This window comes from Sciurus carolinensis, unplaced genomic scaffold, assembly GCF_902686445.1.
Source record: "Sciurus carolinensis unplaced genomic scaffold, mSciCar1.2, whole genome shotgun sequence".
In the NCBI taxonomy this organism is placed as follows: Eukaryota; Metazoa; Chordata; class Mammalia; order Rodentia; family Sciuridae; genus Sciurus; species Sciurus carolinensis.
In genome coordinates this window covers 376682-520860 of record NW_025920159.1, presented here as the reverse complement: position 1 = coordinate 520860, position 144179 = coordinate 376682, and the positions used below count along the sequence as shown (strand labels likewise).

At 36.3% G+C, this 144179-nt stretch overlaps 1 pseudogene; it reads right to left on the bottom strand.

Moving 5' to 3' along the window:
• Positions 1-36916: 36916 nt before the first annotated feature.
• Positions 36917-120426, bottom strand: LOC124974648 (cyclin-dependent kinase 17-like; annotated as a pseudogene).
• Positions 120427-144179: the final 23753 nt, after the last annotated feature.

The window sequence follows — 144179 nt, the reverse complement described above, 5'->3', positions numbered from 1 at the left end:
CAAGTAGAGATGCGAGTGAAGAGTAAGGGGATGGGATGGAATACACCCAGAATTGTGCATGACTTCTGCCCATCAAGTATTGAAGGCCTGAGTACTACAGTAGGAATGAAGATGAGCTGATGCCTTTTAAAGATTAGAGAAAGACAGCAGAAAGATATGCAGATTACCATAAGATGAGGCAGAACATGCTCAATGGTAAAAAAGTTATTATACTCTGTCCTAAAGATAACACAGGGAGCAAAAGCTAATCTGATTGAGGGAAGATGAGGAAAGTCTCCTTTGAGGAGGTGCCATTTTGATGGGCAAAGGGAAGGAGAAGTAGACAAGAAGGCATTGGAGAGCATGATTCTGACAAAGGGCTGTGGGAAAAGGCCCAAGTGGACACATCTGAGCAAGGCCAACTCACCTCTTTTGGCCAACATGTGGGCTTTTTAACTGACTCAGTAACTATGTCAAAAATTGAGTGGAGATGAAAAGTGAGATCCTGGTAGGAGTGTCCTTTCCCTTGCAAGTGAATGCCCAGGTGCTTCCTTCCCTGGCAACCTGCAGGATCAGGAACTTCCTATGGCCACTTGTTAAAACAAGCCCTCCTGGATAGAGGAAGTGATTGCATGAGATTTGCTTGTGGCTCCTTTCTTTAGCACTTTCCCTTGATCAGTCTTGCCTGCCTGGGTCTGCAAGCATAGGTCATAAAAACTCACAGTGTTCCAGAGACAATTCAGGGTGGGATTTATGGGAACTTTTCTTTAAAAGAAACCAAACAGCTCTTTAAGGCCACAGTGTACTTAGGGAGAACACAGATGCATGAGAGGAGTGGATGATGTCATATCACAATGTTTATTTGCATACATTAGGGAAGGCATTTCAAACATGTTTCACAAGGCAGTGGATTCTGAGGTATTTATCCCTTGGACAGCAATATGCAGCTTATGTTCAGACAGCTCCATTTTAGACAATGGAAATCTGAATTCTAACTCTTAATTATTATGTAGAAGATTAGAAAGCCATAGGAGTGTATTTCTGATCTTGTTTGAAGGAAAGGCAGCTTTTTTTGTGCTTTTGAAAACTGTCCCATTTTTGTTACTGGGCATTGAACCTAGGGCACTTGAGAGCTACATCCCTTGTTCATTATTATTATTGTTATCTTTATTATAATTATTCATAGAAGTAGTAGTGGTAGTATGGAGAAAGGTTTTCTCTAAGTTGCTTAGGGCCCTGCTAAATCTCAAAGGTTGGCCTCAATCTTGTGATCCTTCTGCCTCAGTCTCCCAGGTTGCTGAGATTACAGGCATGTGCACCACCCTGCCAGACTGAAGACTACCTTTTTAGACTTTGAGAATCCTTCATTGAACTCTGGGATTGAGAGTGTGCCTCTACTTAGAATAAGAGCACTGCAGATTTACGAGCCAGGGAAACCTGTTTCTTGTCCTCTTTCTGACTGTGGGCCAGAAATCCTGCTGCCTGTGTGAAAGGGAATGCCAGTATGGCACTCTCCTGAGAGTCTCAGAAGTATTGGCTTTATGTCCAACCTGACAAGAATCACCCCAATATCACCCTCACCTTTGCTAGGGTACTGAATTTTCACCAATCCCACATTCAGAGTAAAATCTTGAAAACCCAGCTCAGAGCTTTTTAATAAGCTGTGACAGGATATTTTCACAGCAGATTCTAAGCTATGAAGGGCTGCTCAGTAATGAAAGATGTGAACAATTAATTTTAAAATGTGTATGTGTGCTTTCTGTGTTTATAACTAAGAGTGTACACTATAAAAAACAATTAAAACAAGAAAGAAAGAGCCCCTTCCTGGGTTTCCATTTTGCCTGAACACAAAATTTTCTTTAGTTTAAGAGGGGGAGCAAGTTGAAGAGATAATTGGAATAGAAGTTGCTACAAACTTGAGTTTTCCACTCAATATCAATACCTCTTTTCCTTATAAGTTGCTAAAAATTGCAAGGGCCAAACACGCTGTTCCAGGTGAGTGTTTGGAAGTGAACTTGTAAACTTAGAACTTCTAAGGATGTCCTTTCTCTCAGTCTTACAGAGGCTTAAGATGGTGGATTGTGCCTCATATTTGGTAAATATTTTGGTTTACAAAGGGTGTTCATAGGAACTGGGCTGCACACCCTTTTAGAGGTAGACATTTTTATTGAGACAGAAATGGTGTACTTATGTCAGCTGCCCAAAAGTGCAACAATTAGTTCTTGAAGTGTTGTGTATATTTCAATTTGACTATAAAAACTGGACATTTTTAGGGAAATATAAAACTTAAGAAAATACATAATAATCCAGTTACTCAATGAACTGATTTGCTTGAAATAAATTCAAAAGTAAAAATAGTAACAGATATTTCCTGCTAGGATTCAAAAGTCACCTGAATACTTCTAAATTATAATAAAGTTCCTATTCTGTGATTTAAAAAAAAGAAAAGAACACATCTAGGTCATTGGGTTAAAGAAAACAGTGAAGATTTAGTTGCTTTATCTTGCAGAACCCTTTGTATTAGGAGAGTATTATTATTCACTTATATGTTAGAATCTTGCAGTAGAATTACTTCTATCATGTGGATATTGGTAAATTTTTTCTTTCTTACCAAAAGACTGTTCCTCACCCACCCACGTTTTTATTGTTTAGGTATCTGAGTTTAGGCAGGACAAATCTTAGGTACAGGAATGAAGCAGGTGTAGACACAGGGTGAACTCCCTGCCTGATTGTAGTCTTGTCTCAACCACCCTGCATCCCATATCCCCAATGTGTTTCATTTCAAGCTAGTTGAAGTTCTTTGACATTCATGCAATTTAGCACTTGGCATTTTGCCTGTTGATCTGGCAAACTTCAGTAGACTGTGGGCCCTCAAGACTGCAACTGCATTCTGTATGCCATGGTGTCTCCCAGCATCTAGCTTGTTGGCTAAAGTACAAATGATACCAGCAATTATCAGTGACTCTCTAAATGATAAGATGCCAAAGAATTCATAAAGAGAAGTCAAAAAATGTAAGTGTTAAAAAAAGATCAAGTCTGTTTATCTTTTGAATTGGTCATTTTGTTTGTCAAAATTATATATGCCAAGTACCATCTCTGTGCCAGAAGCCTGGTGTGCATGATGAGATTTAGGGTCTCACTGGAAGAATGGTAAACTACAGTGATTCTAATTGCTATCTTGCTTCTCTGGCTTACTACTGGAGTTAGGGTATCATGATGTGACTATGTCTGGGAGCAATTGCTTGAGAGTTTCCTTAACATGACTCCCAAAGCACAAGAAATCAAAGCAAGAATCAATAAATGGGATGGATTCAAACTAAAAAGCTTGTTCTCAGCAAAGGATACAATCAATAATGTGAAAAGATAGCCTGCAGACTGAGAGAAAATCTTTTCTGTACACACTTCAGATAGAGTACTAATCTCCAAAATTTAAAAAGAACTTACAAAACTTTACACCAAAAGTACAAAAAACCCAATCAATAAAGGGGCCAAGGAACTGGACAGACTCTTTACAAAGAAGAGATACTTGTGACTAATAAATACATGAAAAAGTGTTCAAAATCTCTAGAAATTAGAGAAATGCAAATTAAAACAACTGTAAGATTTTATCTTTCTCCAATAAGAATTACTATTTCCAAGAACACAAACTACAATAGATTTTGGTGTGTATGTGGGGAAAAAAGTATATTCATACACTTCTGGTGGAGTTGCAAATTATTACAGCCCCTCTGGAAAGCAGTATAGAAATTTCTCAGAAAATTTGGAATGGACCCACCTTTTGACCCAGCTATCCCACATCTCGGTTTATACCCAAAAGAGTTCACATTAGCATTTCAGTAACACAGTCACATGAATGTTTATAGCAGCTCAATTCACAATAGCTAGATTGTAGAATCAACCTAGATGCCATTCAACAGATAAACAGATAAAGAAACTGTGGTATATATACACAAAGGAATATTATTTAGCCATAAAGAATAATATTATGGCATTTGCAGAAAATGGATGGAATTGGAGAATATCATGCTAAGTGAAGTAAGCCAATTCCAAAAAACCAAAGGCTGAATGTTCTCTCTGAAAGTGGATGATGATATGTAATAGGGGTGGGAGGTGAGAGAAGAATGAAGGAACATTAGATTACCTAGAGAGAAATGAGAGGCTGGAGGGGGAAGTGGTATGAAATATGGTGGAATGAGACAGGCATCATTGCACTATGTACATGTATGATTATATGAATGGTATAAATCTGCATAGTGCACAACCATAAAAATGAAAATTTGTACACCATTTCTATATAGTGACTTAAAATGCAGTCTCTAAAGATAAAAAATAAATTAAAAAAAAAACAAAGAAGGGTTAGTTGCTTTACCTTGCCAAACTCTGTGGACTAGCATTATTTATTACTCACATCCTAGAATCATGCAGTAGTATCACTTTCTATCATGTGGATATTGGTAATTTTTTTTGATGCCAAATATTGTTACTCATTCACCCACAATATTATTGATTTGATATGTGAGTATAGGCAGGTGTTTCATCCACCCTGCATCCTGCATCCCCAGTGTGGTTCATTTCAAACTGGTTGCAGTTCTTTGGCTCCCACAATATTTAGCACTTAGTATTTTGCCTGTTGATCTGACAAACTTCAGTAGACTGTGGACCCTCAAGACTGGAACTTTATCTTGTTCCCCAAGGTGTCTCTCAGCATCTAACTTATTGACTGGAGTACAGATGATGTCAGTAATTATGAATGACTATCTAAATGAAAAGATACCAAAGAATTCATAAATAGATGTCAACAAAGGTTAGGGTTAAAAAAAATTAAGTCTGTTAACCTTTTGAGTGGGTCATTTAGCTAGTCAAAATTATACTTGCCAAGTACCATCTCTGTGCCGGAAGTCTTAAGTAAACAATGAGATTTAGGATCTTGTAGGAAAATGGTAAGCTAAAGAGATTCTAATTGCTATTTCACTTCTCTGGCTTACTACTGGATTTGGGATAACCTATCATGATGTGACTGTCCCAGGAGTAATACGGTTTCTTTCTTTCCCCTGGGTCTTTTTCCTATCACATGAAAACAAGCTTTAGTCACACACAGCAACGCATTCATTTTTAAATATTTTTACTTAGGCAGAGAAGCAAAAACTAGTAATTTTAAGTAAAATTAGCAATGAGCAAATCTAGTACTTTAAAAAAACTTTAGCCTGATCATCCTAATCCTTTGTTAAAATTATACATACCAAGTAAAATCTCTATGCCAGAAGTGTGATGTATGCAATGAGATTTAGGCTCTTACAGGAAAATGGTGATATAAGGCCTCATTGTCTGAAAGGTTCAAGGTTAGAACAGCAGAACTCTGGGAATGAGTAGAGCAGAAAGGACTTATGTGGCTACCGTGAACTCCTGGGGACAGGATCCAGAGCTTCTGTGTAATATAGCAAGTATTTGTGAACAATGAATGGCCTCTTCTTTTCCTCCTTATTGGGAATTCTGCAACATGATTGACATATGGCTTTGTGTCATTCTAGAAAAGTTTTGGGGAATTACTAAAATTATACTAATTTTCTCATCCAGTATTCCCAACAATAAGTAATGTTCAAGTCCACGGTTGTTCTATACATTATCAGGATCTCTGGAATTTGGAAAGTAAGTACCCAGGGGATATGAAAATTAGGATCCAGTCACCTGGATTCTGTATTAAATTAAATATTGCTGAGTCCTTAGGTCTTTGATAGGGTCTGACATAAACATTTCATTCAAATGTCTAATAATGTCCTTGGCACAGGGATGATACTTTGGTAACCACTGAAGGCCAGTGGTTCCTAGTTTATATTTAGAAATCTGCAGAATAAGTTGCACTGTGTGTGGTGAGGGGTGATATTAGTGATTGGACCAGGGGTGATCTACCAATGAACTTCACCGTCAGCCAATTTTATTTTGAGACAGGATCTTGTTAAGTTGCTGAGGCTATCCTTGAAATTGTAAACCTCTTTTTCCAGTCCTGAGTTATTAGGATTATAACCCTGTTTCACTGTACCTGGCCTTATTACTGCATTGAAAAACTACTTGCTTGAGAGTTTCGATTTTAGTTTTACCAAATAGTCCTGAATTTTCTCTTGGTGCAGTCCCCTCCAAAAAAGTACAACCAGTCTTGATAGCTGATGGGTTATATGACCTTGGGCCCTCTTTTTTTGGTTGGATCATGAAATTTAGGGAAAACAATTTTGCACCTTTTAAAATATTATCACTCTTCCAATGAAAAAGATAGCTGAAGATAGCAATTTTTAAAATGATAAACAAAATACATAATACAAGGAAGATTTTTGAAACTAGAAACTGCAATTGATGCATTCTCATCATTCAGATTATGATTATATTTGCACTAAACTTAAGAGTAATCTTTCAAAATAACAAACCTCTTCCACATATGCTATTAATGTACTGGTAAAGGAAACAAAATAGACTTGGTCTACAACAAATTTTAAGTGATGCTGATAGGTTTCCTGTTGTGATCTTCGCAAAGGTGGGCTGGAAACCTGAGTTGAACAACTGACAAAACTGAGGAGTTTCTGCTCACAAACAGTCATGTACATTAATTGTTCATTCATCTATAATCATTATACCAGGCTATACTGGATATTAAAGAATTCCAAATAAGAAGAAAAGGCACTAGCTTTTCTGGGAGATGTAGGCTTTTGAACTGAGAATATTTTATAAAGAGAGAGATGCCAAAGACACTGTGCTAAATGTTGAATATCAAGGATCCAGATTTACAAATAAAGTGAAATGTCTTTTTCAATTGGATAATTTGGCATTTTGAACTTACATGTCTGCTCCATTCCAAACTTTTAAAAAGATTTTTATTAAATGTGAATGCACTCAGTAGGTACAAATACGTGTTGAAACCAGGTGGAGCTAGTTTAAATTTGCATTTGAGACTGTGCTGAAATTTTTAGGTTGACAAATCTCATCCATAAAATATCTGCAGTGGTCTGAAGCAGGGACTGTATGAGATATACAACATGTGATTTAACTGGAGAGTAAACAAAGTGCACAGGGAATGAGTGGTTCTTTGCATCCAGGGATTGGACAGATTCTGAGGAAGAAGTGCTGCCTGAGCTGAGCTGGGAGAAGGACAGTATTTTGATAGAAAGTAAAGCACATTTTAGAACTTAATACATCTGCCTAATTTGGATAGGAAAAACATATTCAGGAAGAGACCTGGTGATAGAAGAATTCTGAAAAGGAGGTGTGGATCTTGAAGAGTTCCACCTTAATATGTTGTTATACCTACAAGAGTGATATCCATGTGAAGGAAGAACTGAATAGAAAGTGGGAGGAACAGGAAGATAGGAGAAAATTATTACACTACTTCAAATACTGAAGGAAGAGTGGACATAGGAATCAATTTTGAAGACATTTCACAGGCAAGATTGAGAAGAACTTGAGTTTGGTTTGAGAAATAAGCAGGTAGTGAAAACGAGGAAGAGGCAAACTGACTGACTATGAGACTGGCAATATTTTAGTAACAATAGCTAATGTGAATTGAAGGCTTCCTGTGTGCCACTCTGGGCCACTCATCATGGCTTTTCATTTAATAGTACTACTACTAGTAGTTTTATTTTAAAGTTGAAGAAACTAAGGCACAGTGATATTGCCCAGTTTACTCAAGATCACACACTAGTAAGCATCAGAGCCTGATTAAAATTTAGTTTACAAAACCATCCACTACTGTCACTGACTTAGAGCACCAGAGAAGAGCAGTTCTCTTGGAAAAGAAGCACTGACTGGGGATGCTGAAAATGGAAATGGTTGTCAGGTCAAGGTATGGCTATGGAGAAAAGTAGGCCAAGGACAGAAGTCTGGCCTACACTACAATGTAAAAAGAACTGTGATTCCACTCCCCTGCCTCCTCTCCCCCACACCCACACACAACACACTGCCCTAATGTGCCTTTCTATCAAGTGCATTTTTCTATTGGTTTCTTAAAGTTACCCCATGTTATCTCAGGCCAACCATCCCAAACATCCTTCTGATGCCACAGGGTTGATTTGACCATTTGGACTCTATAGATTAGATGCTGAAGGACAGGAAATGGGAGAGAATAAATTCCAGAAACAAATGTGGTCCAACCTGGAGCACTGGGCTCCAAATTGCTTGGGTCTTTTGCCAGACATGTGTCCCCAATATTAGCTACTTTCTGGACCACCTGTAGGATCTCTTATAATCATTATAATTTGTACTTTTATCACTGTCATTTCTATTAAATTCTTATTATGTGAAGGAAACTGGGGGGTTGGAATAAAGAGCCAATAGAAAGGACTGAAACATACCAGTAAATCCAGACTAATTGAGAACTGTGACAACAGAGTGTACCCAAATAGTTAGAGGCAGAGTCAGTGATCTCTTTAAAACAACAGATAAGACTAATAAAACCAAAGGGGATTCATTTTTTAAAAATAATTTTTAGATGTTGATGAACCTTTATTTTATTCATTTATTTATATGTGGTGCTGAGAATCAAACCCGGTGCCTCACATATTCTAGGCAAGCACTCTACCACTGAACCACAAACCTAGCCCCAGAAAGGGGATTCTATAGATAATATCAACAAGATGGACAAAAGCCCCAAATATAATCTTAAAACAACCCTAAAAATGAAAAATCAAGGTCTTCTGCCCTTCATTTTTTTTACTCCAAGTCAATGGGAATAGTGGTTAGGAGAATAAAAAATGACTAAAAGTTATATGTGAAGAATTTGAAAACACAGTTGAAGTAGATAACATTTTACAAAAAATTAAAATTTTAAAGCACCAGAAAAGAACTACCTTGAATATATCAATAACTACTGAATATATTGAACCAGTAATTAAGGCAGCCCCTAACCCCTGCCAAAGTAAGAAGTTGGGAAATTTAGTACAGATAAATTTCAATCAGAGCTTAAAATTAGGTGCTGCTGCTTATTAGCTCTGACCTTTATGTAATCAGAACTTTAACTCCCTGCTCATTTGTAGCCACTAGATATCAACTGAAATGACAGCCCTTGATCAGCAAAAAAGCACAGATACTGAAATATTCTGAAAAGTGCAAAAATATATTTACTTTTCTACAGTTATTTATTGTACTTCTAACAGGTACCAGGCTTTGTAGTTTGATATTCAGTGCTGATGATTAATATTTAAACTTACTCTGGACTAAATAGAAATTAAGCTACAAGACAGTATAGGAAATCATTTTGACATAAATGATCCTAGAAAAAAAAATCTAGATGCAGACAGATATTAACAGGAGGACTTTACTTCAGCTTGTTTTGTTGGGAGCACAAATTATGGATTTGCTTCAGACCTGACACTTGTCACTAAAACATATACCTTTTTATCTTGCTATTGATCATCTTAGTTGCTAGCAATACAGAAATTAACTGTACAATAAATTTTATTCTTATGAGTCATATTTCTCTTGTTTGATATTATTTATCAATGAAAGTATTTTTTCAGGAGTTGGGGTTTAGAGCTCAGTTGTAGATGGCTTGTATAGCATGCTTGAGACACTGTGTTTAATTCTCAGCACCACATATAAACAAATAAAGGTCCATTGACAACTAAAACAAAAAATAAACTATTTGTGCGCAAAGAAACTAAATGCATTTTGTTGTCATGTATAACTAAGTAGAACCAATAAGAATATTTTAAAAATACATTTTCAACTCTAAAAGAGATATTTATTCTAAATATTTTAAGATAAACAATCCTCATTTTTAGTTTACTGAGAAACATCTTTGTAGTGCTCTGGAAAACTGATGACAAATTCCAAGATATAATATTAGAAAGTACAGATTTATAGAGTCTGATGTAATTTTTTTCCCCATTATGTAAAGCAGATCAGCATTCCTAGATGGCCTAGAATATTTTAAAAACAGTATTTGAATATGCTTCAGTACCATCTAAATTATGTACTTTTTTCTAGAAGCCTGTCATATAGAAGAATTAAGTACATTTTATGTGCTTTATTCTTCTTGGCTCTAGATAATCTTGGAATTGTCATCTGTAAATCATTCTACAAAATGGATTGGAAATTGATCCATCACAGGGATGATGATAGAACCAAACTACTGTGGTCTGTTTGGGAATGTAAGAAACAGGGTACTTGTAATAATTATCTTAATTTTTTTGCCCCCTGAAGTTCCTCACACTACTTAACAGTCACATTTCAGTGCCAATCAGGTCTGGACAGAACTGTTTCTCCAGTACTGCTTTCTTTGAGCTCTCAGAAATTCTGATGAAATCTGGCTGAAATTAAAGTCTCATTAACTCATCAAGTTTGTCCCCCTAAGCTAGTTTACCTGTGTCAAAAGAAGGATATTGTGAAACTCCTATCCATTTGGTTTGCAAATTTCATAACATGGATAGTCTACATTTATGTTGACATTTTGAAAACTATTTTTATATATTCAAGTATATATGATATCCATTTTGCATTATGTGAATTTTCATGTTTTTGTTTTTATATGCTCTTAGCTCTTAAGCATTGAACACTGTTGGCAGTGAAGAACTTTTCTTAATGTTTTCAGTGAAATTCAGTTCACATCCTTATGTGAACCTTTTTTCTCTTTAATTCTGCATATGCTGAACTGTGCTTGTATACACACTATAACCAGCTGTGCCTTCCTTTGCATTCAGTTTTATGTAAAATACTTATATATTTTAGTATAAAGAGAAAATATTTGAATGACAAATTAGTACCAAAGAACTCTCTAGTAAAATTTTATTATTTTTTATAAGAGGCAAAATATGAAAGTATATTCATATCACTTTTTCTTTTAGCTTTCAATTGTATAATAATTGCCTTAGAATCCCTTTTGAATTAAAATTAATAAATGTAATATCCAAGTAAAATTTTTGTAAGAGTAAAGTAAGCCATATTTATACAATAACCATTCATAATACAAAATGTTCTAAAGGGCATTTTTTTAAACTTTGAAGTCACTTAGATATTCAAATCTTTTCTCCTCCCTAACAAAAATCTGAAATGGATAGTTACCAGTCCATAGCATCCAGACTGCTATACTTTCCAGTTGATTATATTATTTCAAAGGATTAGCCCAGATTCTTCCTATAGAAAAATCACACTCAACTGATATGTTTACTGTATCAATAGGAGTTTGGTTTCTCTAAATACCTGTAGGCATAATTAACATTTAATAATCTAATGTTTTTTTCTGTCTTACTTATGAAACACTTTTATTTATTTTTAAATAAAATCCTAATATTTTGAAAGCTGACTGGTGATGAACTAAAACAATAAAGAAGTGATTTTGTAGGACTTTTGTGAGGATAGTCATAAATTTTGATGGATCAAAAAATGTACTATAATACAAATATCAAACTAGGTAATGAAGACATTGCTTGTGGAAACTGAGACATAATAAACTGCTTTATATTTTACTAAATTGATGGTAACATTGGAAGAAAACCTGAAAAAAATTCTTCAAAAATCACATCACTGTGGAACTACCTACAGATACAACAGAGATTCTTTTGTGTAGTATAGTTTAGAACAGTGATAAAACATTTTCTGTTCTATAGAAAAAAATTCATTAGGCACTGTTACAATGCACCAAACTTATACATGAATCAGGAATGTTCCAAAGTAGATAAATGAACTAGAAAGTGCCCATTGAAGATTAGGTTAACTGCAATCTTTAACTACAAAGTAACAGAAAGCAACTTGAAACATGAATAAATATCTGATCCAAACCAGGCATTAAATGACAGGGATTATGAAAAGGCTAAAAAGTGAACTGTATAAAAATATATTACTTGAATTTTCAGAAATTAATTTAGGTTTAGTTAGAAATTCAGATTTTCAATTGGAATCAAGCTTCTCTCTCTTGGGTGAATACAGGTTTTAGGGAAAAGATTCAACAACTCCAGTATGCTGTAACTGCAAAGTAATGGGACTGGCTCCAAAATCCACAACAGACACTAGTGGTACTCCCTCATATGTTAAGTCTTTACTAAAATAAAAGGAGCTGTTTCAGGGAACTGGCAATTACTGAAAGTGAAATGTGTGAACTAGAAGCTAAAAGAGGCCTTTGAGAATGCTTCCCTCCACCTGTTTGCTGATCAGGACAGGTTTGCAAAAGAAGCTGAGAGTTGATTGGGGCCACTGAACTCATTGAAGATAGAATACGGATGGGCATTCCAATTTTATTTCCCCAAGGCCTAGCTGTAAATAACTAAATCATTAGGAAAGGAAATACCATTAAAAATTGTACGATAAGGACTGTGGTTATAACTCAGTGTATACCTCAGTAGGGAAGTAAAACACTTCCCTAGCATGTGTGAGGCACTGGGTTCAGCACCACATATAAATAAATAAAATAGAGGTCCATTGAAAACTAATTTTTTTTAAAACTGTAGAATAAAAGTACACATAGAAAATGCAAGATTCGTAGAGAAACTAAAATAAGTCAATGGGCAAGAATTTCAGCTTTATTTTTAAAATTAAATGCTGATTGGAAATATTGAAATAAACAGAAATCTTATTTTTGGTATCTTCCTTCCTCAAAATACTTCACACTCTAGATCCACTTACTAGAAATGAGATAATAAAATTTTTAATAGATCTAAATGCTCTATGCATGGACAACTTTAGGAATGGAGAATAACTCTCAGAGCACTGCCTCATGCTGTGTTTGTTCTTAAAATATGTACTTCAGACCAAATAGACTCCAAAGGGCAGCAAACTCCCCACCTTCTATTAATTGTGGCTTGATCAGTGTTAAAGTGCTATGACTGAAGTTTTTTAGAATTATACAACCTGAACATTGATCTCTGTACATGTCTTCTCTGTGATTGCAAATCTACATTCACTTTCATATATGTATCATTTTACTGTGATATTATTTTTGTGGAAAAAATACTTTGTGATGAGAGGTGCTTTGAAGTAGTATGCTGGTTTTCTTCCACTTACTTGGAATGACCCAAACTTTACTTTTTCCATATGAAAACATTTGGAAAAGTATCTTGTTACCTACCCTTAAATATGGCACATCAAAAAACACTTTAAATACAGATATATAAAGAAGTACATATAATTATTGAGGTTGCATTTGAGAGAGTGGAATGGGTTTGAATAATGGTTCCTTGATCATTTGAATCTTGAATTCTATAAACTGCTCTGTACTGAGAAGGGAGAAGTGATTAAGAAGAAAAACCCCCAAACCATTGTTCTTCCTTTAGACTCATTTTTTTGATAAAGGAAAATGTGAATGCTAGGTTTGCTGGCAGAAGTTACTAGACTACCCAATCTCCCTTCCAGGCTGATCTAGATCTAGCTTTCATGGTTGAGTTCAAAAACATCTCCATCTGTGTCTGGTACAGGAAGATTGATGTGCACGTAGGGGAGGAGAGGCAGGAGAAAATAATAGAAAAATGGAGACCCAGACTGACACATGCAGTACCTCTACAGTGCCAGAAAGAGTCACAGAGAACTGCTAGCCACACATTTTATAATGTATTCTTGTAGGTAGAGTAGGAAATTATTTAGTTTTTGAAGAAACACACATTTGAAAATAAACTGTTACAGGTATGTCTTCTTAAGAAGGGAACAGATTTGTTTAGCCAGTTTATGCATTAAATAGTTCATCTCAGATTTACAGAATGCCCTTTTATGCTTAAATATGCACAGGCGCCTCTCTCCCACATGCACACCCCCTTTCTTAACACTACCTGGGCACTGTCACCAGGGTTGACACTGGAGAACACACTATGTTTACTACCCTCTCTCAGATGAGTCAGGTCCCTAAGACTGACTTTTATTTCACTAGATGACATAAGTTCAGTAATTGAGAGCAACTATTTATAAGTTCCTTATCATGTATAAGTGTTGTCAGAGCTTACCTTTTCTGGTTATGGTATTTTGATTATTGTTTTTAGAACAACATAAAATTAGTAGATTTTGATGAATATTAAATAAAGATAAAATAATTTTGCTTTCACTTACTGTGTCAATCAATACTTTTCTGAGTTTTTGTATGTGTTAATTAATTTGGCCTTAACATTATGTACAGAACATTAAAGTTGTAATACAAAGCTGATATCCCACCTCCCAACCACTTGTCAATCTGTGCTCTGCCCACTTCTTACATTACAGGAATTTCTGGCCTACACTACAGCCATTTTCCTCTCCCCACTTTATGTCCTAACATGCTAGCTAGCTATTGGTTCACAAGTCAGCTTGCAAGTATTCTCCGCTATTGGTTCCTCCCAGCCCAAGAGATTCCAATATCTGGGAGAAGTGTTCACGCCATCTTTCTCTTCCCTTTCTTTTCACCCTGGAGCAGACATGCTAGTCATCCGCATAATAAAGTCTCTTGTGTGACGCCTGTGTCCGCCGTGGATTTTCTGTGTGCTATTGTCGAGCCACAACTGAGAAGGGCATGCAAACTGCTGTGGGTCCCAATCTGAGCTGCATTTTTCCTTACATTTGGTGCCATGGACATGGAATGGGTCCTTCCACTGACTAAGCAAGTGGAACCCCATCCAATACCCAGTGCCCATGGACACAGACTCACCTCACCTTCCATTTATCCAGATGCCCAGTTTTCTGCATGCAACACTGGACTCCAAATTGGTGAGTTCCCCTTAGGCAGGTCCCCTAGACCACTTAAAAACACCTCTGCTGACCTAAGAAGTGGCTGTTGAATATCCAGGGCCTCAAGGCTGCCAAGGTGTGGGGGTACCCCCAGCCACAACTTTCAAAGATATGGTTGGTCCCCATAGTTGGTATTATTTGCCAGATGAATTCCTGATTTTATGGTAGAAACTCCCTCTCAGGGTTGAGGCTCATCTCGTATTGCTCTCTTGGCTCTCATTTTGGCTCAAAAATCCTGATCAGGTCCTCAAACCCTCTTCGCTATTGCCCTCTTGGCTATTGCCTGGTAGGCACTGGTGTGTATGATGGCCACATCTTTGCACTACCTTCTTGCATTTACCTAACATGTGGTCGTGGGATGCCTCAATCACTAACTTAGGTGTTTCTCAGTCTTTGCCAAGGGATCTAGGACTTCCATCCCAGCAAACTCACCCTTGAGATATTTATTAAACAATTTCAAAAACCTTCACCTGTTCCCTGAATTAGAGCCAACCTGTTGTTTAGATAGTAAATCAGAATGGTCTCTTTGTGACACCCTAAATTCTAGCATTATACTAGGAATAATTATATGTATACTTATACTAGGTATAATTAAGTACATATGTGGGTGACCTGGTGAATGGAAAGAAACTTTTCCCCTTCATGTTTTTCCTTTCTTTCATGCTAAACCTAATCTTTGCTTTCCTCAAAAACCTGAACACGTTGTCTCGGCTTCTCCTCCCCCTTTTAACCATTCTTTCTCTTCTGAGTTTGATCCAGTTGATGAATCATCCCCTTACAGGCCTTCTGCTGCAGAAACCTCTGTTCATTCCTCTCCTTTGCCTTATTCTGTTCCTCCTTTTGCTCCTTCACTCAGCCCACAAAGTCCTCCCATCATGTGGTCATGGGCACATATTCTAGCTCCTTTACAGGAGGTAGCTGGCGTGGAGGGAGTAATCAGAGTTCATGTTCCTTTTTCACTGTCTGATCTGTCCCAAATAAAAATGTGGCTTGGCTCCTTTACCTCCAACCCTGCAAACTTTATTAAGAAATTTCAGTACCTTACCCAGTCTTATAACTTTACCTGGCATGACATTTAAATTATCATGTCCAACACCCTAACCCCTGAGGAACACAGGAGAGTTTGGGAACAGGCACACAATTATGCAGATGAGATTCATCAATCGACCCCAACCCACACTATTGGGACTGAAGCAGTACCAGAGGGAGCCCCTATGGGAGTATAATACCGAGGCTGGGTGTCTGTGGCAGGATGCCTTTCAAACCTACATCCTTGTAGGTCTATGAAAAGCCTTCATCAAACCCATTAACTATGACAAACTTCAGGAAGTAATACAGGACAGAACTGAAAATCCATCAGCATTTCTAAGTGCCTCACAGAGGCCATGCTCAGGTATACTAACCAGGATCCTGAGACTCTGGAGGGATGGCAGCTACTTGTGACTTATTACTTTTCCCAAAATTACCCTGACATAAAGGTTAAATTGAGGCAGTTGGATAGGGGGCCCCTTAACCCACAGTCAGAGGTCCTAGCAGTGACATTCAAGGTTTATAATGGAAGGGAAGAAATAAACAAAAATTAAAATACCAAATGCTGGCCAAAGTCCTTCAGAGAGCTAGACCTGCTGAACTGTCCACCACTAGGGAGGCCCAAGCTCCCAGAAGACCTCCAAGCCTATGCCTCAAGTGCGGGCAAGAATGCCACTGGGCACGAGCGAGCCTGCCCCAACCTCAGCAGCCCCCAAGTCCTATCCAAAATGTCACCAACTGTGACATTGGGCAATGGATTGCCCTGAGACTGAGAAGTGCCAGGTCAGCCTCGCCCCCTCCCTCTGGTGACTTACTGGGATTGGCAATGGATAACTGAAGGGGCCCGGGACTTTTGCACCTGACGACCATCACTGCTCAGGAGTCCCGGGTCACCCTTACGGTGGCAGGCAGGCAGATCCCTTTCCTTATAGACGCTGGAATCACCTTCTCAGTGCTACAGGAGTTTTGGGAACCCACTTCCCCTGCCAAATCCTCTATTGTCAGGGTAGAGGGAAAACCATATAACCCCTTACAAACCCCTCCAATAAGCTGCCATATAGAACAAATTGGCTTTACTAATTACCTTTTGATAATTCCTTCATGTCCCTTTCCCCTTCTGGGAAGGGACATCCTAACCAAATTGGGTGCCTCTATTTCCTTCTCACCCACCATGCGCCTCAGCCAAGACTCCTCTGCTATTCCTCTCCTTATGACTCTACAGGAATATACAGCTCAAAAAGAGGCCCAATATCCCCTTCCCCAAAGGATCCTTGTAGGAATTCAACCAATCATCCAGGATTTAAGGCAGAAAGGCTTCCTGTGCCCTGCCAACCTACCTTATAACACTCCCATCCTGGCTGTTTGGAAGCCTAATGGATCTTACTATTTAGTGCAGGACCTCCATATCATTAACTCAGCAGTGGTCCCCATTTTCCCATTGTGTCCAATCCTTACACCCTGCTTTCCTCTATCCCTTCTTCCACCACATACTTTTCAGTGCTAAATCTCTTTGTTTTTACTTGGACTAACCCTTTCACTTGAGTTTCCTCTCTGACACTTGAGTGTCCTCTCTGGACAGTTCTCCCACAGGGATTCTGAGACAACCCTCATTTCTGGTCAAATGCTAACCTCTCTCTAGCTCTTAATCCACAGACATCCTCCAATCGATACTTGGCCACTCCTGTGGGACCTCTTCACCTCAGACTGAAGATCATGAAGTCCTCCACCCTTTCTCCCATTCCAGAAACTGGGAACCAGAAAACTGAAACACCAGACAACTATGCCCAGCCATGAGGACTGGATTCCTGTTTGTAATTTTCCTAACCACTAAATTTTTCCTTCCAATAGAATGCCAGCCAAAAAAGGGAAGCTCCCTGTCTTTTTATATAGGAGGAGTTCTACCTCCATGTCAACCAATCAGCTTGTATTACAGGAATATCAGGATCTTACAGAAATCGGAGCCTGGCTACAGGTGTGCCCCCAGAGGAACTATCGAGTCCCCAACTCTTCCTGCCATGATGATATCTTTCCCCTGAATCAGTTATATGTCCACACTCAACAGGAAGCAATTACAGAAGACTGACCTTCATCCATGTACCCAAAAAGATTTTCTTATAAAATCAAAAATGGGGGAATGTAATACAAAGCCCATACCCCATCTCCAAATTACTGGTCAATCTGTGCTCCGCCTGCCTCTTACATTACAGGAATTTCTGGACTATGCTACAGTCATTTTCCTGCTTCCCACATTACATCCTAACATGGTAGCTAGCTATTGGTTCACCAGTCAGCTTGCAAGTATTCTCCTCTGCTATTGGTTCCTTCCAGCACAGGAGATTCCAATATCTGGGAGAAGTGTTCATGCCATCTTTCTCTGTCCTTTCTTTTCACCCTGGAGCAAACATGCTAGTTGTCCACATAATAAAGTCTCTTGCATGAGGCCTGTGTCCCCTGTGGATTTTCTGGGAGCTATTGTTGAGCCACAACTGAGACGGGCATGCGAACCATGGCTGGTCACGAGCTGAGCTGCACTTTTCCTTACAAAAGTAATTACTGTTAATTATTTCCATTTACTTAATTGTGGAATCTAAGGCACAGTTCAGTGATTTGGATGATGAAATTGATATTTAAACATAGATTATCTTGATACCATGCCAGAACTCTTATTCACTGCTTATGCTATGGCTCTTTAAAATAACAACTCTTTAAAGTTCACTATTAGTATGCCCTGTGTTATCAGCTACATGACTTCAAAATTATAAATGTAGTATGTATTTACCACTCGTCAATCTGTGTTGAGTGCTCTTCAGAACCAAGAAGAACATCAAGTGGCTGATACCATAGTGTAAAAACATCACTTGAGTAAGTCTTGTGGGTCTGACATTGATCTGCATAGTCTTTACTAGGGAAAAGAAAACAAAGAATTAAATGTAGTGAAATCTATTAATAATATAGAGGATTTCTTAGTCTCTATTCTCACCATGATTCCATTCACAGGGATACTGCGATGGCTACTCCATAACTTCTTGAAGCTTCAACAAAATTGGTTTTATAAATTCTGCTGAGTACATGTGCTCTTGGGCAAGCCTATCATTTTGTAATTAATCTAAATACAATAATTCTGAGACCACAAATTTTTACTTACTTTTATGTGCTGATTATACCTGGTATAAGCTATAGATGTTTAGCTTATCTTAATTTAAGCTAAAGATGTTTTCCTTTTGTCAACAAGTCATAGTGCCAAAATTATTCTCTAGCTGATATTAAATTAATCCAAAATAGGTCAGTGACACTGAGATACACAATTTTAATTGCCACAGTTACAAGCTTTTATCACTTTTAACCTAATTCTAACATTTACCTGCTATACCATTTTTTATTTAATATTCTGAAGTCATTAATCCAACATCTGGTTGAGTTTTACTGACAATTTCCTTGCAGAAATTCATTCAGATAAGGTTTCAATGGAATAAAAATTACAATGTATTCTGTACTCTTCTTGTTACATGGGTATGTTTAGAATGAGATCTAATTGCTTTAGAATATTACTAATTGCTGTAAATGATGCAAAACATTTGCCATTACTTTGTCAATTTAATGTGGAAAACACTAATTAGCCAGAAATGAGGAGTAGAGTTCCCAATTTTATCTGTCATTAGCACTTTAGTTATTATCATCTCTAAGCCTCTAAATCCTGATCAATTGAAGAAGGAGCCATTCTGAAAACTAGAGTAAGAAAATAAATTCATTTTTACCATATTTTATTTCAAACAAGAGAATTTTTTAGGCTGAGATTGAAGCCAGAATTGGGGACAGGCAGTTAGTGTAGAAATAGGAAATCGGGTCAGATCAAGAAAATAGAGGCCATCAAGCCATCCGCTTCTGGAAGTTGGAGACTGCCATGGGAGAATGGAATATCAAGGACATGCAGAACCCATTGATAACCAAATTTACCTGCCCTTGCCAGAGACTGCAGGCAAGAAGGTGCTAATCAATGCCCCCTGGGCCCTTGCCTGTCTGAGACACCTTGACCCTCCCTCTGCCCCATCCGCTTTTCGCTTTTTACATTTCAAAACCAGGCCTAATCCCGCAGGCAGGAAGGGAAGAGATAAGGGGAAAGAATGGGAGAATGAAACCCATAAAAAGAACGAGATTTGCTCATCCCACGGATTCCGCCTTTGGGTCCCCTTCTTCGACCCGGGAGAAGTCTGCTTTTACTTTCCTTTAATAAAGCTGCATTTTCCACTCTACATTTGCCTCGGCGTGTTTCTCTGGCGTTATACTTCAACACCTGAGGAAGCAGGACTCGTCACCGGGTAAAAAGCGGTATCAGATTTGGAGGTCCCACCGAGATCTACGCCGAGGTAAGTGAGCTTTTCTCTTCACGCACCCCAATCTGTCCGAGGTGCATCTTTCTGTCTCTTTCTTTCTGGAGGGCAAAATGGGCACCCGTCGGCTACTTAAATGCAACTAGTGCAGCCGCCATTCTTAAGACTCGGGTGAGAGGTTTCTCGGCTCAGGCAAGTTTCCAATCCCCTGCTCTGCAGGCATGTTGGGGCTTTGCTAAAGCCGTTTCCTACTTTTCTGTCCAGGCCCGGAGCGCAATTGCCGTGAGTACACAGTGTCCCTAGTCCTGATCTGCCCAGGATGCGTGGAGGCGGAAGAAAGGTTGGAGCAACTGCGGGGTTCTCGGCCCGGGCTACTCTCGGGTGGATCCCAAAGGTTCCTTCTCTGGACTCCCCCTCCCGACCGCCCTAAGGGGTATCCAAGGTGATCAGTAGACAAATGGCACCGAGGGAAAGCGCCAATTACATTTGCCTCCGTATGGGCCGTGCAGCACACCGCACACATCCATTCCCTCCTGGATGTTTTCCCTTCACTCGCCAATCAGACATTAAATATTCAGATAGTAGGATCATAGGAAAATCAATAGGAAAGTACTCAGGTTATCTTTGTTTGCATATTTAGCCTTTGTTAGTTTGTTTAAAGTTTTCCTGTGCTTAAAGGTGCTCAGTGTGTTCTAAGCTGCAAGGAGGATGTATACTTTAATTCAACCCCTCCCTTGAATCCCTCAGAGAACAGGGTATTATATGTCTAACAATCAATAGGTGTCCCCCTCACCCTTTGGAGATCCCTTTAGTCTACAAAATAGGCAAGAAGATGTACAATTCTTCTTTTGTTGTAGGAATTTATAGTGGCAGGGAGGAAAGCAGTAATGCCCTTAAGTCTGAATCCTCCAAGGGTCTCTAGCACAAGGCAAACTAGAGCCCCAGCACTTTGCCAAAGGAGGCCAGAAATACTTTGGCAAAGCCAGGTAGTGAGAGACGGGTTTTCTGGACCGGATTGAAGCTCAAACTTAGGGAGACGTCCCTGCACATAGCCTCCGGCGCGGGCGCCTGAGGTCTATTTTTCTTTTCTTCCACTTAGATGGGAGCTTCACTCTCAACAGTATTGCCAGGTTCACCACTAGCCTGCATACTGAAAAACTGGGACAAATTTGACCCACAGACACTCAAGAAAAAGCGCCTCATTTTCTTCTGCCACCAGGCCTGGCCTCAATACAAACTCTCTGATGGAGAATCTTGGCCGCCAGAGGGAAGTACAAATTTTAATACCATTTTACAGCTTGATAAATTTTGCAAAAGGGAAGGAAAATGGTGTGAGGTACCTTATGTTCAGATCTTCTTTATTCTAAGGGAAAACCCCAAATTATGCCAACAATGTAAAATAGATTCAGCCAGAACCACTACTGTAAAGGAAGAAAACCTTAAAGAGTCACCTACTGAGGGAGAGGACTTTTCTGCTAAAGTCCATCAGCAGGCCTCCTGTCCTCCATACCCTGGTCCTTCTCCATCTGCCCCAGTGGACAAATCAAATATACTACCTCTCCAGGAGATGCCAGGAGGAGAATTTGGACCAATTAAAGTATACAACCCTTTCTCCCTCCAAGACCTAAGACAGATAAAAACAGACCTAGGGAAATTTTCAGAAGATCCAGATAAATATATTGAGGTGTTTCAAAACCTATGCCAGGTGTTTGACCTCACCTGGAAAGATATTATCCTGTTACTTAACCAGACTTTAACCTCCAATGAGAAGGAAGCCACCCTGAAAGCAGCTGAACAATTTGGGGATGACCTACACCTTGCTCATGCCCCAGGAGCCCAAACTAGATCTAAACCCAACTATCCATCGGGGGCACAGGCAGTTCCAAGAAATGACCCCGACTGGGACCCAAACGATGAACAGGATGCTTGGAAGATCAGACACTTCCAGATGTTAGTCCTTGAGGCCCTTAGGAGAATCAAACAGAAGCCTATTAACTATTCTAAGGTTTCTGAAATTACACAAGGTCCCGAAGAAAGCCCGGCTATTTTCATGGAGAAACTCAGGGAGGCAATGAGAAAACACACCACCGTGGATCCTGAATCCACAGAGGGCCATTTACTTTTAAAGGACAAATTTATCATTCAGTCGGCCCCAGACATTCGGAGGAAATTACAAAAATTGGCATATGGCCCTGATCAATCCTTAGATGATATCCTCCGACTTGCAACTTCCGTTTTTTATAATCGAGATGTAGAGGAAAAGAAGGAAAAAGAGTGTAGAGACAGAAGAAAAATTGAAGCGCTGGTCATAGCCCTAAGAGGAGTTCGCTTCCCAGGTGATGAAGAAAGAAAACGGAATGTACCTCAGGCCACAAAAGGGATTTGTTTCCGTTGTGGAAAGGAGGGACATTTCAGACAGGAATGTCCCCAAGCCAAACGGCCACCACCAAAGCCCTGCCCCAAGTGTCAAGGCAACCATTGGAAAAGTGACTGTCCTCAGGGGCGTAGGTCCTTGAGGCCAGACTCTTCCACACAGGCCTGACGGGGCCTGGGGTCAATTCTAATGGCTCCCGTAACTCCTATCACTACGCATGAGCCCCGGGTATGCTTCTCCGTAGGGAGCCAAGAGGTCAACTTCCTCTTAGATACTGGCGCTAGTTTTTCAGTGCTCACCTCTTATCCTGGACCTCTTTCCTCTAATACAATGCAAGGGGTGTCTGGACGGCCTATTACCAGAAAGTTTACTCCCCCACTGAGTTGTGAGTGGGATGGGATGATGTTTTCTCATGCATTCCTGATAGTCCCAGAATGCCCTACCCCTTTATTGGGAAGGGATTTACTTTCAAAACTTCAGACTTCCATTACAATGAATTTGGGACCACAAGGATCATTATGTTTACCTCTACTAGAATGTGATATAAACCCTGAGGTATGGGCCACTGAAGGCAAGATTGGACGGGCAAAGAGAGCAATCCCAGTTAAAATAGTCTTAAAGGATCCCTTTGTCTTTCCACATCAGAGACAATACCCGCTACGCCCAGAAGCAAAAAAGGGCTTATTAAAAATCATCCAGAACCTCAAACAGCAGAAACTTTTAGTACCTTGTAACAGCCCATGCAATACACCAATTTTGGGAGTTCAAAAATCAAATGGAGAATGGCATTTAGTCCAAGACCTCAGAATAATTAATGAAGCAGTTGTTCCCCTCCACCCAGTAGTTCCTAATCCATATACTCTGCTATCTGAGATTCCAGCAACTGTCACTTGGTTTACTGTGTTAGATTTAAAAGATGCCTTCTTTTGCATACCTCTGGATTCTCAGTCTCAGTATCTGTTTGCCTTTGAGGAACCAGATAGTGGATCTCAACTAACCTGGTCAGTACTCCCCCAAGGATTTAGAGATAGCTCCCACCTATTTGGACAAACTCTAGCTAAGGACTTAGCAGAATTCAAAGATAAGACAACTGCAATTGTTCTCCAATATGTGGATGACATCCTGTTATGCGCCTCCACCCAGGAGAAATGTCAAAAAGCTACTACAGAACTCTTAAACTTCTTAGCCAATCAGGGTTATTAAGTCTCAAAAAAGAAAGCTCAATTATGTCAGCAACAGGTCCAATATTTAGGATTACAACTATCCCAAGGAGTCCGCAAATTAGGACAGGAAAGAATAGCTCCCATAGGACAATATCCTCTGCCTCAGACCCTAAGGCAACTCAGAGGCTTCCTAGGAATAACTGGATACTGCAGACTTTGGATTCCTGGGTATGGAGAATTAGCTAAGCCTCTTTACAGTCTTATAAAAGAAATTTTGCAACAAGGAACAACCAACCTAATATGGGAACAAATTCTTAGTTCCTGGTTCTCTGGTACCTCCTGGTGGAAAACATTATTAGTCTCTATAATCATCATCATACTCATTGGTGTGTTCCTATGTTGTGGCCTTTACTGTTGCATTAATCTTATCCCGGTACTCATAACTTCTTGTTTCTCTTATAGACCGCCCATCTCTCAAATGACCCTCCAGCCTATTACTCTTCAACCAGACTTTTACCGTGGACCCCTTGATCGACCCGATTTCTAAAAAGGAACTCCAAGCTGCTTGCCCCTCACTGTCCACTTTCAGCTCGAAGAAGTCAGAGCGGTCATCGACCCCCTTCCCCAGCAGCATGGAGTTCCTAAGATTAGAGGGGGGAATGAAGCCAGAATTGGGGACAGGCAGTTAGTGTAGAAATAGGAAATCGGGTCAGATCAAGAAAATAGAGGCCATCAAGCCATCCGCCTCTGGAAGTTGGAGACTGCCATGGGAGAATGGAATATCAAGGACATGCAGAACCCATTGATAACCAAATTTACCTGCCCTTGCCAGAGACTGCAGGCAAGAAGGTGCTAATCAATGCCCCCTGGGCCCTTGCCTGTCTGAGACACCTTGACCCTCCCTCTGCCCCATCCGCTTTTCGCTTTTTACATTTCAAAACCAGGCCTAATCCCGCAGGCAGGAAGGGAAGAGATAAGGGGAAAGAATGGGAGAATGAAACCCATAAAAAGAACGAGATTTGCTCATCCCACGGATTCCGCCTTTGGGTCCCCTTCTTCGACCCGGGAGAAGTCTGCTTTTACTTTCCTTTAATAAAGCTGCATTTTCCACTCTACATTTGCCTCGGCGTGCTTCTCTGGCGTTATACTTCAACACCTGAGGAAGCAGGACTCGTCACCGGGTAAAAAGTGGTATCAAGATTACTATTACATATAACTATATGACACATAACTATATATCTAATATATGAAAAATATCAAAAAACTAAAATCAATACTTTATTACATTGTATAAAAGTTGCCTAAGCAATACCAGAAAGTTAAATCATGGCTAACAGTAACTGGAAAAATGCTGACACCATTTTATTTATTATCCATTTTACTATTAATCTCCCAACTTTGAGAAATAAGTACAACAAATTATTTCTCTATGATTTTTGGTAATTAATACAATGGAAGGTAGCTTTCTTATTTATCTTTCAGATGATAAGACTGAGTTATAAGGAGGTAAAGGACAGAGACATAAATTTGCTTATCCTATAGCTTTGTAAGTTCCCAGTTGTTTCCCCAATACTTACTCTCCTGCTCCTGAGAATATCATAAACTAGCATGCTTGTCCAAATAGTTTCCTGGTCTACAATCAGAATTTTGGTATTGGTATGAAATGAATTTTACAATCTCTGAAACTCAACTAACTAAATGTCACATGATTCTGAAGCCAGAATTGGAGACAGTCAGTGTAGAAATAGGGGATCTGGTCAAATCAAGGAAAGGAAAAAAGGTCATGAAAGTAATCTGCCTTTGGAATTTGGAGAATGCCTCTGGGAGAATGGAATGTCAATGATCTCCTGAGCCCATAGATAAACAAATTTACCTGCTTTTATCAAGAACTTCAAGCAAGGAGCTGCTAATTAATGCCCTCTGGACCCATGCCTCCCTGAGTCATTTGACGATTCCCTTTCCCTCTCCATTTTTCACTTTATTCATCTCACTTGCAAAACCAGGTCTAGTCATGTAGGCAGAAAGGTGAGATAAGGGTAAAGGGAACTGGAGAACAAAAGAGACCTTAACCTATAAAAGATGTAGGTTTCACTCGCTTCTTGGGACTTTAGAACATCATCTATGGCCCCCTTAACCCACCAGGGAGAACTGTGTTTTATTACCTTTGTTGAGAACAGGGTGATATCTGTGCAGCTAACTGTCTCAATCACCTGGATGCAGGCAATACGGGACAACAGGACTGCTGTGCTTACCAAGGTTAAGAGATATTTGTCTGAGGAATGTGCAGTTGCCTGGAAACCTTATCTATCAAGAACAGGGGGCCTAGCCCCAACACATCTCCTGCATAGTTCACCCCTTCCCTCCTCTCTTCTTCCACTAGGACTGTTCAGTTCTGGTGGGATGCAATGAGAATCAAATAGATTGGCAGTGATACCGCCATTTACCGATGACGAGTTCTGCTCCTTCTAATGTTGAAGATTGAACACTAGAGAAGCACACCAAGGCAAGCATATTAAGCAGGTTTATTTAAAGGGAATAATACAGACTTCTCCCGGCAGGAAGAAGGGGGCCATGGCTGATGTTCTCAAAGTCCCAAGAAGTGAGTGCACCCTACACCTTTTATAGGTTAAAGTCTCTTTTGTTCTCCAGTTTTCTCCCCCCTTATCTCTCTCTCCTTCCTGCCTACATGACTAGGCCTGGTTTTGCATAAGTGAGAAGCCATGCGCAGGGGGAGGGCCAAGGTGATTCAGGCAAGGGCCCAGGGGGCATTAATTAGCAGCTCCTTGCTTACAGTCCTTGGTAAAGGCAGGTAAATTTGGTCATCAATGGGCTCCGGAGATCCTTGACATTCCATTCTTCCAGGGGCAGTCTCCAACTTCCAAAGGCAGATGGCTTCATGGCTTCATTTCCTCGAATTGACCCAATTTCCTATTTCTACACTAACTACCTGTCCTTATTTCTGGCATCAGCAGGACCCAACCAGAGGAGGACTAATGTTTAGCTGTTCAAATGTTAACCAATAATGTACAGGTCTTTGTGTGTGAATGCTTGGAAATCTCTTAAATAGAGGGCTTTCTTGCCTCTCGGGGCCACTCCCCACTCAGCCATTGCAATGGTCTGAGAGGATGGTCGCGGTACAGGATTGAGCTTGCAATAAAACCTCGTTGTGTGTCTTGCATTACCATGTGTGCACTTTGACTCTCTGGGGATCAGTCAATATCGGGGACCAGTTGATATCGGACCCTAACAGCTTTAAATAAAACCTGCTTAATATTGATACCGCCGTTTACCGGTGACGAGTTCTGCTTCTTCTAATGTTGAAGATTAAGCACTAGAGAAGCACGCCAAGGCAAGCATATTAAGCAGGTTTATTTAAAGGGAATAATACAGACTTCTCCCGGCAGGGAGAAGGGGGCCATGGCTGATGTTCTAAAGTCCCAAGAAGTGAGCACACCCTGCATCTTTTATAGGTTAAAGTCTCCTTTGTTCTCCAGTTCTTTCCCCCCTTATCTCACCTCCTTCCTGCCTACATGACTAGGCCCAGTTTTGCGTAAGTGAGAAGCCAAGGGCAGGGGGAGGGCCAAGGTGATTCAGGTGGGTAAGGGCCAGGGGGCATTAATTAGCAGCTCCTTGTTTGCAGTCCTTGATAAAGGCAGGTAAATTTGGTTATCAATGGGCTCCGGAGATCTTTGATATTCCATTCTTCCAGGGGCAGTCTCCAACTTCCAAAGGCAGATGGCTTCATGGCTTCATTTCCTCGAATTGACCCGATTCCCTATTTCTACACTAACTACCTGTCCTTAATTCTGGCTTCATTCCCCCCTTTAGCTATAGGAACTCCTAACTGCTTTAAGGAAAAGGGGGCGTCGGTCGTTCTGGCTGCTTCGAAGCTGAAAGGGGGCAGCGAGGGGTAAAGCAGTTTGGAGTTCCTTTTTTAAAAATCGGGTCAATCGAGGGGTCCAAGGTAAAAGTCTGGTTGGGGAAGAGCAGGTTGTAAAGTCATCTGGGGGTGGGCGCTTCTATGATAGAAGAACAAAAAGACATGAGTACTGAAATGAGATTAGTACAAAGTAAATGTTGCAGCATCTGGAACATGCCACTGAGTATCATGAAAATGACAGAAGTCAATCTCTCACCAGGTGGTGGAAGAACTGAGAAATTGTTCCCATAACTAGGCCTAGCAAAGGCTGGAAAGGACAAGGCCTTTATTTGGGAACTTTAACATTGTCCAGGTTATCAGGAATGTAAACACAACATTTAACTCTTAATGTCATAGATGTCCCAAAAAAATATAGTTAAGCTACTTAATGTCATCTGATTTTTGTAAAATATCCCTTTATTGGTATAACCTGTGTTTAGTAGAGAGCTCTATACTTCTGTTACTTAGGGCTAGATAATCATACGAGCAAACATAGATTAAGTCTACCTGTGTAGCCTAGGAAGGTCTGCAGGTCTTAAACTGACTAAAAACTTCTGACTCTGACAGTTTCTCTTGATAGTTATCAGGCACATTTGCTGAAGAATCTTTCTTTCATTTGTAGCTTCCAGTCTTTATTCTAGTGGGCTAATACAAGTGTACATCTTAAGTTACATTTAACTATTATTTCTTTTAAATGCCCAAGAATGGCTATATTTTGGTTTTAACTGTTTTGCTGGGTGTCTAAGATCAAGCTGGTCAAATTGACCTGGTTCCTGTCTTGTTAAAGAGTCAGCTGATTTTCCACAGGGGCCACTCGTAGAGAACTTAAGAGCAGCTTCTTAGCTCCACCAGTGCCATTGGTTAGGTAGGGTCTCCTTGATGAGGTGACTTCCTTTGGAAGCATTAAGGGATGTCTCCCTTTTTCCATGACCCTCCTTGGCAGTAGATGCACTGAGTGATTTTTCATCTCTAGTCTCAACAATCTCCTTGATCAGGAGGTTGTGCGACCCAGAGTTGCAGCACTCCTTAGAGAAGTCCTCTTGTTCCCTGGGTTCAGGCTGACTGAGGGCAAAAGATCCAAATACTGGTCTATCTTGCCTTCTGTATTTAATTCCAATCTCTAAGTTTGATCTTAATCATTCAGCAAGCCAGTTTCACCAGTCATAATGTAAGAGTACTGGGCTTTAACTTCAATGTCCATAACTTTACAGTTATTTACCCTTTTATCTAACTGGAGTCTGCATTAGTACTGGAATTTACCACTATCTATAGGTGATGGCTTATTATCACAAGTTACCTAGGTTGTGTGTTCTTGAACCAGCTACTTCTGCAAAACATTAACAGGTAACAGTTTTACAAAATGAAATTAGCAAGAGTAAAAATACATTTAGCTTGTATAATAGATATCTTGAATTTTGACTGAAAACCACATTATATTCCCTATTTGAGATCATACTACTTTTCAACAAGAATCAATCTTTTGACTATAACTTTAAATAAGCTGAAGTCTGACTAACAAATAAATAAGCTGGAGTCACTCTAACATGCAGTAAGGTGGGAGGCAGAGCCTTATCTCAGGTAAGGCATGGCTCTTTACAGACCTTAAGTGTTCTAATTCTGATGTTGATCTTTGCTTCTACCTTAAATATCATTAAGTAGTTTACATATACTGTTTCCTGAGTCTATATAAACTTTATAATTAACACAATTTAACATTGTATCTAAAACATGAATCAAAGAAAGGCTGAGAGAGCTTTTAACTTTCCTTTTGTGTGTCAAAGTGGCAAAATATTTTCATGTTTCACAAAATTAACCTTTAAACAAGTCAGGCTCTAACTTTTATAAATACATTTACATCTGAAATTCTTTTTCTCAGTGTAAAAAGTAACCAATTTTGCATATACTCTATTGATAACAGGTCCTATAATAGAACATTAAATGATAGAAATTAATCCCCAATAAAATTTACTCTTTATAAGTTTAAAATTACCATTACAGACAAGTTTATCTGGAGAATAGCAGCTTGATAAATTCCCTGCTTTAAAACTTGTATACCTGAAAAATATGAACACATTTAATATACAACTAGTGACCACTTCACAATTACCTTGACACTTTTATCTTACCAAATTTAGTTTTTAAAGAAAAATGTAGACTCTGTAACACAGTATAATACTCTAACAGTTGTTTAACCATAATTGTGTAAGCCCCAATTTTTAAGACTAATTGTTCTAAAGAAAAAAACTTAATAGACACAAAGTTAAGAGTAAATTAGTGTTTCTAAGAAATCCTTGCCATTTAACCATGTCATTTTACCATATAGATTAAACTTTGGTTTATATCAGAACATTAGTATTTCACTTTAGGAAAAACCTTAAATAGCTTTAGCTGTTTCACATACATACAACCAACTTAGTTACACGCAAACTTGTTGAAACTTGCCCTTTACTTACACAGACTTTCTTAGCACTTACTTAGACCCTCATGTATTTCATCACACAATCACTTTCTTACACAGAAACATTTCCTTTTCCCTTTTACTAAATATATTTCCATACCCAGAACCTTTTATTTTCTCTTTCCTATCTGTTGACCCCTTTTTGTTCACATTCTGAAACAACTCTTATGAAATTTCTGAATTTAGATAAATTGCTCTATTTTAATAAGATTAAATATTTTGTTGTTTATAGTACTCTAATTGAAACACAGTTGAAACTTTTGGGACCCTTTGTATATAGAATTGCACTTGTTAGGACATAACTCTTAGTAACCTCGTTTTTTAGGTTAGTGATGACACAAAGCAAGTTTAAACCCTTTTATTTACCAACCTATGAAAACACCAATAATGTTGAAGTATGATACCCCATGGAATTTAAGGAGTTAAGAGTACTTGATGCTATTTAACAATTAGCATTTTAACTTTGCAAATTAATTAGATGTCTCTACAAACACATTTGAGTAATCCCATACATGTTAACTCTAATTCACTTATTCTGTAAAAACCAAGATATCAGACAAGTTTCCTGAACAGTATCTGCTGTCTCTTCCCTGTTGAAGAAAAGTCCTAGAAACAATTGATATTAGACATTTTATTAACATCAATATTTTATTAGCTTGACCACCTAGAGACTTGCGAGTTATTTTCAAAGACATTTTACTTTCATTAGTTTACCCAATTTGAATTGAACCTTTAAATCACGTGAATTAAAAGTATTTGGATCCATTTTTAAATTTTAATTTTAGGAGCGCTCAGTTTTGATACAGACAACACCAGACAGCACGACATACAAATAACACAAAATCAAAGGCCTTGTAACTTTATAGGTGAATCTCCATTGCAATGTAACAGATGTTCAAAAACTCTAGTTGAATAGAAAATAGAACTGATCAAAAAAAATCATGAGCTCAAAAAAATATAGAATTAAAAAAAAACAAGAGTCTTGGAAAAATGATACGGCCATTAATTACTTTAGTAAAGCACCATAAAATTTACTTTTGCTGGAGTTTAGGTAAGGCTCTTTTTTTACCTTTTTTTTTCCCTTGGGTTTGAGACCGTTCTCCTACTGAGCCTTTAGGCTTCCTATTTACATTTCAATGTAAGCCTTGACTGAGATCTGGAAGGACCTAACAGGTTTTAACAGAAACTTTGTGCCTAGGGTATTTTAGTCATCTCATCAGGACAGGTTGAATGTCAAAGAAAATTATGAGACCTTATTTTCCATTACTTTAGAGAATGAAGCTACTTTGCTAAGTTCCTCACTGAGATATGCCATTGGTTATTGAGTTGCCTATGGCTGCCTATCCAGGATTTATTTTCCCCTTTTGTGACAAACAGGTTAAATTTTGCTTCATAGGTAAGCTGAGGACAGGAGCTTGAAGTAAGGCCCCTTCCTGGGGCAGAATATTGTCCTATGGTGGCTATTTCCTGTAGTTGAACCTGTTGATGACATAATTAAGCTTTATTTTTTGAGATCTTTTAATTCCTATTAGCTAAGAAGTTTAGGAGTTCTGCAATGGCCTTTTGATATTCCTCCTGGGTGGAGGCACATAAAGGATGTACTTTACTTACTGGAGAACAATCACAGAATGTTTTATCTCTGAATTTTGTTAAGTCCTTAGCTAAGGTTTGTCCGGAACAGGTGAGGGCCATGTAAATCCTGAGGCAATACTGTCTAGGTTAGTTGAGCTACAGTATCTGGTTCCTCAAAGGCAAACAAATTGTTATTCAGAGTCTAGCATAAACAGGAAAAACCATCTTTTAAATCTAACTTAGTAAACCAAGCAGCAGTTGGAATCCAAGATAAAAGTGTATGAATTAAGAACTACAGGGTGGGGGAAATTACTGCTTCATTATTCTAAGGTCTTGGACTAGGCAGTTTGCTTTTTAACTCCTAAATGGGCAAATTGCATGGGCTATTGCAAGGCATTAAAAGTTTCTGTCAGTTTGAATGATCTTTAATAAGTCCTTTTTCTTGCCTATATGTTCCCTTTTCTTTCCTTTGATGTCTATTAAAAATGGAAGATACAAGTTGGAGAAGATTATCTGAGGATTGAACAGGGCCACGTGCCAATTTTGAAATTTCCTCTAAATATTTGGGGCTGACTAATTGATAAATTTATACTTTAAAAGTAGGTGGCCCTTTATGGATTCAGGATTCAGAGTGGTGTGCTTTCTTATTGCTTTCCTAAGTCTCTCCATGAAAATAGCAGGACTTTCCTGAAGGCTGCATAATAGTTTTTTTACGCATCCTACTCATTATTTGAATCCCAGTTAGGATGGTTTCTGGGAACTGCCTGTACTCTAGATGGTTAATAGCATAATTTTCCAGGTGAGGTCAAATACCTGGCATAAGTTTTGAAACATCTCAATATTTATTAGGATCCTCCAAAAGCCTCCTTAAATTTTTGTCTATCTTAAGTTGGGAGGGTTCCCTCAATTTTCCTCCCTTATTGGGCGATTCCTCAAGGCTTTCTCCTCTCATGGTAGAGATTATTGCTGTCAAACATGGTAACATATGAAAGGCACTTTTCTTGATCATTTGCAATTTAGCAGTATGCAGGCTAGTGGTGAACCTGGCAATACTGTTGAGAGTGAAGCTCCCATCTAAGTGGAAGAAAAGAAAAATAGACCTCAGGCGCCCGCGCCGGAGACTATGTGCAGGGACGTCTCCCTAAGTTTGAGCTTCAATCCGGTCCAGAAAACCCGTCTCTCACTACCTGGCTTTGCCAAAGTATTTCTGGCCTCCTTTGGCAAAGTGCTGGGGCTCTAGTTTGCCCTGTGCTAGAGACCCTTGGAGGATTCAGACTTAAGGGCATTACTGCTTTCCTCCCTGCCACTATAAATTCCTACAACAAAAGAAGAATTGTACATCTTCTTGCCTATTTTGTAGACTAAAGGGATCTCCAAAGGGTGAGGGGGACACCTATTGATTGTTAGACATATAATACCCTGTTCTCTGAGGGATTCAAGGGAGGGGTTGAATTAAAGTATACATCCTCCTTGCAGCTTAGAACACACTGAGCACCTTTAAGCACAGGAAAACTTTAAACAAACTAACAAAGGCTAAATATGCAAACAAAGATAACCTGAGTACTTTCCTATTGATTTTCCTATGATCCTACTATCTGAATGTTTAATGTCTGATCGGCGAGCGAAGGGAAAACATCCAGGAGGGAATGGATGTGTGCGGTGTGCTGCGCGGCCCATACGGAGGCAAATGTAATTGGCGCTTTCCCTCGGTGCCGTTTGTCTACCGATCAGCCTGGATACCCCTTAGGGCGGTCGGGAGGGGGAGTCCAGAGAAGGAACCTTTGGGGTCCACCCGAGAGTAGCCCGGGCCGAGAACCCCTCAGTTGTTCCAACCTTTCCTCCGCCTCCACGCATCCTGGGCAGATCAGGACTAGGGACACTGTGTACTCACGGCAATTGCGCTCCGGGCCTGGACAGAAAAGTAGGAAACGGCTTCAGCAGAGCCCCAACGTGCCTGCAGAGCAGGGGATTGGAAACTTGCCTGAGCCGAGAAACCTCTCACCCGAGTCTTAAGAATGGCGGCTGCACTAGTTGCATTTAAGTAGCCGACGGGTGCCCATTTTGCCCTCCAGAAAGAAAGAGACAGAAAGATGCACCTCGGACAGATTGGGGTGCGTGAAGAGAAAAGCTCACTTACCTCGGCGTAGATCTCGGTGGGACCTCCAAATCTGATACCGCTTTTTACCCGGTGACGAGTCCTGCTTCCTCAGGTGTTGAAGTATAATGCCGGAGAAGCACGCCGAGGCAAATGTAGAGTGGAAAATGCAGCTTTATTAAAGAAAAGGAAAAGCAGACTTCTCCCGGGTGGAAGAAGGGGACCCAAAGGCGGAATCCGTGGGATGAGCAAATCTCGTTCTTTTTATGGGTTTCATTCTCCCATTCTTTCCCCCTTGTCTCCTCCCTTCCTGCCTACTGGATTAGGCCTGGTTTTGAAATGTAAAAAGCGAAAAGCGGATGGGGCAGAGGGAGGGTCAAGGTGACCCAGATGGGCAAGGCGTAGATCTCGGTGGGACCTCCAAATCTGATACCGCCGTTTACCGGTGACGAGTTCTGCTTCTTCTAATGTTGAAGATTAAGCACTAGAGAAGCACGCCAAGGCAAGCATATTAAGCAGGTTTATTTAAAGGGAATAATACAGACTTCTCCCAGCAGGGAGAAGGGGGCCATGGCTGATGTTCTAAAGTCCCAAGAAGTGAGCACACCCTGCATCTTTTATAGGTTAAAGTCTCCTTTGTTCTCCAGTTCTTTCCCCCCTTATCTCTCCTCCTTCCTGCCTACATGACTAGGCCCAGTTTTGCGTAAGTGAGAAGCCAAGGGCAGGGGGAGGGCCAAGGTGATTCAGGCGGGTAAGGGCCAGGGGGCATTAATTAGCAGCTCCTTGTTTGCAGTCCTTGATAAAGGCAGGTAAATTTGGTTATCAATGGGCTCCGGAGATCTTTGATATTCCATTCTTCCAGGGGCAGTCTCCAACTTCCAAAGGCAGATGGCTTCATGGCTTCATTTCCTCGAATTGACCCGATTCCCTATTTCTACACTAACTACCTGTCCTTAATTCTGGCTTCAATATGCTTGCCTTGGCATGCTTCTCTAGTGTTCAAACTTCAGCATTAGAAGGAGTGGAACTCATCAACTGTAATGGTGGTATCAATTCTATTCAAGCCAAATTTTATCATTAATGAAAATGACTATATTGTAATTCCTAGACCTCTGATTTTCACTGGTCATAAAAAAAGGGTAGAATTTTCAGAAAGATTAAGGACAACTTACAGTATAACAACTCAAATTGAATTGACCCTCACTTACTTGAAGCCCCAAGTGTATTTACTACTAAATAAAATAAATAAGTAACAAAAGCAACAAAGTTGATTATATTACCTCATGGAAATATCACAATTTCTTTTCTCTCTCTTTTGTTTTTCTTCTTTTCCTCTTAATTTTGTACTGGAGATTTAACCCAGGGCCACTTTACAATGAATTTATTATTTTGAGTCAGGGTCTTGCTAAATTGTTTAAGGGCTTCACTACCTTGTTGAGGCTGTTCTTGAGTTTGCAATCATTCTGTCTCTGTCTCCCACACCACTGGGATTGCAGGCATGTATCAATGCACCTGAAAGTAATCAGAATTTCTTACTGGTCTGTGAGAAGATAAAATTTGCTCTACTTCCTTTAAAGAAATCAAAGAGAAAATTTAAAGCACTCAGAGTATTCCCAGATAAAAGTGGATTTTTGATGGTCCTTGACATTCCTTTTGCATTTCAAATACTCATGAATGTTTCTTTGTCACAGTCATTCATTTTGTGATTATTTCAAAGAGCAGTAAATGCAGTTTGACAAAGAGAGAAGGAAGGGTGGGGACCATTAAAAGGGAAATAACAATATAATCTATTTTAAAAAGACTGTATAATCTATGAAAGCATATGTAAATAACTTGTAATTTTTTTGTTTAAACATAGGTGGCCCACTCATTTCCTTTTCAATGAAGAAAATACAAATAGGAAATTATGCTTCAAACAGATAGCAAAATACTAAGTGAGTAGAAGTATCCAAATTGCCAAAGACAAATTCACCATTTAAAAAGTAAATTTTTAATGCATTACCAAGTAAAAACCTGAAGTACTCATAATCTTTAGTGAAATTTCCCAAAGTGAAACTATTGTAATAATTTGTGAAAAATAAAAAATTTAATTTTGAAAACTGCATGGGTTTTTAAACACTAAGTTCTATCAAAGTGACACCGCTGTTTACCGGTGATGAGTTCTGCTCCTTTTAATGTTGAAGATTGAACACTAGAGAAACATGCCAAGGCAAGCATATTAAGCAGGTTTTATTTAAAGGTAATAAAACAGACTTCTCCTGGGAGGAAGAAGGGGCCATGGCTGATGTTCTAAAGTCCCAAGAAGTGAGTGCACCCTCCATCTTTTATAGGTTAAAGTCTCTTTTTTTCTCCAGTTCTCTCCCCCATTATCTATCCTTCCTGCCTATGCGACTAGGCCTGGTTTTGCATTAAGTGAAAAGCCATGGGCAGGGGGAGGGCCAAGTTGATTCAGGCAGGTAAGGGCCCAGGGGACATTAATTAGCAGCTCCATGCTTGCAGTCTTTGATAAAGGCAGGTAAATTTGGTAATCAATGGGCTCTGGAGATCCTTGACATTCCATTCTTCCAGAGGCAGTCTCCAACTTCCAGAGACAAATGACCTCATGGCTTCATTTTCTCTATTTGACCTGATTCCCTATTTCTACACTACCTGTCCTTAATTCTGTCTTCAATATCATAATACATATAGCAATATGAAGAAAATCAAATCTCACAGATATGAAGTTTGAAAAGAGGAGAAACATTTTAACAGTATTATATAATTATTGTAGATAGTGTTATTTGATATATTAGAATTAGATTAAGTTCTTTCTTCAAGGTTATATGGTAACTTAAATTATATCCATAAACCATTCATACTTTTGTGAAAATTCACAAATTTGATAAAATTAATGTATTTTACTGCTTGGCAAAATATTTTAAGTGTAACTGATACATTTTCTCTAAGAATGTGCAATGGTGAAGAATACCATGATATACATTGGTGGCACTGCCTGAACATATACCAGGAAAAAGCAGTTTTATTCTTATATTTCTGGATCTACAGTGCAAATATTAACACAGGTAAAAAAGCAAACAACATTTAGTAACTTCTGAAAAAATATTTTTACCTCTTGACACCCCCTGAAATGGTATCAGAAACCTGGGGTCCATGGGCCACACCTGGGAACCACACCTTTTAGTATTTGTTGCTAACAACCAATATAAACCACCCACAAAATTTGTCAGATATTGTTCCGTGAGCTCAGAGAAAATTTCCAAACTCACATGAAAGTGATAACACAGTGTGAAAATGGTTGTTCTTTTATACCTAACCACCTAGAGGAATTTATAAATATTTAATCATTTCATACCAAATTCTGCTAGCTTTAAATCCCCTTTTTCATTAAATAGAAGGTTCTGTGGTTTAAGTCTCAATGCAACATCATTACTCTGTGGAAATAAGTTAACCATGTGGAATTTGGTATAGAAACAGCTACAAAAGCAAATAAGTAAAAATTAGTCTTACAGATATCAAGATATACTTTGGTATTAGCATAATCTATGGTCAGTAGAAAAACAACTGGTCTAGAATAGTAAAAGAAAAAAAGGAAGAAATCACATCATTTTAAGGACAATGCCTTTTCCATTTTGAATTGTTTTCTCAATTTTAGTTCATTTTTCAATTTGAAGCATCTATCATTTTTGTCAGCAGTGTCTATGAAAATAAATATTTTAAATATGACAAAATTTTGTTTTAATAGTAATAGTTCATTTATTAGAGAAAGCAGTCTAAACAGATGTATCCTACATACTACTAAAGCTTATAGTTTGATTATAAAATTCCAGTATGTCAATCAAACCCAGGCACTTACTCCCTTAAAAAACAATATTATCTGGGTCAGCACCTTTAAATATGCCATTGGACTTGGTGGCTTTATGTAAGGTCTCAGGTATCAGAGAGAATGAGGCTGCATACCCTGGCAAATTACCAGTTATAATAATATCTCAATCAGTTTTTAACACCTGCCTCCTTGATACTTTACTTTTATCAATTCCTACTCAGTTTCAAAATCAGCTATGATTCAAAAGGGATAATGCACACTAGTGCTCTGAAAAAAAAACAATTTCTATAAGACTGATGGTAGAGGTTATTTTTGTTTATTGTGGTGAAAAGGGAGATGTGGAGCATATCTTGATTTTCTGGTGTTACCAAAATGAACTTTAAGTACTGAACACTCAAGAGGTACCTTTGGTTCCCTTGTAGATAAAAAAGGACATCTGAATACCAATAATAAGCCAAGGCAGCAGGTTACTAAAGACAGGAATACCTCTGGTGGTATTTGGAGGGGGTATAGTAGGGATTGAACTCAAGAACCCTCTATATCAGAACTATGCCCCCAACTCTTTTGCATTTTAATTCTGAGACAGGCTTTCATTAAATTGTTCAGGATGGTATCAAATTTGTGATACTCCTAACTCAGTTTCCCAAGTAGCTATGCTGTGGGCATGCATCACCATTCCTGGTATGAATAAATTATAAACTGTGAAGTCTTCAGACTCCATATATTTATTGATGTATTTTGAAAACTCTAAAGTTACTACTTTAATATACTACTGTTGGGTAGCATTAGGGTTTCAGTCATGAGCACAGCTACCTTTCAGTATGTTTCTGATAAATTTTACATTTGGAAAACATTAAATGCAATTTTAACAAACAATAAAATATTTTTCAATTATGTACACTTGACTGATAAGACTTCTTAAACCTCTGTCAAATTATGATAATTTAAGACTATTTTCTTTCAAAATTAGTGCTAATATACAAGCTGAAAAAAGAGAATTTTAAAAACTGAGATCTACAAATAGCCTTCACAACACCTTGCAAATAACATATAAACTATGGTGAAAATAATCCTCATGAAATGTGTATGGAAATACTTTTAAAGTCTTGTTCTGAAATTCTTAGCATTGTGCTAGTCATATGTTCAGAACTTGCTTTCAATCAAAGAAACTTGCTTTCCTTTATATCTACCAAATTCACTATATAAAAAAAATGTAACTTTGAAGTTACTAATTTACTATCTACAGAATTATAAAGGTGTCAAACACACAAGAGGAATAGTCTATTTTCAAAATAGGTTTCTATAAACTGTTGAACTTTGGAGAAATAAATCTTTGAAAATGTAAAATATACCACTCAGAACAAAGAAGTCTATAAGAACACAAGTATGTCAAGTGCTTTTATTTATCTAATAAGCTCTGGGTTTCTTTTGTATCTGATTATTATAGCAAACAACTTTAGCATTATTTGAATTTTTAGATGTACAACAAAAACACAATTATTGTACTATTGTTGTGCCCAGCAGCTCGAGACTCCACAAAGACCACCAGAGACCACGATCAATGCAAGCAACAAAGAGTCATTTATTAGCAAGCTCGAGCCTCGTCCTCCACACACTCAGTAACTGGTGATGCTAAGAGGCCCCGAGCCCTTGTTTAGCAGGGTTTTTATAATGAAAGACAAGCAGTTTTACAGTGTTCTTTTTAATTGGTTAACATATAAAATTGTATACAAAGCATGTTAGTTTAAGCTCTGGGTCACACTGACCTCCGAGAGGAGGGTTGTCATTATCTTTAAGTTTGCTTTTTGGGTCAGCCACCTGGCCTTTACAGATAAGATAAGAGATGAGACAAAAATTATTTGTGGCTTTTATGAGGGGTTGAGGGCAGTTTGGGAACAGCCTCATATTTACACAGGTGCAAGCTTTTTCTATCTTTTCACTATTCCATATGACAATACAGGTAGTTACTTAAAGCAAAGCAATCACAATACCTATAAGTTTTTGGCCTTACTTATAACCCTTGTTCAAAATGCATAAGTTTGAAAAGTCACTGTTTCTATATAATTTAATACCATTTTAAATATATTAGGGGAGTTTACCATTTAAAGGTGACCTTTTGCAAAATGTACCCATCATTTGGATTTTTTTAAGAAAGTAAAATACACCCGCAGATTTTTCTACACATGGAGGACAATCAGTTATAATATGAAATAAAATATCAAAAATAGTTTTAGAAGATTTTAAAATGAAGCAGTTTTACAAAAAGTATGATCCCAGGAAAGCTGTTGTACAGTAAACAGAAGTTGAGTAAATAAGCCAAACAGAAAATTCCAAAGATTGGTTATGAGGTTGAGATATTTCACTTTGCAATCTAGCTCATTTTCTCTACACTTTTACATTACAAAATAAACATACCTTTACATTGTGCATTCTCATAATGTTTCCACAGTCATCCATGTACTGTTTTAGGTCTTTACCCTGAAAAAGCACAACATTTTACTATATGATAACACAGTTTTCAGAATGCATGGCTGATTAACTTAATAGCAACTAATTTTTTTAAAGAAAATTGTTCATCGGGAAAAGATACAGAATGCTCCACCTAATCTATTTAATTACCAATAAATAAACAACAATGGTCCTGTGGCTGTTAAAAAAGTCTAACTTTCTATTATTAAAGAAAAATAAAATACTGAGTATTTTGTAAATGTTTACCAGATACTCAAGGACCAGAGTCAAACATTTATCTGGGTGAACAATGTCATGTAAGGTTACTATGTTTGCATGTTTTAAATACTTTAAAAGTGAAACTGTCAAACAGAAATGGAAGACAATTGTTTAGTCTGTGGATGGCTGGATTTTATAAAAGCTTGAAGTAAGTTTAACATATAAAACAACTGTTATAATATTCTCTTAAGTTAAAAACAGAAATTTGCCAAGGAGATGAGTGGTAGAAAAACTGAAGGTATGAACTTTTACCATTTTCATGATTTTCTCTAATATTACAACTCACCATATTCTACTTTTTATTTCTTTTATGATAACTTTTTGAGCCTCTGTGATTAATTTATATACAGTTCAAGGTAGGCTTTCTTCTGCTATGTTGCTAATCAGTTGGCTCAAACATTATTTACTTCTTTGTTTTGTCACCAGGGATTGAACCCAAGTCACATCTCTAGCCCCTCTGCTTTTTGTTTAATTTTTATTTTGAGGCAGGGTCTAGCTAACTTGCTTAGGTTCTCATTAAGTTGCTGAGGCTGACTTCAAACTTACAACCCTGCCTTGGCCTCCTGAGCCATAGGGTTTGAATGCATTTACCACCATATCTGAATCAAATCAATTTTGAATAATTCACTTTTTAAAAAATGGTATCATGACATGTTTATATACAGTTCATTTATTTCTTATATTTAATATATGCAGTTAATTTACAGTTACCATGCTTCCCATGTAATAATATGTAAAATTTCCCTATCAGATATTTGTCTATGTCATTACTTTTAATGACTTCATAGTCTTTCACTATACATTAATAATATTTATTTCTTCCTACTGAATGTTAGTTTTAGAAATAATTTTTAAAGGTCTAATCATGTCTTCCAGTCACTTATTATTTCTATCTGCTTTTATTTATTAAAATTACTCTTATAAAATATTGGTTTTAAAACAGTCTAAATAAATATAGCTTCTCATATAGCTGTGTTGGGTGTGCCTTCTTTGTGTTCCAAACAGATCTCTTTTAATGCCACCAAATTCTCTGTCAGCTTACTTCTTTTTTTATAAACTGTTGCATATGTACCCTATAATACATATTTTGGAAGAACAAGTCAAGAGTATCATAAGAGGGTGACAATGAAGAACAATAAAGAGCCCTAACTGAATTTCTAATTTCTAAGCATGCTGAATTCCATCTTGCAAAGAAAACTACAAAATGTCTAGTATTAGATTTTCTTATGGCAAAGATGACTTTCAGTTACATACACATAGCTTCCATGTTTTTATAAGACCAAAAATTGTCTCAAAAGTATAAAACAAGAATTTAATTTACTTTTTGTGCTTTATTTTAAATTAAGGTTTGGATCAATAGTATTATAATCAAAGGTGCTTTCCCTGTAACACTGAAGCACATTGAGCACATTAAATGAAAGAATAATTATACTGTTAAATCAAAAAAAGGTTTACCCAGGTTTTCAAACTTTTCATAATCTTTGCACATTAATTCTTTAAAAAAGAAAAGATGTTTCCTTATCAACTGTTGATTATTTTCCCTCCTGCTGTTTATTTTTTCATTACTCCTTTTTTATTTCTTACTGTTTATTTTTTATTTTTTACTTATTATTATCTTGCATATTATTACTGTGGAAGACAGAAAGTTTCTAAATTAGTTGGATTACAGGTAGCGAAAGTTCAAGAAAAAAACACATTTTAAGAATTTCTTAACCTTCAATGGAATGTTTTTATCTCTAAAGTTATTTTTCAGAAATTTTAAATCATGCAATTTCCCATGACAGCAGAGAGAGGAGATTGGTAGGAGGTTAAACACAAAGATGCCTGTTGTGTTACCAAAAAAATCTAAATATTTTCTGTTTCAATAAAAGATTTTAAACCTATTAAAAATACTCATTTCCTCTCAAACTGATAGGATACTTTCAAGAATTGAATGTTTCAATCCTCCTAATTTTGTTACCTATTCAGAACAAGATAGAATTTTTTAGATGATCATGTTCACAATTTTTTTATGGTTGGCAAAACCATACACTTAGATGATGAATGAGAAATTCTTACATTTTTAAAATAAGAATTTACTTACCTTTCCAAACTTTTCCAATTTTATGTAGGCTTCCATTTTCCCAAGTCCAATTTCTGACTGCAAGTAAAACTATGATAAATTGAGTATTTATTCTAAAAATTGTATCTCTCCCTCAACTTCTAAAACTCTCTAATTCTACAGTATTTAAGAATAGAAACAGTTGGTTACAGTCAAATTGTTGAACATCTATCAAGTTTCAAAATATACTTGATGTTGAAATATTGAAAGGGTCAAAAGCATCAGTATTCATAATTGAAATAGTCAACCTACTTTATATATGGATTGGATAATGGTCTGCAGTGAATGCCTTGTTTTATTTTGAGACCCCAAATTTTGAACTACCACAGACTTAGATTTTAAGATACTAAAGAATCTTGTAAAAATTAGTATTTGATTTTCCTTTTAACTAAATCACAAATAATTTTCTGATCTATCTTTGAATTCCTATGGAGACATTAAACCAAAAAGATACTATTTTTTAAGGTTCTCCAATCAAAATACAATTAAAAAGAAAACCAACTTTCATTCTACTAAAGATCAGGAAACATGCAAACACAAAACCAATAATGTAAATCTCATTTTTCCCTCCTTGAAAGATTTGAAAGTGAGTTCCCAAACCCTTTCTTTAAACCTTAAACTCACTACTTATATTATATTGAGTCAATAAATGGGGTAGATGGAATATATCAAAATATGTCACAGAAACCCAATATATCCAATGTATATTTTAAAAGAAAATTTAAAAATGTGAACAACCTTAACACCAAACATTAAAAAAACAATACAAACAGGTGGAAAATAGAAAATGAGAGAACAAAATAAAAAAAGCTGTAAACAGAAGTCAAGAATAAGCATTTTTTTAAAAATGTTTTCTAGAATCCATTTGCAATAGTAGAAGATACAATAATAACCTAAAAAAGATTCACTTCTTGCATAGATGATGTTAATGTCCTTAAATAAAAAGCTAGTTAAAGGATATATTGCATAATTTCAGTTTTCATAGGTATATAAATCATATTAAGTTAATAAAAAATTGCATTGTACTCCAATCCTAGAAAATCAAATATACATTTTTTTCTGGTGCTGTCAAATAAAGTAAAACTGATACTTGGTGAATAGACTTGGCATCACTTACTACTTTAGACAAAACAATAAATTTTCAAAATTTGAATGGCCAAAAGTAGAAGTCCTGTAAAGAAATTGTTTTTATCCTTTTGTTACAATGACATACACCAAGTTAAAATGATGTAGAAAACTGCAGGTCCAACTAAGAAGTGCTTAATTCAATTTTGAAAAAACTAAAATTCTTGTCCATAGGTAGTGTATTACTATATGACTGAAGAAGGCTTATTTTTGTTTTTTGGGGGTTTTTTGTTACCTTTTCTCTTTATGTATATGAGGTTTTTTATGAAAAACATTAAATTAGAGAAAAGAAGTTTTAGAATCATCATATACTACCTACCCAGGTACTGTCTTGTATGTAACTTATTATTTAGTAAATTATTGCTTTCTACTACCAATAGCTGTGTAGAATAATGAAGCAAAACTAAAAGATACAACACTTTCCAGAAATGAATAAAGATTTTTTAGTTCATTATAGATAATGAAGCCAAAAGCCCACTCTCCAGTACATGACAATCTGATTCCAATAATTTTGCACTTTACATAAAAAGTGTGGTTTACAACGTTAACAAAACTATGATAAAATGTCATTTTCTTAGACCTATCTGTGGAATTCAGATGTTTAAATTTACAAACATGGAATTACTGCACATTCAACTTGAATTTTAAGTTTTGGGTCATCTTTTACTGAGAGAAAATAACACTACTTTGAAAACAAACATAAGCCAATATGAACAAAACAATGAGTATCCAGAAAAAGGATATATAAAGTCATTGTCTATAACAATGAGAATACATAATTGTGACCTAGAAATCTATTCTTCTCATCAGTAGAAAAATTTTCTTACTCATTCATGTATGTTAAGTAAATTTGAGAATACCCTTAGACATTGGTCTATTGGTGATCATGACAAAAACAATAGAGTTTGCTTTAAATATTAAGTAAGTGAAAAAAATAGATTACATAAGTGTACTGACTATAAATTCATCTTTTTACAGGTGAAAAGTTACTACACAATGTAAGGAATGATTTTTTTTTTGTTTGTTTGTTTTTTGGGTGCTGGGGATCGAACTCAGGGCCTTGTGCTTGCAAGGCAAGCACTCTACCGACTGAGCTATCTCCCCAGCCCCTGTAAGGAATGATTTTAAAGGATACATGAAAAATTTAAGACTACAAAGAACCACTCTTTAGACAATAAAATTTAATGACATTAAGAGAAACAACACTAGCCCTAACCCTAAACCACTTGTTTACAATAAAAATGAATTAGAAACAAAATCAATGACACTAGAATATGATAAAAAAATTTTTAAGAGTAACATGTTGGCAATAATTAACTGTGTATTTCAACTGGTGGAGTGGATTGTGAATGTTCCCAACACAAATAAATAATGAATATTTAAGGTGACAGATATGCCGGTTACACTCATCTGTTCAGCACACATATATAAATGTATTGAAATGTCATTATACCCAACAAATATATAAAATCATGTGCCAATTAAAAATAAAATATACAAAGAAAAAAATTATCATACTGTTATTATGAAGTTAAATTTGAATAATGAGTCTGTAATAGAAACAGTATCACTGAATTCCACCCATGCAATAAAGTGGATAATTCAAATAAAAGGCAGTTACATTAGTGAACTATCAGATCCTGATGCAAAGAGTAAAGTATACTGCAATACCCATTTTAATAATTTCCAACCTTAAGGATTTAATGACCACACCTGAATATTAATTACTATAATTAATGAATTTTTAAATGGAATTTTTAGAAAAAATGTTTACATTTGTATCTGTTGGACACAAGATTAACAATAGATATAATCGCTAGCTTTATTTACATACTCTCCAGTGAAAAGTATTCAGAGGACAGAAGACAAAACTCATTAATTTAACATTTACCAAGCACAATGTTAGGTGCTGAGCATACACTGAAGAAGACACACATGATTCCTGCTTTCATGAGTTCAAAATCTAGAATGAGTTGCACCTTACTTCAAATATTTTAAAACTTTAAAAGTTGCATAAAAACAGAAATAGCTAAAAAATAACAATGGAATTTATATTTTAATATAATATAAAAACTCCCTTAATTCTGTTTTCCAGACAAAAGACAATCATTTTTCTGACATTTCATTGTTCTAAGAAAATACTTCACTTTTTGACAGCCCAAGCAAATTTCTATTCAGATAGCTCTTACAACAAAAGCATATGAAGACTAAAAGTATATATACATAAGATTAATTACAACTTGTAATCAGTCTTCCTATAACTCAGTGTACTTTGTAAGCAGTATAAAGCACAAGAGACTTCTAGGTGGCTTTGTTTCTAGCAACATAATTCATGCATCACAGTCATCAAATGTATTAAGCTGGAGATGCTTTTCCAATTTTGTTTAGAACAAGTGAAGAATATGCTGAGATTCTACAGGTGCCATGTTGAAGGTGCATATGTGTTGAAAAACACTGTGGACAGCAGGAGGTTACTTCAAACACCCATCTCCTTTCCTATGATAATTACCAAATTGCTCTATTTGGCAGAAATGGGTTTTGCTCCTTGACATGTGGGGACAGAAAAGAGATTAAAAATGTCAATTCTCCTGCCCCCCACTGTTTTTCTTTTCAAAAATTATCAGCACAGGAATGAGAAATCCACACAGTGGGAAAAAATAAGCATCTATTAGAGATGTACCTAATCTCTAATTTTAATATAATGACACATGTTCATATATATATATTTCCATCTATTTATGTTACACTTAAAAGTCTCATAAAACTTCTACTGTGTATGTTATTATTGGAAATGTAACAAAACTCTGATGAATTCTCAGTATCAATAAGCATATAAGATTACCCATTAGTTTAATAATTAACTGTGTTAAGAGAATACTTCATTTATTTTCAATCATATACAAGTATTGCATACTACTTCCCAATCCAGTAACCAGTATCTTTAATATGAGATATTATTACTAAATATAACATGGTATCCTGAATGGAATTCTGGGACAAAAATACTTGGTAATAAAAAACTAGTGAAATTTGAATAAAATGTGGAGTTTAGTAAATAGTAATGTAACAAAATTTGTTGTTTTTACAAAATATATTAAAGTAACATTCTACTAATAATAGGAATAACTGGGTATATAGTAAAATTACTGTATTTGCTTTCTAATTTTTTTGCTAACCTAAAATTAAGACAATTTATTTAAATAGAAAGTTAATGGGAAAGATGAACTTAAGAAAGGGAGACTGAATATAAAAGAGTTTTATAGGTATAACAGATATTCCAATCACCCTGAGCAGAAGATGTGGGACAAAAGGGCAACATGTTTGAAAAAAAGAGAGAAAGTGTAGACAGATTTTCATGGTATTATTCAGAAAATGGGGGAGTTTCAGGTTTACAGCATTTGTTCTATTACGTAGAAGAGATCAGCTCTTTGCTTAGAATAAGACAGTGAAATATGCAAAACTGAGGGTCCACTTGAGGTAGATGACTATTGATTTATAGATCTCATCAGCCTTCTTTGTCACTCCCTCCAGCTAAAATGAATTCTAGGATTCATTTTCTTAATTCCCATCTAAGATGTAGGGTATGTGATACATGGAAACTTGAACTCTTAATAATACATGTGAAAAATATTTGTTTTTATCCAACTGCTTTACATCCATTTGTAACCTCCCCCTTGTTCTTCAAACATGAAGTCTAAGATTCAGAGTGATATATTGAAGAGTAAAACTCACTGAAGAAAAAAATCTAATTTTAGATACATAATGAATATGGCAACTATGTAAACTTGAATTCTAAGTGTAGTAAAAAATAATTTTCTTTTCCCACCCATTTTCTACTATCCCATTTATTTACCTACTTACCACCTTCAAATATAAACACAAGGTAATGATTTTTCATTTTGAAGCATAATTTTTGAATATATATTGAAAACAATCTGGTTAGTAATGTAAATGATAATAAAAGGGATGCATGGATATAAACCAAAATATAGCTGGCATGATTAATCTGAAACTTATGAGACATTTCAAAATCAAAATGCATGGGTAGTGCATAGGAAAAAACAACAATAATAAAAAGTCTAAACATTAAGCATTCATAATAGTGTTTCACATAGACTGCAAGAGACAACTCTTTTTAAATGACTCTTTTTAATCTTTGAAAACTGCATAGTAAGGGTTGGGGACAGAGCTCAATGATAGAGCACTTACTTAGTATTTTGGAGACCCTGGGTTTGATAATCCCCCAAAAAAGCTATCATATGGTTTTAAATCATTCTTTCCCTACTAATCAGAACAAATGTAGTTCAGAATTCATCTAAGTACAAATATTTTATAAAAATTGATAGTCAAAGAAAGTTTTGACCAGAAAATCAAGTAACAAAATATATTTTATAATGTTTTAAACAGTGATGTGCAAAACTATGATAATCACAGACATGTACCAAAATCAAGTTGGTACACTTTGTCAATGTTCTCAGAGTGAATACAGAATAAAGAAATTATACACTTTAGAATATCTCATCAAAACAGAAGCATTTGTGAATTAAAAAAAATCTCATGATATAATATATGGAAAGGAGATAAGCAGCTGTGAGAACTACAGAAGTCATAATCAATCGTTCCTCTCTCAGATATAAAGTTTAGCTGGGTACCAGGTCCTGTCTATCTTCTCTCAGCCTGACCTCTAGGGTCTGTCTTCTACTTTCTATTTCCATATGATTGTCACACCATAAATAATTTGGAATAAATCAAAATTCATCTACATGTCTCTTGTCTATCTCTCCCTATAGTTCATTCTCTCTACTTTTCCTTAAGCTATTATTTGAAAGAAAAAGGTAATCGTGTCAGCCGTTGTTTAAATAAACACTTTTTATTACATGGGAGGTTCACACTCCTTGAATGCATAGCTCATTCTTTTTATACTCTGGTTCATCCTACCCTTTCAAATTCTATTTTAAAATAAATTATTATATATTGACCCTTTTTATCTGTTATAATTTTTCTAACATAACATATACATTCCTATCTCTGAATTTATTGCATGAAATTCCCTCTTCTTAGAATGCTCTTTGTTCATGGACTTATTTTCAAATTGACAAATTCCTAATCATTGTTCAAGAACCATCTCAAGTTCTTCCTTCTCTGAAGACTTATGATTTGCAAACACTTTTTGCCCATTTTATTTATCACACTTTATATGTATCCCTAGTAGAGGACTCTAGTCATTCAAAATACATAAAATAAAATAACCTGAACTTATGTCAAAGATCAAAATGCACCAGGAAAAGCTGTTCTTTCAATAACAAGTGCTAGGACAATTTCTACATTCTAGAAGATATTTGTAGAACATAAAATTGACTGAAGCCAGAATTGGGGACAGGCAGTTAGTATAGAAAGAGTGGATCAGGTCAAATCGAGGAAATGGAAGCCATAAAATTTATCTGCCTTTGGAAGTTGGAGACTGCCTCTGGGAAAATGGAATGTCAATGATCTCTGTAGCCCATGGATTACCAAATTTACCTGCTCTTATCAAGGACTTCAAGCAAGGAGCTGCTAATTAATTAATCCCCTGGTCCCTTGCCTGGCTGAATCATTTTGGCCCTTCCCCTGTTCCATCCACTTCTCACTTTATTCCTCTCACCTGCAAAAACCAGACCTAGTCATGTAGACAGGAAGGAGAGATAAAGGGGGAGAGAATTGGAGAACAAAAGAGACCTTAACCTATAAAAGATGTAGGGTTCACTCACTTCTTGGGACTTTAGAACATCAACCATGGTCCTCTACTCCCTCCAAAGAGAACTGTGTATTATTACCTTTAAATAAAACCTCCTTATTATGCTTGCCTTGGCATGCTTCTCTAGTGTTTAAACTTCAACATTAGAGGAAGCAGGACTCATTGCTGGTATTACTGTGGTATCATAACTATAGAATGTGAGTTGAGACACAGTTCAAGGAGAAACTTGCCTCTATCATCACATCAAGAAATGTAGATTCTATAAAAAGAAATCCTTTTATAATAAAATCATGAAAAATAAAAGAGATAATAAAGGAACTGTGTGTACAGTCACAAATTTTTTTCTGTCACACTTAAAAAATATTAAAAGACTTAAACATGACATATTTGTAGCAACAGTTGAAAATTTTTCTACCTCAATGAAAAGTAGATCAAAATATAATGCTTAAATATATATAGGTGGTTGCAAGAATGTGTAGGCAATACCCAGGAAGCAAATTTAATGAAGAAAGAACTTAAAGTCAAGAACTCTTAAGCAAAAGCATACTGTCACTTTCTTGGTAGGGGGTTGCTGATACTGGCAGGAAAGAGCTTGGATATAGTTGAACAGGGGGATAAAATGTGAAGCCTTGGGTGTCTAAACTGCAACTGAGGACTCACAGAAACACCAGTCTCTTGCAAATTCTTATGAGTAAGTTTGGTAGTCTCAGACTAATGACTAAAGCTTGAATGTTACCTGACACAACCAAGTTATGTTATTAACAAACAAGTATGATTCAAACACAACTAATCATTGGTAGTTTTGATCCCATCAATAAAAATGAAAACAACACAGGTTTATGTCCAAAATTTACTAAATCTGTCAGTGGGAAAAAATGTTTCTTTGCTGTAGTAGTTTTTGAGAACCAGAAGAACACTTAATTGACCAATTTTTGTACCATTTACTACATAATACTTAGATATCCAGTAAATTTAAATTTCATCTCATTCCCTAAAACTTTAAACATTGCTTTCTTAAATCTAGACCAAGAACCCAATATAAGAATAAATGTTTTTGTATGGTTCCTGAACTAATCATGTTTTTGGTTGTTTATTTTGTTTTATTTAATTATTTATTTATTTATTTATTTATTTATTTATTTATTTATTTATTGAATTTTAAATGTTACCAATCAAAGAAAGGAATATGCAACACAGACTATAGTCCAAAAAACCTAAAAATGTTCTAACAAGCCCCTGGTTTAGACAATCAACAGTCAGCCAAGCCCTAACCTGTAGTGTTTGCTGAGTTCCATTGGCAACGGTCCTCCCCAGCAGACTTCATGCTATAAACACAACACTGAATGTGTAAAACTGGGAAGAATATGCAGGAGCACATCATTACATGGTACTTCATGATAAATACACCATAGAAGTAACTCTTACCACATAGATCACAATAGTAAAACCACTAGAACAATCAGAAATAATTACTCTTGCATATTCATTACTTTTGCTTCTGAATTTATCTTAATTATAACTTTATATGATTAAAAATTATTAATAGCCATGTTTAACAGGCAAAATTGCTGAAAATTTAAGAATCATCTCTCAGTGTGAGCTGACTGCAGCACACCATTCTGTAAGGTAACATCTGAACAGGTAAAGGCTACACACTTTACCCATAAATAAAGACTGCATGAGTTCATATTTCCAAACTTCATGAAACACATCAGGAAATAATCTGCAATGGCAAGAAAGAATGTAAGCAATAGAAAAAGTGCTCAGAAACTTCAGTAAATATAATTATCTAATGAAAAAATAAAATTTTTCTGTTTAACTGAGTGTGGTGGTATACACCTGTAATGCTGAGGAAGGATGATGGTGAGTTCAAAGCCAGTCTCAGCAAAAGTGAGGCACTAAGCAACAGAGTGAGACTGTCTCTAAATAAAATATAAAATAGGACTGGGGATGGTGACTCAGTGGTTGATTGCCCCTGAGTTCAAGCCTGGTGCCCCACAAAACTTCAAGAGATTTTGAATTGTTATGTTTAAAAACATAGCATGTTGCAAAAGTCAAATCAATCATGAATTTTAAAAAAGAACCCACTAGGGCTGTCATTGATACTCAGTGGTTAAGTGTGCGGTCAGCACATGTGAGGCACTTGGGTTCACTCCTCAGCACCACATAAAAATAAATAAATAAAATAAAGGCCTTGTGCCCATCTGCAACTAAAAAGTTTTTGGAAAATTTTAAAATTAGACACCACCAAAAATGATCAGGGAAGTACACATAAAATAAATAGAAACTTTCAGATATGTATTTTCCTGGATATTTAAAAGGACATAATAATAAAAGAGTAACATCTGAGGTAATAATTTAATTACTTTACTCATCTATAGTGATTATTTCAAGCATTAATGAGGTATAATCCTAAATTAAGTACCACACTAAGATGCCAATAATTTTGAAATTCTGCATGTCCTTTTTATGGAATTTGATTCCTTTCTCATGAACAGGTTTTCAATTATCACTTCTCTGTAGTATTGAAAATACCGTCTCTACAACCTTCCATCTTTCTGATGTCCTTCCTACTCTTAATTTTTTTTTTTTAACTGGCAAAGAGAAAGCAGGTAATAAAGGCTGGCAGATTAAACCCTAACACCAAGTATGTTCTGCAATCAGAAAGTTGGATAAAATAGACAAATAATCAAATTACTAAATCTGCTTCCATTTCTGGGCATTGCCATCATATAGCCAAGGCTTCCTCCCAGAACACTGTGGTGTCTTCGCCATGGGGGTTTCTTGAAAGACCCTGTGTACTGGTGGAGGAAGGAATGCATGCTGTGAGATGGTGGAGGCCTGCAGGCTTCACCTTATGTTCTGTGGTTCACAGTATTTGAAAATTGTTCCATTGTTGGGTTGTCCGAGACCCCTGGCCCTAGGTGTGGTGAGGCTAAGATGGCACTTGGCAGGCTGCCAGCGCAGCTGGATTTTGCGTGGACAATTGACATCATTTTGGGGAAGTTCCAGGGATTGGTTAAATTCCCTCGTGGACAGTGCATGATCACTGCATGTCTGCATTTACTGCCTGTATCTGTTCATGCTCTCCCCTCGTGCTCAAATGCTGATTGGTTACGGTAATGTATATATTGGAGTGTAAGTTCCTCGAACAAAGGGAGAACAAAGAAAGAACAAAGAGGAAGGGAGTGCGCGCAAATAAAGAGCTGAAAAGAACCAGGTGCCGCGTCTCTCTGCGGGCGGGGAGCACGATCAGGGGAGTGCAAAAAGTGGCGCCGAAACCCGGGACCCCGAGGAGAAAATAAAGAGTAAGTTTTTTTTTCTTTTTTTCTTTCATTCAAGACATAAATAGTCCGAGAGTAAGCTTTCATTCAAGACGTAAATAGTCCGAGAGTAAGCTTTCATTCAAGACGTAAATAGTCCGAGAGTAAGTTTTCATTCAAGACGTAAATAGTCCAAGAGTAAGTTTTTCAATTCAAGACATAAAGAGTCCAAGGATAAGATAGTGAGACAGTCTCGATGTTCGCAGTATTGCAACAAGCTGAAGTGATTAAAAGGCAAATCTATGCAGTGGTACCAAAAGGTGTGTCTAGTGTGTGTTATTGTTGTCCTGTTTGTGTGGGTTGTTCGTGTGTTTGGATTGTTTCTCAGTGTAATAGAATTTAGCCATGGGAACAGAACTGTCCAAGATTAGAATGCAACAGCCTCTCAGAGAGTTGCTAAAAAATCACGGAACCCCGTTGAAGGCGAAAACAGCACGAACGTTTCTTGATAAAATAGAAAAGGTTTCTCCATGGTTTTTGGATGAAGGATTGTTAAATATCCCTCAATGGGAGCATTTGGGAGAAGATCTGCGCATGGCAGACGAACAAAGGTCGCTCCCTGTGGGAACTTTAGCCATTTGGTCTTTGATTAAATCTTGTTTGCAGCATAAAGAAAAATGAAACTTAAGAGGGCCGTTAGAAGAGGGAAGTCAGGTCTTAGAGGAGATTAAAGAGGAGCAGTCTTGTTCTCATCACTCAGAAGGGAAGTGTAGCTCAGACGGGGAGGATTCAGAAAAGGAACTTTCAGGGGAGGAACTAGAAAAGACATTTGGGGAGCTAACAATGCGATCTGTGCGCTCTGAGCGCCCTCTAGTGCCTGTAATGCCTAGCGCACCGCAAATGGAGTCAATAAAAAAGGAGCCTTATAATAGACATCAAGGATGGGCTTCTTTAACATCTACCATTTATCCAGTGTTTGAGGATGCACAGCAACAACGCTATCACCAGCCTTTAGATTTCAAGATGGTAAAACAATTAAAAGAGGCTGTAAGTACTTATGGGCCTCAATCAGCCTTTACGGTGTCTTTGGTGGAAACAATGATGTCTCTAAATTTGTTGCCTCTGGATTGGACTAATTTAGCTAGAGCCACATTATCAGGAGGACAGTACCTCATGTGGAAAACAGCTTGGCAGGAACTTTTAACGGATACTGCAAGGCGTAACGCAGCTGCAGGAAACCCACAAGTAGACAGGGATATGCTAATGGGAACAGGACCCTATGAGGGAGTTCAGGCACAGCTTAATTTCCATCCAGCAGTATATGCTCAGATTGCTGTGGCTGCTATCAAGGCCTGGAAAACTTTACAAGGAACTGGGGATTTACAAGGAAAGTTGTCGAAGGTGACTCAAGGAAATAATGAACCCTATGCAGACTTTGTAGATAGGTTGATACAAACAGCTTCAAGAATTTTCGGAGATGCAGAACAGGCCATGCCGTTGATTAAACAACTAGCGTATGAACAGGCCAATAAATGGTGCAAGGATGCCATTAGACCATGGAAAAATAAAGACTTGACCACTTATTTAAGGGTCTGTAGAGACATTAATGAGTCTACTGGAAGCAGTGCAGCATTCGTTGCAGCCCTTGATAGACAAACTAATGCACTCACTGCAGCTTTGGACCAGCGAGGAGGGAGTGGGAAAAAGGGGCCTCCTGGTGCTTGCTTTACCTGTGGACAAATGGGACATTTTAGAGCGAGTTGCCCTTCTGGAGGTATTAGAGGGCCAGGATTGTGTCCTCGTTGCCGGAAAGGAAATCACTGGGTCAGTGAATGTCGTTCAGTAAGGGATAAAGAAGGAAATCTTCTACTGGCTAATACTAGGTTCCAAAAAAACGGGGTGAGGGGCCCACCCCGGGGCCCACAACAAATATGCGGGGTGATTCAGCAAGTACCACGGCAGTGGTATCCACCCACGGAAAAGGGGGTGAAACCCAGGGAAGAAGGGCAACCTCAGGGAGCGCAGGACTGGACATCTGTGCCACCTCCAGACTCGTATTAACACCTGATATGGGTGTTCAAATGATAGACACAGACTGGGATGGCACTACTCCTGCAGGTTCAGTAGGGTTGCTTCTAGGCAGGAGTTCTTCTGCTTTAAGGGGACTTATGGTCCATCCAGGAGTAATCGATCCAGACTTTGAAGGACAGGTTAAGGCTATGGTTTCTTCACCAAAAGGGATTACAGTCATTTCTCCAGGGGATGGAATAGCACAAATGTTAATTTTGCCTAGTCAACATTCCTTGTGGCCTAGTAAGGAGACAACAAAAGGGACTAAGGGATTCAGGTCTACAAATGGGCCCTGGGTTAATTTTACTATGGACCTCCAAGATAGACCCATTATGCAATTAATAGTAGGACACAAACCTTTTATAGGATTACTAGACACAGGAGCTGATAAAAGTATAATAAGTGAGGCTGTTTGGCCCAAAGGTTGGCCTGTAGTTACAGCTAATCAAAATTTGAAAGGGTTGGGTGTAGCTCAATCCCCCAACCAGAGTGCTGCCTCACTGTCTTGGAGGGATAATGAGGGTCATTCAGGGGTTTTCCAACCATATATTTGTAAAATACCTATTTCTTTGTGGGGAAGAGACGTTTTAACCCAGATGAATGCTAAAGTAACAACAAAGGTTAATTCTAAAACCGTAACACATATGATGAAAAGGATGAATTATACAGAAAGTCTGGGGTTGGGAAGGGAACAACAAGGCTCTTCACAGCCCATCCCCCTTCCTCCTCCAAAAAATGATTTCAAAGGGCTGGGTTTTATGTAGGGGCCACTGTTGTTACACCAATTCCAATAGTTTGGAAAGATGATGAGCCACAATGGATTCCACAGTGGCCCTTAACTACAGAAAAGTTACAAGCGGCTCATGAATTAGTACAAGAGCAAGTACAGGCAGGACATTTACAGCTTTCTACTTCTCCTTGGAATACACCCATCTTTGTCATTAAAAAAAGGTCTGGAAAATGGAGACTATTACATGATTTAAGAGCTATCAATGCACAGATGTTTCCTATGGGCCCTATACAACGGGGATTGCCATTAGTTACGGCTTTGCCAAAAAACTGGCCCACTATTATTTTAGATTTAAAGGATTGTTTTTTCTCCATTCCATTACATGAAAAGGACTGTTGGCGGTTTGCTTTTACTTTACCTTCTCTCAATCACGCACAGCCTGATCAAAGATTTGAATGGACCGTACTGCCTCAAGGCATGGCTAATAGTCCCACGTTATGCCAAATATATGTAGATAAAGCCTTAAAACCTACAAGAGACAATTTTCCAGATTTATTGATCTATCATTATATGGATGATATCCTTATCTGTCATGACAATAGGCAATTACTGGAAAAGGCTTTGCAATTTTTAATATCTACTCTGCAACAATATGGTTTAAACATCTCCCCGGACAAACTACAAATGGGAGAAGCTCAAGAATATCTGGGCACTAAACTTACAGCCACTATGGTAAGGCCTTTAAAATTAACTATTAGAACTAGTGAACTTAGAACTTTGAATGACTTTCAAAAACTTCTTGGAGATATAAATTGGATTAGGCCATATTTGAAGATTACCACAGGAGAGTTAAAACCTTTATTTGATATTCTTAAGGGAGACCCTGATCTTTGTTCCCCAAGAGTCCTTACTCCAGAAGGACAAAAAGCTCTTACATTGGTGGAACAAAGATTACAGTCAGATCATACAGAGAGATGTGACCCAGCTCAACCTCTTATGTTAATTATTATTCCAGAACAACATAGTCCATATGGAATTCTATGGCAAGGAGGACCTCTACAGAGTATTAATCTCCCAGCATCGCCTACAAAACAATTACAAACATTTCCAAAGGCGATAGCTCAGTTAATATACAAGGGGTTAGAGGCCTGTGTTACCATATTTGGAGGCCACCCTAAGGTCATTATTATCCCCTATACTAAACTACAAGTGCAGTGGTTGATTCAACATAATGATGACTGGGCTATTTTATATTGCTCAACTACAGCGACATTTGATAACCATTACCCTAAACATCCATGGATACAATTTTGTAGAAATACTCCAATTATATTTCCAAAAGTTACTGAAACACAGCCTTTGCAGCATTGCCAAACTATATTCACTGATGGATCAAAGAATGGAGTGGGAGCAGTAATAATTGGTGATAAAACCGAAATTATCATTCTCCCTCCTTCATCTGCACAAGTGGTGGAACTTGCTGCAGTAGTCTTAGCTTTCAATATCATGATGAATCAACCTTTTAATCTGTTATCTGACAGTCATTATGTGGTACAATCAGTGCCTTGTTTAGAAACTGTGCCTTATATTCCTGATGGATCCGCAGTTGCTCCTTATTTTCGAACTTTGCGTGCCTTAATCTTAGACCGCAAATATCCTTTTTATGTAGGACATACTAGAGTTCATTCAAACCTGCCAGGGCCACTTGCCAAAGCTAATGCAAAAGCTGATAAAACTACAAAAACCGTCTTTGCTTTTACAGCAGTCAAACAAGCCCAGATGTTTCATTCACAGTTTCATGTTAATTCTACTACCCTTAGAAGAAAATTTAATATTTCAAAAGATGTTGCTAGACAAATTGTTAAAACATGTCAACATTGTGCTCCTCTATTACCAGTACAGTCTGTTGGAGTAAATCCCAAGGGACTGTTACCCAATCATATTTGGCAAATGGATGTTACTCATTTTTCAGAATTTGGAAACCTTAAGTATATTCATGTTTCAGTAGATACTGCTTCAGGAGTAATTATGGCCTCTGCCCACACTGGAGAAAAGGTTAAAGATGTTGTACAACATTGCTTACAAGCATTTGCAGCCTGGGGCGTTCCAAAAATCATTAAAACTGATAATGGGCCGGCTTACACATCTAAAAGTTTTCTTCAATTTACACAAAATTTTGGTATACAACTCATCACAGGAATTCCTTATAATCCTCAAGGACAAGGGATAGTGGAGCACACTCATTTAACGTTAAAAAATTGTTTAATAAAACAAAAAGGGGGAATGGGTGCTGACTTTAGCGCACCTAAAGACAAACTAAATTTAGTACTCTTTATTTTAAATTTTTTAAATGTGGATAAGAATGGAAGCACGGCTGCAGAAAGGCATGTTAATCCTGCAAGCACTCAAGTGTGGGTAAAATGGAAAGATATTCTTACAGGAATATGGAAAGGCCCAGATCCAGTTCTTAGGTGGGTCTGAGGGTCTGTTTGTGTTTTCCCACAGGATCAGCAAACGCCGATCTGGATACCTGAAAGGTTGACGAGACTGGTGCATCAAAACAACGATGAAGAACATCATGCTGATAAGCGCCCTATTGATGATGACATGGACACCGGTGCAGACTCGAGACCTATGGGCAATAGTTAAAGCTTGGCCATATCCTTTGCCACTAACTAACACCTCCTCTACCCTCCCACCTTTGTTTTCTACAGAACCTAGGACTGGATTGCCAACTGTCATCATGGATTCCAAGGAAGAACCTTATAATTTTTCTACCCTTTTTCTGCCAGGTACCCTTTGCTTTGATATCTCCACCAATAACAAATTTGTTAATGACGCTTCTCTTGGGCCTTGCCTTCAATTGCAGCGTGAAGTGCAAGGGTTTTTTTCAAGACAGCCTACTAAAGGGAATGGTTTCCAAGAAAGTATGACTATAACCCAGGGTAAAGTTACAGGGACAGGTAAGATTACTACTTCAGGGCAAGTTGCCTTTCTTGAAGGATTAATTCCAAAGCGACTGAAGCTGCCATCTACTGGATTTCGTACACCTCGCATTTTCCCTCCCTGTGATCCCAAATTCTCTAGTCCTCCCGTTTGGACAGGTTGTCAACATGCTCAAAGAGCAGCTCCTATTCAACATGGATTTTATTTCACCCCAAACTTTACATACCAACGATCTGTGTACAATTTTATCAATAACCTCGTCTACTTTAGCTTTTGCCCTAGTTCTCTATGGATAAATCCTTTTGATAATTGGTTCCTATTTACCTCCCAAGCAGGATATACTAATCTTCAACCTTTGTTTGCTTTGCAAGGGGGTTCATTTAAGGCCTGTTATTGGAATCACACTTCAGATGATACTGGCACAGGCCCTTCCCAGGCCAGCAATATACCTTGTAACAATACTGTGACATTGTATTCCACTCCTGTGTGTATTTACTCTCCTTTTATGTTCCTATTAACTAATGTTCTTAATGGCACGACCCTCAACTGCTCTGAAACTAACTGCTATCTTTCTCAGTGTTGGAACGCAACCAAATATTACCGAGCTGTCATTATGCATATTCCTACCTTCTTGCCTATGCCAGTCTCTGTTACAGATGATGAATTGCCAGTATTGCTTTCCAGAAATAAGAGGGACTTTGGAATCACCGCGGCAGTCATTACCACCGTAGTTGCATCAGCGGCAGCAGCCACTGCAGCAGCTGTAGCCTTAACTACGTCAGTACAGTCTGCAGCTACACTCAATAATGTGGTTCAACAGACTGCTACTGCTTTATACACTCAGCAAGCAGTGGATCAACACCTAAAAGCAGGGATTCTTCTTGTAAACCAGTGAGTGGACTTACTTCAAGAACAAATGGACATTTTACAGGAACTGTTAAACGTGGGATGTATTTATCATCTGACGGGACTGTGCGTTACATCTGTAGCTTACCATAACTTCAGCTATGCAGCAAGCTTGTCTAGAATCTTATCTGTTCAGCTTCATACCAGCTGGTCTTATGAATTTGATAATCTTACTGCTATTCTTAGATCTCAAATTGTTAGCCTTAACGCTACTAGAGTCGATATAGCGCCAATGTCTGAAGTGCTAAGTTGGATATCCTCTTCTTTCAGCTTTGTAAAGCAATGGGCAGGAATGGGAGCTTTATTTATCCTCATGGTTATTACTGTTATCTTCCTCATGCGCTTTATCATGCGCATGCACCAAGATTATGCTAGAGATCGCATCATCTTCCATCAGGCCATGGCCGCCCTAGAGGCCGGCAGTTCCCCACAAGTATGGCTCATGATGCTGGACCGGTAGTCATACGGGTAAGGAAGGAGGTGACCCCGTACCGACCTAAGACAGGAGCTGTAGCATGCTCTACAGTTATCCAATGACAGGTAAGGACGGTGGTTGACCACTCCGCCTAAGACAGGCACGGTCCCGAGCGTTATTTTTATAATAAAAAGGGGGGAACTGTCGGGGTGTCCGAGACCCCTGGCCCTAGGTGTGGTGAGGCTAAGATGGCGCTTGGCAGGCTGCCAGCGCGGCTGGATTTTGCGCGGACAATTGACATCATTTTGGGGAAGTTCCAGGGATTGGTTAAATTCCCTCGTGGACAGTGCATGATCACGCATGTCTGCATTTACTGCCTGTATCTGTTCATGCTCTCCCCTCATGCTCAAATGCTGATTGGTTACGGTAATGTATATATTGGAGTGTAAGTTCCTCGAACAAAGGGAGAACAAAGAAAGAATAAAGAGGAAGGGAGTGCGCGCGAATAAAGAGCTGAAAAGAACCAGGTGCCGCGTCTCTCTGTGGGCGGGGAGTGCGATCAGGGGAGTGCAAAATTCCATCACCAGCCCAAGATCCAGGATTACATGGGAAGGATTTGAGAAAGCAAAGCAGAAAACTAAAGTTGTAAGACAGATCACTACATATAAACTCAGGTCTAGGACTATTCATACAAATGAGTACAGTTAAAATAATTTCTTATAAAAAATAAGTATAAAAATATTTTAATTTAGCTAATTTCTATCCCTTTCTCATGTAATAAAAATTAGTACATAATCACAAATCTAATATAATCATTTTATATATTTGCTGACTTTATCTCAAGATTGTTTATATCCATTTCTTCATGAATTCACTACCTAGTATGTGCTTTATGATGAAGCATGCTACAGAATATAAAAGATATAATTCTTCCCTAAATGAACTTATATTTCTATTGAGAGACATCAAGGAAAGTGTCAATTAGTGAATTAAACAAAATAAATTATCATTTATACAGAGACTATGAAATTATTGTCCCAAATTTGAGATTTTAATATAAAGAATCCTTAAACAATCACAGGTCTATTACCAAGCAGAAACATTCCTAAAATGCTTTGAAGTTATTTAGGCCAGGTGCAGTGGTGCATGCCTATAATCCCAGTGGTTCAAGAGACTGAGGCAGAATAATTGCAAGTTCAAAGCCAACAAAAGCAACCTAGCCAGGCTCTAAGTAACTCAACAAAACCCTGTCTTTAAATAAAATACAAAAAGGCTGAGGATGTGGATTAGTGTTTAATTGCCCCTGGGTCCAATCCCTGGTACCAAAAATAAAAGTTATTTAGTTACAAGTGGCAAATAATATGATCAAGACTTTATAAACCTGCTTCAATTTTTGAAGTATAACTCTAGGAACAGAATTGCTGCTTCATATGATAATTTTATATTTAAATGTGAGGGGAAATGGTATGAATTAATTTTTGAAAATTAAAAAAATTTAAACATTTAAAAAATCTAAATAGCTCTGAATTCTCTATTCTTGCAAGTACTTTAGAAAAATTCTACACCTCTCTTTAGTGTAAAATAATTTTTATCCTATTAACAACAAACCTAAACTACATAAGGAAACAATGTGAATGAAGAAATTATCAGGCACTGACCAAAAAGATGCAGAATTTTTGTTAAAGCTATTAGTGAAAGCAAGGAAATAAGCAATATCAGATTATGGTAGTCCTTGCTCCCTTCAATCTCTTCAATAGCTATTATGATATTCTAAAATATTATATTGAAGTAGGAGGATCACCAAACCAAAAGCCAGCAATTTATCAAGACTTTCAAAATGAAAACTAAAAAGAACTAGGTATACAGTCCAATGGTAGAGTAGTCCTGGGTTCAATTCCCAGTACCACCCCTCCCTCCACAGAGAAACATGTACCATAAACCACCCACGAAGTTGCATACGGTGCTTATTTTATTTCTGCATATCACTGGCAAACATAATGGCAAGGCTCTTCTACCTTAAAAATGAATGAGCTGGGCATGCTAACAAGGATCACAAGTTCAAAGGTAGCCTTAGCTATGTAGCAGGGTCCTAAGCAATTTAGCAAGACACTAAACAAATTACCAAGACCCCATCTCAAAGTGCTAAAAAGTGCTAGAGATGTGACTCAGTGGTGAAGCATCACTGAGATCAATCCCTGGTATCAAAAAACAAACAAACAAAAAATGCCCCTGAACACACTGAATTTAAGAAATACCAATAATTCAATGAGTTTCTGAAAGAAAATTAGAATCTTGTTTCAGGTATCTAGCAGATATCATGTAAGAAAAATAGAAAATTATAAGATAAATTTTGGGATTTGATACAAAGGCAATATTTCCCCTCCTCCATGTAACTATTACCAAACTATCATTTTAAATTGCTACTAGCCCATCTCTCCTACACCATATTAAACACAAAACAGCAGCTCTCAGTGAAGTCTTAGCAAGAGCTAGGAGATCTGGGACAAAAGATACATTGCTGTAGACTTTGAAGCAAAGAAAAGTACAGATAGAGACTGTGACAAACAAAATTGAAAAACAAAATTTATTCATGATGAACCTTAGATTTGGTAGATAGTCAATATGCATACAGCACATTGAAAAACTATGCTGAGATCACAAACAAATTTCACAAATGTTCTATGCATTTTTAAGCTACATTATTTCAGGTTATAAGACTAACACAAATATTTAAATGTCAAATTAAATGTCAAAATATTTATTTAAAAATTAGGATAATATTATGCAATATATCATTGTTTATGAACTGGTGTAAAACAGAAATGTGGGAAGGAATAATTCATTATGACTTGAGACAGGCATAGTAACAATATTGGAGTGAAAGTAGAATATTCAAGTAAGCAAGAGAAATATATATACAATATTGTGTTTCCTAAAACACCAGAGAATGAGAGAGAGAAATTAAAGGTTATTATGACTTTATCTAGATAGTAAATTCACATTGTTTATAAAGTAATTAAATTGGGGAAGTATCTCCATCCCAAATATGTGGTATTATCCTTGCTGCTATTTTCTTCAATAGTAATTTTTTCACCAAATTCAGATAATGATCCACCAATATTCTGGCATCCTCCAAGAGTGAGGGATGGCCTTCTCTTAAAATTTTCATCCTATCTATTGAGTGTGAGTTGAAAGAATTCTGAAAGAATGAACATAAAAGTGAAGTTATCAATATTTTACTGCTCAAGAAAACAATGTCATTCTGCATTTACTGGGAATCTTCAAAATAGGAATATGATGAATATAGTCAGGAACTTTTCACTTTGCCAAACATCACAAAATTCAACCTTTTATTTAAAAAGATGCATTTGCTAATTAATCATATATTTGTCATTAGTAAAATAGAAATTTTGCATAATTAGAATTCAATCATAATAATGAAATTTAGAAAGTTTGGAAATTTTATTAAAAAGTACTTTCTAAAAGATTCTATATCTACAAATCACAATCACATAGGAACCAGTCAGTAGATATCTTCATATATAACCATGGGTTAGGAGAGGTAAAGAGGAAAGGAAAAAGAATAATCTTTGACCTTTTACTATGCCACTTTCATGTATTAGAAAATTTTCTAAAAAAATTTTTCTAGTCCAAGTCAGACCAATAACAAATAATTAGACTTAAAAATAGGATTGGCCATGGACTTTATCTTCCACATTATAGCATATCTGAAATCAGGGTGTATTTCAAAATTAGTAGGATGTCAAAATGTAATTGAAAGCATTTTTTCTTTCTTATACATACATGAATGAATGATACAATTCATGGTGTAGTCTTACAAAAGGTGAAACAATATACTTGCTCCCAAACCCATTTTTTCAACAATTTACCCATCACTTCTTTCTGATTTACTTTCTGATTTGCAGTGAGCTGGTATAACAGATCACCATTTTTCTATAAGCATTATCCTGCAAAAGAGTAAGGTCCTCATAAGCTCTTTATGTTTGGACTGGGGTTGTGGCTCAGTGGTGGACTGATTTCCTAGCATATGTGAGGCACTTGGTTTAATGTTCAGTACCCCATAAAAATAAATAAACAAAAGAAAGGAATTGTATCTATCTAAACTTTGTTTTTAAAAACTTCTTTATGCTAAAATACATGTCTTAACAACCACCTCTGTTTACCTATTTCTGTCTGTGTTTTGCTTATTGTCTCATTCTAAGGTTGTATTCTAAGTACTTGAGTTTGCTGAACAGGTCAACTCTGCATAAGATACTAGTTATGTAATAATTTTTGTTTGCTCAGAGTTTAGATGGAGGGTGTCATGTACAAATTTACAAGTAGCATTAATTTTTTTCTTACCATCTTCATATTATATTTACTATACATTTCAAAATAAACACTGAGAAAAATATAAAACAACACACATTGAAATAGCAAGAATTACAATTATACTATACTAAAGACTTTTTTTACTCCTAAGCTGTAAATAGGAGACACAGTTTGGTGAATTATTGAAAAGACTTCATGCCTTAGCTTGGTTTGGTTATACCACCAATATTACAAGTATATTCTGCTGAATATTTTCTATTAATTTATCATTTGGATAACTATTCCTCTTTTCAACTGTATCCAACCTGCAATTAAACATATCTGTTGGGTTACTTTTTTATTTTAATTATTTTTATTGTAAACAAATGGGATACATGTTGTTTCTGTTGGTACATGGAGTAATAGCATACCATTTGAGTAATCATACATTTATATAGGGTAATGATGTTTGATTCATTCTGTTATTTTTTCCTTCCCACCACCCCTCCCACCCATCTTTTCCCTCTATATAGTCCCTCCTTCCTCCATTCTTGTCCCCTCCCACCCCCAGTATGTGTCATCATTCACTTATCAGTGAGATCATTCATCCTTTTCTTTTTTGAGATTGGCTTATCCCACCATGATATTTTCCAATTTTATCCATTTACCTGCAAATGCCATACTTTTATTATTCTTTATAGCTGAGTAATATTCCATTGTATATATATACCACAGTTTTTTTTATCCATTCATCAATTGAAGGACATCTAGGTTGGTTCAACAGCCTGTCTATTGTGAATTGAGCAACTATGAACATTGTTGTGGCTGTATCTCTGTAGTATGCTGATTTAAAGTCCTTTGGGTATAGTCCAAGGAGTGGGATAGCTGGGTCAAGTGGTGGGTCCATTCCAAGTTTTCTAAGGAATCTCCACACTGCTCTCCAGAGTGGTTGCACTAATTTGCAGCCCCACCAGCAATGTATGAGTGCACTTTTTTCCCCACATCTTCTCCAACACCTATTGTTGCTTGTATTCTTGATAATTTCCATTCTAATCGGGGTGAGATGGAATCTTAGTGTAGTTTTGATTTGCATTTCTCTTATTACTAAAGATCGTGAATATTTTTTATATGTTTGTTGATTGCTTGTAGATCTTCTTCTGTGAAGCATCTGTTCATATCCTTAGCCCATTTGTTGATTGGGTTATTTGTATTCTTTGTGTAGAGTTTTTTGAGTTCTTTATATATTCTGGAAATTAGTGCTCTATCTGAAGTATGAGTGGCAAAGATATTCTCCCACTCTGTAGTCTCTCTCTTCACATTGCTGATAGTTTCCTTTGCTGAGAGAAAGCTATTTAGTTTCAATCTATATGAGTTATTGATTCTTGCTTTTAATTCTTGTGCTTTGTGTGTCCTGTTAAGGAAGTCTGATCCTAAGCCGACAAGTTGAAGAATTGGACCTACTTTTCCTTCTATAAGATGCAGGGTCTCTGGTCTGATTTCAAGGTCCTTGATCCATTGTGAGTTGATTTTTTGCAGGGTGAGAGATAGGGGTTTAGTTTCATTCTGTTGCATATGGATGTCCAGTTTTCCCAGCACCGTTTGTTGAAGAAGCTATCTTTTCTCCATTGCATATTTTTGGCACCTTTGTCTAGTATGAGAAAATAATATTTATTTGGGTTTGTGTCCGTGTCCTCTATTCTGTACCATTGATCTTCCTATCATTCCTCCCATGCCATTTTTCTTACTATTGCTTTGTAGTATAGTTGAAGTTCTGGTATTGCGATACCCCATGCTTCATTCTTCCTGCTAAGGATTGCTTTAGCTATTCTGGGTTTCTTTTTCTTCCAGATGAATTTCATGATTGCTTGCACTATTTCTGTAAGGTACATCATTGGGATTTTAATTGGAATTGCATTGAATCTGTATAGCACTTTTGGTAGTATGGTCATTTTGACAATACTAATTCTGTCTATCCAAGAACATGGGAGATCGTTCCATTTTCTAAAGTCTTCCTCAATTTCTTTCTTCAATGTTTTAAAGTTTTCATTGTAGAGATTTCTTAACTCTTTGGTTAGATTGATTCCCAAGTATTTTATTTTCTTTGAGGCTAATGCAAATGGAGTTGTTTTCCTCATTTCCCTTTCAGCTGTTTCATCACTTGTGCAATAAAATGCTTTATATTTATGCATGTTGATTTTATAGCCTTCTATTTTGCTGAATTCATTGATGAGGTCTAGAAGTTTTCTGGAGGAGTTTTTTTGATCCTCTAAATACAGAATCATGTCATTAGCAAATAGTGACAGCTTAAGTTCCTTTTTTCTTATTCGTATCCTTTAATTTCTTTAGTCTGCCTAATTGCTCTGGCTAGAAATTCAAGGACAATGTTGAATAGAAGTGGTGAAAGAGGACATACCTGCCTTGTTCCCATTTTTAAAGGGAATGCTTTCAGTTTTTCTTCATTAAGAATGATGTTGGCCATGGGTTTAGCATAAATAACCTTTACAATGCTCAGGTATGTTCCTACTATCACTATTTTTTCTAGTGTTTTGAGCATGAAGGGGTGCTGTATTTTGTCAAACGCTTTTTCTGCATCAATTGAAATAACCACATGATTCTAATCCTTAAGTCTATTGACATGATGGATTACTTTTATTGGTTTTCAGATGTTAAACCATCCTTGCATTCCAGGGATGAAACCCACTTGGTTGTGGTGCACAATTTTCTTAATGTTTTTGGATATGGTTTGCCAGTATTTTGTTAAGGATCTTTGCATCTATATTCATCAAAAATATTGGTCTAAAATTTTCTTTCCTTGATGTGTCTTTGCCTGGTTTGGTTATGAGGGTGATATTAGCTTCATAGAATGTGTTTGGTTGGGTACCATCCTTTTCTATTTCCTGTAATACTTTGAGTATTGGAATGAGTTCTTCTTTGAAGGTCTTGTAGAACTTTGCTGAGAATCCATCTGGTCCTGGGCTTTTCTTGGATGGTAGGTTTTTAATGGCTTCTTTTATTTCATTGCTAGATATTGATCTCTTTAAGTTGTGCATGTCCTCCTTTTTCAGTTTGAGAGGAGCATATGACTGTAGAAATTTTCAATGTCTTCAGTAGTTTCTATTTTGTTGGAATACAGATTTTCAAGGTAGCTTCTCATTATGTTATATATCTCAGTGGTGTCTGTCATGATATTTCCTTTTTCATCACAAATTTTAGTAATTTGAGTTTTCTCTCTCCTTCAGTTTGTGTGGCTAAGGATTTGCCTACTTTGTTTACTTTTTAAAGAACCAACCTTTAGTTTTGTCAATTTTTTGAATTTTTTATATTTCTATTTCATTGATTTCAGCTCTGATTTTAATTATTTCCTGTCTTCTACTACTTTTGCTGGTATTCTGTTCTTCTTTTTCTAGGGCTTTGAACTGTAATGTTAGGACATTTAGTTTTTGACTTTTCATTATTTTCTGGAATGTGCTCCATGCAATGAATTTTCCTCTTAGTATCACTTTCATAGTGTCCCAGAGATTTGTATATGTTGTATCATCTTTCTCATTGACCTATGAGAAATTTTTTATCTCCTCCCTGATGTTTTCTGTTATCCATGTTTCATTCAATAGCATATTATTTAGTCTCCAGGTGTTGGAGTAATTTCTTTTTTTTATGTTGTCATTGATTTCTACTCTCAGTGCATTATGATTTGATAGAACACAAGACAGTATCTCTATTTTTTTGCATTTCCTAAGGGCTGCTTTTTGGCTTAACATAAGGTCTATTTTCAAGAGGGTTCCATGTGCTGCTGAGAAGAAAGTGAATCTGCTCGTTGATGGATGGAATATTCTATATATGTCTATTAAGTCTAGGTTATTGATTGTGTTATTAAGTTCTATGGTTCTTTGGTTGTTTTTTGTCTGGAAGAGCTATCTAGGGTGACAGTGGTGTATTAAAGTCACCAGAATTATTTTGTTGTGGTCTATGTGTTTCCTGAAATTGAGAAGGATTTGTATGATATACAGTGATGCACCATTGCTTCGGGCTTAAATATGTACTATTGTTATGTCTTCCTGGTTTATGGTTCCCTTAAGCAGTATGAAATGTCCTTCTTTATCCCTTCTGACTAATTTTGGCTTGAAGTTTACTTATCTGATATAAGGATGGAAACCCCCACTTTTTTACTGAGTCCACGTGCATGGTAGGTTTTCCCCATCCTTTCACCGTTAGTCTGTGGATGTCTTTTTCTATGAGATGAGTTTCTTGCTGGCAGCATATTGTTGGGTCTTTCTTTTTAATCCACTCTGCTAGTCTATGTCTTTTGATTAATGAGTTTAGGCCATTAACATTCAGGGTTATTATTGAGATATGATTTGTATTCCCAGTCATTTGGCTTATTTTTCCTTTTTAAGTTGGTTTGGTTTCTCCTTTGAGTGATTTTTCTCTAAGGTAGTTCTTCCCTTTGCTGATCTACATTGGTGTTTTTCATTTACTCCTCAAGGAATATTTTGTTGAGAACATTCTGTAGCACAGGCTTTCTATTTGTCAATTCTTTTAACTTTTGTTTATCATGGAAGAATTTTATTTCATCTTCAAATCTGAAGGTAAGTTTTGCTGGGTATAGGATTCTTGGTTAGCAACCATGTTCTTTCAGAGTTTGAAATATGTTGTTCCAGGCCCTTCTAGCTTTTAGAGTCTGGGTTGAGAAGTCATCTGCTATCCATATTGGTCTCCCCCTATATGTAATCTGATGTTTTTCTCTTGTGGTCTTCAAAATCTTATCTTTATTTTGAATGTTAGGCATTTTAAAAATAATGTGCCTTGGTGTGGATCTGTTGTGATTTTGTGCATTTGTTGTTCTGTAAACCTCTTGTATTTGATTTTACATTTCATTCTTCACGTTTGGAAAATTTTCTGATATTATTTCATTGAATAGATTGTTCATTCCTTTGGTTTGTATCTCTGTGCCTTCCTCAATCCCAATAATTCTTAAATTTGGTCTTTTCATGATGTCACATAGTTCTTGGAGATTCTGTTCATGATTGCTTACCATCTTCTTTTTTTTTGGGTAACTTTATTTTCAAGATTAAATATTTTATCTTCATTGTCTGAGGTTCCAAGTGGTCTAGTCTTTTGGTGATACTTTCCATTGAGTTTTTTATTTGGTTTATTGTTTCCTTCATTTCAAGGATTTCTGTTTTTTTGTTTGTATGCTTGTTTGTTTTTTTGAGAATCTCCATCTCTGTGTTGAAATGATCTTTTGCTTCCTGTAGTTGCTCTTTCAGCTTATTGGTATTATCATTCATTGCCTGCATTTGCTCTCTTATCTCATCTTTGCTTCCTGAATCATCTTAATCATGTTTATTTTGAAGTCCTTTTCTGACATTCTTATAACATACTCTCATTGGATTCTAGTAATACAGAATCTAGATTTGTTTGGATCATTTTCTTCCCTTGTTTTTTTCATGTTGTTCATGTATCTTTCCCTCTAGCACTGCAGATCTGGGGTATTGCAGATTTCCCCCTATAGGCTTATAGTGGCCCTATAGGTTTCAAAAACTTTTCTTTAAGGGAATATCAATATTAGCAGTGCCCAATTCAGACACTATGAAATCCTAGACCAAATAGCCCCTATGAGGACAATAACAAAATTGTCATAATAAACAGAATGAGTTCAAATATTATCTTCAGTAAAACAAACAGATTTTAAATAAGGTCTGCAGTTTCTAATGGAGGACAAAGAGAATGCAGTTGTTTGTAGAATGTGGGTGTTAATGGGATAAGTAAAGAATATACAGAAGTTCTAGATAATGGAAAGTGTGAGAGTGTAATCAAAAGAATTGGATGTTAGCATGCAAAAAAGGGAGAAAGAGACTCTGAGGAATCAGGTAAACAAAAGGAAAAGGGAGCTAAAAAAGCAAAGAAATAAAAACTTAAATTTTTTCAATAAGGAGAAAATAGAAAATCTACAGTATAACAGTCATATAATAAATGAAACCTCCTAGTCTTCAGTATCCTGATGCATGAGAGGTACCTGACAATGAGCTTCAAATCTCCAGCAGGCAACTCAGAATGGGATTTTCCCCACCTCAAGATTCTTGCAATGGCTTCCAGGATTATCCAAGATTGCCATTCTAGCTTTGAAATGTGTTGGCAAATGGGGAGCTGCAGCTAAGGGTGTGGACTTGGTCAGCTGGAGGTCCTGGAGGTGGGATGCGGTTGTTCAGGCAGGGTTCCTGGAGGTCGGGTGTGTTTGGTGTGGTTGTGCCATCCTGGAGGCCAGGTGCAATCATTCGGTCTGGGGTCCCAGTGATTGTGTATAGTCAGTTGGTCTGGGGGTTCTGGCAGCAGGGAGCAGTCAGTCGATATGAGCGACCCAGAGGCAGGGAGTGATCAATCAGGCTGAGGGATCCTGAAGACAGGGCTCAGTCAATCTGGCCAGGGATCCTTAGGGACCTGGCAGTTTTCTCAAAATGGCGGCAGCCACGTGTAATCAAACCTGCAGGTATGGTCACAGTGAATTTCCAGGCAACAGTAGGCAGCTGGCACTCCACTGGCGGTCAGTGATCAGTTTGCTGACTGTTTTTGGATGATCAGGAGGTGAACCTCAAGCATTGGGTGATGGATAGGTGTAAGGCAGGGGATGGACAGGCAAGAAGCAGGAAAATGGTGGATGATAGTCGCCTGACAGTGAACAATCTGCACTCAAAAAGGTGTCAATATGCTGGCAGACTGCAGGTGATCACAGCAGATAAATGGGGTAAACAACAGGGGATCAATAAGCAGCAAAAATTGCCTCACCAAGATACAGATATCCTCTGCTTGAAGCCGGAGCTATGGAGTGACAAGGAATGCAGCCTCCCTCTATTTTGCCATCTTGGATCCCCTCTCTATTGTGTTCTTAATTTTAGTTACTACATTTTTTTCTGATTCAAATTTTCTTTTCTATAGATCCCACTTCTATAGTAAAATTTTCAATCTCAGCATGCAATTTCATAACTAGATTAGTTATCATACTTCAATGCCTCTGTAACTTCCAAGTCTGTGTAATCTACATCAAGACTATTTTGATGCTTTGAACCCTTCCTGTTCTTGATTTTTACTTCTTGGTCTTACTCTACACCAAGCAATTTTGTATTGACTGCCAAGCACTCTACGTGAATGATCTTACAAAATGCCTATAGGAAAAATATACAGATTCCAGATGCTTTTACCTTCTGCCAAAGAAAATTTAATTATTTTCTAGAGGGAAGTCAAAGTGGAAGAACAGAGCAACTCAGTCAAATCAGGAACAGAGATTGCTTGAGACTGAGTTTGAACACTATTATAAAGATTGACCTGCCTGTGGTTTTTCCTCACACTTATGACATGGCCCATCAACAGATTCCACTGTAACCTGAGCCAGAACAACAAACTATCAAAAGCTCCATGCAACTTCTCCAGTTGCTTTTTGCTTGTCTTTTATACCCTACTCAGCTTTTATTCTTTTTCTCTACACAGCTAAAAAGTTAGAAAACACAGGAGAAAACCCAGTACAGAATATGTCTGTATTCTTCTCTCCTGAATCTTAACTGACTCAGTAGTTCTACAATGTCCTCAAAAGCATTTTAGTTTCTTTACACTTCTAGTAGATTCAGCAGAAACTTAATCTTCTACAAGTTACTACATCATAGGCAAAAATGGAGTTTGGGATGTGGATTTAAAGATAACATAACCCAGGTATTTTACCAAGCAAGGAGGTAGTCAATGAAATCAAAAGGTGATTCCAGAAAGAAACCTGTTTAGGGCTATCATATGTTGAATTTTATATCTGACTGTCAAACTTATCAAGCTACCTTCATGGTCAGTCATCAATGACATTCATTTAAACATGTTAGATATTTAAGATTAACCAAGCTATGTCACTCTCACCTCTCTAGATGAGTCTGAAATAAGACTTTACCCTAGAGACACTAGAGAGAATTCCTCTAGAAAGTCATCAAGCATGGTAATTTTGTTGACCCCAACAGAGTAATCAAGAAATCTATATTCTACAAAAATCCTAAGAGCTGGTAGCTCATAACCACCAACTTCTTAGACAGCAAAGTTTTTGAAAACAGTCATATGGTTACTGATGTCTAACCAAATACATAGACATCATTTCAGAATCTGGGCATACAATTTTTTTTAATTGGACCTGCCTATTTTGAAATTTTTGAAAACTGGAACCTGCCTATTTTTCATAATAATGAATAAGAATAAAATTAAGAAAACATAACAGAAATCATTTATATCACATACTAAAAGATCAATTATATATGGATTCAGTATACATTTATAGCAGAGTCTGGCTATTTAAAACAGCAGTCAACAGTCAAATGTGGCTAATGAGTACTTGAAGGAAGTTATTACAAACTGAGTTGTGCCATAAATGTGAAATACACATCAATTTTAAAGACTTAGTAGGAAAAAAGAATATGAAATAATTCAATAATTGTAATGAGAATCATAGAAATAGAAAATAGAAATGGCAGCTGCTGGGGGAAAAAGTGAAATAAGAATTACTGGTTACTTGATACAGATCTTCAGTTTTACAAGATAAAAAGAATTCTCAGAGACAGGTAATGGTGATGGTTGCAAAACAACATGAAATATTTTCATAATAACAAACACAATAATGGTTAAGTCAGTACATATTAAATGTACTTTTAAAAAACCAAAAACCCTTAGTTGCCTAGGACAGTAATAAGCATTTATTATCTCACAAAATTCTAACTTTAATCACATTTTAATTGTTCTACTGATACTGCAGAAAAGATATTCTGGATATATTTAAGTAAAATACATTACTAAATTAAATCCATCTTTAAGAATATCTTTCAAAAATACATGTTCAAAAGTTTCCTACAGAGGACAGAGAAAGTTCTTTCCATGTATGAGTTCATTTCTGAGTGAAAAATATAAGGGTTGTCTGTTTAGTTGAATATTTCCAAGAATCAGATCAATAATATTAGATTGGGGCTACAGAATGAATTTCAGAAATTATCAGATTCAGATGTAGCAAAAGTATAAAACATTTGAATACTCCATGTAAAAAGGAAGAGGGACAATATAATAATGACAGAAACAGGAAAACCTTCATTTATATTAGTCCACATGGAAATAACTTTGATAGTTGCTATTATTTTATTTTATTTGAAATAATTTTATTTTAGACATGCAAGAAAATATATTTCAGGATCTACTAATTTAAAGAAAGCAGATGTACTCAGATAACAAAAGCAAAATCAGCACACAGCATCTGAAGCAAACAGGCTAGTCCCTGAATATAATTACTTTTTAAGGTAACCATGACCACAAAATATGTTTCTTACATGAAGATCTATACATTATTTGAAAGTACTCAAATTATGTCTTGACGTGAACCATACATCCCAGGGACTTAATGTTTTTAATTACATGGTTCCACTGTGGGTATGTGGGAAAATTTGGGAGAAAAAATGAATAATGGGGGGTGGTATTATCTAAAATAACTACTGAGTGAATTGTGCTGCAGCTTTTATTTATGAGATATACTTATTTTTTTATGCCAGAGTGACTAAAAATTTTAAAAAAATTAATAAATATAGTTTGCTTACAATTTATAAACATTTAGGTATTGAGACAACAGGAGAATTTTTTATCTACATGAATAAGTTCAGTATTGATACATGCAAAGGGGTTTCACTGAGCAATATATAGTGCAGAAGACATTTATAACATAACTTTCTGAAAGTTCTTCAAGAGATTGATCAATATCATAATATAGCACAAATGTGATTCAATAAATATGGCACTACAAAATTTCTTAACTGAAAGTTTTAACTACTTTACATGAGTACAAATTAATTTTAGTGTCTTGTGTCATTTAAACATACTCTTTTATGTGATACACTAGAACATTCTAACTCAGTTTGCAAGAAAATCACAGTATAGTTTTGCTTTGTTTGCTATTCCCCTTCAAAAATTGAAGACTGAATAACATTAAATATTATGAAACTGCTTACTTGGACAGAGTATGTCATCCAAATTCTCTTTGATGAGCAATAATGGATGCTGTTTTCTCTTTTAAAATAATCACAGATGCCTCATTACGTGTAACATGGACCTGCTGAAGATGAACTGTTACTCAAAACATTCACATGTCATTACTTTTCAGAAGAATAAAATATATCAAGATCATATATAGAATGAAATAATATAGGAAAGATGAATGCAAACAAGAAAACATAAAATTGTAATGGTACTGGTTCTGAAATATTCTATTATTGTTTTACAAGACAGTTACCAAGGTGAGGATATTTTTTCATAAATATTTCAGCTCTCTATTTCCTCTTCAAAATTGTGCATACATGATGAGTATTCACTTAGTGCACAGGGACATGCATGTTGTGACTCCTATAGTAAATAAGCTTGCTGAATTGCTTTAATAACATTTTTTTGGATGTTTTCTTAACTTTTCTCCCAAAATAAACTCATCCAAAATAAAATAATCCTTCCCAAAATGATAGATGATATCAAGTTCACAACACTGTCAAGAAATTTACACATAAGTTAATTGTTTCCAGTTTATGTAATTCATTTTTCTGATCCTCAATAGCACAGCAACAGGCAAACTGGAATATCTTTTGAAAATAATCTTCAGAGATCAACACTCAAGGAAACACATTTGAGTTTCCTTGATAAGTGGTCTAAAAAGATTCTTATGTGATCTTTTCCTTCTCTTTATATGACATTGGGAAATACCATTTCAGTAGTCTACACTTGACCTGACAACTGAAAAACAGCATACACTACATGGCAGCTGTTGGCCATGCACATGGTGGAGCTTAACAAGGGTGACTGAGGGGAAGCCCTGGAAATGTGATTAAGAAAAAGAAACCATGCTGCTGTGGTGAGGCAGAATTCAAGAGATGGAACATCTGGCAGAGTGCATTGAACAAAAATGAAGATGGGTTTATATGGGAAAATATATATAATTAGAAAAATTGAAAGAAGTTAGAAAGATGGACAGCACATTCTTGGATTTTCACACCATTTTAAAATAAAAAGAGAGTTCTATAAATGTATTTCTTAGTGTGGCTGAGTCTCTTCATCCCTATCTCCAGCATATACACACAATTATAAACTCTAGACAAAGGACAACAAAAGGAATCCTGCCTGAATACACTAAAGTACTAAGTCAGGACAGAGAATAGAGGTCCATTTAACACTTTGAAAAAGGCAATGTCATGGCATTGGAAAGGGCACAGGTTTTCCTTCCTCTTTTTGCTTGAGGAGAGACTACAGGGTGGATGGGGGTAAAAACATATTTAAAGAAACCTGTAGCCTTGGTTCATGAAGACCCAGAAAACAGAGTTAATCCCCAGATTATGGAAAGTGAGAGGTAATGCCAGGAAGTAGAAAATCTGAGAGTGGGAACCTCAATTTTGTGGCTACCTTCTGCCCACATCTCTGTCTAAAGACTAAAGGAGACATTAGTGGGCAAATTGGGAACAAATTAAAGCCAACAGAACTGAGATCTGAAGATCCATGAGGAGAAAGTTTCTGATGACTGACCTAATGACAACTTTAGGAATCTAAACTGATGAGGCTAAGTCATGAACAAAAGATGGAAAATATGTCTGTGCATGTTTTGGCGATGTGTATAAAGCAGGTGATACAGGGAACTGGAAATTGCCTTATAAAAACAAATTAAAAATGAGAAATAACTCAAAATGATATTAAATAAAAATCATATCTCAATAATAACATTGATGTTAATGCTATAACTCATCAATCAAAAGACATAGTCTGTAAGATTGGATTAAAAAGGAAGACCCAACAATATGCTATCTCCAAAGACTCTCCTCATGGACAAAGACATTCATGAGTTAAGGTATAAGAATTGAAAACAAATATCATTCATGTGGAACTCATATACATGGAGACTTTAATATTCTTATATCAGATAGAGTGGACTTGAAGTCAAAGTTAATCAAAAGGAACAAAGAATGTCATATCATACTGCTTAAGGGAATTATTCACCAGGAAGACATACCAATTATAAACATCCATGCCCCCCAAAATGGAGCATCTACTTATATCAAATCTTTCTCAAATTCAATAATCAAATAAACCAAAACACAGTACTACTGGGTGATTTTAATATATCCCTAACAACAAATGATAGATCCTCCAACCAAAAATTAAAGAAGGTTTAGAAATATACAATAAAATTAATAATTCAGACATAACTGAGATATAGAATATTTCATTCATTAGTGATTTAATACACTTTTTTCTCAATAATACAAGTATCCTTCACTGAAATAGATCATATTTTAAACCACAAAGCAATTCTGTGTAAATGCAAACTACAGCATTAAACCCTTGGACTATATCACCATAAAAGAAGGGAAAGAGAAATCAATGATAAAATAAAAAACAGTGATTACTCTGACAACTGGACAGTAAATACTACACTATTGAATAGCTAATGGATAGCTGAATCAGAGACAAAATTTTAAAAATACATAGAGGTAAATGAGAATGCTGACACAGCATATCATAATTACTGGGACATTGTTAAGGAACTTCTAAGAGAAAGGATTACTGCATTGAATTCATTTGAAAAAAGAATAGAAAATTCCAACTAAATAACCTAAAACTACTTCTCAAAGCCGAAGAAAAGAACAAATCTATACCCAAACAGTAGAAGACAGAAAATAATTAAAATCAGTACCAAAATCAATGACATGAAATAGAAAATTCAAAATGTCAATGGAAAAAAAGTTGCTTCTTTGAAAAATTAATAAAATTAATAAACACTTAGCCAAGCTAATGAAGAAAACAGAAAGAAAACTCAAATTACTAAAATTTATGATGAAAATGAAATATTACCACAGACACTATTGAAATGCAGATGAGAGAAACTATTGTGAAAATCTATAATTTAATAAAATAGAAAATCACAGAGATCAACAAATTTCTAGAGAAATATTACCTACACAAATTAATGTAGGACACAGAATATTAAAACACACCAATTTCAAGCAGTGAAATAGAAGATGCCATCAAAAGTCCACCAAGAAAAAAAAAAAACAAAAACAAAAACCGGTACCAAATATATTCTCACTCAAGTCCTTCCAGACATTCAAAGAAGATTTTATCCCAATATTTCTCAAATTATTCCATGAAACAGAAAAGGGGGAAACACTTCAAAACTCATTCTATGATCTTAGTTTCACCCTGATACCAAAACCAGACAAAGATTAATCAAGGAAAGAAAACTTCTGACTAATATCCCTGATGAATGTAGATGCAAAAATTCTTAAGAAAATACTGGCAAATTGCATACAAAATCATATTAAAAAGGATAGAGTACCATGATCAAGTAAGTTTCATGCCAGGAATGCAAGGATGGTCCAACATACTTAAATCAATAAAAATAATTTATTGCATCAATAGATTAAACACAATAATCACATGATTATCACAATAGACAAAGAGCATTTGACAAAATCATTCATGCTCTATACAGTAAAAAAATTAGGGTAGTTCAAACATTCCTCAATATTGTAAATAGTATATATGCTAAACCCAAGGCCAATATCATTCTAAATGTATAAAATTTAAAATTTTTCCTGCAGAAACTGGAATGAGAGAGGGAAGTTTTTTTTTTTTTTTTTTTTTTTGCCACTTCTATTCAACTTAGTACTTAGTACTTACAAACCTCACTGGAACAATTAAACAAAAGAAAGAATTGAAAGTGATATGAATAGGAAAAGTTGATCTTAAATTATTTCTCTTTGCCAATGACATGATTCAATATATAGAAGACCCAAGAACCCCATCAGAAGGCTTCTAGAATTCATTAACAGATTATGCAAATTAACTGAATATAAAGTAAATACCCATAAACCAATTGTGTTCCTATATATCACTGATGAATCAGCTGAAATGAAATTAGGAAACTCTCCCATTCATAATAGGCTCAAAAAATTCTCAGGTATCAATCTAACAAAAGAGGTGAATGACTTCTACATTGAAAACTACAGAACATTAAAAATAGTAATTGAAGAAGACCTCAGCAGTTGCAAAGCTCTCCCATGTTCTGGGATAGGCAGAATTAATATGCCAAAATGGCCATACTACCACAAGAATTATAGAGATTTAATTCAATTCCTATAAAAATTCCAGTTATTTTCTTCACAGAAATAGAAATGTCACTCATGAAATGTATTTGGAAAACAAGTGGTCCTGAATAACTAAAGCAATCCTTATTAGAAAAGTGAAGCAAAAGGCAACACAATATTATGCCTTAAGTTATACTACAGAGTTATAGTAACAAAAACAGCAAGCTATTGATACCAAAACAGACATGAAGACAAACAGGACAGAAAAGAGAAAAAACAAACTTCTGTATATGCAGTTAATTTATTCTAGAAAAAGGTGCCACAAACACATGACTCTTATTCTTCAGCCTGCACAAAATTCAACTTACTTTAGTTCAAGAACCTAGATATTAAAAGAGATTGTTTACCTCGTAGAAAAAAATAGAGGAAAAATTGTCCACCATTTTAGCTTAGAAATTGACATCCTCAACAAGATTTCTAAAGCACAAATGGTAAAATCAAGAATCAATAAAAGCATGATATCAACATATATTCCCCACAGAAAAGAAAATGAGAATGTGATCAGAATGCCTACAGAATGGGAGAAATCTTTCCCAAATTTTCTTCAGGAGAGCATTAAACTCTAGGATATATAAAGAACTCAAAAAGCTTACACACACACACACACACACACACACACACACACATACATACATACAATAACCCAAACATTAAGCAGGCAAAGGAATTTAGCAGGCACTTCACAGAAGAAATACAAATTGTCCAAAAACATATGAAAAAATGTTCAATATCTCTAGCATAAAGAAATGCAAATCGAAACTACAATGAGATTACCTCCAACTCCAGTCAGAATGGCAAATATCAAGAATACAGGTAATGTTGGTGAGAATGTGGGGGATAATGCTCACTCATACACTGCTGGTGGTATTGCAAATTGGTACAACCACTCTGGAAAGCAGCATGGAGATTCCTCAAAAACTTGGAATAGAGTGACCATTTGACCCAGTTATCCTACTTCTCAGGATATATACAAATGATTTATAATTAGTATTCTAGAGTGATGCAGCCACATCAATTCTTATAGGAGCTCACTTTGAAGAGCATAGCTATGGATCCACACTATGCGCCCCATGACAGATGAATGAATAAAGAAAATGTGGTATATATAAACAATAAAATATTATTCTACCATAAAGAAGAATGAAATTATGGCATTTGCCAGTAAATGGGTGCAACTAGAGATTATCATGCTAAGTGAAATATGCCAATCTCAAAAAAAAAAACAAAGGTCAAATATTCTCTTTGATATGTGATTGCTAATGCATAATAGGTGGTGGGAAGGCAATAACAAGTTTATTGTATTAGACAAAGGGGAATGAAGGTAAGGAAGTGGCATGGGGATAGGACATTCAAATGAATTGGACATAACTTTCCTATGTTCATCTATGAATACACTACTAGTGAAATTCCACATTATGTTCAAAAACAAGAATGGGATCCTAATTAGAATAAGATATATTCCATGCATCTATAATGTCTCAAAGTACAGTGTATGTGTGTGTATATATATATATATATATACACACACACATATGTATATATATATATACACACACATATATCTCACATTTTCTTTATCATTCTTCTGTTGAAGGGCATCTAGGTTGGTTCCATATTTTAGCTATTCTGAATTGAGCTGTTATAAACATTAATATGGATGTGTCACTGCATTATATTGATTTTAAGTCCTTTGGGTATAAATCAAGGAGTGGGATAACTGTTTAAATTCTAAGTTTTCTGAAGAATATTCATACTACTTTCCATATTGGTTGCACCAATTTGCATTTCCACCAGCATTAAACGAGTATACCTTTTCCCCCCACATCCTCACCAACATTTATTGTTGCTTGTATTATTGATAATTTCCATTCTGATTGGAGTGAGATGACATCTTACTTTTCTGATTTGCATTTCCCTAATTGCTAGAGATGTTGAACATTTTTCATGTATTTCTTGATCAATTGTATATCTTTTTCTGTGAGATGTTTGTTCAGTTCCTTAGCCCATCTATTGATTGGATTATTCATTTGTGTGTGTGTGTGTGTGTGTGTGTGTGTGTGTGTTTTGAGTTATTTATATATCCTAGAAATTGATGCTTTATCTGAGATGCATGTGGTAAAGATTTTCTTCCAATCTGTAGGCTCTCACTTCACATTATTGGATTTTGACTTGGGCTGAAAAGAAACTTTTTAGTTTAAATCCATTCCATCTATTAATTCTTGATTTATTTATTTTTATTTTTTGGTGCTGGGGATTGAACCCAGGGACTTGCACTTGCAAGACAAGTGCTCTACCAACTGAGCTATCTCCCCAGCCCCGATTCTTGATTTAAATTCTTGTGCTTTAAGGGTCTTGGTAAGGAAGTCAGGTCCTAGACTGACATGGTGAAGATTTGGGCCTAAATTTTCTTCTAATAGTCATAGGGTCTCTGTTCTAGTGCCTAAGTCTTTTACCCACAGTGAGTTGAGTTTCATGCCAGGTGGGAGATAAAGGTTTAATTTCATTTTGTTACATGAGATTTTCCATTTTCCCCACACTATTTGTTGAATAAGCTATCTTTTCTCCAGTGGATATTTTTGGCAACTTTGTCTCATATGAGATACCCGTATTTATGTGGATTTGTCTCTGTGTCTTTTTTTCTGTTCTACATGTCTGTTTTGTTGCCAACTCCATGCTATTTTTATTAATATAACTCTGTAGTATATTTGAGGTCTGGTATTGTGATGCCACCTGCCTCACTTTTCTTGCTAAGGATTGCTTTGGCTATTCTGGGTCTCTTATTTTTTTCCAAATGAAATTCATATTCCTTACTCTAGTTCTATGAAGAATGTCTTTGGGATTTTAATAGGAATTGCATTAACTTTGTATAATGCTTTAGGTGACATCTTCAGGGGCAGCATCTGTGACAGAGTCTTGTGGTGGCTGTGTGAGCAGTTGCATCACCCAGGGAAAAAAAACCTCTGGGCATCTGCCATGAAAAAAATTTAAAATGTGACTAGTAGCATATGTTTCTAGTCATCAAGTCATGGCTAGGTTAAATCCCCTGTAACAAAAAATAAATTTTTCATATGACTCTATAGAGTAATATCTTACAAATTACTTACTATATGTGTGTACGCTTAATTCACTGCATAAACAGATTTAAATATAAATTTACATGATTATCTCAACAGAAGCATAAAAGTCTTCTGAAAACATCCATCAACCATTCATCTTTAAAACTCTAGAGAAACTAGTGACAGAAGGAATTTCCTTCAATATTATAAAAACTGAATATGAGAAACCCAATGCTAACATTATAGTGAATGCAGAAAATTAAAGCATTTTCTCTAAAAAAAACAAGAATAAAACAAGGATATAAACTCTCATGACTCGCATTCAACTAGAAATTCAAGCCAAAGCAATCAAGGAAGAGAAGAAATATAATGACATGAACATAGAAAAAAATAATTCACTTTTCTCTGTTTGATGATGACATGAACCTTAACTTAGAAGATTTAAATGCTACATTAGCAAGTTTATAGAGATGATAAACAAATTTACTGAAGGATCTGGATATAAGAAAAACATACATAAATCAATAGAATTCTTAAATTGTGAGATTTAACCTTTTACAAAAGAAATTGGGAAAAAATATCTCAATCAGAGTACCCTAAAATACTTGGAAAAAAATCTAAACTATTGTTGGGACTAATGACACTTTAACTAACTCAGGCTGACTCCTTACTTCCTGGTGAGTGAGCAGGATCAAGGCCTCAAAGGTGGTTTCAATAGTTAATGACAATAAACCGGACCACCATCAGGGATTGGTTAACAACAGTTCCGCGAACGTGATCAGCTTGTGCTTGCCATATAGTCCAATGGGACTCCTGTCTGCATGAACCCCCCTGCCTTGCTGACCTTTAAACTGATTGGTTCCCGCCTAGCCCCACCCTACATAAAAGCTGTGTGACTTCCTCAATAAATGAGTTCCTGCTGTGATTGTCTCCCTGACGCATCTGATTGTCCTCCACCGGGAGGGCTGGGAGCGGGCGGTCAGTCGGCCTTACCTATCGCAGTCTGCCCTTGTTGGGAAGTGTCCCCTTCCCTTGTCACTGGTTGAGAAGAGCAAGGGAACTTAAGACCCTGACATCTGGCACCCAAAGTGGGGCCCCTCAAGGCTGAACCGCAGCCAAAGTGAAGAGGCAGTTTAGAAAATGAAAGTACCGGCAGATCGGGCCAAGCGAGTTCCGAGGTAAGGCATCCCTGAAAAGATGGGGTAAACACACACCACACATGTTGACCCTGCACTCTCAGCTCTTAGACTCATGCTGAAGAGTAGGGGCCTTGAGTTGTCTGATACTCAGGCGGAAAAAGCCTGGGGCACCTTTACTCGGATGGCTCCTTGGCTTCCAGCCGCTAATCTTTTTGACTGGTCCACATGGGATCATGTAGAACAACTTGTTAGGAAGAGGGAAATCGGTTTAGGGGAGGGTCCTCCATTGGGAGTCTACCCTACATTATCCGCCCTTAAGGCCTGCTTCTCTCCAGGACCTCCCAAACGGGGCTCCCAGCCGGCTCCTCCTGTTGCATCTCCTTCCAGAAACTTGCCACATAGTAAACAATGTTGGGAGACCTTTAATGAGGAGCCCAATCCATCTCCATCTGCTCCTCCCAAAGTTGAGGAACGACGAGGGCAGCCAGCCTCTACACATAGGGAGGGCCCGCTACCGCCCCGGGGAGGCTCATTGCCACCATCTTGTCCGGATGGTGGGAAAATATTCCTGGTGGCCATTTTATGATACTGGGGGAGAACGCACTGACTCTACCCTCCCCCCTCCCTGTATGGCCTTCCCGGTAGATGCTAACCCAGGGGGTAACCGGCCTGCTATATGGTACCCATGGGAGGCACAAGATTTAAAGGAATAAAAGAAAGCTATTTCAGAGGATGGGCCCAATTCTCCTTGAGCTGAAACCATCCTCCAGGGCCTCACCCACCAGCAGTGCACCACTTAGGATTGGAAGAACCTAACTAAAGCTGTCCTTCCTGGTCCTTTATATCTAAAGTGGTGTGCCTTTTTTAATGAAGAATGTCATGCACAGGCTGAATGGAACCAGGCTGCTAACCCTCCCATCCCAGTTACTTATGGGATGCTCTCAGGGTCCAGTGACCAATTCTCTACTGGCCTCTTACAGGCTGCTATACCAGCCCCATATCAAGAACAAGTAAGAGCCCTAGGGTTGGCGGCATGGAAAAAGCTAGAGGAGGGCCCCTCAGAATCCCCCATCGCAGGAATTATGCAGAAGGCAACTGAGGACCTAGCAACCTTCATTGAAAGGGTAGAAAGAAGCCTTCAGAGAAAATTTTCTCTGGGGCCCCTCAGAGATCAATTTGTTAAAATGTTGGTTTGGGAAGTAATGACTACCGATCACAAATTGGCCTGTGCAGGGATGAAAGATCACTCCATGGGAAGGTGGATAGTGGCTACCAAAGATATTGGCACACAAGTGCATCAGTCTCAATCCTTGATTGCAGTCCTACAGACCCAAACTGTCTCACTTGCTGAGGCTCTCACGGCAGCCTTGTCACCAGTCATGGCTAAGGACAAAGGAGTATGTTATGGCTGCGGGCAACCAGGCCACTTCAAGAGGGATTGCCCCACTGGTCGGGTGTGTTCTGAGACTCTGTCCGGACGCTCTAGGGGTTCAGCTCAAAGTCTGGCCAGTTCAGCTCAAAGGCTGACCACCCCCAAAACGCCTTGCCCAAGATGCAGAAAGGGATTCCATTGGCAGAAAGATTGCAAATCTAAATTTGACATTGAGGGGAAACCTTTAAACTAATCAGGGGGCACCCTCCAGCCCCGTCACACAAAGGAGGTTTCTCCCCCAATAGCCCCCCTAAGGCACATTGGACTGTTCCCATTGTCCCAGAGTCAGGCCAAAAATGGAAATTTTTATAGCAGGAAAGAAATTCCTCTGTCTCATCGACACTGGAGCAGATAGGACTGTGTTAAGAAAGGAGGAAGTTCCACCTCAATGAAGGTTGATTCCTGGCTCCCAGTTGCTTGGGGTAGGAGGTAATACTAAATCAGAAGAGACCAAAGATTGGCTCAAATGGTGGGATGTGGATGGTGCCCAGGGAGATGTGCACCTCCTCGTGGCCTCAGGTCTTACTGCAAATTTACTAGAACAGGATATCTTAGGGGAAGCAGAGGTCTATATAACAACTGATCACAAGGCAGTGTATGATGACCTCCTTGAGCAAGAGGAATATGAACAACAATTTAATCTATCTGGCCCTTTTAGCAATTACAGAGGAGACCCTCTTTTTGAGGCATCTAGGTAGAAGGTCCCAGCTCCCCGGGTTAAGTCTCACCCCCAATCCTAAGGGCCACTGTTCCAATAATGTCAGCCATTCAATGGCTCCCAGGTCCCCCAATATGGGTGGAACAGTGGCCATTACCCCAAAATAAGTTTCAACATTTAAGAAATATTGTACAAGAACAACTAACCTTAGGTCATATCAGACCATCTCTAAGCCCCTGGAATAGTCCAGTTTTTGTCATCCAAAAAACATTAGGAAAATGGAGAATGCTTCAGGATCTCAGGAAAATTAATAGTCATATGGTTCCAGTGGGAACCCCTTTAAGGGGTCTTCCCTGGATCCCCTCTATCCCAAGAGATCTCTTACTTCTTGTTATTGATATCAAAGATTGTTTCTTCTCAATACCACTCCACCCAGATGATTGTGAGAAGTTTGCTTTCTCAGTGCCCTCTACCAATTATCAAGAACCAGATAAACGTTATGAATGGGTGGTTCTACCCCAAGGCATGGCAAATAGCCCTGCATTTTTCAACATTTTGTTTCTGAGCTCCTTCAATCCCTACGAAAAAGGCCACAAATTACTTTGTATATTTACATGGATGACATTATTATAGGAGCCACTAATGCCCTACAACTAAGCTCAGCATACAAAGAACTCCAAGGCCTTCTGGAGAGAGGAGGACTACATATATCTAATGATAAGGTCCAAACTGTCCCTCCCTTCAAGATACTGGGAACTGAGCTTAAATTGGATTCTGTTTGTCCCCTTAAACCTCAATTACTCCTCCAATCCTCCTATTCCTTGGTTGATTTACAAAAATTATTAGGGGAACTTAATTGGTTGAGGCCATGGTTTTCTATATCTATGGAGGACATCCTCCCTCTCTTTCACCTGCTACGGGACAAAGATCCAACAAACATTATTACCCTAACTCAAGACCATCAACATATACTCCAAAATATACAAGCAGCCCTTAACTCTACCTGGTTGGCTCGATACAGACCTGAAGACCCCTTTAGCCTCTGGATTCTCCCCGGTTCTCAGCTGTCCACTGCAGCCATAACTCAGTGGGGAGAGCCCCTTCAATGGATACAGCAGTCATATGGGCGGCTCCTAGGGTCTACACTCACTTAGACCAATTGGGTGATCTTATAATTAAAGGTAGGGATACTACACTTAGGCACTATGGAAAAGAGCTTAATGTTTTGACAGTGCTCTATCTCCTGTCAGATTTTGAATGGGTTCAAAGGAATAATAATAGAGTATCCTGTGCATTGGAGGGCTTCTTAGGGAAGATTGATTGCCATTATGGGTCAACCAAATGGGTGTACTCATTTTCAAAACTAAAATGGTCACCCCCTATACTTTTTTCCACTAAACCCCTCCCTAAAGCTGTAAATGTATTCACAGATGGAGGAAAAGAGGGATCTGCTGTTCTAATTTAACCCCCCTCTCCCAGTTAGTGAAACAGAAAGTAATTACCCATTTTTAACCAGTTATTGGTTCAGCACAATTTAAGGAGTTATATGCAGTTGCTATGGCCCTAACTCAAGTACAAGAACCCATGAATCTTTTCTCAGACAGCCTGTATGTGGTAAACCTGCAACCTACATTGGTCTCTTCATATATCAAGTTAGATAAAAATCCTATTACCCCCTTGATGATCCAGGTACGGTCCTTGTTAAAGGAGTGTGCTGAACCCATATTCATACGGCATCTAGGAGGACATCAAAATCTACCCAGCTCCCTTGCACAAGGCAATGCTGTGGCCTACCAGTTAGCTGCATCAGGGACTTCAATGGCTACGGCCCAACCCCACCAGGACTTACAACTAGCCCAAGGCCTTCATGACCTGACCCATTTAAATTGGAGAGGGTTACATCATAAGTTTCCTTTGGTCCCCGCAAAGGACTTAAAAAAGATTGTAAGAACCTGCAAATCTTGCCTACCGTTCTTACAGGTTCCACCTCTCCAATCCCCTGGGGTAAACCCCAGAGGTCTAAAACCTAACATTATCTGACAAACTGATGTAACTCATTATACACCATTTGGAAAATTAAAATATATATTCATGTCTATTGATACTTACTCCCATGCCTGCTGGGCCACTGCTCACTCTGGTGAAAAGGCCAAGCATGCTGAAAGCCATTTCTTACAATGTTTTGCCATTTTAGGCTTGCCTCAACAAATCAAAATGGATAATGGACCCTGTTTTACAAGTAAATCATTACAAGAATTTTTAAACAATTGGCATATTAAACACACACAGGTGTCCCATATAATCCAAAAGGACAAGCCATAATTGAAAGACATAATAAAACTTTAAAAAATCAACTAATAAAACAAAAAGGGGAAAATAACCCCCATGATCAATTAAGAACAGCAATGCTTACATTAAATATTTTAAATTTCTCAAAAAATTAGCCTTTAACTGCCTTCCAACGACAGTGGGCCAATGAGGTGCCTTACCTGAAAGTTGAAGTTGAATGGAAAGATCCATTAACTGGATGCTGGTGTGGTCCTGATCCATTAATAAGTGCTGGCAGGGGTTTTGGATGTGTATTCCCAATTGGAGAACCAAACCCTATCTGGGTGCCCACCAGGAACCTCAAATACAATCAACCAGAACAATATAGTTCACCCAAGAGCACACTCCTCTTGAAGTATGTTTACCACAAGTATTCTAAAATTCCTCCTCCTCCTCCAACTTCAACTCAGCTGTTTCTGCTTCCATTCCCCAGCCCAGCCCACCTAGTCCTCCTGCCACGGGGTCCCACATATACCGGTGTTGAGGGAGTAACCAGCCCAACCGTCAGTGGCATGTCCTAGTAAGGAGTATGATATAGTAGCCCCAGTCCCCACAAGTATTGGGAGATAATTGTTTCACAATTTTCTGCGTCCAAACCTGAATTGATTACTAACCAGGAATAAGGGTTAAAATGCCCTAGGCATCAAGTTTCTGCTGGAATATTTTAGCCCCTTTCAGATCCAGATCTCAGTCAAGGCTTACATTGAAATGTAAATAGAGAAAGCCTGAAGGCTCAGTAGGAGACCAGTCTCAAACCCAAGAAAAAAAAAAAAGAAAAAGGAAAAAAAAAAAAAAGAGCAAAAAGTCTTACCTGAACTCCAGCAAAAGTAAATTTTATGGTGCTTTACTAAAGTAATTAACGGTCATATCATTTTTCCAGGACTCTTGTTTTTTTTTGAATTCTACATTTTTTTGAGCTCATGACTTTTTTGATCAGTTCTATTTTTTTATTCAACTAGTTTTTGAACATCTGTTACATTGCAATGGAGATTCACCTATAAAGTTTCAAGGCCTTTGATTTTGTGTTATGTGTATGTCGTGCTGTCTGATGTCATGTTTTGTCTGTATCAAAACTGAGTGCTCCTAAAATTAAAATTTAAAAATGGATCCAAATATTTTTAATTCACTTGATTTAAAGAGGTTCAATTTAAATTGGGTAAACTAATAGAAGTAAAATGTCTTGAAAATAACTTGCAAGTCTCTAGGTGGTCAAACTAATATAATGTTGATGTTTATAAAATGTCTAACATCAATTTTTCTAGGACTTTCCTCCAACAAGAAAAAGCTGGCAAATACTGTTCAGGACACTTGTCTAATATCTTGGTTATTTTTTAAGAAAATAAGTGAATTAGAATTGACATGCATGGGATTACTCAAATGTGTTTGTAGAGAAAATTGTTTTGTGTCATCACTAAACTTAAAACAAGGTTACTAAGAGTTATGTCCTAAGATACAATTCTATATATGAAGGGTAGCAAAAGTTTCAACTGTTTCAATTAGAGTACTATAAATAACAAAATACTTAATCTTGTTAAAATAGAGTAATTTATCTAAGTTCAAAACATTGGGGTATACAATTATGGTTAAACAACTGTTAGAGTATTGTACTACTCTTTGTATATTAAATGTGTTCTTATTTTCCAGGTATACAAGTTTTTAAAGCAGGGAATTTATCAAGCTGCTATTCTCCAGATTAAACTTGTCTGTAATGGTAATTTTAAACTTATATAGAGTAAATTTTATTGGGGATTTATTTCTATCATTTAATGTTCTATTATAGGATAGGGTATATGTAAAATTTGTTACTTATTACACTGAGAAAATTTTAAGTGTAAATGTATTTCTAAAGGTTAGAGCCTGATTTGTTTAAAGGTTAATATTGTGAAACATAAAAACATTTTGCCACACAAAAGGAAAGTTAAAAGCTCTCTCAGCTTTTCTTTAATTCATATTTTAGATATAATATTAAATTGTGGTAACTAATGTTCATATAGACTCAGGAATCAATATATGTAAACTGCTTAAAATGACACTTAAAAAGAGTGTAATGCACAGTAGCAAAAATGGGACAACAGTGATTAAGATTAGGGTCTCTGGCCTCATAACTTTGGACAGTGGACTTCCTTGAGAGCTACACAGAGCTCCTAACATTGCACTTTGCAGCTCTACCATCTTAGATCTACAGGCTCAACTTGATTCCTTGGCCGCTGTTGTCCTGCAAAATCATTGTGGTTTGGATCTGCTAATGGTGAAGGAAGGAAGGCTTTGCCTGTTCCTTGGTGAGAAGTGGCTGTTTCTACACCAACCGCTCTGGCATTGTACAAGATAAAATCAAAAACCTACAAGAAGATCTGGAACATCGTAGGAGTGAGCTCCACTCTAATTTCCTCTGGACTGGGTTACATGGGTGGCTCCCCTACCTCCTCCTGCTTAGGGGACCACTAATCACCATTATCCTTGTGTTCACCTTTAGACCTTGCATAATCAATAAGCTTATCCATTTACTGAAATGCCAGGCTAAGTCTGTGCAGCTCATGGTGGTCCTACAGCATTATACCACCCTTCATAATGATGATTGGGAGCCCTATAGGATCATTGATCACTCATATCAGGACACTGGGGTCTAAGTGTCTCTCCCTTAAGTCCTGCTCCTCCTGAGGGGCCCACCTGAAGTGCTAAGGTGGTAGTCAAAGATGGGTAAGATTCATGGGGAGTTCATACCAACTTAAGACAGGAAATGAGGGCTAGAGCCTCATTGTCCTGCTAGGGTGAGGTTCCCTGATGGGTAAGACACTTCCAGGGGCAATGTAAGACAGACACACCCTTAATATAAAACAAAAAAGGGGGATGTGTTGGGACTAATGACACTTTAACTAACTCAGGCTGACTCCTTACTTCCTGGTGAGTGAGCAGGATCAAGGCCTCAAAGGCGGTTTTAATAGTTAATGATGATAAACCAGACCACCATCAGGGATTGGTTAACAACAGTTCCGCAAATGTGATCAGCTTGTGCTTGCCATATAGTCCAATGGGACTCCTGTCTGCATGAACCCCCCTGCCTTGCTGTCCTTTAAACTGATTGGTTCCTGCCTAGCCCCCACCCTACATAAAAGCTGTGTGACTTCCTCAGTAAATGAGTTCCTGCTGTGATGGGTCTCCCTGACTTGTCTGATTGTCCTCCACTGGGAGGGCTGGAAGCAGGCGGTCAGTCGGCCTTACCTATCCCAGTCTGCCCTTGTTGGGGAGTGTCCCCTTCCCTTGTTGCTGGTCAAGAAGAGCAAGGGGGCTTAAGACCCCGACAAACTATGAGGTGAAAGACATCAATAATGAAAACCACAGAAAACTGAATTTTAAAAAATGGAAGTAGATCTTAGGAGGTGGAAATACTTCCCACGTCCTTGAATAAACACGATTAATATTATCAAAATTTTCATAATACCTACAGCAGTAAATAGACACAATATAATCCAAATTAATATATCAATGGAATTCTTTACAAGATACACTAGCAAAAATAGAGTACTAAAATTCTTTTGGACAATTAAGAGACATAGAATATCCAAAGCACCCTGAATGAATAAAAGGATGCTGAAAGTATCACAATACGAGATAACCAATTATGTTGTAGAGCTTTTGTATACAAACTTCATTGCCAAAACAGACCTTAATACCAATGGAATAGAAAATACAGAAAAATTCACATAGATACACTGACCTCATATGTGACAAAGGTGCCAAAAACTTATGTTGGAGCAAGGAGAGATTTTTTAACAAATGATGCTATGAAATTTAGATATCCATATTTAGAAAAAATAAAACATGATTCCTATCTCTCACCCTGTTCCAAAAACAATTCCAGTGGATCAAAGACTTATGAATTAAACCAGAAACTCTAGAAGTGCCTAAAGAAAATGTAGGTCCAACACTCCAACATATAAAAGCATCAACTGCCTTAATAAGACTTATAAAGCATAAGAAAAAAAGAACAAGAATCAATAAGTGGGATGAAATCAATTTCAAAACTTTTGCCCAAAAAAGGAAACAATAATGTGAATAGAGAGTCTACCAATGTGATAAAATTTTTTTCACCTGCTCCTAATGATAAGAAATTAATATACAGAATATAAAACAACTAAAAAAATATGAACCACCTGAATTACTAAATGGGCCAAAAATCTACACAGACATTGCTTAAAACAAGAAACACAAATGGGCAAAATATATATGAAAAAATATTCAACATGTTAGAAATCAGTGAAATGCAAGTAAAACTATGGGGAGGGGAGTCTATTATTATTGTATCCTTACAACTTGTAATAGGGCTTCCTATAATTCAGTGTACTTTGTAAGCAGTAGCAAGTGTAACAAGAGACTTCTAGGTGGCTTTGTTTCTAGTCACATAATTCATGCATCACAGTCATCAAACTATTAATAAGCTGGAGATGCATTTCCAATTTAGCTTTAGAACAAGTGAAGAATATGTTGAGTTTCTACAGGTGCCATGTTAAAGGTGTGTATGTATTGAAAAACACTGTGGACAGCAGGAGGTTACTTCAAACACCCATCTCCCTTCCTGTGATAATTACCAAATTGCTCTATTTGGCAGAAATTGGTTTTGTTTCTTGACATGTGGGGACAGAAAAGAGACTGAAAACCTCAATTCTACTGGCCATTTTTTTTTTTACAAAAATTACCAGCATAGGAATTAGGAATCCACACAGTGGGAAGAAATAAGCACTTCTAATGTACACAATCTCATATTTTAATATAATTACACAAGTGTTCATATATAGACTTTCATTCTATTGATGTTACACTTAAAAGTTTCATAAAATGTAGTGGGCACACTATTATTGGAAGTGCATCAAAACTCTGATGAATTCTGACTATCAGCATATAAGATTTCCCAGTAGTTTAATATTTAACTGTGTTAAGAGAATACTTCATTTATTATCAGTCATGTACAAGTATTGCATAGCATTTCCCACTCCAGTAACCAGTATCTTTAATATGAGATACGATTACTAAATATAACATGGTATCCTGGATGTGATTCTGGGACAAAAGTGGTTGGTAGTAAAAAAAAAAAAAAAAACCAGTGAAATTTGAATAAAATGTGGAGTTTAGTAAATAGTAATTTACCAATATTGGTTCCTTAGTTGTGCAAAATGTATTAAAGTAACATTCTACTAATAATAGGAATAACTAGGTATATGGTAAAATCACTGTATTTACTTTGTAATTTCTCTGCTAATCTAAAATTAAAAAGTTTATTTACAAAGAAAGTCAATGGGAAGCATGAAATTAAGAAAGGGAGAGTGAATATGAAGAGTTTTATAGGTATAACAGATATTCCAATAACCCTGAGCAGATGAGATGGGACAAAAGGCAACATGATTGAAAAGAAGAGTGTAAGTGTAGACAAATTTTTATGATTGTTATTCAGAATATGGGGGTGTTTCAGGTTTACAGCATTTGTTTTATTATGTAGAAGTGATCAGTTACTTGCTTAGTGTAAGACAGTGCAATATGCAAAACTGAAGGTCCACTAGAGGTTGATGACCATGGATTTAGAGATCCCATCAGTCTTCCTTGTAACTCCCTCCAGCAAAAATGAATTCTAGGATTTACTTTCTTAATTCCCATCTAAGATGAAGGGTAGGTTATACATGGAAACAAACTCTTAATACTTGTGAAGAATATTTGTTTTTACCCTACTGCTTTCCATCCATTCCTAACCTCACCCTTCTTCTTCAAACATATGTTTATGATTCTGATTTCTATATTGAAGAATAGACCTCATTGGGGAAAAAATCTAATTTTAGATACATAATGAATACAGCATCTATGTAAACTTGAATTCTAAGTATTATGAAAAATAATTTTCTTTTCCCACCCTTTTTCCACTATCCTTACTGCATGGTAAGGGTTGGGGAAAGAGCTCATTGGTAGAGCACTTACTTAGTATGCTGGAGACCCTGGGTTTGATAATCCCCCCAAAAAGATATCACATGGTAATAAATCATTCTTTCCCTCCCAATCAGAACAAATGTAATTCAGAATTCCTTAAGTACAAATCTTCTATAAGAGTTGATAGCCAAAGAAAACATTTGACCAGAAAATCAAGTGACAATCTGTATTTTAAAAAGTTTTAAGCAGTGATGTACAAAAATATGATGATCACAGACTTGTACCAAAATCAAGTTGGTTACACTTTTTCAATGTGCTCAGAGTTTATATAGAATAAAGTAATTATGCACTTTAGAATATCTAATTAAAACAGAAGCTTCTGTGAATAAAAAAAACATGATACAATATATGGAAAGGAGATAAATGACTGTATAAACCTCAGAAGTCATCATCAATTGTTCCTCCCTCAGAGACAAAGTTCAGCTGAATGTAGAGATCTTCTCTATTTTCTCTCAGCATGACCTTGAGGGTCTGTGTTCTACTTTCTATTTCCATATCATGGCCACATCATACCTAATTTGGAATAAATTCCTATTTCATCTACATGCTTCTTATCCATCTCTCCCTATAGTTCATTGTCTCTACTTTTCCTGAAGCTATTATTTGAAAGAAAATTGTGACAATGACAGTCCTTGTTTAAATAAACACTTTTTATTACATGAGGTGTTCAGACTCCTTGAATGGATATCTCATGCTTTTTAAAATCTGGTTCATTCTATCTTTTCAAATTCAATTTTTAAAATAAATTATTACATATTGACCCTTCTTATCTGTCACAATTTTCCTAACATAACATACACATTCCTATCTCTGAGTTTATTGCATGAAATTTCCTTTGCTTAGAATGCTCTTTGTTCATAGGCTCATTTTCAAATTGACAAATTCCTACCCTTCTTTCAAGGACCACCTGAAGTGCTCTGAAGACTTAATGATTTGTAGAACACATATTTGTTGCCCACTTTATTTATTATAACACTTTTTATGTATCCCTAATACAGAACTCTAGTCAACCAAAAGACATAATAGGAAATCATCTGAACCTATGTCAAAGAACAATGTGCACCAGGAAAAGCTGTACTTTCAATAACAAGTGCTAGGACAATTGCTACATTCAAGAAGATGCTTGTAAGGCATAAAACTGACAAAGTTTCTTTATGTAGAATATAAAGAATTCCTATAAATCAGTAAGGAAAAGGTACAAAAACCAGTAGGAAATAGACAACAGACTTGGGCAATTAATCTATAAAAGATGATACCTAAATGGCCAACAAACATATTTAAAAGTGTTGAACTTAGACAATGAAATGCAAAAAATAAAATCACAATGAGAACACTATTTTACCAGAAAAATTAAAATTAAAAAAGAAAAAGAAAGTCTCAAAAATGAGCAAGAAGACCAATCAGAACTATCATACATTGTTGTTGGAAGTATAAATTAGTACAACTACTTTGGAAAACTGTTTCTATATTTTCTAGAAAGGCTGAACATATATATACAATATGATCCAATAATTCCACTCCTAGGTATGAAGTGCTTACATATGTTAAGCAAAAAACAATCACAGAAATGGTTTTAGCACTATCTGATAATAGTAAAAACTGAATAGAAGCAAAATGGTCATCAACAGAATTGAAAAAGTGCAATACACTAAAAAAACCAATATACTTATAAAGTGAAACAGCATGCAACAAACACAAATGAAATATCACTATATGCAACAACATAAATAAAACTCACAAACTTAACACAGCAAAAGGAGCCAACTACAAAAAATACATACTGTACACTTTCATAAATATCAAGATCCAAAGCATATAATACATATGTGTGTGTACTTAAACACAAAATATGTAAATAATAAACATTTCCATGTCTATGTAAATTTTTGAAAATATATTTCTGTACCAAATTGCACAAAGTTCAGTGGTTTAAAGAAGAATAATGAGAAAAGAATTATTAAGTGCATTAAAGGTAATTAAGAATGTGTACTTATGAGAATAAGAAAGGTCCAGGTATTAAAATATACTATAAAATAATATGGTCAAAATAGTGTGATGCATGCAGGTAAAACTTATCTTTGGTATAAAACAGAAAGGGATTATAGATACAGGTGAGGGTTATTAAATAAAAAGAAAGGTAACAGAAGGGGATTTCTGGGATTTGTAAAATTTTATTCAAGTGCATACTACTCATACAGGTATGTTATCACTGCAGATGCTCATTGTAGGGTCATGGTTTGGGTACTTCTCTGGATAAACCATATACATTAAAAAATGTTCATTGTATCCAGTACAGTATATCTAAGAAGATATATGTGGTACATAACCTGTATCAATAAAATTTACCAAAAATAAAATATAATGCAACTTAAATCCCATTCCAATATGCATGCATTTTAAGGATTCCAATAAACCCTTAAGAATGGAAAATGATAAAACCCAGAAGGTTTACATAATATTACATTAAGGGATGGCATTTTAGTTCATTGACAGAGCTTGCCTAGCTTGTGCAAATTTGGGGGTTCAATTCCCATCACTGCCAAAAAATTAAAAGGTTTACATTCAGATAATAGAAAAAGCAGATCTGATGATGCAGGTAGGATACCAAAAACTTACTAAGAAAGCTCTATGAGACCTCTAGGTTAATTGTTGATCAAATGTTGGACTGTTTATCTGCAACTTTTCCAGATATCCATCAGAAATTCTGATACCTGTAGGTAGGGATAACCATTTCTCTAAATCCTAGAAAAAGAAACAAATGTAATCAAACCCAAAATAGTGCATTTAACTTTTGATTCATGTACTTCAGAATATTATTTTGTAGCAAAAATTAGCTGAAGCTAACTGCAGTTACAAAGTTACCTACATTGATTATATATAATATATTGAAGTCAAAATATTTACTAGTGAAAGCAAACATATATGATGCAGTTTTACAGAAATGATATAAGACAAATTGGACTCAGTTATTTTGGGGTCATTCCATTAGTAAAATTATCTTCAATTTACTTTGAAATTTTTACACCATATGGTAGGAACAGGCAGACAAAACAACATGTGATCGATATAAAAAATTAAACAAGTAGATATTATTATTTTAAATACAATATGGGAAAGAAAATTAAAACACTTTCTTTTGGCTGTTAATAGAAGTAAAAATTGTTCTATTTCATTTAACTCTAAAATGTGAGCTCAAACTTCAAGGAGAAACTTGCCTTTATCATCACATCAAGAAATGTAAATTTTATAAAAAGAAATTCCTTCATAATAAAATCATGAAATACAAGAGATAAAAAAGGATCTGAGTAAATATTTACTGAGAGATAAAAGACTTAAACACAGATATATACAATATTCCAATTAGACTAAAAAATGCAATAGTGGTGATCACCATATTAATTTTAATATTTTATAAAACCCAAATCAAATACCAAGATTATTTTTGCCAAAAACAAGGAAATGCCTAAAACTCATCTAGAACAATAAACAAAAAAATCTCCAAAAGTATTCTTGAATAAGAGTACATGCTCTTCAACTTACCATAGGGTTATGTCCTGCTAAACCAATTCTAATTTGAAAATATTATTAAGTTGGTAATACCCTGAAATATACCTAACTCACTGAATATGACAGTTTAGCAACACAGAACTCTGTAGAGTATTATAGTTTAGTCCTGTGACTTACTGGCTAACTGGGAGCTGTGATACCATATCACAAAATAGTATCATAGTGCATATTGCCAGTCTGGGAAATAAATGTGTTTTGATTTTTCAGCATTGTAAAGTTGAAATCATCAGTTAGGCCATGATGAATCAGAAATAGATCATGTGTATATGTTCAAAGGGAGGAATAAAAAAATAATTTGTTCTAGATACTAAAATGTAGTAACCTAAAAATATATATATAATCTATACCATGTCACATCTTGGAGGTAAATCTATAATTCAATGAAAGAATTAGACAATACACATGTAGACCCAAATTGCAAAATCTTTTAAATATGTAATAAAATAACATATATTATAAAGAAAACTAAGAACAATTTTATTTTTATTTTGATATATCTATATAATTACACAAATATCTTGATCTCAAGAATTGAAAGTGTTAATTTATTACAGAGAACACTGAAATTGTTTTCCTTAATTCACTCAGAAACAATCTATTAACAATAAAAATATAATCAACCAGCAGGACAGACACTCTAATCTTCATTGTCTCTACAGCTACAAGAAAAGAAACAAACTTCTGTTTTTAAATATTTTATTTCTTGCAGAAAAATATTAATATACATAACATAGTGAAATGATAAAAGTCATAATTTCTGTCTTCAAAGTTATAATATACTATTGATAAAAAAGGAAATATGTTGCATAACTTACATAGAGAAATAATTTACTACATACAATAGGGTTTTCTAGGTGCCATGAACCACAAAGAAAATGATACTGATACTTATAAAGCAAGGGGAAAAAAAAAACTGGTGTCTATTTTATTTTTCTCTCTTAAAATCTGATTATGAAGTGTCCAAATGAATCCCAAAGAGATATTACCGAAATCACATTTTCTGAAAAGAAGACTTTGCTAATGCCTTCTAGAATGATGTCAGTCTAGATTTCTGGAATTAAAAAAAATTACTTTTCCTCAACAAGGAACCAAAAATGAATATTCCATATTCTGTAGAATATAGAATACTATGATTAATGTGTATTTGCTTTGGAATAGTAATTAGGAAAAAGGAAATATTAAGAAAGCAACTTGGTCTGGGGAGATAGCTCAGTCGGTAGAGTGCCTGCCTTGCAAGCATGAGGTCCTGGGTTTGATCCCCAGCACCGCACCAAAAAAAAAAAAAAAAAGGAACTCACTGATATAATTATAACAACTCTCTTCATGAAAATTTTCAAATTGCATTATTTGCTTGATACATATGATATATATGTATACACAAAAAAATTGTGTGTTTATTTATATACAAAAACACACATATAAGTGTATATTTATATATTTTTAAAGTGTTACCTTCTTTGAGATCCGTCTATGTTTATGATTTCTGAGACAAACAGCTGTGGTGACTGGATTTCATCAGATGACTTCCCAGATGCTTGGTGACTCTCAATATCTGATGCCATTTTCAGATATTTGTGAACAATATCTGTATTGGAAAATGAGACAATTTTAACATAATGAATACTTATTTTATCCTATTATGTAATTATAATTGCACATAAAATATAGATAACCAACATACAAAAATCAGAGCATAACAATTTTTATACTCAGGTGCATATGTGTGCAGTTAAGAGATAAAAACATTAACTCAAATGTCTTCAAATAGGAAATACTAAAAATCCCTTTACACTCTTGGATTATGAAACATTATGAAAGAACTTGCATTCAAGTCATTATCCAGAGATGAATAAAAATTATAGCCTGGAAATATAAACTTAAACTTTTAATGAATATTAGTTATTTAAATATAGTATTTAAAAATTGAACTCAACATTTTCTTACCAAATCAATATTAAAATTTATCCTATTTCTGTATTTGCCTTGGTAACAATACTAAAAAAATTCCAATTCACATTCATAAGCAGTTACAAATGATAATGGAAGGCACTTCTATTATAAAGAGATTCTGTAGAAATTTTATGTTGATATTCAGACAAAAAATTAACTTGGGAGCAACAATCATTGTATTGGTGATTGATTCCTAATCTCTGAAAATTTGATATCAGATACATCTACAGTCACAAATTTTTTGTCACACTTAAAAAATGTTGAAGAATTTAAACATGCCTTATATTTCTAGCAACATTTGAAAATTTTCCAACCTCAATGAAATGTACATCAAAATATAAATCTTAAATATGGAAAGGTGGTTGCAAGAATGTATAAACAATACCCAGGAAGCAAATTTAACAAAGAGAGAACTGAAAGTCAAGAGCTCCTAACCATAGACAGACTGTCACTTTCTTGGTAGGGGTTGATGATACTGGCAGGAAAGAGCTTGGGTTTAGGTGTGCAGTGGGATAAAAGGTACCTTGGGTGTCTAAACTGCAACTGAGACCTCACAGAAACACCTGTCTCTTGCAAAAGAATTATGAAGTAAATTTGGTATTCTCAGACTATGAATAAAAGCTTGACTACTACCTGACAAAACCAAGCATTATGTAATAACAAACAAGTATGATTCAACTATAACTGCTCTTTGGTAGTTTTGATCCCATCAAGAAAAATGAAAACAATGCAGGCTTGTGTCAGAAATTTACTAATCTGTCAGTGGTGTAAGAGGTTTCTTTCCTGAATAAGGTAGTAGTTTTTGAGAACCAGAAGAACACTTACTTACTCAATTTTTGTGCCATTCACTACATAATAGATACTGATCCAGTAAATTTAAACTTTATCTCATTTCCTAACACTTTCAACATTGCTTTCTTAAATCTAGACCAAGAGTCCAGTACAAGAATAGATGTTTTTGTATGGTTCCTGAACTAAACATGTTTTTGGTTGTATATTTTTGTTTTGTTTTGTTTTGTTTTTGCATTTAAATGTTACTAATCAAAAAAAAAAAAAAGAAAATGCAACAGAGACTGTAGTCCACAAAACCTAAAAATGTACTAATAAACCCCTGGTTTAGACAATCAACAGTCAGCCAAGCCCTGACCAATAGTGTTTTCTGATTTCCTTCCGCAACAGTCCTCCATAGCAGACTTCACCCTACCAACAGGACACTGAATGTATAACAATGGGAAGAACATCCAGTAGCACACCATTACATGGTACTTTGTAATAAATATACCACAGAAGTAATTCTTTCTGCATAGATAATAGTAGAAAGCACTAGAACAATCAGAAATAATGACTCTTGCATATTCATTACTTTTGTTTCTGAATTTACCTTAATTATAAGTTTATATGATTAAAAATTAATGATAGTCGTGTTTAAGAGGCAAAATTGCTGAAAATTTAAGAATCATCTTTCAGTGTGAGCTCACTGCAGCACATCATTTTGTATGGTCACACTTAAACAGATAAAGGCTACACACATTACCCATAGATGAAAACTGCATGAGTTTATATGTGATCACCCACCACCCGCAGGGACAATCACAACGTGTACACTCTTCTTGGTCACAGGAACCAAAAGGAGTTTATTCCACAAGTCTCAGACTTATATTGAGAACATCAGCCTATCAGAGAGTAGACAACCAGGAAAGTCAGCCTATCAAGGAACAGTCTCCATGCAGATACCAGGCTTGCCTCATGTACAACAGCCAACCAGAGTTACTTCCTAAAACTTGTATGAGTGCAGCTATGTCTGGCAAGCTGCCAGGCGCCATCTTAGAGATCAGGCCACGGTGCGGCTCTGAGGCCCTCTGAGCCCGCTCCTGACATCTCCCCCTTATTCTTTAAATAAAGAAAAGATGACTTGGGACCATGCCTGTCTTAGGTTGTCCATGGCAAATTACATCCTTATCCGTCATTGGAATTCTGACCTCCAGGCGTCAGAACCCTGTCTTAGGTTGGTATGCATTTCCACGGATCTTACCCGTCTTTGACTACTGGTCCAGCATGCTTAGCCATACTTGGGGGGATGTGCCTGTCTCAATCGCTGTCAAAGCCTGTACTATAACCCGTCGATGATGTTGGGCATCTTGGTGAGCTCTGATTTGGCTGTGTAAGACATAGGCTATCCCTAAGCAGATAATAATCAGAACAGCTACTGTTCCAGCCCACTGTTTTGTCAATCCCAGGGCTTTAGATAACAAAGAGAACATCTCAGATACCGATGCAACTTGAACCCTGGTGGCATTGACTCTGAGTATTTCAGCTTGTAGCTGTTTAAATTATCAAACATAGATGACCAATTGCCAGTAAGGTAGACAGAGAGCATTTTAGATAACATAGCCACAGAGCTAAGGTTATTATAAGCAATAGGGGTGACACACACTGCTCTTAAAGGATAAACAGATCCCAGTCCCAAAAGTTCTTGCAAGATATCCACTTGTTCTTGTAGTAAGTCCACTCTGTGATTTACAAGGAGTATGCCTGCCTTAAAATGGTTGTTTAGAGCTTCTTGAGTCTGTAAGGCTGTAGCTGTATTTTTGGCCAAGTGATTGACTGCTGTTGCTGTAGGTATGGCAGTTGCTAGTGTTGCTGTTGCAGAAACCACTATTGCAGTGACCACAGCCACTGTGATGCCAAAATCTCTCTTGTCTCTAGATAGTAGTACTGGCAGTTCTGTATCTGTAACAGAGACTGGAACAGGTAGGAAGGTAGGAATACAAATTTGCTTGAGGTGCAATTGAGAAGAGAAGAAGTTCAAAACATAAAAAAGGGGGGGACACACAAACTGGGGTAGGTGGAAAGGTAATATTTCTGGTACACGTAGATTGTGAGGCAGCACCAGTGAACCTAGAACTGTTTGTCCATGTAGAGGAGTTCCAAGTACATAGCCGAAATGCCCCTCCTAAGAGACTGAAAAAAGATTGTAAGTTAGTATATCCTGAAGCTGCAGTGAAAAGCATCCAATTGTCAAAGGGGTTGACATGTTTCATGCCGAATTAAACATTATTAGTGAAGTTATCATTAGCAGTGAAAGAAGTGAAATTAGGAGTAAAAAAAAATCCATTTTGTACAGGAGTCGCTGGTCCTGCATGTTGACAACCTGTCCATATAGGAGGTGTACTGTGTTTAGGATTACAAGGAGGGAAGATTCTAGGGGTTTTGAAAGTAGTTCTTGTAGCATTATGTCTGTGAGGTACCCATTCTGAAAGTAAAACAGCATCTCCTGTTAAGTTTTTATGTATTCTTGAAATGTAGAACCATTTTCACCTGGGCAAAAAGAAAGCGTGGCTAAGGAGTGAAAGACTGTCAATAGCATGATCATCAGGAGTGTCTTTGGAGTCTTCATTTTGTTGATCTGAATTCCTTGTTGGTAGCATTGCCACCGGTCGAGTCAGCCATTCAGGAACCCAGATAGGTGACATTTTCTCCTGTGGAAACACACAAATCAAGCCACGACTCCAGTAAAGCACCAGGTCCAGGCCATTCCATTGTCCAGTAAGAACATCCTTCCATTTTACCATCGCTCTATCATGTTGTTTATGATTGCCATGTCTCTCAGTGGTAGAGTGACCCTCATTATCCAGAGTTAAAAAATTTAAAATAAAGAGGCAAAGAGAAAGTTTATCTTTAGGGGACCTGAAGGTCTCCCCTATTCCCCCTTTTTGTTTTAAAGAGTATTTTTGAGGGTGAGATGTGCACATTCAACAATATCTTGTCCTTGTGGGTTATAAGGCATACCTGTGGTTAGAGTTATTTCAAATTTAGTGAGAAATCGGTTAAAAGAGGTTGAAGTATAAGCAGGGCCATTGTCCGTTTTAAGTTGTTTAAGGTTACCAAATTCAGGAATGTGAGTAACTGTTGCCGCCCATGGCAATTTGTCACTGCCTGCAGCAACACTTTGTGTGGGTATAGAGGATAGAGGAACTGAGGTTTGTTTGCTTTAAGAGAAGAGAGAGAGAGAGACTTTGCATAAGAGAGAAAGATTTTGCTTAAGAGAGAGAGAGAGAGAGAGACTACACTTTCAGAAATCTTATCTTACGATCACATTATAAGCCTGTTGACTGACTTTGAGGCATTTGTAGATGCAGAATAGAATTAATATAAGCACACCCAAGCCTACTAGTGTAAAACCTAAAAATCCCCAAAATTTGGTGCCAAATTATGCTGAAAAAACTATTTAACCCTCTCTACATTTTTCAATATTAACTCCATTAACTTTCTAATCAGTGCACTTCCTTTTACTTATAAACCCTCCTTAAAGATGAGGTACCAATGTGAAGAATTAAAAAGTTACACAGGATGAAAATAAGCAGCTTGCTTTACTGAGAAAAAGATGAAAACCATCTATGTGGCTAAATCAGCTTATGAGGGGCTATGGGTCCCACCAATTCCAATTTGGGAATTGCCTGAGTGATGCAATCACTCTCAGCAAAAAGATCTGTTACTCCTTAAACTCTACAAGGGCTATAACAGCTGCTTCCATTTTGTGAGCCTTAAGTTGAAGAGCCCTGTGCCTTGTTTCTTAAATTATTTGGTAACATCTTGCCCTCAACATCAGTAATTTGCACTCGTTAACCCAATGTTTTCCTTTTCTACACTTTGGACAAAGACCTGGGGCATAAGGTGTAACAGATTTTACTATAGTTATCTCTTATCTTTTGTTAGAGCATTGTCTCTTTGCTGCTGTATATCTGTGAATACACTCCAGGATCATATTGATTTTGAGTATCATACTAGCCTTCTATTAGCATATCAACATTTCTACCAGGAAATCTTGCTACTACGTTTCTGCAAGCAGTTTCAACAGCTATTTCTTGCCACTGAGCTCTCCAATTAGACATTGTCCTCCAGATAACACTGCTCTGCATACCTGTTTCCAATCAGTCTTAACTGCCTTTTTAAAGTTTTCTAATGGTTGATGGTATCTCTATTTTGGTCCTCAAATACAGGCAGGTTCTACAAATTTTGAAGTTTTGAAGTTTAGCTTTCTACTACCTTTTTCCCTTATTCTTAAATTTTCACTACCACTTGGTTATTTCTTTTGGGGGTTCTTTGTATTAGATTTAGTTCTCCTTTTTCCCTTGTTCTTAAATTTTCCAAGTAATTGTTTTCTAGGTTACTAACACTCAATCCTTCCTCACTTTGTTCTCTTTAAGAGTTCGTTTCTGTTGCTATTAGATGATGTTTATGAAGATCCCCCTGTGGCACACTGAGCAGCTTTTTTTCTATAAACCTTGGGCTTATTTCTACTAGAGTTTGAACATATGATCATACAGTGGTTTCCTTATTTTCCAATTCTTCCCCAGTGTTTCTTTCCTCTCCAGAACTTTCCTGTTTTTGGTTACCCCAGCTAACTTCCTCTTTAATCTCTCCCAGCACTTCTCCTTGTAATATATTTTTCATGCCTCCTTTTTGAATTATCCTTTCAGATTGATTTCATGATATTTCTGAATCCATCCTTCACTGTACAAAGGCCACACTAAGAGCAGTACAAACACACAAACAATACTCAATACACATACTCTGGAGCTCCTTTATCATTCTGTTTATATTTCATCACCTGGCCAGCTATAATGAGTGCCTAACTGCCTTAGAAGACAGGGCCCTCAGCTTACCTGAGTACCTAACTGCCCTAGGACAGGGGTTAACTGCACTAGAGACAGGGTCCTCAGCTTACCTGAGTACCTAACTGCCTCAGAGAAAGAGACAGGGTCTTCAGCTTACCTCGCTACTTAGAGCAAGACTCTTGAATTTGACAAACACACAAACACATAATACACGCATTTTTACACTTCAACTGTAGTGTCCTTTGCAACCTTTAGTTTTTGATTGACCCTATTTCTTTTTACTATCCCTCGCCCTTAAATTGCTCTGACCAGAGACTCCTGAGAGGTTCCTATTTTCCTGCCATACCTATTCCCGGAGGTGGATCTTGAATTTTCCCTTGCCCTATTCCTGCAAGGTTCCTCAGTTTCCCCACCATGCAGATTAATCCTTTAGGATTAACTCCTAAAGGATCCTAAAGTTAATCCTTTAGGATTAACTCCTATAGAAGGTGGATGATGGAGGACTGTACACTGGCCACAAGATTTAACAATAGCACATGCAGTTTCTTTAGTAATGGGAAACTTCAGTTTTAATGTTGTAGAATTAACATGGAATTGTTGATGATAATTTTTTTGCTGCCTCAAACGCAGAAAAAATGTGGAAATCCTTAGTTGCTATGTCTGCTACATTATTCCGTAAAACTAAAGGTCCAGGTAAATTGGTATGAGCCCTGATATGTCCAATAAAGAAAGAATTATAACAATCCCAAATCATTTGTAGTAAAGTCTGTAGAGGATAAAAAATAGTAGAGTTTGAGGCAATAAGCCCTGCACATTTTAAGTTACTGAGAGTTTGAACTACATATAAACTATCTGAGTAGGGAAAAGGAATGTTTGGACTTTATCTAGATAACAAATATCTCCAGTCCCTGTTTTGGATTCATCAGTGAAAATCACAGGATCCTTAGGAATAGGTTGTTGTCAGGTAACTCTTGGGAATATTACAGAATTATTACTACAAAATTGTATATAAGGATGTTTAGGATAGTGAATATCAAAGTTAGCTTGAGTGGAGCATCTAACAACAGTCCAAGAATCCATGAAATTACATAACCAAGAAAGTTGATGCTTATCATAGGGAATAATGATAGTAGCTGGATGAATTCCAAACACTGTGATAGATGATTTAAGTGCCTTTAAGATTACTTGAGCTACTGCTTCAGGGTAGGGTGAGAGAGTTTTATTGGGTGAACAGGCTAGATGGACCCAAAACAAGGGACCCTCTTGCCAAAAGACTCCAGTGGGTAGTTTCTTGTTAGGAATAACAATGAATTGTAATGACTTTGAGAGAGATCAATACGATCTACTTGGGCCTCATCTAATCTTTTTTGTATAATATTCAAAACCAGATGTGATTCAGGAGTGAGCTCTCTAGGAGATGTGGGATGGGGATCCCCTTGTAAGATATTAATTGGGCTCCTAAGAATTCTTGTGTAGTACCAACTTGAACCTTTTCAGGGGCTATAATGAGTCCCCATAATTTGAGTTGTTCTATTAATTCAGAGTAAATATCCTTTAAAATATATTCCTCAGAGTGGCATAATACTATATTTGGAGTATTAAAAATAGGGGTATTCCAAGGAGAAGTTGAAGGTCTAATATGATTTGCTTCTAATTGTTGTTGTACCAGTTCTTGGGCCGCTTTAAGTTTTTCTAATGTCAGGGGCCACTGAGAGACCCACACTGGTGCATTGGATTTCCAAGTTATTTTTACATACTTTTGTTCAGTGGCCCCAAGGAAAAAGCCAAGCCTTTGCAAACTTTATTGCCCTTAACACTAATTGGCTGGGTATTTCCCTAGCCATAGCGGCCTATCCCCTTGTCCCATTTATGACCTTGTTTTATCATTAGATTTTGAGCCTTTTGGCTATAATGGCCTTCTATACTGAGTACTAAATCCATTTGCATGAGAATATCTCTGCCCCATAAATTAACAGGTAAATGGTCTAGGACATAAGGTTGAAATGTTCCCTGTTGGCCCTCATCATTTTTCCATGTCAATACAGAACTACTCCTTTGTGGGCTAGTAGCTACACCCAGTCCCCTCAGGGTTTGTTCCACTACTTGTAGAGGCCATTCTTTTGGCCAATCTTTTAGGGTAATAATGCTAGTATCAGCTCCTGTATCTAGGAGTCCCAAAAATTCTCTATTTTTAATCTTTATTTTAAGCATTGACCTATTTTTTAAGTCCTTGGTAAGACAGGCAAAATCAACCCCAGAAGATCCCAAACCTGCAATTATCCTAGTTGCTATGGTTGATGGAAAATTATTATGAAGGTTGGGAATAATCAAAAGCTGAGCTATGCGGTCCCCAGGTGATATGGAGATAATTCCTTGAGAAGAATGCGCAAGAACCATAATTTCTCCTGTAAAATCAGAGTCAATAACTCCAGGGATAACTAAGTTCCCTGAGTGCACTAGAGCTCCTACCTAATAAAATTCCAACAGTATCAGGAGGTAAGGGACCTTTTAGATCTGTAGGGCAAATCCTTTAAGGGACCTTCCATGCGCATTCATGACATTTCAGTGCCCATTAGCTACCGGTAAACAAACCAAAAGGCAGACCACTTTAACTAATAAAACAAAAGCGAAAGCACACACAAACACTTAGTCTCTGTCGCTTATACTGCGAACTTTAACACCGTCGCTTATCCCGTGAACTTCAACCTGGCCAGACTGTACTTTACTTACCCTGTGTTTACCTGATCAGTTCCTTCTTTGTAACTCGAGTTCCCGGTTTTCGGCACCACTTATGATTGCCCACTGCCCACGGGGACAATCACAACGTGTATGCTCTTCTTGATCACAGGAACCAAAAGGAGTTTATTCTGCAAGTCTCAGACTTATATTTAGAACATCAGCCTATCAGAGAGTAGACTACCTGGAAAGTCAGCCTATCAAGGAACAGTCTCCAGGCAGATACCAGGATTGCCTCATGTACAACAGCCAACCAGAGTTACTTCCTAAAACTTGTATATGAGTGCAGCTATGTCTGGCAAGCTGCCAGGTGCCATCTTAGAGATCAGGCCACGGTGTGGCTCTGGGGCCCTCAGAGCCCGCTCCTGACATTTATATACCCAAATTTCATGAAATGCATCAGGATATAATCTGCCATGGCAAGAAAAAATGTGAGCAGTAGAAAAAATGCTCAGAAACTTCAGTAAATATAATTATCTAATGAAACAATAAAATTGTTATGTTTAGCTGGTTGTGGTGGAACCCACCTGTAATGCTGAAGCAGGAGGATGGTAAGTTCAAAGCCAGTCTCAGCAAAAGTGAGGCACAAAGTAACTCAGTGAGACCCTGTTTCTAAATAAAATATTAAATAGGGCTGGGGATGTGGCTCAGTGGTCAATTGCCACTGAGTTCTGGTCCTCAAAAAATATTTCAAGAAATTTTGAATTGTTATGTTTAAAAACATAGCATGTTGCAAAAGTCAAATCAGACATGAATTTTAAAAAAGAAACTACCAGGGCTGTGGTTGTGGCTCCGTGACAAACTGTGTGCCCAGCACATGTGAGGCACTTGGGTTCACTCCTAAGTACCACATAAAAATAAATAAAAAATAAATAAATAAAGACCTTGTGCTTATCTGCAACTAAAAATTGTTTTGAAAAATTTAAAAATACACACCACCAAAATTGATCAGGGAAGTAGATGTAAAAGAAAGAGAAATTTTCAGATATGTATTTTCCTGGATATTCAAAAGAACTCAGTAATAAAATAATAACAACTGAGGTGACAATCTAATTACTGTACTAGTCTATAGTGATTATTTCAAGCAATAGTGAGGTATGATTCTAAATTTAGCACCACACTAAGCTGCAAAACATTTTGAAATTCTGCATGTCCTTCTTATGAATTTGGTTCCTTTCTGATGGACAGGTCTTCAAATATTACTTTTCTGTAGTTTCAAAAATACCATCTCTAGGATCTTCCAACTTTCTGATGTGCTTCTTACTCTTAACTTATTTTTTTAACTGGGAAAGTGAAAGCAGATAATAGAAGCTGGCAGACTAAAGCCTATCAACATGCATGTTCTACAATCAGAAAGTTAGATAAAACAAACATACTAAATAGAAACTAAATCTGCTTCCATTTCTGGACATTGCCATGATGGAGCAAAAGCTTCCTCCAGTAACACTGTGGATTCTCTGCAATAGGGGTTTCTCAAAAGACCTCACATACTGGTGGAGGGAGGAATGCATGCTGTGAGTTGATGAAGGCCTGCCAGTCTTCACCACAGGCTCTGTGGTTCACAGCATTTGAAAATTGTTCCATCACCAGCCCAAGACTCAGGATCACATGGGAAGGATTGAGAAAGCAAAGCACAATACATAGATCACTATATATAAACCCATGTCTAGGTCTATTCATACAAACAATAGAGTTAAATAATTTCTATAAAAATATTTATAAAAATATTAAAAATATTTTAATTTAGCTAATATGTATCCCTTTCTCATGTAATAAAAATTAGTAGATAATCACAAAGCTAATATAATCATTCTATCCATTTGCTGACTTTAACTATCTCAAGATTGTTTACATCTATTCCTTCATGAATTCACTACCTAGTTTGTGCTTTATGATTAATCATGCTATACAATGTAAAAGATATAATCCTTGCCTAATGGACTTATATTTCTATTGAGAGACATCGAGGAAAGGGTCAATTAATGAATTAAACAAAAGAACTTAAGTATCATTTATACAAACTATAAAATTAATTATTGTCCCAAATTTGAGATTTTAATATAAAGAATCTTTAAACAATCACAGGTCTATTACCAAGCAGAAACATTCCTAAAATATAATACTTTAAAATTATTTAGGCCAGGTGCAGTGGTGCATCCCTATAATCCCAGTGGTTCAAGAGGTTAAGGCAGAAGAATCACAAGTTCAAAGCCAACCACAGCAACCTAGCCAGGCTCTAAGTAACTCAGCAAGACCCTGTCTTTAAATAAAATATAAAAAAGGCTGAAGATGTGACCCAGTGTTTAAGTGCCCCTGGGTTTAATCCCTGGTACCAAAAATAAAAGTTATTTAGTTATAAGTGGCAAATAATATGAACAAGACTTTGTAAACCTGTTTCAACATTTTTGAGTATAAACCCAGGAACATAATTGCTGCTTCATATGATAATTTATATTTAAATTTAAGGGGAAATGGTATGAATTAATTTTTGAAAAATTTTTAAAAAATTAACATTTAAAAATTTTGATGAGCTCAGAATTCTCTATTCTTGCAGGTACTTTAGAAAAAATTATACACTTCTCTTTATTGTAAAATAATTTTTATGCTAACAACAAACCTAAACTCCATAAGGAAAGAATGTGATAAAAGCAATTATCAGGCACTGAACAAAAAGATGCAGAATTTCTGTCAAAGCTATTAATGAAAGCAAGGGAATATGCAATATCAGATTTTGGTAGTTGTTGCTACCTGCAATCTCATCAATGTCTATTATGATGCCCTCAAGTATTACATCAAGTAAGTCTGGTGAAGAAGAAATCCAACAGTTTCTAATTTTTCTTCTCTACTACCTGTCAAAGTTGCTATTGTTAAAGGGAATGTTATTAAAGGAAACAATATATACTACTTGAAAAAAATTAGACATTATAAACATTTCAAGTTGGTCAAACTAAGAATGTTTTTATAAATAATATTAAAACATTTCAGAAAATATGCAATGAGTCTAAAACATTAACTAGCTCTCAAAAAAGTAGGTTCATTTTCTTTGAATCATAGCTTTTTTAAAAAAGAGGTATGTTGTGTAATCCAATACTCATTAAGAATATGTCCTGGGGTTGAAGTTGTGGCTCAGTGATAGAGTATTTGCCTTGCATGTTTGAGGCATTAGGTTCAATTCTCAGAACAATATATAAATTCATGTAAAAAATAAAGGTCGATCAATAACTAATATTTTTACAAGAATATGTCCTAGTGATACCACCGTTTACCAGTGACGAGTTCTGCTCCTTCTAATGCTGAAGATTGAACGCTAGAGAAGCACGCCAAGGCAAGCATATTAAGCAGGTTTTATTTAAAGGTAATAATACAGACTTCTCCTGTCAGGAAGAAGGGGGCCATGGCTGATGTTCTAAAATCTCAAGAAGTGAGCGTACCGCACCCTACATCTTTTATAGGTTAAAGTCTTTTTTGTTCTCCAGTTCTCTCCCCCCTTATCTCTCCTTCCTGCCTATGTGACTAGGCCTAGTTTTGCATTAAGTGAGAAGCCATGGGCAGGGAGAGGGCCAAGTGATTCAGGTAGGTAAGGGCCTAGGGGGCATTAATTAGCAGCTCCATGCTAGCAGTCCTTGATAAAGGCAGGTAAGTTTGGTAATCAATGGGCTCTGTAGATCCTTGACATTCCATTCTTCCAGGGGCAGTCTCCAACTTCTAGAGGCAGATGGCTTCAATGGCTTCATTTCCTCGTTTTGACCCGATCCTCTATTTCTACACTAACTACCTGTCCTTAATTCTGGCTACATTCCCCCCATTTGCTTTGGGAAGTCCTAAATGCTGTAAGAAAAGAAAGGTGGCGCTGATCTTTCTGGCTGCTTTGAAGCTGAAAGGGGGCAGCGAGGGGCAAGCAATTTAGAGTTCACTTTTAAAAATTGGGTCAATCGAAGGGTCCAAGGTAGAAGTCTGGTTGGGGAAGAGCAGATTGTAAAGTCATCTGGGGGTGGGTGCTTCTATGAGAGAATGACAAAAAGACATTAATACTGAAATGAGATTAGTACAAAGTAAATGTTGCAGCATCTGAAACATGCTAATAAATATCATGAATATGACAGAAGTCAATTTCTCACCAGGAGGTGGAAGAACTGAGAAATTGTTCCAATAGTAAGGCCTAACAAAGGCTGGAGAAGACAAGGCCTTTATTTGGGGACTTTAACATTGTTCAGGTTATCAGGAATGTAAACACAACATTTAACTCTTAATGTCATTGATGTTCCCAGAAAATATAGTAAAGATACTTCATTTAATCTGATGTTTGTAAAATATCCCTTTATTGGTATAACCTGTGTTTAGTACAGATGTCTATACTTCTGTTACTTAGGGCTAGATAATCATATAAGCAAACATATTAAGTCTCCATGTGTAGCTTTTAATCTTTATTCTAGTGGACTAACAAGTGTACATCTTAAGTTACATTTAACTATTATTTCTTTTAAATGACCAAAAATGGCTATATTTTGGTTTTAACTGTTTTGCTGGGTGTCCAAGATCAAGTTGGTCAAATTAACCTGTTCCTGTCTTTTTAAAGAGTCAGCTGAGTTCCAACAAGGGTCACTTGTAGAGAATTTAAGAGCAGCTTCTTAGCTCCACCAGTGCCATTGGTTAGGCAGGGTCTCCTTGATGAGGTGGCTTTCTTTGGAAGCATCAAGGGATGTCTCCCTTTTTTCATGACCTTCCTCTGCAGCAGATGCACTGAGTAATTTTTCAACCTCTAGTGGTCTCAACAATCTCCTTGATCAGGAGCTTGTGTGACCCAGAATTGCAATGCTCCTTAGAAAATTTCTCTTGTTCCCTGGGTTCAGGCTAACTTTGAGGGCAAGATTGTTTTTTGTTTTTTTGTTTTTTTCCTTGGCCTCTGTATTTAATTCCAATTTCTAAGTTTGATCTTAATCATCGAGCAAGCCAATCTCACCAGTGCTAAAGTAGGAGTACTGGGCTTTAACTTCAATGTCTATAACTTTACAGTTATTTACCCTTTCATCTAACTGGAGTCTGTATTAGTACTGGAAGTTACCACTATGTGTTCTATAGGTGATGGCTTATTATCACAAGTTACTAGGTTGTGTGTTCCTGAAGCAGCTACTTCTGCAAAATATTAACAGGTGACAGTTTCACAAAATGAAATTAGCAAGAGTAAAAAAATATATTCAGCTTGTATAACAGCTATCTTGAATTTTGACTGAGAGCCACATTATATCCCCCCTACTTGAGATCACAGTACTTATACAACAAGAACCAATCTTTTGACTACACCTTTAAATAAACTGAAGTTTGACTTATTTTGGAGACATTATAATATGCAGTAAGGTGGGAAGCAGAGCCTAATCTCAGGTAAGGCATGGCTCTTTACAGAACATCTTAAGTGTTCTAATTCTGATGTTGATCTTTGCTTCTTTCTTAAATATCATTTTAAGTAGTTTACATATGCTGTTTCCCGAGTCTATATGAATTTTATAATTAACACAATTTAACATTATATCTAAAGCATGAATTAAAGAAAGGCTGAGAGAGCTTTTAACATTTCTTTTGTGTGATAAAGTGGTAAAATGCTTTTATGTTTCGCAATATTAACCTTTAAACAAATCAGGCTCTAACATTTAGAAATACATTTTTATTTAAAATTATTTCACTGTAAAAAGTAACAAAATTTACATATTCCCTATTGATAACACATCCTATAATAGAACATTAAATGATAGAAATAAATCCCCAATAAAATTTACTCTTTATAATTTTAAAATTACCATTACAGACACATTTAATCTGGAGAATAGCAGCTTGATAAATTCCCTGCTTTAAAAACTTGTACACCTGGAAAATATGGACACATTTAATATACAAAGAGTGACCATTTCATAATTACCTTGACAAATTTTTATTACCAAATTTTGTTTTTAAAGAAAAATTTAGACTCTTTAACATAGTACAATACTCTAACAGTCATTTAACCATAATTGTATAAACCCCAATTTTTAAGATTAATTACTCTAAAGAATAAAACTTAATGGACACAAAGTTAAGAATAAATTAGTGTTTCTAAGAAATCCTTGTCATTTTACCATATAGATTAAACTTTGTTTTATATCACAACAGAAGTATTTCACCTTAGGAAAAACCTTAAATTGCTTTAACACTCTCACATACATACAACCAACTTAGTTACATGCAAACTTGTTGAAATTTGCCCTTTACTTACACACAAACTTTCGTAGCACTTACTTAGACCCTCATGTATTTCATCACACAAGCACTTTCTTACCCAGAAACATTTTCTTTTCCCTTTCCTATCTGTTGACCCATTTTTGTTTACATTCTGAAACAACTCTTATAAAATTTCTGAATTTATACAAATTACTCTATTTTAATAAGATTGAATATTTTGTTATTTATAGTACTCTAATTGAAACACAGTTGAAACTTCTGGGATCCTTTGTATATAGAATTGCACTTGTTAGGACATAACTCTTAGTAACCTTGTTTATAGTTTAGTGATGACACAAAGCAAGTTTAAACCCTTTATTTACCAACCTATGAAAACACCAGTAATATTTATGTAGGATACCCCATGGATTTAAGGAGTTAAAAGTACTCGATGCTATTTAACAATTAGCATTTTAACTTTGTAAATTAATCAGATGTCTCTAAAAACACATTTGAGTAATCCCATATATGTCAACTCTAATCCACTTATTTTGTGAAAACCAAGATATCAGACAAGTGTCCTGAACAATATTTGCTGTCTCTTTCCTGTTGAAGAAAAGTCCTAGAAACAATTGATATTAGACACTTTATTAACATCAATATTTTATTAGCTTGACCACCTAGAGACTTGCGAGTTATTTTCAAAGATATTTTACTTTTATTAGTTTACCCAATTTGAATTGAACCTTTTTAAATCATGTGAATTAAGAGTACATGCATCCATTTTTTAAATTTTAATTTTAGGAGCACTCAATTTTGATACACACAAAACATGACATCAGACAGCACAACATACAAATAACACAAAATCAAAGTCTTGTAACTTTATAGGTGGATCTCCATTGCAATGTAACAGATGTTCAAAACTCTAGTTGAAAAAAAAATAGAAGTGATCAAAAAAATCATGAGCATTTCTCTTATTACTAGAGATGTTCAACATTTTTCCATATGTTTGTTGATTGCTTGTATATCTTCTTCTGTGAAGTGTCTATTCATTTCTTTAGCCCATTTGTCAATTGGATTATTTACATTCTTGTTGTAGAGTTTTTTGAGTTCTTTATAGATTCTGGAGATTAGCGCTCTATCTGAAGTATGATTGGAAAAGATTTTCTCCCATTTTGTAGGCTCTTTCTTCGCATTGCTGATAGTTTCCTTTGCTGAGAGAAAGCTTTTTAGTTTGAATCTATCCCAGTTATTAATTCTTGCTTTTATTTCTTGTGCTATGGGAGTCCTGTTGAGGAAGTCTGGTCCTAAGCCGACATGTTGAAGCTCTGGACCTACTTTTTCTTCTATAAGATGCAAGGTCTCTGGTCTGATTCCGAGATCCTTAATCCAGTTTAGTTTTGTGCATGGTGAGAGATATGGTAATAAGAGAAATGCAAATCAAAACCACCCTAAGATTCCATCTCACCCCAATTAGAATGGCGATTATCAAGAATACAAGCAACAACAGGTGTTGGCGAGGATGTGGGGAGAAAGGTACACTCTTACATTGCTGGTGGGGCTGCAAATTAATGCAGCCACTCTGGAAAGCAGTGTGGAGATTCCTTAGAAAACTTGGAATGGAACCACCATTTGACCCAGCTATCCCACTCTTTGGCCTATACCCGAAGAACTTAAAATCAGCATATTACAGAGATACAGCCACATCAATGTTCATAGCTGCTCAGTTCACAATAGCCAGATTGTGGAACCAACCTAGATGTCCTTCAACTGATGAATGGATAAAGAAAATGTGGTATATATATACAATGGAATATTACTCAGCCATAAAGAATGATAAAATTATGGCATTTGCAGGCAAATGGATGAAACTGGAGAATATCATGCTAAGTGAGATAAGCCAATCTCAAAAAACCAAATGAAGAATGACATCGCTAAGAAGTGGATGATGACACATAATGGGGGGTGGGAAGGGTTAGTGTTGGGGTTGGAGTTGGGTTTAGGGAGGGGGGCAGGAATGGAGGAAGGAAGGACTGTATAGATGGTGGGGAGGGGTAGGAGGGGTGGGGGGAAGGGAAAAATGGCAGAATGAATCAAACAACATTACCCTATGTAAATTTATGATTACACAAATGGTATGCCTTTACACCATGTACAGACAGAGAAACAACATGTATCCCATTTGTTTACAATAAAAAAAATCATAAGCTCAAAAAAATATAGAATTAAAAAAAAAAAAACAAGAGTCCTGGAAAAAATGATACAGCCATTAAGTACTTTAGTAAAGCACCATAAAATTTACTTTTGCTGGAGTTTAGGTAAGACTCTTTTTGTCTTTTTTTTCCTTGGGTTTGAGACAGGTCTCCTACTGAGCCTTTAGGCTTCCTCTATGTACATTTCAATGTAAGCCTTGACTGAGATCTGGAAGGATCTAACAGGTTTTAAGAGAAACCTTGGGCTTAGGGCATTTAGCTGTCTCTATCAGGACAGGTTGGATGTCAAAGAAAATTATGAGACCTTATTTTTCATTACTTTTGAGAATGAAGCTACTTTGGTAAGTTCCTCACTGAGATATGCCATTGGTTATTGAGCTGCCTATAGCTGTGCATCTAGGATTTATTTTCCCCTCACTGACAAACAGGTTAAATCTTGCTTCATTGGTAAGCTGAGGACAGGAGCTTGAAGTAAGGCCCCTTTTTGAAATTCTTAGGGCAGAAAATTGTCCTATGGTGGCTATTTTCTGTACTATTGAGCCTGTTGATGACATAGTTAAGCTTTATTTTTTGAGATTTTCTAATTCCTATTAGCTAAGAAGTTTAGGAGTTCTGCAATGGTCTTTTCATATTCCTCCTGGGTGTAGGCACATAAAGGATGTCATTTACTTGCTGGAGAACAATCACAGATGTTTTATCTCTGAATTTTGCTACATCCTTAGCTAAGGTTTGTCTGGAACAGGTGAAGCCCATCTAAATCCTGAGGCAACACTGTCTAGGTTAGTTGAGATAAAGTATTTGGTTCCTCAAAGGCAAACAGAAATTGCTATTCAGAGTCTAGCATAAACAGGAAAACCATCTTTTAAATCTAACATAATAAACCAAGCAGTATTTGGAATCCAAGATAAAAGTGTATGGATTAAGAACTATAGTGTGTGGGAAATTACTCCTTCATTGTTCTAAGGTTCTGAACTAGGCAGTTTTCTTTTTAACTCCTAAAATGGGTGAATTGCATGGATATTGCAAGGCATTAAATTTTTCTGTCATTTTGAATGATCTTTAATAAGTCCTTTTTCTTTTCTTTATGTTCCCTTTTCTTTCCTTTTGATCTTTATTAAAAATGGAAAGTGCAAGCTGGAGAAGATCATCTAAGGATCGATGAGGGCCACATGCCAATTTTTGTAATTTCCTCTAAATATTTGGGGCTGACTAAATATAAATTTGTACCTTAAAAGTTGGTGGCCCTTTATGGATTCAGGATTCAGGGTGGTGTGTTTTCTTATTGCAATCCTGAGTCTCTCCGTGAAAATACCAGGATTTTCCTGAAGGCCTCATATAGTTTTCTAGGCATCCTACTCATTATCTGAATCCCAGTTAGGATGGTTTCTGGGAACTGCCTGTGCTCTAGATGGTTAATGGCATAATTTTCCAGGTGAAGTCAAATACCTGGCATAATATTTATTATATTATAATATTTATTAGGATCTTCAAAAAACCTTCCTAAATTTTTGTATGTCTAATGTTGGGAGGGTCCCCTTGGTCTTCCTTCCTACAAAGGCAATTCCTCAAGGCTTTCACCTCTCATGGTAGAGATTATTGATGTCAAGCATGGTAACATATGAAGGCACTTTTCTTGATCATTTGCAATTTAGCAGTATGAAGGCTAGTGGTGAACCTGGCAATACTGTTGAGAGAGAAACTCCCTTCTGAGTTAGAAGTATTAGGGACATCTCCCTAACTGAGCTTCCTGTCAGTCCACCAAAACCCGTCTCTCACTACCTGTCTTTGGCAAAGTTATTTCTGGCCTTCTTTGGCAAAGTACTAGGGTCCATGTTTACCCTGTGATAGAGACCCTGGGAGGATTCAGACTTAAGAGCATTACTGCTTTCCTCCTGCCAGTATAAACTCCTGATTATGAAAAAGATGACAAAAGTAAAAAGTGTGCCTTTGCCTTATCTTTTTGCCCTGTACACTAAAGGAATCTCTGGATGGTGAGGGGACATCTGTTGGTTGTTATGCATATAACGCCATTTGCATGGAGAGTCTCACGGGAGGGGTTTTTAAATGCCTCCCTCTTGCAGCTTAAAGAGAACACTGTGAGCATATTTAAGCACAGGAACAGTAATGGGGAGACTCTAGATAGACTAGTGAAGGCTAACTATTCAAACAAAGGGAACCTGGACATTTTCATACTAATCATACCAGGCCTTAATCCTACAGTCTGAACTCCTAATGTCTGACCAGCAAGGGAAGGGGAGCATCCAGGAGGAAGTGGATGTGCGGGAGTGTTGTGCACTGTAAGGCCCATACGAAGGCAAAGGTAATTGGCGCTTTCCCTCAGTGCCATTCATCTACCGATCACCCTGGATACCCCTCAGTGTGGTCAGAAGGGGGAATCCAGAGAAGGAACCTTTGGGGTCCACCCTAGAATAGCCCAGGCTGAGAACCCCACAGTTGTTCCAACACTTCCTCCACCTCCATGCATCCTGGACTGACCAGGACTAGGGACACTGTGTACTCATGGCAATTACACTCCGGACCTGGACATAAAAGTAGGAAATGGCTTCAGCAGAGTTCAACATGCCTACAGAGCAGGTGATTGGAAACTCGCCTGAGCCGGGAAACCTCTCACCCAAGTCTTAAGAATGGCGGCTGCACTAACTGCATTTACGTAACTGACGGGTGCCCATTTTGCCCTCTAGAAAGAAAGAGACAGAAAGATGCACCTCAAACAGATATGGGGTGAGTGGAGAGAGAAGCTTACTTAGAAGCTTACTTACCTTGGTGTAAGTCTCAGTGGGACCTCCAAATCTGATACCGCCATTTACTGGTGACAAGTTCTGCTTCTTCTAATGTTGAAGATTGAACACTAGAGAAGCACACCAAGGCAAGCGTATTAAGCAGGTTTTATTTAAAGGTAATAATACAGACTTCTCCTGGCAGGAAGAAGGGGGCCATGGCTGATGTTCTAAGGTCTCAAGAAGTGAGTGCACCCTATATCTTTTATAGGATAAAGACTCTTTTGTTCTCTAGTTCTCTCCTCCCTTATCTCTCCTTCCTGCCTATGTGACTAGGCCTGGTTTTGCATTAAGTGAGAAGCCATGGGAAGGGAGAGGGCCAAGGTGATTCAGGTAGGTAAGAGCCCAGGGGGCATTAATTAGCAGCTCCATGCTTGCAGTCCTTGATAAAGGCAGGTAAATTTGGTAATCAATGGGCTCTAGAGATCCTTGACATTCCATTCTTCCAGGGGCAGTCTCCAACTTCCAGAGGCAGATGGCTTCATGGCTTCATTTCCTCTATTTGACCCAATCCCCTATTTCTACACTAACTACCTGTCCTTAATTCTGACTTTATTAGTCAAATGTTATGGTACATGCTTGCACTTCCAGAGGCTTTGGAGGTTATGGCAGAAGGATTGTGAATTCAAAGCCTGTCTCAGCTACTTAGTGAGGCCCTGAGCAACTCAGCAAGACCCTTTCTCAAAATAAAAAATAAAAAGTGATGAGGATGTTTCTAAGTGGTGTACCACCCTTGGGTTCAATCACTGATACCCCCCAAAAAAGAAAAAGTGTCCTAGTCAGGTACAGTGTCTCATACTACCTGGGTAATTGAAGGAGGAGGATCACCAAACCAAAAGCCAGCAATTTACCAAGACTGTTTCAAAATGAAAACTAAAAACAATGAGGTATAGAGTCCAATGGTAAAGTAGCCCTGGGTTCAATTCCCAGTACCACCTCTACCCCCACAGACAAACATGTCCAATAAACCACCCATGAAGATGCATACTGTGCTTATTTTATTTCTGAATATCACTACCAAACATAATGGCAAGGCTCTTCTATCTTAAAAATGAACACACTGAGCTGGGCATGCTAACAAGGATCACCAAGTTCAAAGGTAGCATTAGCTATGTAGAATGGTCTTAAGCAATTTAGCAGGACCATTAACAAATTACCAAGACCCCATCTCAAAGTGTTAAAAAGGGCTAGAGAGGGCTGTGTAGATAGATAAGTCAGTAGAGTGCTTGCTTTGCAAGCACAAGTCCCTGAGTTTGATCCCCAGCACCACACACACACACACACACACACAGAAAGGGCTAGAGATGTGACTCAGTGGTGAAGCACCACTGGGATCAATCCCTGGTATCAAAAAACAAACAAAGAATGCCCTTGAATACACTGTATTTAAGTAATACCAAGAATTCAATGGGTTTCTGAAAGAAAATTAGAATCTTGTTTCAGGTATCTAGCAGATATCATTTTGTAAGAAAAATAGAAGATTATAAGATAAATTTTGGGATTTGATACAACAGAAATATTTTCCCTCCTCCATGTAACTATGTCCAAATTATTTTATTAAAATTCCTACTACCCCATCTCTCTTGTCCCACATTAAACACAAAACAGCAGCTCTCAGTGAAGTCTCAGCAAAAGCTAGGAGATCTGGGACAATAGATACAATGCTGTAGACTTTGAAGCAAAGAAAACTACACTGTAAAGTATTTATTCTGCCAACACGATGGGTATCCTTGAGTAAATAATGACCCTTTGGAGAAAAGGAAATATGATTTCTGAAGTCTTGGTAGAATAAATGACTTCCCTGGAGTTATCTAACCAAGTGTTTCAGCATATCAAAACCTAAGGCATGACTTCTGACATGTAATGCAGATCCCTTTCCACTACACCTTTCCCTCTCTCAGAGCACAAGCATCCACATACAATGCAAAGTGTGAGGGTAACCATATTTTACCTACTGCCACAAATCTCTATATCAGAATCTCTGGCACAGTGAGAGGTAATCTGTGTGTCATTACACACTGGCAGTCAGTCATGTAAGCTCCTTTCTGGTAATTATAACATTCCTAGGGGTATTTTCATTTTGAATATGTAACCTTGTTCTAAAAATGTGACTGAGTTTACATTTTAATTCATTCACTTTAACAAGCTCTTAATTTTATATCATTATCTGTGTATTACTACTTTGAGTTGTAAAATGGACTGTCACATGCATGAAATATTATGTGCCTACCTGCTCTATGTACTCTCAATACTACAGATAGAATCCATGACAAACATAAAATTGAAAATCAATAAAATTTACTCATGATGAATCTTAGAATTTGTAGTCAATATGCATATAGCATGTTGAAAAACTATGCTGAGACCACAAATTTCACAAATGTTCTATGCATTTTTCAGCTGCATTAATTCAGGTTATAAGACTAGCACAAATATTTAAATGTCAATTTAAAAATAGTTATTTAACAATTGGATAACATTATGCAATGTATCATTATTTATGAACTAGTAAAAATATGTGGGATGGAATAATTCATTATGACTTGAGACAGGCATAGTAAAAATGTTGGAGTGAATATAGAATATTCAAATAAGTACAAGAAAGCTATACAATGTTGTTTCCTAAAACACCAGGTTATGAGAGAGAGAAATAAGAGGACATTATTATGACTTTATCTGGACAGTGAATTCACATTGTTTATAAAGCAATTAAATGGGGGAAACATCTCCTCCATCCCAAATATGTACTATTAGCATTGCTGCTGTTTTCTTCAATAGTCATTTGTTCAGCTATTTCAGATAATGATTCACCAATATTCTGGCATTCTCAAAGAGTGACGGATAGCATTCTCTTAAACTTTTTCATACTATCAATTGAATGTGACTTGAAAAAATTCTGAAAGAATGAACACAGAAGTGAAGTTATCAATATTTTACTGCTCAAGAAAACAATGTCATTCTGTGTTTCCTGGGAGTATTCAAAATAGGAATATGATGAATATAATCAGGAAATTTTTACTTTGCCAAACAACACAAAATTCAAACTTCTGTTTAAAAAGATACATTTGCTAATTAATGCTATATTTATTGTGCATTATTATAATAGCAGAAATTTTGCATATTTAGAATTCAATCATAATAATGAAATTTAGAAAGTTTGCAAATTTTCTTAAAATGTACTTTCTAAAAGACTCTATCCCTACAAATCACAATCCCATAGGAACCAGTCAGTAGATATTTTCAGATACAACCATGGGTTAGGAGAGGTAAAGAGGAAAGGATAAAGAATAATCTTTGACCTTTTACTATCCCATTTTTATGTATTAGGAAATTTTCTCAAAGAAGTTTCCTGGTCCAAGTCAGACAAATAACAAATAATTAGACTTAAAAACAGGATTGCCATTGACTTTATCCTCCACATTATAGCATCTCTGAAATCAGGTTGTATTTCACAATTAATAGGATGTCAAATGTAATTGAGAGAATTTTTTTCTTTTTTATACATACATAATTGAATGATACAATTCATGGTGTAGTCTTACAAATGATGAAACAATGTACTTGCTACCAAACCCATTTCTTCAACAATTTACCCATCACTTCTTTCTGATTTACTTTCTGACTTGCAGTGAGCTGGTATACCAGCTATAAGCATATATAACTTATATAGTTATAAGTTAACTATAAGCATTATCCTACATTAGAGTAAGGTCCTCATAAACTCCTTTATGCTTGGACTGGGGTTGTGGCTCAGTGGTGGAGTTCTTGCCTGGCATATGTGAGTTACTGGGTTCAATCCTCAGTACCACATAAAAATAAACAAAATAAACAAATTTTATCTATCTACAACTAATGTTTTTGAAAACCCTTTTATGCTAAAATACATATTTTACCAAACACTTCTGTTTACCTATTTCTTATTGTGTTTTTCTTTTTGTCTCATTCTAAGCCTGTATTCTAAGTAGTTGAGTTTGCTGAACAGGTGACCTCTGCATAATATACAAGTTATATAATAATTTTTGTTTGCTCAGAGGTTGAATGGAGAGTATCATGCATAAATTCACAAGTAGCAATGATTTTGTTCCTTACCATCTCCATGTTATATTTACTATATATTTCAAAATAAACACTACAAGAAAAATATAAAACCACACTTATTGAAATAGCAAGAATTACAATTACACTACAATAAAGACTTTTTTCACTCCTAAGCTCTAAAATAGGAGACAGACTGGTGAATTACTGAAAAGACTTCATGCCTTAGCTTGGTTTCGTTATAACACCAAACTGACAAGTATATTCTGCTGAATATTTTCTATTAATGTATCTTTTAGATTACTATTCCTCTTTTCAACTGTATCTAACATGCAATTAAACCTATTTGGTTCTTTATTTTAGTTACTAAATTTTATCTATTTCAAATTTTCCTTTTCTTTTCTAATAGATCCCACCTCTGTAATAAAATTTTCAATCTCACCATGCATTTTTATAACTAGATTAGTTATCATGTGTTAATGCCTTTGTAACTCCAAAGTCTGTGTAATCTTTATCAAGACTATTTTTATGCTTTGAACTGTTCCTATTCTTGATTTTTTTACTCTTGGGCTTACTGTACACTTAGAAATTTTTTATTGACTGCCAAGTACTCTATGTGAATGATTTTATGAAATGCCTATAGAAAAAATATACAGATTCTAGATGCTGTTACCTTCCACCAAACAAAATTTTATTCTCCTCTAGGGGGAAGTCAAAGTAGATGAATAGATCAAATCAATCCAATCAGGAATAGAGATTGCTTGAACACTACTATAAAGATTGACCTGCCTGTGATTTGTCCTCACTCTTTTGACACAGTCCTTTCACAGATTACACTGTAACCTGAGCCAGAACAACAAATTATCAAAAACTCCATGCAACTTTTCCAGTTGCCTTCTGCTTATTTTTTATAACCTATTCAGCTTTTATCCTTATTCTGTACACAGCTGAAGAGTTAGAAAACACAGGAGAAAACCCATTACAGACTGTGTCTGTACCCTTCTCTCCTGAATCTTAACTGATTCAGCAGCTCTACAATGTCTTCCAAAGGATTTTAGTTTTCTAGCACTTTTAGTAGTTTCAGCAGAAGATTTAGTCTTCTATAAGTTACACCATCATAGGCAAAAATGGAGGCTTTTATGTGGATTTAAAGATAACATATCACAGGTATTTTACCAAGCAAGGTAGTCAATAAAATCAAAAGTTGAATCCAAAAAGAAACCTGTTTAGTGTAGGGCTGTTCTAAATGGTATCTCGTATCTGACTGTCAAACTTACCAAAGCTACCTTCATAGTCAGTCATCAATGCCATTCATTTAAACATACTAGATATTTAAGATGAACTGAGCTATGTCACTCTGATCTCTCTAAATGAGTCTGAAATAAGACTTTACCCTAGAGACAGGAGAGAATCCCTCTAGCAATTTAACAAGCATGGTAATTGTGTCAACCCCTACAGAGTCTTCAAGAAATCTATATTCTACAAAAGTCCTAAGAGCTGGTAGCTCATAATCACCAACTTCTTAGACAGCAAACTTTTTAAATACAGTCATATGCTTACTGATTTCTGACCAACTACATAGACATCATTTCAGAATCTAGGCATACAACTTTTTTTTTTAAATTGGGAACTATTTCAAAATTTTCAAAAGCTGGATTCTGCCTATTGTTCATGACAAATAAGAATAAAATTAAGAAAGTAAAAAAGAAATGATTTATATCACATGCTAAGAAATCAATTATATATGGATTCAGTATACCTTGCCACATATAGTCTGGCTATTTGAAATAGCAGTCAAGAGTCAAATGTGGCTAATGAGTACCTGAAAGAAGTTACTACAAACTGGGTTGTACCATAAATGTGAAATATTCATTGAATTTCAAAGACTTAGTAGGAAAAAAGAATATAAAATAATTCAGTAATTGTATTTAATATTAAAGAAAAATAAAACAGAAATGTTAGTTGCTGGGTGAAGAAGTGAAATGAGAATTACTGGTTACCTGGTACAGATCTTCAGTTTTACAAGATAATAAGGATTCTCATAGACAGATAATGGTGATGATTGCAAGACAACATGAAGTATTTTCTTAATAACAAACACAATAATGGTTAAGTCAGTACATATTAAATGTATTTTAAAAAAACTAAAAACCCTTAATTGCCTAGGACAGAAATAAGCATTTATTATCTCACAAAATTTTAGCTTTAATTAAATTTTATTTGTTCTACTGCTAATAAAGAAAAGATACTATGGATATATTTAAGTGAAATATATTACTAAATTAAATCCATCTTTAAAAAAACTTTTTAAAATACATGTCCAAAAGATTACTAATGAGGACAGAAAACGTTCTTCCCATGTATGATTTCATTGCTGTGTGAAAAATATAAAGACTGGCTGTTTAGTTAAATATTTCTCAAGAATCAGATCAAAAATGGGGCTACAGAGATGGGTAGTGGAATAATGACTTTCAGATATTATCAGATTCAAATGTAGCAAAAGTGTAAAATATTTGAGTACTCTATGTGAAGAGCAGGAGGAAGAAAAATAATAATGACAGAAACAGAAAAACCTTAATTTACACTAATCCCATGGAAATAACTTTGATAGTTGCTATTATTTTATTTTAGATAAAAAATTTTATTTTAGACATGCAAGAAATCTACTTCAGGATCTACTAATTTAAAGCAAGCAGTTGTATACAGATATCAAAAGCAACAACTTGATACAGCCCAGCACACTGCATCCAAAGCAAACAGATTAGCCCTTGAATGCAATTAATATTTAAGGTACCTGTGACCACAAAATATGAAGATCTGTACATTATTTGAAAGTACACAAATTATGTCTTTATGTGAAACATATATCCCAGGGACTTAATGTTTTTAATTATATGGTTCCACTGTAGGGATGTGTGAATATTTTGGAAGAAAAAATGAATAATGGAGGGGGTGTAGTGGTCCAAAATAATGACTGAGTGAACTGCACTGCAGCTTTTATTTATGAGATATCCTTATTTTTATGCCATAGTGACTGCAAAATAAAAAAATAATAATAATAATAAATATATTTTGTATACAACATATAAACATTTAGGTATTCAGAGAGCATGAGAATTTTTGAACTACATAAATAAGTTTAATATTGATACATGGAAAGGGGTATCACTGAGCAATATATAGTGCAGAAGACCTTTCTAACAGCTTTTTGACAGTTCTTAGATTGATCAATATCATAATATAGCACAAATGTGATTCAATAAATATGGCACTACAAAATTTCTTAACTTAAAGTTTTAATTATATTACATAAGTACAAATTAATTTTAGTTTCTTGTGTTATTTAAACATACTCTTTTATGTGGTACATTAGAACATTCTAACTTAGTTTTCAAGAAAAATCACACTATAGTTTTGCTCATTTTTTATTTCTCTTCAACAATTGAAGACTGAAAAAAACTAAATATTATGGAACTGCTTACTTGGACAGAGTATGTCATCCAAATTCTCTTGGATAAACAATGATGAATGCTATGTTTTCTCTTATAAAATAATCACAGATGCTTCATTACTTGTAACATGCATGTGCTGAAGATGAACTATTACTCAAAACATTCACATGTCATACCTTGTCAGAAGAATAAAATATATCAAGATAATATACAGAATGAAAAAATACAGGAAAGATAAAAGCAAACAAGAAAACATATAATTGTAATGGTACTGGTTCTGAAACTTTCTATTGTTATTTTACAAGATAGTTACCAAGGTGAGGATATTTTCTATCATAAATATTTCAACTCCCTATTTCCTCGGCAAAATTTCACATACTGGAGTATTCATTTAGTCACATTGACATTAAAATATTCATGTTGTGACTTCTATAGTAGATAAACGTGCTCAATTGCTTTAAAAATATTTTTCTTGGATATTTTCTTAACTTTCCATCCCAGAAAAAACTCATTCAAAATAAAATAATCCTTCTAAATATAAAAGATGATAATCAAGTTCACAACACTGTCAGGTAATTACACATAACTGTTAATTATTTCCAGGCTACCTAACTCATTTCCCTGATCCTCAATAACTCAGCAAAAGACAGACTAGAATAGCTTTTGAAAATGATCTTCAGATCTCACCACTCAAAGAAGCACATTTGCATTTCCTTGATAAATTGTCTGAAAAATTCTCATGTGATCTTTTCCTTCTCTTTGATTGACATTGGGACATAACATTTCAGCAGTCTACACTTGACCTGACAACTGAAAAAACAGCATACACTGCAATGCAGCTGCTGGCCCTGGAAATGGTGGAGTTTAGCAAGGGTGACTGAGGAGAAGCCTCTGGAAATGTGCTAAAAAAAAGAAGCCATTCTGGTGTGGTGAGGCAGATTTCAAGAGATGGAACATCTGGCAGAGTGCATTGAACAAAAATGAAGATGGGTTGATATGGGAAAAGACATAAATTAGAAAAAAAATAGGAAGAAGTTAGAAAGACGGACAGGACATTAGGACTTTAGAACATAGTGCCAAGAATTTTGGGGTGTCATATTTGTTTAATTTTCACAAGAAGGTTCATGGATTTTTATACCATTTTAATATAAAAATAGAGCTCTATAAATGTATTTCTTAGTGTGACTGAGTCTCTTTATCCCTATCTCCAGCACATACACACAATTATAAACTCTAGACAAAGGAACAAAAGGAATCCTACCTGAAAACACTAAAGAAAGACTAAGTCAGGACAGAGAATAGAGTTCCATTTAACACTTTGAAAAAGGCAATGTCATGGCATTGAGATGGTCACAGGTTTTTCTTCCTCTTTTTGCTTGAGGAGAGACCACAGTGTAGAGAGTGGGTAAAAACACCTTTAAATAAATCTGTAGCCTCAGTTCATGAAGACCCAGAAAACAGAGAGTCAATCCCCAGATCATGGAAAGTGAGAGGTAATGCCAGAAAGAAGAAAAGTTGTTAGTGGTGACCCCAATTTTGTGGATACATTCTGCCCACATCTCTGTCTAAAGACGAAAGGAGACATTTTTGGGCAGATTGGGAACAATTTAAAGCTAATCAGAACTGAGATCTGAAGATCCATGAGGAGGAATTTTCTGATGACTGACCTAATAACAACTTTAGGAATCTAAGCTGATGAGGCTGTCATGAAGAAAACATGGAAAATGTGTCTGTGCATGTTTTGGCAATGTGTATAAAACAGGTGATACAGGAAACTGGAAATTGCCTTATAAAACAAATTAAAAATGAGAAATAACTCAAAATGATATTAAGTAAAAATCATATCTCAATAATAACATTGATGCTAATGCTATAACTCATCAATCAAAAGACATAGTCTGTAAGATTGGATTAAAAAGGAAGACCCAACAATATGCAATCTCCAAAAGACTCTCCTCATGGGCAAAGACATTCACAAGTTAAGGTATAAGGATTGAAAATAAATATCATTCACTTGGAACTTATGTACAAGGAAGCTTTAATATCCTTATATAGGATAGAGTGGACTTGAAGTCAAGGTTAATCAAATGGAACAAAGAAGGTCATATCATACTGCTTAAGGGAAATATACATCAATAAAACATACTGTTATGGGGTGCAACTTAAGAATAGACCGATCAGATTTGAGAGTCTTTATTAAGCTGACCAACTGACTGTCTCACACAATGCCCCCAAAAATGGCTATTGGGAGAAGGGCCCTGACCACAGGGTTGTAGGTGTTCTTATACCAAAAATCACATCAATCATAAGTTTCTGTTGCTATGATTCAAAATTACAAACTAACATCATGAGATCATCGACAGAGGGGGAGGTGGGTCAAAATGACCCTCACCAAGGTACAAACTAAAGAATGGTTGCTAACATCCACACAATTACTGTTTACATGGTACATTGTTTAGGAGCAATAGGGATCAAAAGAGAGCAATTCTTTACTACATAGGAGTTACCATTGTATATTATTAAACATGTCAACACCAAGTAACTGATACTGGGCACAGAGGCAGTTTCTTCCCATGGGAGAAACTTATTTCCTACATAAAATGGAGTCTCAGAGCAAAATGGAGTCTGTTTAGTCATTTCCCATAGAGTCTGGCCTATAACATTCTCATGGAGCCAGATCTGTCAGCCCATCACAATACCAATTATAAATATCCATATCTCTCAAAATGGAGCATCTACATATGTCAAATCTTTCTCAATTTCAAGAATCAATAAAACAAGAAACAATAACACTGGGTGATTTTAGTAAATTCCTATCAACAACTGATAGATGCTCCAACCAAAAACTAAATTAAGAAGGTTTAGAATTAAGCAATAAAATTAATTATTCAGACAAAACAGACAAATAGAATATTTCATCCATTAGTGACTGAATACACTTTTTTCTCAATAGCACATGAATCTTTCACTAAAATAGATCATATTTTAAAGCACAAAGCAACTCTGTGTAATTGCAAATTATAGCTCTAATACCTTGGAGTATATCAGATTATAAAATAAGTAAATGAGAAATCAATGATAAAATAAAAAACAGTGACTACTCTGAAAACTGGACAATAAATACTACACTTGAATAGCTAATGTGTAGCTGAAGAAATCAGGGATGAAATTTAAAAAAAAATACATAGAGGTAAGTGACACAGCATATCACAATTACTGGGACACTATGAAAGAACTTCTAAGAGGAAGGCTTATTGCATTGAATTCATTTGATTAAAGAATAGAAAATTCCAACTAAATAACCTAAAATCACTTCTCAAAGTCAAAGAAAAGAACAAATCTATACCAAAATAGTAGAAGACAGAAAATAATTAAAAACAGTACCAAAATCAATGAAGTTGAAATAGAAAATTCAAAATGTCAATGAAACAAAGTTGCTCCTTTGAAAATTTAATAAAATTAATAAGCACTTAGCCGAGCTAATGAAGTGGAGAGAAAAATCAAATTACTAAAATTTATGATGAAAATTAAATATCACCAAAGACACTCCTGAAATGCAGATGATAGAAACTATTGTGAAAACCTATAATTTAATAAAACAGAAAATCACAGAGATCAACAAATTTCTAGAGAAATATTACCTACACAAATTAATGTAGGAGGACACAAAAAATTAAAACACACCAATTTCAATCAATGGAATAGAAGATGCCATCAAAAGACTACCACACAAACAAACAAACAAACAAACCCAGGACCAAATAGATTCTCAACCAAGTCCTTCCAACCCTTCTAAGAAGATTTTACCCCAATATTTCTCAAATTATTCCATGAAACAGATAAGGGAGAAACACTTCAAAACTCATTCTATGATCCTAGTTTCACCCTGATAACAAAACCAGACAAAGATTCATCAAGGAAAGAAAACTTCTGACTAATATCCCTGATGAATATAGATGCAAAAATTCTAAAGAAAATACTGGCAAATTGCATACAAAATCATATTAAAAAGGATAGAGTACCATGATCAAGTAAGTTTCATGCTAGGAATGCAAGAATGGTCTAACATACATAAATCAATAAAATAATTCATCACATCAATGAGTTAAACACAATAATCACATGATTATCACAATAAACAAAGAAAAAGCATTTGACAAAATTCAGCATCCATTCATGGTCTATACACTAAATAAATTAGGGATAGCCAGAATATTTCTCAATATGGTAAATGCTATATATGCTAAACCCAAGACCACTATCAATCTAAATGGATAAAATTTAAAATGTTTTCTGCTAGAAACTGGAAAAAGAGAGGGATGCCCTTTTTTACCACTTTTATTCAACAGTACTTACAAACCTCGCTGGAACAATTAAGCAAAAGAAAGAAATTAAAGTGATATGAATAGGAAAAGATCTTAAATTATCTCTATTTGACAATGATATGGTTCTACATTTAGAAGACACAAAAACTCCACCAGAAGGCATCTAAAATTCATTAACAGATTATGCAATTTAACAGGATATAAAATTAAGATCCATAAATCAATTGTGTTTCTACGTATCACTGATGAATCAGTTGAAATGAAATTATGAAACTCTCTCATTCATAATAGTCTCAAAAAATGCTCAGGAATCGATCTAACAAAATAGGTGAATGACCTCTACAATGAAAACTACAGAACATTTAAAAAAGTAATTGACAAGAACTTAGAAGATTGAAAGATCTCCCATGTCCTTGGATAGGCAGAAATAATGTGTCAAAATTGCCATACTACCCAAAGCATTATACAGATTTAACTCAATTTCTATAAAAATTCCAATAATTTTTTCATAGAAATAGAAAAGTGAATCATAAAATTTATTTGGAAAAACAAGTGGACCTGAATAAATAAAACAATGCTTATTAGAAAAGTGAAGCAGGAGACAACACAATATTATGCCTTAAGTTATACTACAGAGCTATAGTAACAAAAACAGCAAGTTATTGGCACCAAAACACGCATGAAGACAAACAGGACAGAAAACACAGAAACAAACCTACCTATATGCAGTTAATTCATTCTAGAAAAAGGTGTCACAAACACATGACTCTTCAGCACATGGTGCTGGATAAACTGAAAATCCATGTAGAGTAAAATTTTTCTCCTCTCCTTCAGACTGCACAAAACTCAACTCACTTACATCAAGGACCTAGACATTAGAAGAGATTGTTTACCTCATAGAAAAAAATAGAGGACAAATTGTCCACCATTTTAGCTTAGGAACTGACATCCTCAAGAAGATTTCTAAAGTGCAAAAGGTAAAATCAAGAATCAATAAATGCATGACATCAAACAAATATTCCTCACAGAAAAGAAAATAAGAATGTGAACAGAATGCCTACAGAATCGAGAAATTTTTGCCACCTGCACTTCAGGTAGAGCATTAAACTCTAGGATATATAAAGAACTCAAAAAAGTTAACACACACACACACACACACATACACACACACACACATACAAGAACCCAACCATTAAGTAGGCAAAGGAATTTAGTGGGCACTTCACAAAAGAAATACAAATTGTCAACAAATATATGAAAAAATATTCAATATCTGTAGAATTTAAAGAAATGCAAATCAAAACTACAATGAGATTACCTCCAACTCCAGTCAGAATGGCAAATATCAAGAATACAGGAAATAATGTTGGTGAGAATGTGGGGGATAATGCTCACTCATACATTGCTGGTGTTACTGTAAATTGGTGCAACCACTCTGGAAAGCAGCATGGAGATTCCTCGAAAAAATTTGGAATAGAGTGACCATTTGACCCAGTTATCCCACTCCTTAGTACATATACAAAGATTTAAATTAGTAAACTAGAGTGATGCAGCCACATCAATTCTTATAGGAGCTCACTTTGAAGAGCATAGCTATGGAACCACACTATGTGCCCCACAACAGATGAATGGATAAAGAAAATGTGGTATATATAAACAATAAAACATTACTCTGCCATAAAGAAGAATGAAATTATTGCATTTGCCAGTAAATGGGTGCAACTAGAGACTATCATGCTAAGTGAAATATGCCGGTCTTAAAAAACCAAAGGTCAAATAGTCTCTCTGATATGTGGCTGCTAACACATAGTAAGTGGTGGGAAGGGAATAACAAGTTTATTGTGTTAGACAAAGGGGAATGAAGGTAAGGAAGTGGCATGGGGATAGGACTTTCAAATGAATTGGACATAACTTTCCTATGTTCATCTATAAATACACTACCAGTGAACTTCCACATCATGTTCAACCACAAGAATGGAATCCTAATTAGAATAATATATATTTAATGCATCTATAATATCTCAAAATATAGTGTGTATGTACATATAAATATAAATATATATATATATATACACATATATATCTCACATTTTCTTTATTCATTCATCTGTTGAAGGGCATCTAGGTTGGTTCCATAATATAGCTATAGTGAATTGAGCTGTTTTAAACAGTAATATGGCTGTTTCACTAAAATACATTGATTTTAAGTCCTTTGAGTGTAAATCAAGTAGTGGGATAACTGCTTTAATTCCATGTTTTCTTTAGATTCTCCATACTACTTTCCATATTGGTTGCACCAATTTGCATTCCCACCAGCAACAAATGAGTGTATGCTTCCCTCTGCATTCTCACCAATGTTTATTGTTGCTTGTATTATCAATAATTGCCATTCTGATTGAAGTGCCATGAAATATTAGTTTTATGATTTGCATTTCCCTAATTGCTAGAGATGCTGAACATTTTTCATGTATTTCTTGATCAATTGTATATCTTTTTCTGTGAGGTGTCTGTTCAGTTCCTTAGATCATTTATTGATTGGATTATTCATTTGTGTATGTGTATGTTAAATTTTTTGAGTTCTTTTTATATCCTAGAAATTGGTGCTTTATCTGAGATGCATATGGTATAGATTTTCTTCCAATCTGTAGGCTCTCACTTCACATTATTGGATTTTGTCTTGGGCTGAAAAGAAGATTTTTAGTTTAAGTCCATTCCATCTGTTGATTCTTGATTTAACTTCTTGTGCTTTAGGGGTGTTAGTAAGGAATTCAGGTCCTAGACTGACACGGTGAAGATTTGGGTCTAATTTTTCTTCTACAAGTCACAGGGTCTCTGTTCTAGTGCCTAAATCTTTGGCCCATAGTGAGTTGAGTTTCATGCCAGGTGAGAGATAATGGTATAATTTTATTTTGTTACATGATGTTTTTCTTTTTTATAGCACTATGTGTTGAATAAGCTATCTTTTCTCTAGTGGATATTTTTGGCACCTTTGTCTCATATGGAATACCTGTATTTATGTGGGTTTGTCTCTGTATCTTCTTTTCTGTACCATTGTTCTACATATCTGTTTTCTTGCCAACTCCATGCTATTTTTATTAATATAGCTCTGTAGTATATTTTCAGTTCTGGAATTATGATGCCACTTGCCTAACATTTCTTGCTAAGGATTGATTTGGATATTCTGGGTCTCTTAATTTTCCAAATGAATTTTATATTGCTTATTCTAGTTCTAAGAAGATTGTCTTTGGAATTTTAATAGGAATTGCATTAAATCTGTATAATGCTTTTGGTGGCATCTTCAGTAGCAATATCTGTGATGGAGTCTGTGGTGGTGGTGTGAGCAGCTGCAGCCACCAGGAAAAAAACCTCTGGGTATCTGCCATGGAAAATATTTAAAAGTGACTAGTAGCATGTGTTTCTAGTCATCAAGTCATGACTAGGTTAAATTCCCTGGACCAAAAGAATAAATTTTTCATATGACTCTAAAGAGTAATATCTTGTATATTACTTAATATATAATGTGTGTTTGTGTGTGTGTAATTCACTGCATAAGCATATTTAAGTACAAATTTACATGATTATCTCAACAGAAGCATAAAAGTCTTCTGACAACATCCAGCAACCATTCATTTTTAAAACTCTACAGGAACGAGTGACAGAAGGAAATTTCTTCAATAATATAAAAGCTGAATATGAGAAACCCAATGCTAACATTATAGGGAATGAAGAAAAATTAAAGCATTTTCTCTGCAAAACAAGAAGAAAGCAAAGATATAAACTCTCACCACTTCTATTCAACTTGAAATTCAAGCCAGAGCAATCAGGCAAGAGAATAAATCTAATGCCATGCACACAGAAAAAAAAAATTCACTTATCTCTGTCCTTGATGACATTAATTTAGAAAATTTAAAATGCTACATTAGCAAATTTATAGAGATGATGAACAAATTTACTAAAAGAGCTGGATGTAAGAGCAACATACATAAATTGATAACATTCCTATATTGTGCAATTTAACATTTTACTAAAGAAATAGGAAAAAAAATCTCAATCACAGTAACCTAAAAATACTTGGGAAAAAATCTAAACTTTGAGGTTTAGATTATCAACAATGATAATCAACAAGATATCAACAATGAAAACCACAAAACACTAAATTTAAAAAAAATGGAAGCAGATCTTAGGAGGTGGAAATACTGCTCATGTCCTTGAATAAGCAGAATTAATATTATAAAAACTGCCATACTACCTACAGCAGTAAATAGACTCATTATGATCCAAATCAAACTATCAATGGCATTCTTTACAAAATACGCTGACAAAAAAGCAGTTCAAAAATTTATTTGGACAAATAAGAGACAGAGAATATCCAAAACACCCTGAATGAAAAAAAGGATGCAGCTAGTATCACAATACCAGATAACCAATTATGTTGTAGAACTTTTGTATACAAACTGTATTACAAAAACAGAACTTAATACCAATGGAATAGAAAATACAGAAAAATTCATATAGACACAGTGACTTGATATGTGACAAAGGTGTGAAAAACATATGTTGGAGGAAGGAGAGATTTTTTAACAAATGATGCTATGAAAATTAGATATCTATATTTAGAAAAATTAAAGCTTGATCCCTATTTCTCACCCTGCACCAAAGACAACTCCACTGGATCAAAGACTTAGGAATTAAACCAGAAACTTTAGAAGTGCTTAAAGAAAATGTAGGTCTAACACTTCAACATCTTGACAAAAGTATCAACTGCCTTAATAAGACTTCTAAAGCATAAGAAATAATACCAAAAATCAATAAGTGGGATGAAATCAAATTTCAAAACTTCTTTGCACCTAAGAAAACAAGAATGTGAATAGAGTGTACCAATGTGATAAAATGTTTTACTCCTGCTCCTAATGACAGAAAATTAATATATAGAATATAAAACAACTACAACAATATGAGCCATCCCAATTACTAAATGGGCAAAAAATCTCACCAGACAATGGATAAAATAGGAAACACAAATAGCCAACATATATATATATATATATATATATATATATATATATATATATATATATATGTTCAACATGTCTAGAAATCAGTGAAATGCAAGTCAAAACTACATGGAGGAGTCTATTATTATTGTGTCCTTGCTCTTTTCCTATACCTCAAAAACATTATTACTTTTTTTTTTATTTCATTTATTTATTTATTTTTATGTGGTGCTGAGGATCGAACTCAGTGCCGCATGTGCTAGGCAAGCGCTCTACCTCTGAGCCACAACCCCAGCCCCAAATTTGCCAGTCTCTTTTTTTTTTTTTTATTGTGAACAAATGGGATACATGTTCTTTCTCTGTACATAGAGTAAAGGCATACCATTTGTGTAATCATACGTTTATATAGGGTGATGTTGGTTGATTCATTCTGTTATTTTTCCCCTTCCCCCCACCCCTCCCATCCCTCTTTTCCCTCTATACAGTCCTTCCTTCCCCCATTCTTGCCCCCCTCCCTAACCCTCACTCTAACCCTAAAACTAACCCCTCCCACGCCCCATTATATATCATCATCCACTTATCAGCGAGATCATTCTTCCTTTGGTTTTTTGAGATTGGCTTATATCACTTAGCATGATATTCTCCAATTTCATCCATTTGCTTGCAAATGCCATAATTTTATCATTCTTTATGGCTGAGTAATATTCCATTGTATATATATGCCACAGTTTCTTTATCCATTCATCAACTGAAGGGCATCTAGGTTGGTTCCACAATCTGGCTATGGTGAATTGAGCAGCAATGAACATTGATGTGGCTGTATCTCTGTAGTATGCTGATTTTAAGTCCTTTGGGTATAGGAGTGGGATAGCTGGGTCAAATGGTAGTTCCATTCCAAGTTTTTTAAGGAATCTCCATACCGCCTTCCAGAGTGGTTGCACTAATTTGCAACCCCACCAGCAATGTATGAGTGTACCTTTTTCCCCACATCCTCGCTAACACCTGTTGTTGCTTGTGTTCTTGATAATCGCCATTCTGATTGGGGTGAGATGGAATCTTAGGGTGGTTTTGATTTGTATTTCTTTTATTACTAGAGATGTTGAACATTTTTCCATATGTTTGTTGATTGTTTGTAGGTCTTCTTCTGTGAAGTGTCTGTTCATTTCCTTAGACCATTTGTCGATTGGATTATTTGTAGTCTTGGTGTTGAGTTTTTTGAGTTCTTTATAGATTCTGGAGATTAGTGCTCTATCTGAAGTATGATTGGCAAAGATTTTCTCCCACTCTGCAGGCTCTTTCTTCACATTGCTGATAGTTTCCTTTGCTGAGAGAAAGCTTTTTAGTTTGAATCTATCCCAGTTGTTGATTCTTGCTTTTATTTCTTGTGCTATGGGAGTCCTGTTGAGAAAGTCTGGTCCTAAGCCGACATGTTGAAGATCTGGACCTACTTTTTCTTCTATAAGATGCAGGGTCTCTGGTCTGATTCTGAGGTCTTTAATCCATTTTGAGTTTAGTTTTGTGAACGGTGAGAGATATGGGTTTATTTTCATTCTGTTGCATATGGATTTCCAATTCTCCCAGCACCATTTGTTGAAGAGGCTATCTTTTCTCCATTGCATATTTTTGGCCCCTTTGTCTAGTATGAGGAAATTATATTTGTTTGGGTTTGTGTCCGTGTCCTCTATTCTTTACCATTGATCTACCTGTCTATTTTGGTACCAATACCATGCCGTTTTTGTTACTATTGCTTTGTAGTACAGTTGAAGTTCAGGTATTGCAATACCCCCTGCTTCATTTTTCCTGCGAAGGATTGCTTTAGCAATTCTGGGTTTCTTATTCTTCCAGATGAATTTCATGATTGCTTGTTCTACTTCTGTAAGGTACATCATTGGGATTTTAATTGGAATTGCATTGAATCTGTATAGCACTTTTGGTAGTATGGCCATTTTGACAATATTAATTCTGCCTATCCAGGAACATGGGAGATCTTTCCATCTTCTAAGGTGTTCCTTAATTTCTTTCTTTAGTGTTCTGTAGTTCTCATTGTAGAGGTCTTTCACCTCTTTTGTGAGATTGATTCCCAAGTATTTTATTTTTTTTGAGGCTATTGTGAATGGAGTAGTTTTCCTAACTTCTCTTTCTGAAGATTCATCACTTATGTATAAAAATGCATTGGATTTATGAGCATTGATCTTGTATCCTGCTACTTTACTGAATTCACTTATGAGTTCTCAGAGTTTTCTGGTGGAATTTCCTGGTTCCTCTAAGTATATAATCATATCATCAGCAAATAGGGATAGTTTGAGTTCTTCTTTTCCAATTCATATCCCTTTAATTTCTTTGGTCTGTCTAATTGCTCTGGCTAGAGTTTCAAGGACGATATTGAATAGGAGTGGTGAGAGAGGGCATCCCTGCCTTGTTCCAGATTTTAGGGGGAATGCTTTCAGTTTTTCACCATTAAGAACAATATTAGCCATGGGCTTAGCATAGATGGCCTTTACAATATTAAGGAACGTTCCCACTATCCCTATTTTTTCTAGTGTTTTGAGCATGAAGGGGTGCTGTATTTTATCAAATGCTTTTTCTGCATCTATTGAAATAATCATGTGATACTTGACTTTAAGTCTGTTGATATGGTGAATTACATTTATTGATTTCCTGATGTTGAACCAACCTTGCATCCCTGGGATGAAACCCACTTGATCATGGTGCACTATCTTTTTAATACATTTTTGTATGCAATTTGCTAAAATTTTGTTGAGAATTTTTGTGTCGATGTTCATTAAGGATATTGGTCTGAAATTTTCTTTCCTCAATGTGTCTCTGTCTGGTTTAGGTATCAGGGTGATATTGGCTTCGTAGAATGAGTTTGGGAGGGTTCCCTCCTCTTCTATTTCATGGAATACTTTGAAAAGTATTGGAATGAGCTCTTCTTTAAAGGTTTTGTAGAACTCGGCTGAGAAACCATCAGGTCCTGGACTTTTCTTTGTTGGTAGGCTTTTGATGACTTCTTCTATTTCATTATTTGAAATTGGTCTATTTAAATTGTGTATGTCCTCCTCGTTTAGTTTAGGCAATTCATAGGTCTCTAGAAACTTGTTGATATCTTCGAAATTTTCTATTTTTTTGGAATATAAATTTTCAAAATAGCTTCTAATTATGTTTTGTATTTCAGTCGTGTCTGTTGTGATATTTCCTTGTTCATTCCGAATTTTGGTGATTTGGGTTTTCTCTCGTCTTCTCTTCGTTAGTGTGGCTAAAGGTTTATCAATTTTGTTTATTTTTTCGAAGAACCAACTATTTATTTTGTCAGTTTTTTGTATTGTTTCTTTCGTTTCAATTTCGTTGATTTCAGCTCTGAGTTTAACTATTTCCTGTCTTCTACTACTTTTGGTGTTGGTCTGTTCTTCTTTTTCTAGGACTTTGAGCTGTAGTGTTAGGTCATTTATTTTTTGAGTTTTACTTCTTTTATTAAATGCGCTCCATGAAATAAATCTTCCTCTAAGTACCACTTTCATAGTGTCCCAGAGATTTTGATACGATGTTTCTTTGTTCTCGTTTACCTCTAAGAATTTTTTAATTTCCTTCCTAATATCTTCTGTTATCCATTCCTCATATAATAGCATATTGTTTAATCTCCAGGTGTTGGAGTAATTTCTGTTTTTTGCTCTTTCATTTATATCTAGTTTCAATCCATTATGGTCTGATAAAATACAAGGAAGTGTCTCTATCTTCTTGTATTTGCTAACATTAGCTTTGTGGCATAATATATGATCTATTTTAGAGAAGAATCCATGTGCTGCTGAGAAGAAAGTGTATTCACTCTTTGTTGGATGGTATATTCTATAAATGTCTGTTAAGTCTAAATTATTGATTGTGTTATTGAGATCTATGGTTTCTTTGTTCAATTTTTGTTTGGAAGATCTGTCCAGTGGTGAGAGAGGCGTGTTAAAATCACCTAGTATTATTGTATTGTGGTCTATTTGGTTTCTGAGATTGAGAAGGATTTGTTTGACATACATGGGTGAGCCACTGTTTGGGGCATAGATATTTATGATTGTTATGTCTTGCTGATTTATGGTTCCCTTAAGCATTATGAAATGTCCTTCTTTATCCCTTCTGATTAACTTTGGCTTGAAGTCCACTTTATCTGAAATGAGGATGGATACTCCAGCTTTTTTGCTGGGTCCATGTGCATGGTAAGTTTTTTCCCATCCTTTCACCTTTAGTCTATGGGTATCTCTTTCTAAGAGATGAGTCTCTTGCAGGCAACATATTGTTGGATCTTTCTTTTTTATCCAATCTGCCAGTCTATGTCTTTTGATTGATGAATTCAGGCCATTAATATTCAGGGTTATTATTGAGATATGATTTGTATTCCCGGTCATTTGACTCATTTTATTCATTTATTTGCTTATTTTTGACACAACTTGGTTCCTCTTTATTTGAGAGTTCCTTTAGGATATCTCCTCCCTTTGCTGATTTGCTTCTTTGTTTTTCATATCTTCTTCATGGAATATTTTGCTGAGAATGTTCTGTAATGCTGGCTTTCTTTTTGTATATTCTTTTAGCTTTTGTTTATCATGGAAGGATTTTATTTCATCGTCAAATCTGAAGGTAAGTTTTGCTGGGTATAGGATTCTTGGTTGGCATCCATTTTCTTTTAGAGCTTGAAAAATGTTATTCCAGGCCCTTCTAGCTTTTAGGGTCTGGATTGAAAAATCTGCTGATATCTGTATTGGCTTCCCCCTGAATGTAATTTGGTTCTTTTCTCTCACAGCCTTTAAGATTCTGTCTTTATTTTGTATGTTAGGTATTTTCATTATAATGTGCCTTGGTGTGGGTCTGTTGTAATTTTGTGTATTTGGAGTCCTGTAAGCCTCTTGAACTTGATTTTCCATTTCGTTCTTCAGATTTGGGAAATTTTCTGAAATTATCTCATTGAATAGGTTGTTCATTCCTTTGGTTTGTTTCTCTAAGCCTTCCTCAATCCCAATAATTCTCAAATTTGGCCTTTTCATGATATCCCATAGTTCTTGGAGATTCTGTTCATGATTTCTTACCATCTTCTCTGTTTGTTCGACTTTGTTTTCGAGTTTAAATATTTTGTCTTCAATATCTGAGGTTCTGTCTTACAGGTGTTCTATCCTATTGGTTGTGCTTTCTATGGAGTTCTTAATTTGGTTTATTGTTTCCTTCATTTCAAGGATTTCTGTTTGGTTTTTTTTTCAATATCTCTAACTCTTTATTGAAATGGTCTTTTGCTTGCTGTATTTGCTCTTTTAACTGTCTATTGGTGTGTTCATTCAATGCCTGCATTTGCTCTTTCATTTCATCGTTTGCTTCCCTTATCATGTTGATTATGTACATTCTGAACTCCCTTTCTGACATTTCTTCTGCCATGCTGTCATTGGATTTTATTGATATAACATCCAGATTTGTTTGAGGCATTTTCTTCCCTTGTTTTCTCATACTGTTCAGGTATCAGTGGACTGCAGAGATGTTGCATATTTCCTCTATTGACTTATAATGTCCCTGAAGATTGCTAGTGTATCCCCTCTTATCCTTCAGTAGCCTGAAGTCTTAGAGGAAGTTGATACTTCGGTGTTCCCCTAGGTAGCTGCCTCTCTAGGGGTGGTGGTCTTCAGGTGGGGTATATTCCCTGCTAGAAGGCAGAGGTGCCTCTACTTGTTGACCAATGGTCATCTAAAGGGAACTAGACTGCGGGCTGAGGCAATGCCTGTTTGGACCTGTGTCTCTGGTTTTACCGTCTTTGTGGGAAAACCTCACTCGGCTGGGAAGACCCACCCGGTGGGGAGGTCTTGCTAGTCAGTTCCCCTCCTAGAGGTTCCCCTCAGTCCACAACTACCACCTGGGCAGGGCAGCCTTCCCAAGCAACGTTTCCAGGGGCCTGGACCTACCTCCTGGGCTTAGGAGCCCTGCCCTTTGCAGACGAGTCTCCTTAGGTGGCCCCTCCTCAGAGAAGCTGCCCGAAGTCCTGGAACCTTCGCTCCACCCCTCAGCTGGTCTCTGTGTAGTTCATTCAAGAAAAGGTGCCTAGGTTCCTGGACCGGACCTTGCTATGCACCTAATCGCCTGGCTATGCGACCCGCCCTCTGACCAGTCACTTGGAGCCTCGTACATATGTTCCAAGCCCCAGTGACCCATCGCTCGTCTCTTCCTCCAGAGAGCCACTTGGTGCTCTATGTGGGCGCTTGGAGACCAAGCCACTCACTGCGTACCTCCACCTCCTCTGGGCAGTCCCCTCCCCGTTGCTCAGGCGGTTGCTGGATCCAAACAACTTGCCGCCTGGGCAGGGCAGCCTTCACAGGCAACGTTCTCTTTCTCTGGCAGCCACTCTTTCTCTGGCAGCCGCTGGAGCCCTGGCAGATCGCTTCAAAACCAAGCGGTGTGTCGCACAACCTCCTTTGCAAAGTTCCCCGCTTTCTGAGTTCACTGCTCCAGCGGGTGAGGTGTGTCTTGCCGCCTGGGCAGGGCAGCCTTCGCAGGCAATGTTCCCAGGGGCCCGGACTTCCCTCCTGGGCTTGGGAGCCTCACCCTTCGCAGACGAGTCTCCTCAGGTTAGAGAATCTGCCCACGGTCCTGGAAACTTCAATCCGCCATTTTTCGCTCTGCTTTGCTGTCCGTGTTTACCGCTCTGGCGGGGGAGGGGTGACCCGCCGAGTCACTCTACTTCACAAAGTTCTCTGCGTTCCAGGGCTACTGCCCCATCGGGGACGCCTCCCCTTTGGGAGAAACTCACCTGGCGGCTTTGAGTTGGTCCCAAGTCACTATCTCCTCTTTTGAATCTTGAGTCCTGGAGCAACATGAAATGCAGTCGCCCTCTAGTCCGCCATCTTGAGAGTCCCATTATTACTTTTAAAAAGAACTAAATAGATATTTTTATCTCACTTCACTCATAATAGCAATTTTCAAGATTAATGTGGTATATCCATGTATCAGAGAGAACATTTTGGGGGAGATTATACATACAAGACCAGTGTAACTCCACATCATGTATAGCACAAGAATGGGAAGTTATACTCCATATGTGTATAACATGTAAAATATACTCTACTGTCATGTATATCTAAAAAGAATTTTTAAGAAGATCAAAATAAATAATGTTGGGGAAAATGTACACTTAACCAGTGTTGGTAGGTTAGAAAACTAGTATAATAATTCTGGAAAACCCTATGGATATCCCTTTCAAAAGTTGAAATGGAACCACCACATGACTCAGTAGTCCCACTCCCTGATATACATCCAAATATCTCAAGTCAGCATACTGTAGAGGAACAGCCACCTCAGAGTTTATAGAAGCACAATTCACAGTAACCTAATTACAGAACCAGCCCACATACCCATCAACAGACTAATGGATAAAGAATATATGATATACATTTACAATGGCATTTTACTTAGTCATACAGAAGAATGAAATGATAGCATTTGGTGGAAAATTGATGAAAGTGGAGAACTTGATTTTATGTGAAATAAGCCATATTCAGAAACTCAAAAGTCAAATATTTCCCTTCATGTGTGAAAGCTAGATAAAACAATGGAAAAAGGGGTAATTCATTAAAAATGAAAGCATAACCTGTGGAGTAGAGGAAGGAGTTTTACCAAAGGAGTAAGGACAAAAGTGGGATAAATAGTAGAATAAAACAAACCAAACTCTCTTGTGTACATATATGAAAAAAGCACAGTGAATTTCAATTTTATGTATAACTATAATCACTAATTTAAGCTGACTTTCTAAACTTTGACTTGTGTTTTACTTATTTTGCAAAGACTCTAGTTGTTTGGTACAAGCCATAAAATATATTCCTATCAGTTTATCTAAACATTGTTTTTTTTGCTGAAGGATATAGCATTCTACTTCTGCTTAAAAAAGGGTGGGAAGGGAATTGTTCTGTAGCCAATAACTTGAAAAAGAATGTTAAACTTTTGATAGAAATTCTATTTATTAAGAGGAATTCCCAGAGTTCATGCTTATAACAAAGTAATCTTTGTATATCCTAAGGTTAACAGTTCATCAGTTTCTGAGACCACAGAATCAGGTTTTATATGGTAATTGAAGACTCCTGGTGCTTTTGGACTTCATACAATTATATTGACTGGAATCCTCCTTCTCCCTCCCATTACTGCCTTTCCCAGAACTGTTTTGGGAACATTTTGTAGCTTTGAAACAACAGGGTCTGAGAATTTTTAGTGTGCCTATTTCATGACTTTCTTGGTCACAAAAATTTGCTATGGGTGGCAGGTATCTCTATAGAGTGTATGCCAGTTCCTATTGGTAGTAGTCCTCTGTTATTTTATTTTAAGCACCAAAATAACTAATATTATTGGAAATTGTCCAACCCTTTAAAGGCTACTGGACAGTAGGATCTAAAAAGCAGCCCACTGCTTGATTCCTAGGATTAGGTTACTTCCTCCACTACTGGTCTAAGTCAGGAACTTGTGCCTCGTAGATTTCAGAAGTGCTTCTGGTAAGCTTTGTGCAAGCTGTGCCTTTCTTGTGCAAGTTTTGGATCAAGGTTGTTGGCCTTTCCAGGAATAAGTACAAGTAGTGCACAGCAAAACACATTTGCCTTTGGCTGGGGTTCCAGCTTGAGATAATACAGCTCATTTGGTTTGATTAAATGTCTTATTATATTTTTTTAAAAAATTAAAAAAATAAAAAAATAGAAGATGAATCAATAGAAGCCAAACTCATCATTCTCTTTTATGTTTTCTTTATTTTTTTCCTTTATTTTGTCCTCCCCCTTAGAAACAACACGTAATATTTTGCCTCTGCATCAGCCCTATTCAACTTTTTGAATTGCAAACCTTTTCCTACCCACTCATCTCTTCTTTTTTCCTCTTAATTAAATCTATTTTTAACTTCTCTTAGGATTGGTTAGTTTATAAAATGTCAGACTGCACCACTAATGCTATTACAAAAATAAATACACAGCAAGCCAAAGATAAAACCTGCTGTTTGATTTTATGACCAATATTATTAATGATTACCTATGGTCTTTACTGATAGAAACTGCTATCCTACCATTTTTGCTTATTGTATCAACCAACAATGTAGATGTCACAATAGGAAATAAGTACAGGATTTGTTCCTATATATCATATGTATAAGTTTTATTTGTTATTTAGCCACCCAATCTGTGAGGTACCCTAAGCCTACAGGATTTCTCAAAGCTTATAGAGTAGGAGCCATCCTTCTTCACATCCATTTGAACAGATGGGTAGACACATAAACAATATGTGAAAGCAATGGAAGAAAACATCCAAAACAAAACAGTATGATTCAACAATAGACTCCACTGACACTGCAGTGCAGAAAATGTCAGGTGAGGAATTTAGAAAGTACACAGATAATATAATCTAAGAGGGATGGAAGGAGTAAAATCACAAAGAAAATACAAGAAGTGATAGATCACTTGATTATGGAGTCAGAGATTTGGAAGAAAAATAAGCTGGTAATTTTTTTTATTTAATGTGGTGCTTCAGATCAAACCCAGTGCCTCATGCATGTGAGTCAAGTGCTCCACAACTGAGTCACAACTCCAGCCCCAATTGGTAATTCTTGAAATGAAAGAATCAATAAAACAAATTTAAAATTCAATGAAAAGCATTACCCGTAGCCTAGATCATTTGAAGATTTTTCAGGCAAAAAAGGCAATAAAAATAATCTTAAAATTTAACTTGATTATGGATAAAAGATGTTAAGAGACCATGAATAGAATTTTCAAGAAATATGGGATGATATTACAAGGTCAAATCTAGGATTTACAGGTGCTTTGAGGTACAAAT